Genomic DNA, 144,179 nt, shown 5'->3' on the forward strand with positions numbered 1-144,179 from the left:
AAAGCCAACTGAAGTAACAGAATTGATAACAATTTAGATTAGGAAACACATATTCACTATTAACACACTTTTGCTTTTAAAGATCGTCAATGGCCCCAGATTATTGTTGTTTCACTTTCACAGCATGTTAAACATACAGTGCAATCTGTAGAAAGATTAAATACTAGCTTCAATATTTGACCACTGTTTTGGTAAAACTGTTGCAATAACAGTAATTTAGTCATTTATGTCTGGAGTGCAAAATAATACATTCGTGTCATGTCATATTTTGAACAGAAATTCATTCATAATCATGTCAGCAGCGGTAAATTTTATTTTATGAACATCATTCATAAATTATGTTCATATGTTCACAGTTTCTGCTTATAGTGTACATACACTTTTACATAATCCATCTGTATACTATGTTCATAGTACACCTATCTGTATATCATGCTGATAGTATTTAAAATCCATCCATTTAATATCCATAATACTTATCTGTATAGTTATTGTATATTCTGTACTTACTGCTTATTGCACTTCTGGTTAGATACTAACTGCATTTCGTTGCCTTGTTCTTCACATGTGCAATGACAATAAAGTTGAATCTTATTTGTGTTCAGATAGATTCACTGAACAGCGTCAATAAGGGACTATAGTCCAAAGATGCATGTACATGGAGATATATAGATATATTTACTCTTGTTTACTTTATATTTCTTCAGACAGAATAATCGTTTCTATTCATTTCCCACTGATTTACATGATCTGAAGAAGTGTAGCAGCTCCCTGGGCTCTCTGTGTGTTTACACCATAGACAGAGTATCGAATGTTGGAGACTTATATAAACAGGTGTAAAAGAGCGCGAAGAGCTGCTGAACACAGGTGTTGGGTGATCAGGAGTGGTTTCTTGCTCGCGCCGCCCCATTCACCCTGTGATGCGTTTCCTGTTTTTACTTCGTACATATCTGATCATAACAAACGCAGATAAACCAGTGTTGATAGCTTAGCAGTTTTGTTGATAGATTTAACAACTTTTTTTCCCCCCCCAAAAGCACCTAGAAACAAATGTAGATATTCAAAAATAAAAAGTTTTGCCAACTTTTGTAAAGTGACTTAAATGAAAAAGGCACACATTTTCAACTAAATTATACACAAAGAGGAATCCATACTAGCCAGCCAAGCAGCACTGGAGAGATCTGGAGAAAGATGCCTATCAGTACAAACATCAAATGTGCATTAAGCTGCTAGTTCCATTTGGTCAATAATATATGCAAATTTATGATACAGCATGTTATTAGTTCAAGTCTGCTTTATTGTCAATTCTTCCACATGTACAGTACATACACACAGAGAATCGAAATTGCGTTATACTCTCAGACCCCCGGTGCACACAGATAACATTAACATTAAAGCCTAAAAATCTAGATCAAAATATTAAATGTAGATACAACTATACAATAAGGGAATGTTAGAAAAAGACATATAATAAAATACAAAATAAAGTTAAATAAAGCAGCGCAAGGCACATGGCAGATAGAGTGCAAATCAATGAAGTGAACAACAGTGCAGAAAGATGTCCTTCAGTCTACTGGCTTGTAGTTTATAATTGTTGTTCAGTTAGGTACACTTTTTCTACAAAAAAATATGCAGAAGCACTGAAAAGCTACTAGTCCTTAAAGTTGTAAGCCTGTAACCTTAAAAGACAAAATACAATGTGGAATCTAAAACACAGGTAAAACACTTGTGAAAAATAAATATGGATTGTTGCTTCATATTGATAGTACATTGTATTCTATTTTACAGACCTTTGTAGCATTATTCGTTCCTTATTGGTAATAAGTACAGTAGAAGTTGTAGTAATAGTAAAATTTAGATATTGGGTAGGGTTAGGGAATCTTTAATATGGTCAAGCAGAATAAGGCATTAAAATGGCATGAAGAAGGTCATTAATAGGCTTTATTAGCTCTAATAAACAGCCAATACGCTACTAATATGCATGTCAACAAGCAGCTAGTTAAAAGTGAATGGTGTTCAAAAGTATATAATATGACAACAAAAATACCCTAATTTTTAAAGGTAATATCTGGTAGAAATGGGTAAAGACAGCACACTTTCACTTTTTAAAATGTAAACAATTATTATACCTCTTCAAATTATAATAACTTCAAATTATCAAATTATTAACAGGTTGTACAAGTTCTGTTAAACAGGTTGCATTGCATAGTAAATGTGGTAATAAAACACCGACAATGAAAACAACTTGCTAGGTTAATTGCCTTAAGTATCGATATAGAATAAAAAAAAACTAGAAAAGCTAGACTAGAGTGGAATTGAAAAAAACATTTTTATTTATATGAATACTGTATATATAAATAACCTTTGATTGGTGATATGTTTTGCAGGTGGATAAGATCATCTCATTCTTCTGGAGGACAAGCAGCCGTTCATTACCTGCAGTGAATCGGAGTCAGACAGAGGCATCAGAGAACAAAAGTATGGGGAACATCCAGCTTCAGCTCATTATGTTTAGTAGATGTTTTGCACATAGTCATTTAGTGGAGACACTTGACTGAATTGGTTCTCATTAACTGAAAGACTGGTCCATCTTTTGATTTTAAATAGTAGTGAATGAAATCATTCTATAATTTATTGCAGTCATACCTGTTTAGATCCTGAAACTGCAACATAATATTGAAGTTGTAGTAATTGACTACTTAATTATTTCTTTATACAAATTCGTGGTCTTATTGTTCACAATTCATCCGTGTATTTTAATAGCGATAAAACAAGTTTGGCTTTTAATAAAAAGCATTCATTTGCTTTTCTCAGATGACGTCCCAGTCACAAAACCTCCTCTAATATTGGTGTCTGAGCTCCGGGAGCCGAGCAGTCCTGAACAAACACATTCAGCTCATTCTGGTATGAAACTCCCAATCCTACTTTTTTAATGGATAATCAACTCAAGTTTTTATGATCTTGATGTTATTTAATCATTGTTTTGCTCTCTTATTTCAGATCATCCTCACATCCCCCCACAGTACTGCTCAAGTTCATTCACTGACCCTGAGGAAAATGCCAAAGTGGACAGGATCAACATCATTGTCAAATGTGCTGGAAAGACTATGGAAGTAGATGTGTTCCCACTGGAAAGAATCTCCGTTTTACTAAAGCAGGCCTGTGAATGGGCTGGGAAGAAACCAGAGAAAATGTCGCTGGTTTATGAAGGTAAACAAAGCATTCATTCATTGAATCATTGTTCTTGAGGCTGATCTGATGCAGATCATGTCATTTGTAATGAGTCATGATATGGATTGTCATGGAAATATGACCCAAAAAGCAAAAACTAACAACTTTCATGTATTACAAACTTTAGTTTGATAAGTGTGCCTACAAATCATTAATTGCTAACCTTATTTGTTTTTAGGAAATCATCTGGATGTGAACATGACAGTGAGTCACTATGGACTACGAGGAGGAACCACTGTACATTTGATTCATGCCTAATCATGTCTCACAAACAAGTTCTGTGATAACACAAGTACACTACATTAAATATTGTAAAAATAAATTACCATTAAAATAGTTATTCAGTGATGTCCTTTAAAAGTGTATTTTCGTTTATTGTTAAAAATATAGCCATTGCTGATTAGTTTTAAGTGTTTGTAAATATATTGTCCAATTAAATTAAAGTTTACACTGTTCCCTCTGTAATATTATTTTAATGACTTTTTTAATATATGAAATATATTTTAAAAGCACTATATAAAATAAAACTGACATCACTCAAGAGCAACACTGACTCACATACTTTGAGTTCAGTAGCCTATTTTTTTAATTTAAAATAGGACTTTATAGCTGAGAGCTACGGTGGCCGAGAAAGATCAACACGCTGAAACACATGCACATGCAAACTGAAAAAACACCAGCAAATGAAGAAAACATCTTCATTAGTTTGACTACACAAGTGCACATCCTCACAAAGCATGCATATAACGAAAATCGCTGCAAATCCTCACAGCACATGCACATTAAGAAACAATTAATGAAGCATTGCAAATTTATTTTCATTAACTTTGAAATTATATTTAGCTGAGGATATTAAAGTTAGCCATCTTAAGTAATGTTTTACATTTAATCATGTAATTATTCAGCTTATTTAGGCTAATAATATCCAAAAGATAAAGGAATCTTGCAATCAGGGTGTTAAAAAAAACCCCCACCTTTCAGTTCACCAACAACTCCACTGACCAGTAGCAAATCCCACAATAAGTAAATCCCAGCCAGGTCTGACACTTTTTGAGGTTTCCTCGAAACATTTCCATTGTGGTCAGTGCTATTTGTAGCAGGATTTGCAGCGTTTCTTAATTTGCATGTGTTGTTAAGGATTTGTAGCGCGTTTTGTTATATACATGTGTTGTGATGGATTTGTAGCACGTTTCATTTATATGCATGTGTTGTGATGATTTTCAGAGCGTTTCGTTATATGCATGTGTTGTGAAGGATTTGTAGTGCGTTTCGTTATATGCATGTGTTGTGAAGGATTTGAAGCGCGTTTCGTTATATGCATGTGTTGTGATGATTTGCAGAACGTTTCGTTATATGCATGTGCTGTGATGGATTTGCAGCACGTTTCGTTATATTCATGTGTATTGAAGGATTTGCAGCACGTTTCGTTATATGCATGTGTTGTGTTGGATTTGCAGCACGTTTCGTTATATGCATGTGTATTGAAGGATTTGCAGCACGTTTCGTTATATGCATGTGTTGTGATTATTTGCAGTGCGTTAATATTTTAATATTAGTGTAAAGGTCTACCAATGACATTTATATGAATTTATAAGACACTAACTAATGACACAACACAAAAAATATGTGGACATGAATTCTAAATTGTTTTTTATTGATGAGCTCCTTATGTATAACATATACATACGCACGCACGCGCACACACACACACACACACACACACAAATACATAAATATATAGAATAATAAAAAATCCTCTGAATCAATCTCAGCTCAAGGTCCAGAGGTTAAACATGCTCCTGGAAGTCTAAAATATAAATATTTACTTTGATTTCATATAAAGTCTCAGCTTTCCAAGCAAACTAGTGATATCGCTAGCTATTAATAGTATAAATATAAAATCAGTTCACAGTTTCATGCTAAGCTATAAAGTACTTATAATCAAGGTAATAATAAACTTAATTTTGTAAATAAGTTACGTTAGTAAAATTATAGAGAGATGGTTTAGCTCCATCACTACTCCTCGCAGTCTGAAACTTTTCAAAGTGCTCACTGTATATATTTTACTCATAACACAATTTAGTTTATGATACAAAGTACAATATAAGTTAAAATTTAATAACAATTCAGTTAAACTTTGATTTTTTATATAAAGTCTCCGCCTTCCCAGCTAACTAGTGATATCGCTAGCTATTAATAGTCTGACACTGGTGACTAATTAAGCTGCTTCTTGCATCAGATCAAGGCTGCATCTCATTGCTAATTTGACTTGATCTGTGTTCGACACCATAGATCATGACATACTCATAGATGGATTACAAAACTATACAGGTATTCAAGGACAGGCTCTAAGATGGTTTAGATCTTACCTGTCTAATCACTACCATTTTGTTTATTTAAATGGGGCGTCATCTCATTTATCACCAGTAAAATGGAGTGCCACAAGGATCTGTCATAAGTCCTCTGCTATTTTCAATAAATGTGTCCCCTTGGTAATATTATTAGAAAATACGGGATTAGTTTCCACTCAAAGCTGAGCATCAACCCAGTGAACTGACTCTCACACTCTCCACATCCGTCATTTACCGTACTTTGCGTAAGGTGAATGCACGGAAAGCAGCTGGCCCTGACGAAATACCTGGTCGTGTGCTTAAAGCCTGTGCGAAGCAACTGGCTGAGGTCTTCATGGACATTTTCAATCTGTCCCTGGCCCAAACAACTGTCCCCACAATCTTCAAAAACCTCCACCATCATACCAGTACAGAAACACTCCACTGCCTAGGTCCCTAACGACTTCCATCCTGTTACCAAGTGCTTTGAGAAACTGGTTGCATCCCACTTAAAAATCTGTCTGCCTGCTACACTAGACCCACTCCAAATTGCCTATCGTCTCAACGGCACTTCACTCTGCCCTCACCCACCTGGACAGTCTAAACACACATGTGAGAATGCTTTTCATTGATTTCAGTTCTGCATTTAATACAGTAATCCCCTCCAAGCTGATCTCCAAGCTCAGCCAGCTTGGAATCAGCACACCCAATCTGCAACTGGATTCTAGACTTTCTGACTAACAGACCTCAGTCTGCTAAGTTAGATAACCTCTCACCCTCCATAATCACCCTGAGCACTGGCGTGCCACAGGGCTGCATACTGACCCCTCTCCTGTACTCCCTCTTCGCCATGACTGTGTTCCTGTTTATGGCTCCAACACCATAATCAAATTTGCCGATGACACCTTGGTGGTAAGTTTGATCAAGGATGATGATGAGTCAGCCTACAGGGATGAGGTGCAGCACCTGGCTGTGTGGTGTGCAACCAACAATATGGAACTAAACATCCAGAAGACAAAGGAGATCATTGTGGTATTCAGGTGGACTAGGAGTCATGCACACACACCCACCTACATCAATGGAGCTGTAGTGGAGCGTGTGTCGAGTTTCAAGTTCCTTGGCATCAACATCTCTGATGACCTCACCTGGTCCCATAACACCTCCACCCTGGTCAAAAAGGCACAGCAGTACCTGAGTCCCAGGATCCTTGCTGAATTCTACCGCTGTACCATTGAGAGCATACTCACAAACTGCATCTCAGTATGGTACAGCTATTGTGCTGCATTTGAACACAAAGCACTCCAGCGGGTGGTGAAAACTGCTCAACGGATCACCGGCACCCAGTTAACATCCATCGAGAACATTTATCAGAAGCGCTGTTTGGGCAGGGCAAGAAACATCATCAAGGATGCCTCTCACCCTAACCATGGACTTTTCACCCTCCTTCCATTGGGCAGGAGCCTACACTCTCGCACTGCTTTATTACTGCACTGGTCACAGTACTTTACATACATACATATGCACTACTCATATTTTGCACAGACTGCACATTGTTAAACCTATTACACTATAAACTGTCTAAAGTTGTTACTGTACAAAGCACAGTAAACTATTTCTATAAAAATATCATTGCACTACTGTTATTTTGCATAGAATACATTGTTTAAAAATGCTTTTGCACCCTCATCCAACTGTATTTATTACCACAGTTCTCATGTTGCTGTTGTTCATAATGTGTATATATAATCCAACATTGCTCTGTCCATAATGTACATACAATCCCTACATTGCATTACTATTTATATTCTGTATATACTCTGCTCAATACTGTATATAGCAACTCCACTGTACATTCTGTAAATCATAGCTTCACTTACTCTGCAATTTTATTTATATATTTTATTTATCACTTCTGGTTAGATGCTAACTGCATTTTATTAGCTCTGTACTTGTACTCTGCATAATGACAATAAAGTTGAATCTAATCTAATCTAATCTAATCTAATCTAATCTAATCTAATCTAATCTAATGAGACCAGATGAAACTTCTAAATTTTCTAAACTAACAGAGTGTGTTAAAAATGTAAAAGATTGGATGACCAATATCAAATGCAACTGACAACCTTTATGGATGCAGTAAAACTTACAGTTACATTGGTAAAATATTATGCACTGATACAGCGCACAGTAAAAATATAGTAAAAGTGATATGCAATATTAAAAAGTACATGTAGTACAACTCGTAGTAAAGTGAATAATATAAAAAGTGAGTACAAAAACATAAGTGATATAATTGATGTATAGTAAAACTAATAAATAAATAACAATAGATGAATAATAGCAAGAAGAATATGTAATGTCAAGGGTTGAATACAAAATAGACAATAATGAAGAATAAATAGTAAATAAATAGTAAATTATAAAGTAAAATAATCGTTGTGACGAGAGGGGCGTGGCCGAGAGCCGTGGGAATGGAGCGAGGCCAGTGGAGTGATTGGAAATGAGCGATACCTGCTCAGTTCACTGGTCTCACGTCCCACGGAGAAGATTGGAAGGATAAAAAAGAGGAGTGACGACAGTGAAGGACGAGAGAGGCCTGGATTTTAGTTTTTGTTTGGTTTGTGCACAACAGTTGTCGAATTCTGAACGGCGGACACCTGCCGGTTGCCCAAAACCGGAGGAGCCGTCGCCGTCCACCGGGTGGCGAAGGACTGTCGTGCCGTCCACCGAGGGCCTTCCAGTGCCACCGCCAGGCACCGCAGAGGAGTTCACCCAGCTGGTGAAGGGCCGAGCGGCAGCATGTCTGGGAACCTTTTTTTTTCTCCTCTCTCATCTCTGTCACTCCTCACCCTTCCATCTCCTTTTCACTGACCTCATCTGTCCTACCCCCAGGTTCCCGCAGGTCACCATGAATTCGAGAGGGGGGCGGGATGGGGGATTGAGCGCAGTCGCGGGAGTATTGGTTGTGAGTGTAAGAGGACCTGGCAAATCTGTGAAAGTACCCCCTCCCCCGAAGGTCAGCTCCTGATGACAGCTGAGATCTCTGATGCCGGGGAGGACGGCCTCTTGGTCTTGGGGCGGGTTTACCAGGGTGGGCAAGATGAAAGTCCCGCAGGAGTTCTGGATTGAGGATGTTGTCCCAGGGTAGACAAGAGCGCTCCCCTGTAGCGAAACCTTTTCAGTCAACCAGGTACTCCAGTCGTCCACCCTGACACCTGGAGTCCAGGTGCTACCTCGTTGGGGGGGGGGAGGGGGCTTCTTCACCATGTCCTCTGGGAGAAAAAGAAGTGACAAGTGAGTGACATGGCTTGAGTTGTGAGACATGAAATACTGCATTAATCCTGTAGTGTGGAGTGAAATGGAGTTGCAAACCATTTTAATAGATGTTTTGACCTCCTTGACGGCAAAAGGTTCGGTTAGATAACAGAAGGTTTGGAGGAAGCGACTTACTTCCTGGATCTTTCTCTCTGTCTGGCCATTGGTCTGGGGGTGATAGCCTGAGGAGAGACTTATGGACCCATCCAGAAGTTTGAAGAATGATTTCCACACTCGAGAGATGAACTGTGGGCCTCTATCTGATACAATGTCCTCAGGGACGCAGAAATAACTGAACACGTGTTGGAATAAAAGTTCAGCACTTTCCATGGCAGTCGGCAATCCCTTAAGGGGTATCAGTCCAATCATCTTCGAAAATCAATCCACCACCATAAATATGCAGGTGTTACCTTGAGATAGGGGCATATCTAGTCCACTCGAAGTCCACTCCGAGATGTGACCAAGGACAACGGGGAATAGGAAGAGGACGGAGTTTTACAGAGGGCAGATGTTTAGGTGTTTTTGTCATCGCACACTCCTTACACCCCCTCACGAACCTCCTGATGTCCTCTGCCATGTGGAGCCACCAGAAGCGATGTTTTAGCAATGAGAGGGTTTGATGGATGCCAGGATAACCAGTTCCTGGAGAGACATGAGCTTTAGTTATAAGCGGTGTCCGATGATGCAAGGGTAAATACTTGTGACCAACTGGACAACTCAGCGGAGCATTTGGCGTGTCAGGGATGGTGCCTTCCTCAATCCACTCTATAGGACAGACGAAGACCCTTTCAGGGAGGATGGTTTCAGGAGGTGAGGTGTCATCCTCTGAGGAAAACCGTCTATACAGGGCATCCGCCCTCAATCGCAGGAAGCCGGAAGCCTTCTGAATGAAAGAGCCTATCGCTAATCTGTAAAGTCATCGCATCACTGCAGCTGCCGTTAGAAGTGTCCCAGTTGCTGTAGAAACAGTCAGCGCTCTGAGACATCCTCTTAGGATTGCGCATGCACACTGACTGATCTAGCCTGATAAATAAGCTTTTTATAAAGCTATTTGAGCAAAAGTAACAACATTTATAACACAGTTGTTGTCATATTTTTTGGGCGATATCAAATATGAAATTTAATCCTAAACTTATAAAACAGTTTTGAAGAAACTGATGTTTTCCCCATTCAAAGAGACAGGAGCTGCACTTGGATACCAGAGAGGCATTTCAAAGATGGCCGCCAAGTGACATGACTTGTCTTAAAGAGACTTTGGTTGCACTGCGTGAAGCCAATGGTAGTCTAACCAGATACTGACTGAAATTCTTTCCTTACACTTAATTCCTTACACTTATATAGTGCTTTTCTGGGCATTCAAATATATATTTAATGGGAAAAGCATCAAGAATCTACGTTTTGCTAAAGGAAGCATGTGAAAGGAAAAGGAAAAAAAGCCTAAGAGACTGACTCTCTCTCTGAGGAAAATATATATACTTAATGTTGTATTTAACATGGAACTTTACTTCAAAGATCAATATTATAGTACAGAAGCAACAGGGTGTTAAGATGAAATGCATATGGCTGCTGCATGTCTGGAGGTGAAGCATACCAGTTATATGTAAACGCTGCATTATTTGGAAATGACTTACTGTTGAAATCTTGCAATGTATAAATCATTACAATACAATTTTTGCCTGTTCCTCAGACAAACCTACAGGTTTTATACAGAGTTTTGAAGCCTGTTGTAGACACACAAGTCATTTATTAACAGCCTTTTATTGTGCTTTTATTGAGTGATGTGGTGGACACAATAAACTATCATTTCATGGAAATGATCTGTGATCTTTTTGGAACTAAAACTTACATCTTGCAAGTGACCGCTTTAGAACATATGGAATACATTTGTTTAGGGATTTAGTGATGGCTTTGTCTTCAGTTTTCTAGAAGGGTAATTTTTAAGGAAAGTTTGCTATATCCTTGACAAAGGGAAAGTGAAAGTAGATTTTATGCGGTATAAATATACTTTCAGATCTGTAGCAGTGAACATTAAGAGCCAAGCCACGGTGTGGAAACGATCAGAGACATGGACATGATATACAGCTATGTCACCTCTCAGGTAAGTTACTTCAAAAGTATTCTTTATACAGAATTTAACTATGGCAAAGTGTGCAAAACAGCACTGAGAGTATCTAGAGTAGGCAAAAGCATGATCAGATTAACTCAAATGTTAACATTTTACCTTTGACTTACAAAATAAAGCTAACTGAATTAACAGAAATTATAACTCTTTAGATTAGGGAACACTTATTTAGTATAAACTATGAGTTTTCCCTCAATATACTCAAGTTGTTCCTTATTGCTAATAAGTAAAGTAGTTGTAGTAATAGTTAAATTTAGATATTGGGTAAGGTTAGGGAATCTTTAATATGGTCAAGCAGAATAAGGCATTAAAATGGCATGAAGAAGGTCATTAATAGGCTTTATTAGCTCTAATAAACTATTAATATCCATGTTAACAAGCAGTTGGTTAAAAGTGAATGGTGCTCCCTTATCTGTTACCAAAAAGTATATAATATGACAACAAAATACCCTAATTTTTAAAGGTCATATCAGGAAGAAATAGGTAAAAAACCGCAAATTTTTACAATGTAAACCATATTAAAACCTCTTCTAATTATAACTCCCAATGATTTTAATAAGGAAAACAGGTTGTACAAGTTCTGTCAAACAGGTCCTGTTGCATAGTAATGCGCTAAAAAAACACCAACAATGAAAACCACTTACTAGGTTAGTCAATTACCTTTAAAAGTCCATAGATATAAAAAAAAAATAGAAAAGCTAGACTAGAGTGTATTTTAACAACATTTTCCTTTACATGAATACTCTGTATATTTAGATAACCTTTGATTGGTGATGTGTTTTGCAGGTGGATAGGTTCATCTCATTCTTCTGGAGGACAAGCAGCAGTTCATCACCTGCAAACAATTGGGATGAGAATGAGAATCAGACAGAAGCATCAGAGAACAAAAGTATGGGGAACATCCAGCTTCAGCTCATTATGTTTAGTAGATGTTTTGCACATAGTCACTTAGTGGAGACACTTGACTGAATTGGTTCTCATTAACTGAAACCCCTGTCCATCTTTTGATTTTGAATAGTGGTGAATGAAATCATTCTATAATTTATTGCAGTCATATCTGTTTAGATCCTGAAACTGCAACATAATATTGAAGTTGTAGTAATTGACTATTTAATTACTTCTTTATACACATTCGTGGTCTATTGTTTACAATTCATCCGTGTATTTTAATACTGATAAAACAGGTTTGGCTTTTAATAAAAAGCATTAACTTGCTTTTCTCAGATGACGTCCCAGTCACAAAACCTCCTCTCATATTGGTGTCTGAGCTCCAGGAGCCGAGCAGTCCTGAACAAACACATTCAGCTCATTCTGGTATGAAACGCCTACTTTATAACTCTAACCCTATACAATCAATTCCCAATGGATAAAATCAACTCAAGTTTTTATGATCTTGATGTTATTTAATCATTGTTTTGCTCTCTTATTTCAGATCATCCTCACATCCCCCCACAGTACTGCTCAAGTTCATTCACTGACCCTGATGAAAATGCCAAAGTGGACAGGATCAACATCATTGTCAAATGTGCTGGAAAGACTGTGGAAGTAGATGTGTATCCACTGGAAAGAATCTCTGTTTTACTAAAGCAGGCCTGTGAATGGGCTGGGAAGAAACCAGAGAAAATGTCACTGGTTTATGAAGGTAAACAAAGCATTCATTCATTGTTCTTGAGGCTGATTTGATGCAGATCATGTCATTTGTAATGAGTCATGATATGGATTGTCATGGAAATATGACCCAAAAAAGCAACAACTAACAACTTTTATGTATTACAAACTTTAGTTTGATAAGTGTGCCTGCAAATCATTAATTGCTAACCTTATTTATTTTTAGGAAATCGACTGGATGTGAACATGACAGTGAGTCACTATGGACTACGAGGAGGAACCACTGTACATTTGATTCATGCCTAATCATGTCTCACAAACAAGTTCTGTGATAACGCCCCAATATTAAGTCGCTTTGGATAAAAGCGATTGCAAAATTACTAAATGTAAATGTAACACATAAGTACACTAGAACAAATCTTGTAAAAATGCTATGTTTTATGCTTTATATTTGTATATATATATTGTCAAATTAAATTAAAGTTTACTCTGTTTCCCTCTGTAATATTATTTTAATGGCAGTATTTATTTATTTATTTTAAATATGAAACAGATTTTAAAAACACTATCACTCAAGAGCAACACTGACTCACATACTATAAGTTCAGAAGCCTATTTTTTATTTAATTTCAGGACACTTTATAGCCGAGAACAGGTGATTGATTATTATAAAGCGATAACGTTCTCTGACAGAAAAGTTTGAACATGTAAACAAATACATTTTAATATCATTGTAAAGGTCTACCAATGAGATTTATATGGATTAAATGAATATGGATTAAAGTAAGTGATTTTGTATAAAACTGATGAAATTAGTCAGAATTTTGTTTAGATTAAAGCACAAGCTAATAGCGTTTGAGTGCAGGTTCACAAAAAAAAAAAAAAAAAATCATTGAATTTACTAAATTTACATAAACTAATTTAGTTGAGCCTAATCAATATTTGGTTACCATAGTATAAATTAAAATAAATGTTTAGTACTATACAATCAAGGGTGAGTTAGGACAAAAACTATGACACCCCTTCCCCGTGTGTGTATATATAATAAAGATTGAGCGAGAATTAATTATCATTATTTATCTTCTGTTTATCAAGGCACATTTATTTGCCCAAAATAAACTAAAAACACCAATATTGTAAAATATTATTACAAATAATAATAATATTTCAAGATTTTAAAATGTAAATTGATTGCTGTGATCAAAGCTGAATTTTAAACATCATTACTCGTTTTCAGTGGCACATTATCATTACAATTTGATTTTCTGCTCAAAAAACATTTCTGACTTTTATCAATGTTCACATATTACATATATTAAACTCAGGGTAGTCGTGGCCTAATGGTTAGAGAGTCGGACTCCCAATCGAAAGGTTGTGAGTTTGAGTCTCGGGCCGGCAGGAATTGTAGGTGGGGGGAGTGTGTGTGTGTGTGTGTGTGTGTGTGTGTGTGTGTGTATGTTCACTGCTCTGTGTGTGTGCACTTCGGATGGGTTAAATGCAGAACACAAATTCTGAGTATGGGTCACCATACTCGGCTGAATGTCACGTCACTTTCAGTGCATGTATTAAATAAAAATCTATTAAAACACGAAGTGACTTTACTTTTCATTAATTTCATGTATTATGAAAACTATTATAAATTTCATTTTAATTAAATTAATCAGATTTCAAAAAAATGTTACATTATGTTTTTATGTTGATTGTAATAAATAGTAAATGTTGCTTGAGCAGCATATCAGCCAATTAGAATGATTTCTGAAGGGTCATCTGACAGTGAAAGTTCTCTTTGTAAACAACAGATTTATATATGATTGTAATTATGAATGTTGCGTTCCCAAATGCAAATTAAAGCAACTAATATGCAGTCAATATTAAATTACGTTAAATCAATATCAATACATCAAATTGAAACTGTGTAAGCGTGTAACCACACCAGTCCAGGACCTCCACATCCAGCATCTTCACCTCCAAGATCACCTGGACAGCTGCTGCAACAATCGCTTTGCATAACTAAAGAATTTCTACTCAAACTCTACTCACATCTGAATGCTCGTCGTCCTAATCGGGGTCTCAACCTGACTGCAGTTCGTCATTGTAACTGATTTAAATGGGCAAATGCTCACATTCGATGGACGGATAAACATAAACCGCATGAATCCTGGTTTTCACTGTACAGGGCAGATGGCAGACAGCGTGTATGGCATCGTGTTGGTGAGCGGTTTGCTGATGTCAACGTTGAGGATCAAGTGGACCATGGTGGAGGTGGGGTTATGGTATGGGCAGGCGTATGTTAAGGACAATGAACACAGGTGCATTTTATTGATGGCATTTTGAATGTACAGAGATACCGTGATGAGATCCTGAGGCCCGTTGTTTTGCCATTCATCCATGACGATCACCTCATGTTGCAGCAGGATAATGCACAGCCCCATGATACAAGGATCTGAACACAATTTCTGGAAGCTGAAAACATCCCATTTCTTGCATGGCCAGAACACTCACTGGACATGTCACCCATTGAGCATGTTTAGGATGCTCTGGATTAGCGTATATGGAAGTGTGTTCCAGTTCCTGCCAATATCCAGCAACTTTTTCATTGAAGATGGGTGGACTATCATTCCATAGGCCACAATCAATGACCTGATCCACTCTATGGGAAGGAGATGTGTTGCACTGCATGAGGCAAATGGTGGTCACACCAGATACTGAATGGTTTCTGGACCCAGACCCCCAATACATTCTCGGCAAAGGAGAAGTGCTCACTAACACAGATTTAGACAGATATGTGAACAATATTTGAGAGAAATAGGCCTTTTGTGAACATAGAAAAAGTCTTAAATCTTTGAGTTCAGCTCATGAAAAATGGGGGCAAAATCAAAAGAGTTGCATTTATAATTTTGTTCAGTATTTTAATAAAAATTAATAATCATTTTTACAACATCAAGAGCGATAATAAACAACGATTTTGTCATGATATTGCAGCTGGACTAACTAATGAGTTCCTGTGTTTTTCATTTCTACGCTATTTACAATATGTAGTTTTTGTGCAAAGACACATACAGTATATGACCAGCATTAAACAGCCCGTGAAAATAATTTAAAATACAGTCCATAGTATTGTGATTGATTGAAGAAACTGGTTATATTTAATATAATTCCTAACATTTATATACCTCTTTTCCGGGCAATCAAAGCGCTTAACATTGAAGGGGGAATCTCCTCAACCATCACCAGTATGCAGCATACTTGGTGTCTGAAAAAATATCATTGTAATATTTAATGGGAAAATCATGGAGGTGGAAATATTTCCATGGGAAAGAATCTACATTTTGCTAAAGGAAGCATGCGAAAGAAAAAGGACAAAAGCCTAAGAGACTGACTCTGTTTCTTTAAAGTTAAATAGATATACTTAATATTGTGTTTAACATCATACATTACTTTAAATATATTTTTTTAAATAACAAAAAAGATTATTACAGTAGACAATATTACAGTACAGAAGCAGCAGGGTGTTAAGATGAAATGTCTGGAGGTGAAGCATACCAGTCATATGTAAACGCTGCATTATTTGGAAATGACTTACTGTTGAAATCTTGCAATGTATAAATCATTACAAACCTACAGGTATTATACAGAGAGTATTGAACCCTATTGTAAACATGAGTCATTTATTAAAAGCCTTTTATGGTGCTTTTATTGAGTGATGTGGTGTAATCTGCCTGCATAAAAACACTTTGACTTTTGACTTTGACTTAAACTATCTATAAACGCTTGCAAGTGACTTCTCTTTAGGACATATATGGAATACATTTGTTTAGACATTTGGTGATGGCTTTCAGTGGTGACAGATTTCAGTATTGTAGAAGAGTATTTCGAAGGGAAAATGTGCTATAACACAAAATCTTTCACAAAGGAAAAGTGAAAGCAGAGGTGGTGTGTTATGTCCTGAGACTTATTTTATCTGCTTCCATTCTCATGGAGGTGATTGGGTACACCTGTTGCTAATTTGCTGCCCATAAACCTCAGCTAAACTGATTGGCTGCATCCAGGAGAAAGCCAGTATATGAAGCAATCATTGCCAGACTGTAAAAGGTGTGGGATGAATATGCTGCAGATCTGTAGTGGTGAATATTGAGAGCCAAGCCACGGTGTGGAAGTGATCAGAGACATGGACATGATATACAGCTATGTTTTCTCTCTGGTAATTTAATTTAGTTAGTCGTATTCTTTATATTGCATTTAACTATGGCAAAGTGTGTAAAACTGCACTGAGAGTAGGCCTATCTAGTGGGAGCAAAAGCATGATCCGATTAACTGTTAACTTTTTACCTTTTAGCTTACAAAATAAAGCTTAACATGGGTGATAAACCTTTAGATTAGGGAGTTTATTCACTAACTATGAGTTTTCCCTCAGACTCCTAATTTGTTCCTTTTTATTACCATATTAAGTATAGTTGTAGTAACTAAGTTTGGATATTTGGTAAGGTTAGGAAGTCTTTAATATGGTCAAGTGGAGTATGCCATTAAAATAGAATGAGGGTAATCATTAATGGACATTATTAGCTCTTATAAACCGCCAATATGCTAATATACATGTTAAGTAAATGTTGTTCCCTAATCTAAAATGTTACCAAAACTACAATGACACATACCCTAGATTTTAAAGGTCGTATAGAAACGGGTAAACACAGCACATTTAAATTTTTTACAATGTAAACCATATTTAAACTTCAAATTAAAATTTCCAATGATGAGGAAAACCGGTTGTACAAGTTGTTAAACGGGTCGCGTTGCATCGTGAATGCGGCAATAAAACCCCAACAATTAAACACTTGCTAGGTTAAAAACTAGACCCACAGTGGGTTTTAAAAAAAAACTCACTTACACGAATATTAGTTTGAAATAACCTCTGACTAGTGATTGTGCTCTGCAGGTGGATAAGATCAGCTCGATCTTCTGGAAGACAAGCAACAGTTCATCACCTGCAAACAGTGGGACCGTGAATCAGACAGAGCCATCAGAGAACAAAAGTATGGGGAACATCCAGCTTCAGCTCATTGGCCGTTTTGTACATACTCTTAGTGGATACTAGGGCGTGGCGATATACTATCTAACAATGATCATGTGCATCTAGTCCGTAAATCTGTTTCCGTTATTACCGCTAAATCACCATCACCTGCTTTCAAATGGAGCGGCACTTAATAGACTTTCCCCTGATTTCCACTGCACACATCTGCAGCTCTGACGCGGCTACCAGAGCTTATGGCGGACACTCTTGTCAATGCTTTGGTTTACACCAGACGCGCTGTGGCACTTTTCAAAAGCGTCTTCGAAGCTCTCTGCTAAAGATAGGCGTCTAGGATATGTTTGACACGCCGCGTCCAAACCAGCAAATACAAAATGGAAGTAAAAAAAAAAGGACTTCCAATCTATTTCACAAGGACGATTTTAAAAAGAAAAGTGGTATGGAGATTAATTTTAGGAGTGGAATAAACAGAATTAAACCAGACAAAACATTAACATTTAGCCAACCATGTTGGAACGCACCGAAATCAAGAAAGGCAATGTTGGACCATAAAGTGTTGGACTGCAGGAATCACGTGGTCTCGCGAATGCTACCGCTGCGCTTCAGATCCGCTTCTGATGTGAGTTGGCACCGCGTGGAGGACTCCACAAAACCTCATCGGACCCTAATGCACCGCAGACGCGTGCAGTGGATATCAGGGGAGGGCCATAGATCACTGACAAGCTATGTAATATCGCGTTCATTATTGATACGCTGGAAACCCCTGGCCTTTTTATTTTATGGTATTAACTTATTGCGGTCGTGTGTGTGTGTTAAGATCCAAAAACTGCACACCATATTTAAGTTGTAGTAAATTAACCATTCAATTTCTTAATACCCATTCATGGTCCTTTTGTAAACAATTCATCCTTGTATTTTAATACACATAAATCCAAACAAGTTCTGCTTCTAACAAAGCATTAATTTGCTTTTCTCAGATGACGACCCAGTCACAAAACCTCACATATTGGTGTCTGAGCTCCAGGAGCCGAGCAGTCCTGAACAAACCCATTCAGCTCATTCTGGTATGAAACTCCTACTTTATAACTCCTAACCCTATACAATTAATTCCCGTTGGATAAAATCGACTCAAGTTTGTGATCTTGATGTCATTTAATCATTTGTTTTGCTCCCTTATTTCAGATCATCCTCCCATCCCCCCACAGTACTGCTCAAGTTCATTCACTGACCTTAACGACATTTCCAAAGTGGACAAGATCAACATCATTGTCAAACGTGCTGGAAAGACTGTGGAAGTAGATGTGTTCCCACTGGAAAGAATCTCTGTCTTGCTAAATGATGCCTGTGAATGGGCTGGGAAGAAACCAGAGAAAATGTTGCTGGTTTATAAAGGTAAATAAAGCATTCATTCATTGTTCTTGAGGTTGATCTGATGCAGATAATGTTTTCTATTATAGTCATGAAATGGATTGGCATGGAAATATGAACCAGAAGAAACTTGTGTATTACAAACTTTAGTTTGAGTGTGCCCGCAAATCATTAATTGCTAACCTGATTTAGGAAATCATCTGGATGTGAACATGACAGTGAGACACTATGGACTACGAGGAGGAGCCACAGTATATTTGATTTATTCCTGATGTCGCACAAGTTTGGCTATAACCCAGCTACACAACATGAAGTGTTGTGTAAATGCTCTTATTACCATTTAGTTTTTTACCGTATTTATTAAGAGTATAAACATTGTTGATTACAGTTGTTTTTATATAGTTTACACTGTTCCTTTTTTTTTTAAACGCACAATAAAACTGACATCACTCCAGAGCAACACTGACTATCACATACTGAGTTCAGGTGTTTGTGTGTTTTTTTTTTTTTTTTTTTTAATATTGGGACGCTTTATAGCTGAGAACAGTTATAATGCTATCACGTTCTTGGACCAAAAAGTTTGAAAATGTAAATTGAGTTTGTTTAAAAATTGAAACTAGTTGGGAATTTGTTTTGATTCAAGCACAAGTCAATAGCGTTCTAGTGCAGGTTGTTACGGAGCATTTAACTGGTCAAACACATGGCATGGACACAACTCCTACTAAACTAGCCAACTAGAGGCCATGTCAGGTCCCCAAACTCGTCCTGGAGGGCGAGTGTGTCATGCAGGGTTTAGCTCTCAATCACGTCTGCAACCGAAAACTTGGACTTTTTCAAGCAATGACTTTGTCGACCTGACGGCACTACTTGAATTTTTGTACATCTTTTACGAGGTGGCTTATTTGTACGACCACACTTCTGCAAAATCATGCGTATTTTACGAGTTGCGCAATTTGTATGAATTTGTAAGAATGACATACACCTATCCCTGCCCCTAAACCTAACCGACACGGGTTTAGACAAATTGTATAAAATCGTATGAATTAGCCACCTCATAAAATACTTACGAATTGATCATAAGATAGCACTGGACTTTTGCCGGCAGAATATTCTCTTAAAGCACCTAATGAAACTGATTTTGGATGGGCTTCTGAGGCAAAGTAATAGTTTAACAAACTAACGTTACAGTGAAATCAAAAACACAAAACCAATGACCGCAACTTTAGACGCCATCTTTGTTTTTTGGCTTAACGGTCACAGAATGGAACGCACAGGATTGTGGGATCTCAAAGGCAGCGTCTTCTATGCTGCTTTCAAAAATCGACCAGATGAAGGCATCTCCGAAGAACGGAAGTGAAGCTACCATTGAATTCAGACATACCTTCTTACCTTGGAATGTGTACTCCGAAGGCAGCATTTTTCAGTTTTCTGGTGCAGCTTCATTTATAAGTTTCATTTATAACACCTTGATTAGCTGGTCCAGTTGTGTTTGGTTAGGGTTGTAGCTAAATTCTGCAGGATGTCCCGCCCTCTAGTACTGAGATTGGTGATCCCTGGTTTAGATCGTCATGTGAGAACAAGGAGAGAAGAATGATGCATGTTAAAATGTCCAATAACCAAGGCTATTGTAGTTTTTTTAAATGTTTGAAGTCGTTATTAGATGATCAATGAAATATCTTCTGCTTCAATTTATGAATAAAACTCCGATTATGCTTATATTAGATCTTTGTTGATGAAAATGAATAAAGAATGATAACAACATAATATTAATGATTCACTGATGTAACATGCGCAGAAAGGACAACTGAACGCAGGCGAGAATCGGTGAGTGAATCATTTTGGTGAACTGACTCAGAAGACTCGAGTTATTCGTATGAATCTAAAGTCCCAACCACCGCACTCGAAACAAATTTACAGGCGCAAAAACCACGTGGTTAACGCGGAAGTTGTAGCCCCTAAGTAAAAGTGAGGTCGAGCACTCGCTCGCAGAATCAGATCAGCGCCTGCCTGGTTCTGACTGGAGCTTTGGGTTTTGCGCTCCTGGTTCTGGTTCATTTCTGTCGCGTCTTGGAATCTCCGGCAGCAGAAGCCTATTATCCGTGAGAAGAGGTGAGTATTTCAAGCCATTTCCTTTTAAAATTATCAATGTCGTGTACGTTTTTGCACGACTATTAGAAGAGGTCTCGAGAAGATCCATGCATTGTGTTATTCTGTCTGTCTCTTTTCACTCGTTCTGCTTAAAAATGCCTCTAAAGTCGGTATTTTAGTTTTGGTGTAACGTAACTAATTTACAGTCGTGCAAATCTAAAATCCCATAGATCAATCTGCAGGCATGGCTTTCTCAACACGAGGCAGGACTTGAAGGCTTCATCAAGCTCTTTTGTAATGCAACAGGCTGAAAGGCGTTGACTTTAAAGGAGCTGAAAAAGAGATTTATAGGATGCATTTGAAATGAGAACACTTGCATGGGGCATAGCTACTATCTGTCAAGCTTCCCAAAGTCATTTGGCTCAGGAAAATCACATATTATACAATTAGTGAAGAATGCATAATGGCAAGCCACAGCAGATTCTCCTGCAGAATGGCATGGCTTTTAGGATTGAGATGCATGTTAAAAATGTTTTGCTTTATAGGGTTATAGCCTATAAATGTCCTTTTAGAGCAATCCATATGAGACATTGACCCAGTTTTACCCCCCTCTCTCTCTCTGTGGCATGTTGTTATTATTACAGACTGGAACTGGTTCATATCTGTTGCGCCACTTCAGTTGTCACTTCAGCCAAAGTGTGTGATGTAGAGATGGAGGGAAATCTGGGGGTTTGACATTAGATTTCTGGTCATGTTGTATAGTAGAGAAAACAAGGAAATATTACATGAGCAATTGTCCAATATTTATGCACTTCTCACTCTAATTTAACCATTTGTGAAAGTAAATCGAGAAATGTAGGACAGAGAAAGAGAATTAAAGAGCGGGTTATTGAGGGCACACCCAACCACAACTGCCAGATTTTATTTTTTTGACTGAAATTAACAGTATTGAATGTTCTATCCACCCTGTATCTTCATATCTTCAGCTTTAATTGGGCCTGATATAATATTAATTTAAATGGACTGTTTGAGAAAAGGGCAGCAGGTGTATTTTGTGGAGAGTGGAATTAACAACCACACCCTTTAAAAAGTGGAAAGTAGTTATTATACTTGGTGCAGAAAAGATTGGTTATTGCATTTGGTGATCATAAAATGGTTATTGAATTTGGTGCAAAACATTTTTTGATTGCATCAGACAATATTTATTGCCTGTGGTGCACAAATTAGTTATTGTTGCACAAAAAATAGTTGTAGCATTTGGTGCACAAAAAAATGGTTATTGCATTTGGTGCGACACATTTTTGATTGCATTTATGCACAAATTAGTTTTTGGTGCAAGGAAAAACAGTTAAAGTTTTTGGTGCACAAATAATTAGTTATTGCATTTGATGCACAAAAAAAAAAAAGGTTTCAGCATTCGCTGCACTAAAAATAGGTTTAGTTATTGGATTTGGTGCACAAAAATAAACTGTTATAGCACAAAATTGATCTTCTATGATGCTAGAGTATTCTGAGTGGTTGCTAGGTGGTTACTTGCTGGCTAAAAGAGCCCATCCACAAGTCTCCATGATGGTTTTGTCTGTTTAATGCATACAGTTAGGGGTTTGTTCAGCTCACTCATCCTAAGCATGAGCAAAAGAAATAGTGATGCTCTTTGAAAAAGCACCACTTGTGCCTGTTCTACCGCATACCCTCTGCAATTTCTTTATCATTCATTATTAGGATAGAGAGGCAGGAAAATTGCTACTGTTGAGTGTTCTGTTGAAATCAGAATAGCAACGAGAATGTTTTGCTTTTATGTTGCAGTGCTGAATGACTGCTGCGATTTATGATCTCCACTTAATGATGTCATCAAGCTTTCTCCTCACCGATGTGCATTTAACATCTGACACCCTGCTCTTGCAGTACATCTTTAATTTGACAGTAAAGTGGATGGGCTTTACTGAACAAGCTGGTTTAACTCTCTCTTGCAGTAGGTGCTAGTGATTAGGCAATGTCTCAGTGTATGAATGTGTTTTGTAGCTCCCCAGTGAATTAGAAAGTCCCTGCATATTCCTTCATCCTGGTTCTGACGCTTCTCTAATGAGTTTCAGAAAGAGAGATCAGATAAAAGAAGAGTCACCGTCCCGAGGGAAAAACGAGAGCGATTTAAAAACAAAGACTGGAACATAAAAATGCTGACTTTGCAAACAGCAACTAAGAGAGCGAAGTGATCAAGGCACATCTGAATCCACTGCATGCATATTAACATCCGTCTACTGTGATTCCTTCATCTGGTCGGGTTGAGGTCTGGACATGGGCCCCGAGCGGTCTGGTCTCACGGGGTCCGGTATGGGCTGGGGTCTCATTACTCTGTCTTGGTGTGGATCTGGGACTTGGCTTATAGTTTACAACAAGACCACAGTCTGTTTCCAGTGTATAAAGCTGATAATAACCTCAAACATTTCTGGCATGTAAGCTTCAGCATTAGAGTAAGATATTTCATCTATATAAATACTTTTTCCCCCCATATCAGCTCTTTCTGTATTTCTCACACTGTCGTCTTCTGGCTATTGATTCCTTTTTTTTGTGGTTCTCTTTCTGTGTTCCTCAGGATTGTTTCGAGGTCAGATGTCATCTACGATGAGGCCGTAACAACAGCTTTACCGGAGTTTGATCCTGATTGTTACCAGAATGGCCACTGCTAAGAAAGGTACGTCTCTTTCTCTTTTCCACCCTCACAATCAAAGTTGACTTTTTTTTTTACGTTTATAATTGTCAAAAATATCAACTATTTCCTCTTCCTTTTTGGCGAAAACAAACTTTCTTCCTCTTTAATTTGTCACATAATATATATATATATACACACACACTATAGAAGGATACAGACATGAACATTATCAATAATTATTAGTGGTGCTTATATGCTATTGTTCTTATATTTAGTTATATGCATATTTCCTGTTTGTTTATTATTATTATTATATTTTTGTTCAAAAGTAAGGATTTTCAGTCAGATATTTATTTTTACAAATTAAGGCTTTTATTTAGCAGGGATGCATCAAATTAATCAAAACTGACAGTAAAGACTTTTACAATGTTAGACAATATTATTATTTAATATTTAAATGTTATTTTGAACTTTACATTTTTTTTTAAAAAGTCCCGAAAAAAGCAGCAAACCAGTGTGTTAGAAGGATTTCTGAAGGATCATGTGACACTGATGCTGAAAATTCAGCATTGCATGAATACATTTAATTTTTTAAATAGTAAATTGTAATATTTCACAAAAATCTTGAATTTACTATATTTTTAATCAAATAAATGCAGTCTTGATGAACATAAGTCTTTCAAAAACATAAAATGAACTGAATAAAACTATAACAACCTTTTTACAAAAGGAGTTGAATATGTTTTTTCAGAATAATCCCAGTAAGCTGACTTTTAAACTTTTTTTTTTTTTTATGTCAATCTTCTTATGAGTTTTGACAACCTGCTGCTTTTTCCTTCTCAGGAATGAGACTTCGAGGATGATTTTAATAAAGCATAAACCGTAATGAATTCTTGCTCAGTCGGCGGTGACTCAGCAGTTGCAAAACAAGTGGGCTGTTTCTTATTATCAGGAAATGTGCAAGAGCTTGTGTCTGTTTTCACATCTGTCCGAAAAGCCTTTTCAGAGATGTCGGAAAACTCGGAAAAAAAAAAAAGATTAGGTCTTTCCACTATTTATTGTGGTTATCAATCCAGAACATCTATGTTTTCTTCAGCTCCGACAGCTGTGCAACATTCACAGAGCATCTTTCGAGCCCTGGCTTTGTGTCGTTGCATGCTGAAGCACGAAACTGAACCCAGAACTGCTTTTCTTTCCATGGGCCGGTTCTCAGGGGCCAGATTTCTCGTTGTTGCCATGGTTACAGTGTGAAGTTTTAGATGAGGTTCATAAAATGCGGTGCCTCTACTGCACCGCCGGGCATTCGTTTAATAGAGAGCCCGTCTATCTCTGATCCCAGCCAGACTGCAGCATTTCTGATTTGTTTCAAGCAAATAAGACCTAAAGGTGGGGTGAGCTTTATCCAGCCTTATCTAGAAGTGATCCTAGTCACATACGATTTGAATACTCTGTTTCTTATGCTCCAGAAAACTGGATCACTTTACCTTTAACAGACTCTCTAAATATAGATCTAAAATTAAAATCTTATACAATTTTGTACATTTTATTCAGGATAGCTTTTATTTTATATTTTACTATGCGTTTTTTATTTATTTATATATATTATTTTATATATGGTTAAATTAGGATAATTGGAGCATTCTTTTTCCCCAGTGATCTCAACAGCAAAAAAAAAAAAGTTTTTATTTTATTTCTTGCAGTTTTTATATTCTTTTTGGTGTACACACCTAGCTTAATTTAGAAGCTTGCTTTAAAAATAAAGCGGTTTATAATTTATTATTATTATTATTATTATTATTATTAATAATAACAACAACAAAAACACTAATAAAATCATTGAATCTTTTTTTTCTTAACCTATTGGCTTATGTAGCATTGCAGGGATGCTAGAGTCTTTTATTATTATTAACTTATGTTTTTTTTTATTGTTAAGCACATTGAGAAGCTTGCTTTAAAATTACATTTTATTATTGTTTACTTTGTATTTTGTGTTCTTGTTTTCTCTGCTCTGTAATAACATTTAGGAGCTTGCTTCAAAAATAAAGTTTGTTTATTTTTGCCAACAAATAATTTGGCACTGGTAAAACATGTACTATATTATTTATAACATTGCATATCAGGACAGTCACTAGTGAAACTTGGTTTCTTGTGGCACCGTCAGCCAGCCAGTCTTTTTAGGCATCTATCAGGCATTTGGGGCTCAGGAAAAAACCAGAAAGTCAAAGACACAGATACATACACTGTTCAGGCTCTGCTGGTGCAGTGATCAATGTAGTGCTCAGAAGTCGCATGTAGCCAGTTTAATTGTAGATCTCCACTTCAGGACAGAGAGTATTTTAAGTGTACAGATGTCATCCAGACCATGAGACTGTGTTTGGCAGGTCTGTCCGTCACGCGTGAGAGTGTTTATAGTGCTCTACATCGGGCAAACAGTTGGAGTCCCATAACCTCTGAAATGAGGCCAATAATGTAGACACAAATGCCGTCCAGTCCCAGCTTACATTGCGTTATGTGTAATTTTATCTCTGTTGCACAAGACTTAGAGCAGCAGGCAAACAGCATCACCACTGACCCTCCAGACTCCTATCATTCTCATATTAGCATTATATAATCATACGCATTTCAAAAAAGTTTTCTTTCTCTTCTTTTCTGCATGTGCTAATCTAGTTTCAAATTAAAACTGGCATTGCACAATGCAAATATAGTTATAGCTCTTATGTGACAAATGGTTTGTAATGTTCTTGATGCTTTAGATCAGGGTTCATCAAATCTTATCCTGGAGGGCCAATGTGCTCCAACCCTGATCAAACTCACCTACCTGTGATTTTCTAATGATCCCAAAGACATTGATTAGCATGCTCAGGTGTGTTTGATTAGGGTTTAAGCTGAACTCTGCATGAAAAGTGGATCTCGTGGGTCAGATTTGAGGATCCCTGCTTTAGGTAAAAGCAGTTGCTAAATGCAATATTTACTGAAGCTAGTTTTGAGTGTGAATGTGTTGTATCTTGGCAATTGACTCTTCTTTTTTTTTTGTTTTTATTACTCTTGCTACTCTCCCGAGATGTTCCCTGAATTTCACATGTCATTTATTTTTATTCATAGCGCAGGGATCTAAAGAGTCCCTGATGTTATCTACAGTCTGTCTGTCAATGGCTGCCTGTTTAATCTTTATTGTGGCTGCCATTGGCAGCTGTTATTGTTGCTCATACTTTGGTTTAGTGATCTGAATAAACTCTCAACACACATCTTAGATTGTTTGTGTCTGTGCAATCATGTGGTTGTTTGGCATTACTATATAAATCATATATGGATGCTAGAATATGTGAAGTGGGTTTTTGATTTTGAAGGCTAATAAAACTTTAGCTCAAAAACCTTTTAGCGTGTGTGATCAGCATAAACATTTTCATCAGAAAATGTAAAAATATGAATCATTTTATAGTTACTTGCCCATTTAATTTAGATTCATAGTAGAAGAAAAAGTTAATTGTGGGAAATTAATTGTGACATCTCCAAAATGCAATAAAATCAGGTTATTTTTGCAGAGGCTTTGATCAGATGTAGAGGAATATAGAGAGAAAATGAAGGACAAATCACCACCGCTGATGTTCATTATGGTGGACTCGGATGTGAGTGATTGGAGACTGTTTAATACCCTTAATATGTGGTGTCTCTAGCATTGATTTACTCTTATCCTGCCCCACAAATGGATTTTTAATGAAGAATGGGCATTGATCATGCACTCCAGTTTGATCTGTGTCTGAGAAATGTACCCCTGAGGGCCTGGTTACTTGCTTTATTAAATCAGACCATGAAAAGGAAGAACCTATAAGAACATTAGAAGAGATTTTCTTAATTGTTTTAGTTTTGATATTTTTAATGCTGGTGCTTTAAATAGCACATACAGCTTGCACAGTAACATCATACCAGAAAAGTTGGATCTTTTAAAAATAATTACACTTTCAAAAGACTCCTATATTCTTGTTCCATTTGCTTGCGCTCTATCTAGCTCTATCTATTTTTGAATGCATCTTACATAAACATCCCCTAAAACCACGTCAAGTGAACCTGAAAACTGTTTTTAAGTCCCTAATAGGTCCTGTGGGAAAGAAAGACTGAGACCGAGACCAACTTGAAAACTAAAAACACCCATATTAGTCTTCTTAGGCCCAAAACTTATTCTATGCATATCTGCATTATTGAGTCATAAGGTCATATCCTGCTGTCTGCATAATTTCTTAGTCTTTTTTTTTTTATTTAGGTGCTTGTTTGGTCCAAAGCTTAAAGGAATAGTTCAACCAAAAAGTTTAATATGCTGAAAATTTTACTCACCCTCAGGCCACCCAAATTGAGTTTGTTTCTTCATAAGAACAGATTTGGAGAAATGTAGCATTGCATCACTTGCTCATCAATGGATCCTCTGTGATTCATGTGGTGTTTTTATAAGATGTTTGGACTGCAGAGGATCCAGTAATGTAATGCTACAGTACATTTCTCCAAATCTGTTCCCATGAAGAAACAAACTCACTTTGGAGAGCCAACAAGTCTATACATTTTCATTGAGCGATCGTTTCCTTTAAATAAAAAAATGATTTTTTTAAAATAGCATTTAAGACCATGAAGGCATTGGGGTTATTGTACACATCAGCTTTATTCTCTCTGATCCAAGTGTTTTAAACTGATCTGGTTTTGTATTCCTCTGCTTAAACGCAGTTTTTGCCTTTTACACTGAAGCTGGTAAATCCCATGCACATCCAAACTAATGTAAGCCCACTTGTGATATAACTTTCTTTGACTAAAGTAATGAAAAGATCTCTGATATTAGAATGAAGGTCATTCAGGGTTTTTAGATGTCAGATGGCAAGTGTGATTTGAATAATTTCAACTTTAAAAGCTTTTTCATTCAGCGATGTCTTTTAACCTGTGGCCAGTGTGTAATAAGTGCAGCTTTAATCGCTTTGCTTTTGTTCCTCCTGCAGCGTCGTCTAAGACGGGAGGTGTTCGCTTCGCTGAGGAACCCGCTGAAGCCGCTCACTCTCATGTGCATTTTGACGAAAAACTGCACGACTCTGTTGTCATGGTGATCCCCGAGTCGAACGGGAACTTCCTGGTGAAGGTGAGAGCGAGTGCTATTGCTGGGGTTATTAATTAGCTTCATTTGAAGTTCTTCAGTCATGCACATGAGTTCATATTACAGGAAGAACATTGATTTAATTTCTCACATCAACGCTTCAGCTTCTTTCCTTTGGTCAGCATATTCTACTTGACTTCTAGCCTTGTCGTTATGTTGAAAGACAGTGACGGGACTCATGCTTGGAGCAGTCAGTATGTCAGAGCATGTGTACTGAACACTTTTGGCAAAAGCTTGGATGAGATCATTTTTTAACTCTGATTAACTGTTTCCTAATTATTATTTTTTTGGTGCAATGCATTGCCATCAAGCTTTTTATTAGTGGGTCTCACTAAGGCAAGCTATTTGAACCAATTGTAAGTATTAAACTGCTATGCAACTCATTCTGTAATGTGTGAAGCTGAATGATATCTGAAATCATGCGGCTTGCTCCAGAGAGATGCAGTGTTACTTTTCTAAGCGATTTTTTTTAGAACACCTTAGTGTAGATGGATGGATGGAATGATGAATAGAATGAAAAACAGATGGATGGATGAACAGTAGATGGATGGATGGAACAATGGATAGAATAAACAATAGATGGATGGATGGAACGATGGATGGAACGAACAATGTATGCATGGATGGATAGAACAAATGATGGATGATTGAAACCATTAATAGAATGTACAAAGAATGGATGGACAGATGGTTGGAATGAATGATGGTTGGGAGGGGTGGATGGACGAAACAATGAATAAAATGAAGGATGGATAGAACGAACAATGGATGAATACAATGTTGCATGGATGGATAAACAGAATGATGGGTGGACAGAAAGAATGATCGATGGAACAATGGATAGAACAATGGATGCATAGAATGAACGATAGATGGACGGCTGAATGTATTGAAGTATAGAAGCATCCCAGCGTTGAACTTGGTCTTGTTTATAAAACATTCTGCACTGAAATGACGGGAATAAACAAACTCCATTGCTGTCCCGGAAAAAACAAACTGCATCCACTGTTCCCTTAAAGCTGGGTTCTTTGAGAAGCCTAACAAGGTCATCTTTCCCACACAACCAAACATACTTCTTTGAAGACATTCTTCTTGAGCAGGTCCTGTTCAGCGCTGCCGATGACTTCCGTAACCCGAATGAAGCATGTTGAGGGGCTGCTCTTGCTCTCGCTCTGGTCGCTGTGTGTGCGCGCTTCCAGGAGAAATGCCCATACAAGGAATTCTGCCCTATATGATGTCATACAGGGCCATATGCAAAAAAAAAAAAAAAAAAATACTTAGTCATATGTCCAACATCTTTTTTTTAAACTTTGTTAAATAGTTGGATTCTAATGCTAACCATGGCCAGTGTAAATATCTCAGAATGTATAAAATAGCTCCCCCTCCCCTAAAAAGTTTACTGAAGCTCCAGTCACACAAGTTCTTTGTTGTTGTTGTGAGAACAGTGACTTTTTGAACATATTTAATCACACAGAGAGTGTTTTTTCGTTCCTCCTACTCGCAAATATCTAAGACCAGATACACAGTTATGCTGGCGTTCACCCCACAGTGGGTGTCATATTCTCTTGACTCTTTTCATTGCAGATGTCTTTCTGAAACTGCCCTGTTACTGCCCCGTGTTGCCATGGAGACCAGCTTCAGCACCGTCAAGCAGTATATAAACACCTGAACCTCTGAATTATTGTGTTTAGATGAGGGCTCTGGTCAGATAAGACGTCATCCTTCACTGAGACACAGATGTAGTTTGATGGTTTCCTACCATGAGCTCTGTCACTGCCTTTCCTAATATTTTCACTTCCCATTGTTTTTATTCCAAAATATCATCCTAATTTCCTTCCTTGGTTAGTAAGATCTTCAATAATGAACTTTAAATCTGTTTTTTGGGCTGTGAAACAGTTTCATGCAGTTACATCAGTGGATCATATAACAGATTATAAATCATGTATTTCATGCTCCTAAAATTAAAGGGTTAGTTCATCCAAAAATGAAAATTATGTCATTAATAACTCACCCTCATGTCGTTCCAAACCCGTAAGACTTCTGTTCATCTTCGGAACACAGTTTAAGATATTTTAGATTCAGTCCAAGAGCTCTCAGTCCCTCCATTGAAAATTAGGGGTGCACCGATAAAGATCGGCCGATCATTAATGCGCATCTCGTCAGTAAAGCCGGTTCTCTAATCAGCGGTAAATTCCATCAGGTGCATGATTTTCACATAGTGCACCCCTATTGAAAATGTATGTACGGTATACTGTCCATGTCCAGAAAGGTAATAAAAACATCATCAAAGTAGTCCATGTGACATCAGCGGGTCAGTTAGAATTTGTTGAAGCATCGAAAATACATTATGGTCCAAAAATAGCAAAAATGACGACTTTATTCAGCATTGTCTTCTCCAAAAATAATAATATTCAGCACCGTCTTCTCTAAAAAATAACACGCATGCATTTTTTCTGTAAAAGTTCAAATGTTCCATTAAAAAAATTCATTATAATATATCAGGTTTTGTGGGTTAAAAGTCAACTATGATTGTTGTTTGGCTCTAAATTCATTGAGCTAAGTTGACTATGCTTTCATCATCAGTCAACTAACTAACTAACTATGAAGCCATAAATGAAGCAATCAACTAGGGACTTATAAATAAGTTAACTGTAATTCATAAAATGATTTCATCACTCAACTAAGATTTCATTAACATTGTTTATCACTGTAAACTATGACCTCAGATTTGACTCATTAATCTCATATAATCATAGACCTGCTGACACCCAACCATAACCTCTCTGCTTCTCTCCATCTCCTCAGGTGGGCTTCCTGAAAACACAGCACCGATATGAGATCGTGTTCACACTGCCTGAGATGCCAGAACTCGGGAAAGATGTGTGTCCGGCCCCCATCCCCAATCCTCACCTCCATATCACTAACATAACACCGTCCTCAGATGGTACGTCCCATCACTTTCAGCTCTCTGACCCATCACAGCTGAACATACTGATGGAGAAAAGAGACGTTAAGTCTGGTGATTTAACATTGCAGTGTTTCCCAAACGTTTTCCAAAATCCTTTAGGCATATTTAAATCATTTTTATAATGGTAAATAAACAAAAAAGTTGCAACTAAAGTCTTTTGGGGAAAAGAAAATGGTTCTTCTATATGGCATCTTTCTAAAAAAAAAAAAAAAACTTCCGGAAATGTTATATAGAAGACTGAATTAGACAATGACATTCGCACAAACAGATCACAAATATACTTGTTTGACCGAGCTTTGCGTCCTCTTAAGAATAAAACTCCTGAGAGCTATATTCAAATGAAGGGCCCTCAGAACCGGTTTACACCAGTTATGATTATGAGTTCATTTAATGGGAAAGAATGAACGAGTGCTCTATGATCACTGCTGAACAAAAGATTAAGCGTGAATCATCGCATGATTGCTTTGAAAGCTGCAGATCTGCTGACGAGAAACGCTCACTATTTCAGCAGTAACTGAATTAAACTGATGCTCATTTGAGAGTATTGGCTGATCAGTTAAACAAAAAGATGCATGGGCCTATATGCTATTTTTTTATAGGCATTAAAATAAAGCATTTATGGGTTTTTTTCAACACGCAGCTGTTCTGTGAGACACAGTGAATTAAAAAGGTCAAGTGTGTCATTTTTAAAGTGAATGCATTCTGATATATTGTGATTTAATATGTAGAGAAAGCACTTGTGCATTAAGAAATGTGAGAACTATGAAGAGTGAACGCAGCGGTGAGGTGCCAGCTCAGCGCCAACAAATTTTAACTAGCACATATTTCGTGGCAGCAGAATGAAAAGTGTTCTTTTGCGAACGGCCGCTAGACCGTTGGTACATCGACTTCCTTAAATGTACAGTTTACAGGAAAAATACGGTTTACATACTTTTGAATGTCCCAACGTGTAAACATACGGCTCAGTAGCATTGCTGTTTGCGATTTTAATACAACTCATGGTGTTGAATGTGGTGCCTACATTTAAAAACATGAGACGCATGGAAGTGGAGCAAGTTTTGCAAAGAAAAAAAAATTCAAGCAAATTTACACCGTAAAAGAATGGAAAGCAGCCCCTCAGATTTTTGAGCCAAGAGGATTTTAATGCATAGAATGCATTTTCTATTTGATACGATCACACCGGTGTGATAAGAATGCTCAGTGCGGCACATCAGCAGCTGCTAAATTAAATTTGAGATCGCTCTGGCGCTGAGACAGAAGCATTTTTACAGCGCTGAGCATTATAACCAATCACACACGATTCTGATGATCTTGTGAATTTAATGGCCAATCGGAGGCGTTCAGATGAGTCATCGCTTAAACCCTGGTGTTTTGTTCAGTGCGTGCACTCACTGACTGAATTCTGCTCTCTGGCGAATTCTCTCACCAGGAACAATTAAGTGCAGATGTGAGCTAGATATTCAGGTTGGATATCAGGTAGGTTGCTTTGTCATTTAACTGAGGGCACATATTAAAGAAATTCCATTCCTATGGCTCTGTACTAACTAAAACATGACTGTACAGTATCAGTAGCTATAAAAATATTTCAAAAAATATAATGAAAGATGCTACAGCATATATTAAAATAGAAGCTAGCACTAAAAGGAAATGAGATTTTTCTAATGCACATGGTGATGAGTGGCATCTAAATTCAATTATTGCACTTATGAAGTGGCAGCCGCTAAATACAATTATTGCACATTATAAATAAATACTGTTATTGCAGTATCCCCATCTTTACATTAACACTAACATTAGGCTACTTTGCCCATCACCCATTACTTTACAGTTGATCAGCTAACATGATCTATAAAGGTGCAAAATGCCTTTACTTACATATTTGAGAACGAATACGTTTGGTAATATTTCGGATATAAAAATTGAAAAATTACCAATTGGGGGCCTTTAATCAGTTTGTGCCCTCATAATCCATCCCTGGTGTATACATATGAGTGTCCCAACATCCCAAAACCTGCTGCAGTAGTGTTAGTGGAGACTGGCCTATGCCTGTTTGTGTTGTGATTTATAATGCTGCTTGTGACACCGCTCACAGCAGCTTCAAGGTATTTTCCATTGCGGCGATAGATTGTGTGCGTTTGCCAAGGAAAAGATAAATATAGACATCAGATAGGAGATGTGCCCATGAATAAATACAGTTCTAGCTGAACTCATCGATTCCTAAACTGGTGTGACCTACAGCTAAGCAATCATTTTGTCTGTGAGATGAAGACATGTTTTGTGCACAGTGGCTGTAGATGATTGTGGAAAATACTTTTTGTTGTTGACCGTGTCTGTCTTCAGGAGGTCTGAGGGTGACTTGTGAATATATGGCCCATCAGGAGGGAGTGATGTGTGAGGAGGTGCAGATTCTTAGCGAGAGCAAAGAGGACGCGAGTGTGAAGGTCAAAGTTCATGCTCGTGTAATGGGTAAGTGACCGTTGATTTTCCATTATTCTGGCTAATGTTTCTGAGAAGTTGTGACATCTTTGGACAAAAAAATGTCCAAAAAGTTAAGGCACAATTTGAATGAAGCTCTGAATAAAAGGAGATCAGACACACGGTTGTTTGCTGCTCTCTACTGGTATTCTTATGTAAAATCTGATTAAAAGAACAGTTCAACACAAGTTTAGCTCTGACAGCATGTGCAGAATAATGTCCATCACAACAATAAGTTTAACTTTAGTTCCACTGTAAGTGTTGATGTGTACGTTTTGCCATTTTTAAAGAAAATAATTTTTTATTTTCAGCAAAAATTTGCTGAAAAGTTCCTCACCCTCAGGCCATCCACGATTTAGATGAGTTTATTTCTTTGGAGAATCAAGCAATACATCACTTGTTCACTAATGGATCCTCTGCAGTGAATGGGTGCCGTCAGAATGAGAGTCCAAACATCTGATAAAAACATCACAATAATCCACAAGTAATCCACACCACTCCAGTGCATCAGTTGTGAAGTGAAAGATTGTGTGTTTTTAAGAGACAAATTCATCAAGATATTTTTTTTAAGTCTAACCACTGCTTCCAGGTAAAATGTGACCTAACACTTTATAAGAAAGTAATCTCATCTGAAACCGGAGAGAATTTACTGTAATTCAAGCACCGTTTACAAGCAAAAACAGTTCTAAACAAATATTTTCATTGATTTTGATGTGTGAGGACAACGGGATTTTGTTCTCTTAAGGACTCATATTTTGGCCAGAGGCTATGGATTAAAGTTAAAACATCTTAATGATGAATATGTTGCCTATAAACACAGCTTGTTGCGTCACAAGACATTATCTGGTGGACTGGTTTTTGTCAGCTGTTTGGACTCTCATTTTGACGGCACCCATTCACTGCAGAGGATCCTTTGGTGAGCAAGTGATACAATGCTACATTTCTCCAAATCTGTTCTGATGAAGAAACAAACTACATTTTGGATGGCCTCAGGGTGTGTACATCTTCAGCAAAATAAAATTGTAAAAACTTCAAAACAGAATGTTTTGTGAACAGATATAAAGTTGAACTTGTGTAGTGCTGTAAACGTCTGTTCTCCTCTGTCAGACCGTCATCACGGGACTCCGATGCTGCTGGAAGGCGTGCGCTGCATAGGAGCAGAACTCGAGTATGACTCTGAGCAAAGCGACTGGCAAGGCTTCGACTGAGCGCCTGAACCTCACAAACTTCCCAATCAGTGCCATATATCTCGTGTCGGCAGCGACAGAATATTCCAGATTCTGGACTTCTGTAATCAGTGTCACTGCTTTCTGCTCGCAGCGTTTGGAAACAAACTGTGGTTACTAGCTTGTTTGTACTGTTACAATTGAATGTAGGAATGATCTATCGTTTACTGTAGCTCTCTGTGAATTGCTGTTTTTCAGGTTTGAATAAAAAACAATTTTTTTAGATAAAAACAAGTGTAATATGCTCTCATGTCTGTGCTTTTGCACTTTCTTGCAGCCATCTGATGTGAGGATAATGTTTTTCAGCTTGTTTGTACCAGTAGGAGGCGCTGCTGGCAACAAAATCAATCTGACACGTTTCACCTTGAACTTCGGTGGCATCTTGGCTTTTAAAGTTTGAATGTTTTGATTCATCTGCTGAAATGAATTCGATAGTAATTTACTCCAAATCATTTTAGATCCAGCAAATGTTGGAGATTTTGTCTGCCCTGATAGATTTTTTATGAGATCATCAGTTTAAGGGCTTGTTCATTCATCTTTTGTGTGTTTTTTTTTTTAAGCCAAAGTGCCTGAATCACGTACCTTGTAGTTGATTTGATTGATGCTAGCATGTAAATCGAGCTATTACACATTGAACATTGACAGCCTTATTTCAGCATAGTGCTATGTCTATTCTTAACTCTATTTTACTGCTTTTATGAGGTCTCTGGATCTCTATGAAAGTTCATGTGTCTTTTCAAATGGAAATTCTAAATAATTTCTCCCAGAGCAAATAATGTTGAGGGTCTTCATTGTTAACGCCTTGTTTCTCTGTCCTACTGTAATTTTTTTAACTTAAAATTCAAATAAAATTCACTTGTTGATTCAAAATGCTTTTAGAAGTTTTAAGTTTATAAAACAATTGTGAATCATTGCATTGAACAACCACTAGTGAGCAGTGTACTCTAAAATTAATAATGAACATATTTACAGTTTCCTGAATGTTAAGGATTGGACATCTGGTTGCATGTTTTGGTTTTTGATAAATGTACAATAAAATCACAAGTCTGATAATGAATTATGAATATACAAATGTCTTCATGTCCACTCATGCATTTTCCTATGGAAAAGATGGATGTCTTCAGAAGATTAAATAATCATTGATCTGAGGTACTTGCATTACTTCTGAAGAAACTTTAACTTCATTTTCTGATCTTATTTTAAATTGATTATGACTGACTTCATGCATTCCTCCTACATCCATCACGTGCAGCTTTCATTTTTCATCGCTAACAAATACACAATATTTTTTGTATTTTTACATTTTAATTTTTAGCTATGCAAATCTGACACCCTGAAAGGAAAAAAAAAACATGCATAGTCTATCAGTATAATAATAAACTTTATTTCCAGACCCAGAGGGATCCATAGTACAACACAAAAACACATACATAGAAAAAAAACAAATAATAAATATACAAGAAGTAAAAATAGACCCTACACAGTGTTCAGTGTCTAACATACAGACATGTACACCAATGGTTCCACAGTCTGGACGAAAATCTTACAGAACTTCGTCTAGGGTTAGCCAACACAGCAATTAGGTCATTTTTTGACTCAGACACCCTACCCATAAATCTAAACATTAAGTTACGCAAGACTGCAGCACAGGTACCCCAGCACTAACAAACATATGGCTGCACTGGAGTCTCTTGGGACTCTTAGCAGCAGCCTCATGCTGTCATTATAAGCCACTGTGAGCTTTCTAATGCTATCTTGCTTATAACGGCACCAAAGATAGGCAGTATACAACGGTGTACAGTATGTTCTAAAGAGTGAAATCTTCACAGGAACAGAGCACATACTAAACTTACGACACAACATGTTCGCTTGCACATACAGCTTACGACGCTGCCTATAAATATCCTTGTCATCAGACAGGTCATTTGCAATAATATGGCCAAGATATGTAATATCTGTGCATACATCAAGTACAGTACCAGATAGATAAAAATCAGGAAAATGAGAATGTTTATCATCTCTACTTCTTATAGTCATAATTTTACTCTTTTTTTGGATTATACTTTATATCAAAATCTACACCATACTGTGTGCATAGTCTCAAAAGCTGTTGTATACCAGCACTATATGGGCTAAAAATGACCGAGTCATCAGCGTACATAAGGGGATTAATTAGTGAGTCACCAACCCTACAACCTGTACCACAAGCATTTAAAATCATAGACAAATCATTCATATACACATTAAAAAGAAAAGGAGACAGAATTCCACCCTGTCGAACCCCACTGGTCACTTTAAAGGGAGCCGTTGTTACACTCCCCCATTTAACTCTCATTGTCTGATGAGAATACCAATAGACCAAGATTCTAATCCAAAAACCAGGGACCCCTGGTTTTAAAAACAATTTTTGATGATTAACACGGTCAAATGCTTTAGAGGCATCAATGAAGCACAAGAACATTGTGGAATTTTGTCTATTATATCTATCTTAAATTTCCTTTAGTGCAAAAATACATAAATCAGTACCATGCTTTCGTTTAAAACCAAATTGATTATCCGTAGACAGGACGTACCTCTCAAGTCTACACAGAACAACTGTCTCCAGCACTTTTGACATAACACTGGCCAAAGCTATTGGCCTATAGTTATCTGAGCTATTCAGCTTCCCCACTTTATCCTTGATAACAGGTACCAGCTCAACAGACAGCATAGAATCAGGTAACTCCCCATGAACAAAAAACCCTGTGTAGCACATAGCCACCAGAGGACACAGTTTCTTACTGGCAAGTTTAAGATGTTCAGCTGTAATATGGTCCGGACCACATGCCTTAATATCCCTTAGCTTCAATATTGCTTCATGGATTTCAGACGAAGTAATAACAACATCATCATTATGCTCCACATTATCCACCACAAACAGATTACTTTTTACACAGTTTAGTAGTTCACAATAATGTTTCCGCCATAACTGTGAAATTTCATCAGGACCACTCACACCATCTATATTAGACGGAAGAGATATTTTGCAATTATTAATAGTTTTAATTTCTTTCCAGAAATCATTAACATTATTATTTTGCAGCTTCCATGCCAGTGAATCAGACCTCATAATGTTTTCATTTCTTTTAATATAGCGAAGTGCACATTTAAATCTGGCATTAGTGCTTTTTTTTTTTGTTTCAAACAAGGGGCCATGCCTACTTTTGCCTGACTCAGCCCATTTTTTAAAAGCATTACGGGCCTCTACATGAAGCTCTTCTACGTATTCCTTCCAACCTGGCTTAGCAATGCACAAGTTTTTCCTAGGTTTATATAGAGGCCTACTCGAAATACTGAGAGACTCCACAATAGCTTCATACAGGGAACATAAAGCCTTACAGTGTTGCACATTCTTACAATTCATATCCCGACACAATAAGGCATAATTTGGGACCTCAATATTGGCCAACAAAGCATCTGAATGATCAACATACCTATTAAGATCTTGCTTAGAAATTTTTGACCAATTTATTTTCTCTACATCAATGCCATTGTCCACAGGCAACAACACCGGTATAGTGCCTATGTTCAGCACCACGAAAAAAGGTATATGGTCCGTAGTAACCAGATCATACTCAATCTTCATTATCTCAATGGAGTCATGCATCCACTGTACAAAGGCAGTGATCTAGCCAGGAAGTAGAGTGTCAGGCCTCACTGATATAAGTATAACTATCATTTGGCAATAGTACCTTACTAGATAAAATTAATCCACTGTCTGTACAAAACTGCAATAAATGATTACCAAATGAAGAGTTTGCATCAGTAATGTCAGCATTCATGTCACCTAAAACATATATGCAGGTGGATGAATTATCCTGAATAAAAGACATAATGAATGCCAATCTACTGAGGTACTCATCCTCATTAAATATGCACTCATATGGCATATAAACATTCAAAATGATTAGTATAAATTTTGCATGGTCTTCTATCTCATTTTCACTTCATTAATGAGAAAGCGCGCTATAGTGAGCAGATTACTGTGAGCCCAGATCAGTAGTGAAGGTTTGTGGTTTGTATGTCAGTCATTCAGTGTCAGAATCACCTCCTCAGGGAAGAGTATTGTCTCTATGTCTGAGTGTCACTATCTTTGTGTGTCACTGCGATGTCTGACACTGATCTACTGAAGCAGAAAACTCTGCTCAGAGCCAAATGAACACTCCTAAATCTTAGTTTTATGAAAATGTGGCATCTTCTTCTTGACAGTGCCACATCTTCACAGCTGGTGAGAGCATGTGATGGTTTAACTGAGCTGCCAGAGTGTTTTTTCAAATTTAGTGTTTTCTCATATTACAATTGATACAAACACAAAACTGACTTTAACAGGCTACACACGATACACAAGTTTCCATTAAGAAATGGTACATAACATTGATAAAAAAAAATGTGTATTTTAAATAGTAATTGTCTATTTTGTTTATTGGCTATTCTTGGTTAGCCTAGCCTACTGAAATGTGTTTGCCACAATAAGATCACAGAACCTCGACTGTAATTTGAATTACAAATTCGATTTTTTTCTCATTACATCTATTTGATTTGTAAATGACTGTAACTACTATGGTCGGTTTTAAGTCTTATTTCGATAAAATGGCCTAGATTCATTTCTGTTTATTCATACTGATGTTCACATAGTTCACACGACGACGCCTTAAATTGATGCGAGTTTATTGCAGATTCCGTGTTATAATATAAAGTTATCTATTGGATTTGTCGTTCCGGTTTAAACGTTTTCGTAGCTGCATTATTGTTCACTTTTAAAATGATAACGTTCACGTCTGATTCTATGATTTCTTATCAACTAATGATACTGGGGGGACTTTTTTTTATAATGTTTACAGTTAAGGTCCACGTTTTTCTATCAGAATGAAGAACTAAGAAACTGTTATGTCTTGATTTGACTCTTACATATAAATTAGATTGGGTGTAAATCAACGCACCCTGAGTTACATTCAATTATATTAATGACTTGAATCATATATTGAGCCTCATTTGATTTTACTTGACGAAACATGTCTGGTAGATAAAATATCCAACATATTAACTATGAGAGCTTTTGAAAGCTTTTATTATAAGCTGGAAGCACGGGATACATTTTAAGCACGACTCACTTTCCTCACGAACGAATCACTTTCGTAGCCTTATTTTTGGACCGGGCCGCATGCCATACTAGACCTCTCTTGACTGTATACTGCTGGTTTGAGGAACTGACTGACAGCTCCATTCATCACCTTCACCGTTTAATCTGTGCTGAGCAGCTGAATTCAATAAAGAGCCATTTCACCACTGAATGAGAAACACTGTTGAAAGTGGCAAAACTGCAATTATTTCATTGCGGCCTCCGTAATGGGATTGCGCTCTAGTATAAAATATTCTAATTGTGGTGTTGTGTATTATGGCAGTGGTCCAGCGATGAGACGAACACATGTGGTTCACGCGCCGCGAGGTAAACACAAATAAACCTCTCCTTCATACAAGAATGACTAGAATGCATCTTACAAACCGAAACCCCATCCCTTCTGTCTATTCATGTGGATGTACATTGAAAGTCTGAACGTCTGTCAATACTGAGTCAAAAAGAGCTCAGTCTCATGAAAATGTGTATAAATAGTACTCTCAGTTTGGTTAACTATAGGCTACGCAATCAGGGGGAATACTGCTGATCTGACAGTAGTCCAGAAGACAATCATTTGACACCCTTCACAAGGAGGATAAGCCACAAATATTAATTGCCAAAGAAGCTGGCTGTTCACAGAGTGCTGTATTCAAGCATGTTAACAGAAAGTTGAGTGGAACAAAAAAGTATTGAAGAAAAAGATGCACAACCAAGAGAAACACAGCTTTATGAGGATTGTCAAGCAAACTTGATTCAATAATTTGAGTGAACTTCACAAGGAGTGGGCTGGGGTCAAGGCATCAAGAGCCACCACACACAGACATTTACTTCTAAACCACAAACAACGTAAGAGGCATCTTACCTGGGCTAAGGAGAAGAACAGGACTGTTGCCCAGTGGTCCAAATTCCTCTTTTCAGATGAGAACAAGTTTTGTATTTGATTTGGAAACAGAGGTCCTATAGAGTCTGGAGGAAGGGTGGAGAAGCTCAAAGCCTAAGTTGCTTGAAGTCCAGTGTTAAGTTTCCAAAGTCTGTGATGATTTGGGGTGCAATGTCATCTGCTGGTGTTGGTCCATTTTGTTTTTTGAAAACCAAAGTCACTGCACCCATTTACCAAGAAATCTTGAAGCACTTCTGCTGACCAGCTTTTTGAATATGCTGATTTCATTTTACAGCAGGATTTGGGACCTGCCCACACTGCAAAAAGCACCAGAAGTTTGTTAAATGACTATGGAGAATCTATATACCAAAAAATACAGAGGAGCTGAAGGCCACTGTCAAAGAAACCTGGGTGTCCATACCACCTCAGCAGTCACAAACTGATCACCTCCATACCATGCCAAATTGAAGGGAGCCCTACAAAGCATTGAGTAGCTACATGTACAGTAGAGTAAATGAGCATACTTTCCAGAAGGTCAACTCTTTTTATTGGTCTCATGAAGTATTCTAATTTGTTGAGATCTTGAATTGGTGGCTTTTTGTTAAATGTGAGCCAAAATCATCACAATTAAAAGAACCAAAGACTTAAACTGCTTCAGTCTGTGTGCATTGAATTTATTTAATACACGAGTTTCACAATTTGAGTTGAATGACCGAAATAAATAAACTATTCCAAAGAAAATCTAATTTATTGAGATGCCCGCTTCTACCCCACAACTCTAAACCTAACCATCACGCAAATCACGCCTAAGTCCAGTTTTGCATATACCACGAGTTTTCGTTTTTAATTGCTGTAGGTCTACTATTTATACGCACTTTCATGAGATCTGGTTTGTTTTCAAACATAAAGAATTAAACAACGGTGTTTAAGCAGGGAAATGGGCAAAAATCGTGTTATTAAATTTTAGCTTGACCGCTACCTTTTGATGTGTTCATCCAGGCGTATTTCTGCAAATAGTAGTAAATCCCTCGGTGCTTTTTCCATACTTTCAGATTTAGTTCGAAGAAATACTCATTCCGTGTTCTAATATTTTAAAGCGCTTACTTTATAATCGAAGCATCAGATCACATTTGTCTTGACTGCCATGTGGCATCTGACTGGCCACCTCAATTGAATATGCTAATATTGCATTTGCTTTGTTTAATCGCCTGCTGAAAGAAGCATTTATTTTAACCTTGAACTCAAGGACACAGTTCTAGAGAAACAGGAGCGTATTCTAATTAGCATGGTTTTTTGTGTGTGTTTTTTTATGAAGCATAATCATTTTGCAAAAAAATATTACGAAAGAGCAAATTAAGAAACTGTGGTTTAAAAGCAGCTCAGCTGTGAATAAAAAGTGACATCTAATTGTAATACATTACACTCACCGAGCGCAACTACGGGAATCGTTTTATTCCCATTTGGCTGAACGCTGACCACCACATGCTTTTACTCGTCTCTGTTTACCAATGGATTTGATGGATTACGGTCCGGAAGTGACGTCGACGCTGTCAGTCAACCTAACAAATATGTGCTGCTCTTACTCTAGAAATGATATGTTAACACTACGGCTGTTGCCCCCAGACTGTGTTCAAAATATTGTAATCACACTCACAAATTTGTATTCCATTGTCTATTAGCCTATAGGACGTTCCTGGATTGGTCCCAAATAAAAATGAAGATATCAGTCGGCTCTTTCTCCAGAGCTTCTGTAGATCCCAGAGCAGATACAAAAACACACCCAGTGTAGACAACGAGTAAATCGACTATAGTCTAAGTCATAAAGGAGAAACAAAGGGAAAGTTTGTGCATCTTGGATCCATGTTGCTTGTGTGGAATTACTTCTACGTGGTTAAGCAGTGAAGCGCCTCCCAGTGTCTCGGTCATAGACCTTGAAACCCAGCGCATATATCCAGAATGTATTTGGGTTGAGCGCGCTCCTATAGCTGAGGAGGGTCCTTCCACTTGCACACAGGACCCCCTCCACCTCAACCTACCTTCCCTTCTTTATACATCTCCTCCTGCATGGACGCCCGATGCCGGAACATGCTAAAATATTTGGGAAGAAGCTCGGTTCCGTCGCTGGAGTCTGTGGCTGGATTCTAATTTGTTGTTTTAATGGGATTAATCTCCCAATTTCTGACAGAAAAGAACTTAAGATTACTATTTATTCAACCTCAGAGACCGCTCAGGAAAATAAGTGAACACACAAAACAGTTAAATTATTAGATGTTTGATCAAGCCACGAGTATGGGCGATGGAATCTCCGAGGACCGAAACCACTCTGGATCCGATTCGTTGTGCCGTGACCGCGGCAGAGACTCCAAAACCCGGGTGGAAGTGGGGAACCGGTCACCTGTGCTGAGTTCTTCCGACACACCCGGGACTTCGGCCTCCACACCGACTTCATCGAGCGAGGATGGACACGATAAACTATTAGGAGTCGATCCGGACTATTGCAGAAGGATTCTGGTCAGAGGTGAGTGAGCGAATATTTATCGTAATTGTGTTAAATAGTTTCCTATTTGTTTAAGAATAAAATAATATACATATATACAATATCCCAATCATTTTATTGTCATTATAAAACAGTTTTAATAACACAGTTAGTAATATTTCAAACAGACTCCCTTTCGTATTTTAGTGTATTTTGTTCTTGTAGTGGTCGTGAATATTATAAAATACAAACCATAAATATCTGAGATTAGTTCACAGTATTTACAAATTACAATTTATGACCAACATTAATACAAAAATGTGCACAAAATTGTTGGTATTATCTGCCAAAAGGCGACCCCAAAATCTTAAAATGATACTTATTGAATACATTTTTTAAAAAACATACATCACTATCTGAAACTTTACAAATATTTAAATCATCAACAATTTATTAAATATACTAAATATAAATAAAATAGCCTATACGTGTTTTCGAGGGGTGTTTTTTTTTATACAGTGCTTTAAATTGATGAAAGGTATGGAGTTTCTTTTGTGTCTTTTTTAGTTTTACTCTCAAACACAATATGTTTGTTTGAATAAAAAAGACACAAAATAAACTCCATAAAAGAGGTTATATATTTAATGTAATAAAAACTATAACCATTAAACATGAGTGTGGAGCATAGTTTGTGTGTGAATCTTTAAATTTTGTTAAATTTGAGAGCCAAAAACAAACAAATAAACAACGACTTAAAAAGCAAACATTACGCATAATCGAAAGCGGTCCTTTGAATTGTTTAGAAAAATACAAAAAGGATATAAAAACTTCCATTTGATTATCAAAATCCATTTGATTTATTTTTTGACAGAACACACTTCATTTACAGGGGTAAAATATTTCTTAACACATTATACAATTGAGAAAAGAGAACAACTTAGAACAAAAAGTAAGAAATACTGTCCATGTAAATGCCTTTTTTTATTATTAGACATAATTTAGAGAATATAGGTTGTAAAATAATTTCTGGTAAAGTGATATTATATTTACAGTCAGGATGTACATTTTAGCTTGTCAACAATAAGAACCGACAAAATGTAGCATACTATACTACTACTAATAATAATAACGACAGTAATATTGCGTAGTCTACATGTATATCAATGCACTAAATATTTGATACCGTCTGAACTGTTTGCACCAAGTAGCTGTAACGACGTTTACATTTTTATTTTTATTTATTTTTTGCCGAATTAATATCTGTAGAAATGCTTATGATATTATTCAATGCATTTATATATTGTCAATATATATATATTTTGTGAGTTTATTGTAATATACAACCTGAAAATTTAATTCCATGCTCTAAAATCTCAAGGCTTTTAATTTAAACGCCCTTTCACAATATGGTTTACGAAATGTAATGAACACAAACTGTCCAAGCTTTGAGTCCAGCAGTAGTAGTGAATGACCGAGCTAGTGGTTCGGTTGTGATTGGATGAACTGTAGGGGATCCAAGTGAATTTGGCGCTGTAAGCCCACAATCCCCGGCGTCACTATTTGTTTTTAAAGCTGACGATTGACTGCGCCCGAGTCCTCCAGAGAGCCGGGGTCACTGAAAGGTCAGCAGGCCTGAGTCATAGGCCCATAGACTTGCGTTGATTTGCAACAGTGAGGAAAAAGGCAATTAAAAAAAGTTTGCCATTAACATTCGACCGCTTTTCTTTTCTTTTCTTCTTTATATCACCATTAATATTAGTTCAATCAAGTGTGATCCTAAAATACTGAGTTTAGTTGCCAGGCAGACATTCAGATAGGCGGAGCTACAGATGTACAGAATGTCATTCTATACATTAATAATTTGCCACAACTAATTAAACCAATTCTAATAACATAATATCACATTAATATAAATCATATTAATGTGATATGATGTTATTAGAATTGGTTTAATTAGCGTTATGTGTTGCAATGTTTTGGCAAATTACCATTAGCCTACCATTTTACCATTACCAACAGTTACCATTTTTGAAGTTCTGAAAAAAAAAGAAAGAAAGAAAAAAAAAGACAGCAAAGCTACAATAAGTATCTTCCTGTGGTCACAATCTGACAGATATATGCCATTGAAATATGACCTTCTTAAAATTAATGTTTACTTTTTTCTCTCTCTCGAAATAGTGCACGTTGTTTGAGACATAAGTCTTAGTATTTCTTTACTTTTACCTTTAATAAATATTTTCTAAGGTTTAATGATGGTGATACATCAGTCAACATGGAAAAAGTTAGTATAAAAAATAAGTTTAAAGTAGTTCAAATATATTCATTTCTGTTTAATATCTGTAAAAGTATATATTCATTATGTTTGGTTTCTAGGAAAATGTGAAATAAGAACCGAAAGTGGAAATCTTTCTCAGATTAATCAATTCAATTGCACTGTTTATGCTCAAAGACTCAAAACCGCTTGGATATTTAAAGTGTTTTAAAGTGACATGAAAATGAATTGTATGGGTCAAAATATGATCCATAAAAATGTTGCATTTTAACAATAAAAATGCATTAACCAAGACAAATCTTGGTGGAAGCCATGATTTCAGATTTTGCATGTCAGTCATGATATCAATAACATTTTGTGTTACTGTGTTGATAATCATGTTTTATGGTGACAAATAATAATAGTCAACTGATTGCAAACTAAAAGCTTGCTCCCCTTTGGAGTTTGCTGCTACACACAGCTTAAGCAGATCTCATTACCAATCAAGGAAAAAGACAGGACACTGGAGTTTAAAGCTCCTCTTTGGCAACTTATTTGTGTTACTGAATCAAAACAAAATCAAATCTCGATTAAACTACTGGGCGGCCATATTGAGCTAAACTCATGTTTAACTCAAAATGTGTACAAATTATCTCATTTTTTTTCTGTGATGTAAAAATGATGTAAAATACATGTACACACCCTTATTTTCTTAGATATAGGCCTATACTATATTTTTAAGTACCTTACAATATATGAATCAATTCGATTTTCTCCCAAGTCTAATAATGTAAATATCAGTTTATTTCAAAACGAATAGTAAATCATTTAATGTGTTTGTGTCCTAAACAGACGCCAAGGGCACTATTCGGGAGATTGTTTTGCCAAAAGGCCTGGATCTAGACCGGCCGAAGCGCACGCGGACCTCGTTCACGGCGGAGCAGCTCTACCGGCTGGAGCTCGAGTTCCAGCGATGCCAGTATGTGGTCGGGCGCGAGCGCACGGAGCTCGCCAGACAGCTCAATCTTTCAGAAACTCAGGTATGAAACGTATTCATGCTTGTTAGACATGATAATAGTGAACTTCGCTTTTGAATGCAATGCTGCTTTTTAATGCAATATATAATTTAATAGTCTATAAAATATTTAGTTACATGGTTGGTGTATACATGTTGTTGTTGTTGTTATTATTACACATTTCATTTTGTAGGCTATTTTACAATTATATTAATTACTAAAGTTCTGTTTGCAATTTGGTTGTCCCTGTAAATTCTCCAGAATTCCTCTTCATGTGATTTTGTTTTGATGACATCGTAGTTATTTCTTCGATTTTCCAAGTGTTTGATTTTTATTATAGCACTGTGAGGTATAGCTCGTTAAATGAGATTCGATTCGATTAGATTAACTGTAGTGCAGTGTGGAAAATATGTATTTACGTCAGATGTGTTTTTTTAAGAGTCCGCAAACTACTTCAACATTTCTTTTAGAGACTGCCTGTTATTTTAGTGTATTTACAACAAAACAATTTACTAAACAAAAACTAAATTATTTTACATGATACCCTCAATGATATTATCATGTAAAAATAAAGTAAATGAGCCTAATGCAATATTAAATTGCAATAAATAAATAAATAGTAACTGATATAAAAACGACCTGTTTTTGTTGACCTGTTCTGTCGTTGAATATAAAATATGAATTTATCGATGTTAAACGGGAAAGTAAATGCAATGGTCTAACGGACGGATAAATAAATAAATAAATAAATAAATAAAAACTATTTGTTTTGTCATAGCAGTCAATGGTTGGTCAGATGGTATAGTAAAAAGCTGCAAAAATTGTAACGAGTGTAGACGTCAGATCGTGCACTAGAGTTGCCAGTCTCCTCTCTGCAAATGCTGCATGTCAACCTCCATTGTTATGAACACAATACTCATAATTAGTATTCGCACAGTGGGCGTTAGTGGGAGGATCATTTCTTTATCCAGTCGTGGAAAAAAATAAAAATAATTCAAAAATAAATAAAAGGGGGCCGCAGTTGTCCAGTCATCATTCGTGCACTCTGCTGGCGTCACTTCAGATTTATTTTATTATCTCTTTTTTAAGTTGTCATAAATTAAAATGTTAATTTTAAAGTTCGATTTAGTAAAACGGTGTCATCCAAGTGATTCAAAAAACAGCAGATAACAACTATGAAATTCAGACGATTAAACGACGCTATTCCATTATTCGCGGATCCAACTATTGGTCATCTGGCTAACTTTACCAGACTCGGGTTTTCATTATAAACTATCACACAGAGAATATCATTTATTATCTACCTTTAAAAAAATCACCTTAATATGTTATGTAATATATAAATGCTGTAATATATATATATATATATATATATATATATATATATATATATATATATATATACGAAAGTGTATATATCAGGAAATGATGGAGTAGCCTAATTTCTAAGAAATTTCAATATTATCTGCACAGAGCACGGATCTCAGATCGCTATTAAGTTCCATTTTAAAAAGATGGTTCACTGCAATATAAATAATAATTTGGCATGATTAGATTCAAACAATGGTTTTATCATATTACTGGCACCTGAAAGGGTTTAATAAAACGATTTTAAATGGTTAATGGAGCTATTTATGATGTTTGCCGTTTTCAAACCTTGCTTCTTACCCGTCTGTTGTTATTTTAAAAATCTGATCAAAGCAAAACATTAATGCATTGTTACCAAATTCGAAATGAATGAATTAATGAAACGAATTGATAAATTAATAGGCCTAATTGCCCAATTTAAAATTCGTGTCGATCTGCGGCATGCTGTATAAATCTGTTTTCCTAAAAACAATGTGCGTAAATTCTTTTTTACTTTACAGGGGTCATATGACGTTGCTGAAAAGGAAATGATTTGGTGTAGTGCAATGTGTTTATGTGGTTTAAGGATAAAAGACACATTCTTTTTCACATAGTGTACATTATTGTTTCTCATATGTTCCACCTTTCTGAAACGCATCTATTTTTACAAAGCCCATAATTCTGAAAAGCAGGTGTTTGCTGATTGGCCAGGCCAGCTATCCAGTGTGTTGTGATTGGCCAAATGTGTGAGGGAAACAATAAGTCCCTTACCATACTGTGATGCTGTGTGTCCCGGGACAATGAAACAAAACCAGTAAAACCCCATTTGTTGCATCCAGTGGGGACATTACTGATTATAATGACTTATACTGTATTTTTACACGTTGCATATTGTCTGCATTTGTGATCGGAGAAAAAAGAAGTGCTACTCTACACTGCTCAAAACTGCATTTGAATCATCAAATCGTTTACATATGAAAAGGCACTTACAAACCTTGCAAAGGTGAGTCCTTGCAAAGTTGGAATTGGCCCACTTTATAGAAACAGACACCCTGTTTGTAGGCTACTCTCACAGGAAACATTCCTCGTCCTCCATAAAAATGTGCTGCATACATATGAATTTTTCGGTTGGACTGTTCTGGAACAGTGTTGTACAGCTTAACCATTGATTTCTAGTTGTTTCCTTTTTTCATACAAAGTAGCTTCACTTTCACAATGAAACATAGCATCTCAACACATGCCTGGGGCAACAGAGGATAAAAGTTACACCTTCTTTGCTTGAACATTTGATCTGCATTTGAAAGTCTCCCCACATCATGATGTAGAGATGTGGGGGCGTGTTAGAAAGAGCTGTTTTAGGTATGCTTAACTGTTAACGTTTATAAAGAATATTGGATTGAATATTGAACTTTATTCTTTGCAACTTTACAGATCTTCTTCATGCACCAAGAGCTTGAAAACAGTCCAAAAAGAAAGAAAAAGTTTAAATCGCATCATATGACCCCTGTAAGTCAGAATCTGCTCAAGCTCAAAACTTTTGTTGAGTGGTGAATTATGTGCTTTCGCAAATCCTCTCTTTAACATTCAACTGCACGATGTAAGATTAATTAGCCTATGCAGTGTAGATAACTTTATTGATTTTAATGGAATGTTGTGTGATGGAGAACTGAAGTGAGTGACGGCTTTTCAGTGATTGTGAAGGAAGCGGTCATTCACACTTTCCAGGCTTTATAACTACACTCCCTTAAATAAAGTATTGTTTTACATGCTGCTAAGAGAACCGACGGCCTATTACACGCTGCAAAGGTTTGGAAATGACTAATAAATGCGTGATTCACTCTGAAGATCCAATTGGCATTGTGAAAGGCCTACTATAACAGCACAGGACAAAAATGTGGATTACAATATAATATAAATGCAAAAAAGATTTCTAGAAAAATATTCGTATCAGTCTGTTTTTAAAATCCTTTATTTATTTATTTATTTATTTTATTTTTTGTGTGAAAGTAATGCCTTATAAATATTCCTAAATATCTCAATTAATGTCTCGATTAATGCGGAAGACCATCTAAAATTAAATTGTATAATGCATTCAGTTTTTTTTAGCTCATATAAATTTTAGATTACATTACATTAAATATTTGTCCTTAACATTTTTTCCCACAATCTCCAGGACCATTCCAAAGCAACTAAAAACGAGTTGAAAAGTAAGAAATAGTGACCAGTTACCAATACAAAGATATCCTGATTATTATAATTATATAATAATAATAATAATAATAATAATTTTCAAAACAAAATAAATACGACATTGCAACCAACAACTAAATGCAATTAATCAATTCATTCAAGAACTTCATTCAGCTTTTAACACTCCATTTCACTGGTTCTCACAAACATATAAAATAACATTATGGTATGCAATATTTCTAGTACTCTTGTAACCACTAATATTCAGGTATTTTTTTTTATTAATTTAAATTAAAACTAGGCTTTTTAAAAGAAGTTTACTGAAAACCACATCTGTGCTGGCCTTAAGAACTCGCGGTCAGTGTAAAATGGAGTCTTAAATCATGTAAAAAGTTTTGTTAAAGCAGCATAAGCTTCGTTTAAACGAAAATAATCAAATTTATAAACAAATAGCCAAAACCCATTCATTCACTTTTAATTGAACTTCAAAAAATAAATAGGCTAGTCTAAATAAAATAATATAGGCCTATAGTCTACAGCTTATTTCGTGAAGCTGTAATCATAATCAGCTCTGAAATCATTTCTGTTGTTAGTAAAACTGTGAACCAGCTAGTCATCAAAGTGATCAAATTATGGCTTTTGAGAAAAAAAAGCGTTTTCATCTTCCGTTTAATGTAATTGCTTTTAGAATTGATATAAAACAGATGAGTGTTGATGCGTGTCTCTATTCATTTATGCTCATTCAGCTTCAATTTCAACGTGTGCAAAATACAAAATATGTGCATTTAGCCCAAGTTTACTCAATTTCAATATTAATATTTGTAAATCTGTCTCTATTTATATATTTTAAATATATTTTTTGAAAGATGAATAACGCTAACTCACATAGTCTTTATGCACATTATTTTGAGCCTTTGGATAATCGCGTCCATAGAAATTAAAAATATATATTTAAAATTAGTCAGCAATTATTTTATATAATTTGGCATCACAGTAGCATATGCAGGTGTTTCTATGTTTCTACTGTTACAATATTGAACTACTTCACAATATTCAATAAATTATTCCAGTATTATACACCTTTATCGAAGTCCATTTAATCAAAAATAGCATGCTAATGATTTACATTTATACTCAAAAATATGTAGTAACTGAAGCTAGTTAGGAGACACCCATGCATTTAACCAGAGGAAAAAAATAAACGAAAATCTCCTGTCACGCGCGCGCACGCGACTGTTGCGCCTCAGTTGTGAAAACATTTGCGATGGCTGTGAATTCCTTTCGAATTTCGGCAGATAACACGACCAGATCTTTATAAACTTCTCAGTCTTTGAATTTGTAACTTCTCCCCTGCTTATAATAACGCCAATGGTTAGACTATTGAAAATAAACGACGAAAGCTGTATTTGATTGTCTTTGCTTCAAACCCAATCAATATGGCTCTAAATGACCTCGAGGACTCGTCTAAAAAAGTGACGACACATTAAGCTTCCTTTTAATTTTTATTATTATTATTATTTATTTTTGATAGCCGTGATTTCTTCAGTTGGGGTTTTAATTCGAGTGAAATAATATATATTCGTATATATTTATATAATCAAATATATTAAAATATATATAATCAAATATATATATATTTGATTTCGTTCCCTCGTGATGTTTTAATAAGAATAAAAAAGTGGCCAGTCTTGCAAAAGCAGAGAAAAGTTCAAATTATCTTCAAACTGGATCGAATTTAACTAATTTAACGAGATTGAGTCTTCCCTTTACATTTTTCCTTACTGTCATTGGATAGATAGATAGATAGATAGATAGATAGATAGATTTTTTTATGACGTTTAGACAGGATAGCATGTTGCATGAATATGATACTCATACACCATAGCATTACCATATGACACCATCACTGTACCATGATCAACTTTTAGTTTAGCTATATTTCAGAATCATGGATGAAGATGACTCCCCTTGTGAGTGTTAAAAGCAGCTCAACTTTCCCCCTGCAGCTTCTCAGAGGATCAGTTTAGTGTGTTGGAGTGTACATGAGGGGAAAATGATTGGCTAAATATAATGCTTTTTTAAAGTTATAGGAATTCCGTGTTCATTTATGTCAAAATACAGGGTTTCTGTCAGACCCTGTCCCCAGCAGGTGGCTCCCCGCTCCAGAGTAACACAGCAGGGATCCAAACCACACATGACTGGTCCCATAGACTCATCGATCATGAGTAGATCCCATGTCTGCTAGATATTTATTATCTGAGATGCTGTTACATTTGCTTACAGACTGAATGGGGAGCCTTTGTTCAGGCTTTAGTTCAACTGTTAACCTTTATATCAGCTGTGCATTGATGGCTTGGCATCACTGAATGAAAGCCCACAAAATAGAAAGGCTTATGGAAAAATAAACCAAAGAACAAGAATGCATGAGCCACAGCATCCTAACCGGTCTGCTTAAAGCGTGAGGAAATAAACAGGTTTTGTGAAGCACTTGTTTTTATTTAAGGGAGAGCTTTTTATTAGTCGAGTGAGTGACAGTTCTTCTCAGTATTTCTCTATTTGAGCACAATGAGTCTCTTCTATCAGTGTGACCTTAAGCAGAACACAGGATTTGACTTCAACTGACCCTTCAGTGAAAGGCAACAGTATGTTGGATTGAAGAAACATTTGGGTTTTGGCGTGAGGTTGATGTACAAACAAAGCTGGCAAACATTTAGTCTGAATTTGCAGGTCCTCGCGGTGATAAACAGCAGCTTTAATAGAATTAAATTGGCAGTTCTGAAAGCCTTGAGTGAGTCAGTGTGTGATCTTTTTATCAATACAGCTAGCAGCATGTTTCTGCAAATCACGACACACAGACGGCCTCACATTAACACAAACAAAAAGTCTTGTGCTAATGATACAGGAATGTTTTTATTTTTATTTTGTTATAATTGGGCTTTCAATATTTTGAGCCTTTTGTGTTTCCCCTTCAGGTTTACAGTTATATTTTGGGTGGGTCACTTTTTGGGTGTGCATTTGTCTTTACACTCTTAAAAATAAAGGTTCTATATTGGTGTTGATGATTCCATGATGAACTTTTAACATCCATGGAATCTTTACATTCCAGAAAAGTTTCTGTATTTTTAGAATGCTCTTCAAACTATAAAAAATCTTCTTCTAACGCATCATTGTGAAAACCCCCCTTTTGGAATTTTTAAGAATGTGCCTTTAAATCAGGTTTTACAGTAATGTTTTGTGTTGAAAAACAACCCGTTTCTTTTAGAAACATGTTAGATTAAAGTGTGTTAGGATTGTTGTTGACTTCAACACTGGCCATTTCTTCCTCAATGGGTTTTGTGTTAACCAAGGAAAAAGCCTTGCAATTTTTATTTTCTTTGCCTTTCTAAATAAAATATCTCAGGCAAGGACAGAATGATTCTTGCTTGCCACATATAAAATGATTTTGCATGTTGCTGCAAGGCATGACAAGCAGACGTACTCAAACATTTTTTCTTTGGTTAGAGTTGAACTTTGACTCTTTTGAGCCTTTTATGTTTTTCTCTTGAGGTTTACAGTCATTATTTGGGTACAGAAACACACTGTTTCACTTAGGAATACAGTACATTTAACTAAAGTGGGATGTTGTTGACTTCAACACTGTCCAGTCATTCTCAGTGATTTTGTGTTAATCAAGCCAGAGCCTTGCAATTTTTCTTTTCTTTGCCTTTTGAAATAAGATATCTCAGTCAAGGACACAAACACACTTTCTTGCCACACAGGAAACGGTTTTGTTTGGTTCTAAATGGGGGAAGCATTGTTTAGTGAAGAACAGCCAATGCCAGTCACAGCATAATGTGAGAACTCTTTAACGACCAAGGAGTATTTACCTTGAATGTGTAACCAATCCAGAGAACACATTTGATGCATTTGTCTTTGATATTATTAAAAAGACCTTAGAAAACATAGGTGAACATTTATTAAATGAATACAGCTTTTTTTGTCTGAATATCATGTGCTTAAATGTAACAACTGGTGGCTCTGCTGTGTGGTCTTTATTCGCAAGATCCCTGGGCTTTGCTAAACACATTATACCATTCCTTTTGTTGCTTTCAGTTCATCCATGAGAAACCCATGGATTTAATGAAAAAAGATTGTGTAAGCCATGATCAAATTCAAAGGTTTTTTTTTTTTTTTTTACAAAGGAAATAGGAAGACCAAGGCAAATGGAAAACCATACTGTGCTTCCATGACTTTCCAAAATGTTTTAATGTTACAATATTATTACAGTAATTTAACAAACTATAGTGATTTAAATATACTTTAAATCATTCAAAATAATTAAAATATAAATTTATATAATGATATTATATGCACATAAACCAGTAATGTTTATTAAATGCACATTAAACAATTGAAATATTAATTAATTATAATCATTTTTATATTAAATATAATTCTAAATAAAAAATTATGACAGTATCATTATATTAATATAACAAAGTACAGTGTTTTAAATGTACATTAAATAATTAAAAATAATTAATTTAAATATAAACAAATATTTAAGGTGGAAATGGATCATCACAGTGAAAATGTCTATTAGACTGTGCTGTCGGAGGTTTACCACTAGAGGCACTGTGGTTCAGCAGGGATGCCTTTTAATCCATTGGGTGGCACAAATTTATCAGTATCTGCCCACACTCTGTAAGCCTAATTGCCTGATCACATATACACGCGGGACGTGTCATCCAGTAGTTCTGGGGGAAGGGAACTAATAATAGTCCAAATGCTTTTGCTGTTAGGAAGATTACAGAGCTCTATCTATCAGCCCTCGGTAAGACAGGGTTGACCCTTGGCTGAACCTACATGAACACGTGCTTCGGTAAAACTAGGAACAAGGGTCAGTGTATGAGGGAAAGAGGGTAAACGGTTGTAACTGGCTAATATGATCATGTTATACACAGCGAGGAAGAAATAATTTAGATATTTGCAATATAAGTCTTTTTTCCCTTCCACATTACAATACAGGTGTGCTGCGTGTTACAAAATGTGTGTACAACATCTAACTGGACATAACAGCACAAGTATGTTCATGTCAAACCAGATGTTGTGGCATATGTGCCAAGAGAGTTTCTAAAGACATCAACTCAGGCCTCAGCTAAATCAAAAATCAGTCTCTGTATAGATGCATGAGATTAATGACCTACAAGCTCTTTAAAGAAGAGAGGTCTCAGAGGGATAACTGAATAACCAGAATGCTTCATTGCGTTCAACTACGCACACCATTATCACATGTGTAGGATCAAGAGATCAAAACTTCTGGATGGGGTCAACAGAAGTGTTGAAAATTGTTGTTTCACCATCATTCATGCCCACATACACAGAACAACATCATGAACCGAGGAGATTTTTGTGGAGAATGTTGGAAACTCTAATTACAGCAGCACTGATACAATTTCAGTAGGACAGCAAAAGTATCTGATGAATTGACGTACTGGAGATCGTTCTGCACCAGTGCTTTGTGCTGATTCTGAGTTCGCTGAAGAACGAGAGCGGAGTGGATTGGGATGCCGCAGGCGAGGGAGCAAATCCAGGTCATGCAGATCCTGCATTTAGTAATCTCTGCCCCAGCGGTGAACCCTCGATCTAAATTAATATAATCTAATAATCTAAGAGGATTTCATTCCAGTAGTGTAGAAGTACAATGGGAGACATTTGCTTTTGTATTTTCACTTATCTACTCCCATCTTTTACCTTTTTTTTTTCTTTTAAGCTCTGTGAGGTTGTGTAATCTACAGAAAACAGGATAAACTTCGCCCACTATGTGGCCTGAAAAAAAGTTGCAAAGCACAGATTACAGCCATCAAGTAAATACATACTTCCCATACTACAAATACTTTTCATGAACAGATAGCATCATCATGCTTGTGTAAGCTTGAAGGGATCACTCCACAATCTCATTATCCTCACACTAATGGCCACATCGAGTCCATGGTCTCAGTGTTATAGACCTCAGTTTGCAATAGTGTTTGGCCCAGGTTTTACTAGAGTCCTGCCGGGTTTACGATTGAATTTATTTTCCCGATTTGTGTTCGTGAGCTGTTCATGAGCAACACCAACAATACAGGTCAGGGTCATACATTCTTAGAGACTCCTAATGAATGGAGTTTGTACCCACGAGAAAGACTGAAACTGTGTGACACGCTTGAAATACCTTCGAGTAGCTGTCGGTACCTGACAGATCCAGGCATTTAAAGGTTAATGTGAAATCCTCGTTACTCCAGTTTAATATCAGTGTCACATGATTCTTCAGAAATCACATATGCTGATTCACGGCTCAAGAAACATTTTTTATTATTATGAAATGCTAATAACAGTTGTACTGCTTAATACTTGTATAATCCTACTTAATATAATGTCATCAAGGCCTCTTTAGTTTCAACCAGTGGTTGCTGGTTGTGCTTCAACCCTTTTTTTAAATCCAGTCAAGTCCCACCTTAGGTTTTTCTTGTTAAATATCCTATTTCACTGTAAAATGCATCACAGAACTAAAACAGGCTGCAAATATAGTTTCACATTGCCTCTCAGATTGTTTCACATTGCCATTCTCTGTCTTCATGGTCCCCAGGGTGAGACAAAGCAGCAAGTAACAGATAAAACCCCAGTCAGGATGAAATGCATTTTTCATTGTCTCTATGTTTATGAGTAGAGCTTCATCTCGACTCATCATCGACCCCAGAATATACTCTGCAATAAAACAGCACTGTATTAATAAAGCATGCAGGACAAGGACATGCAGAGTTCAGTGCACTTATTAACCTGAGGTCAGCAGCACTTTAGCTCAAGTTCAGCGCACTTCTGAACACGCTTCATTGATTTTTGCTTATGAGGAAGCCACAATGCAAAGTCTTGGTGTGCCAATGCTGCTAAAAAGACAAATCCCTGTTTTTGTGGTAATTAATGGTGCTTGCTAAGGTACCTTTCCCCAAACATCTTACCCAAAAATTAAACTTGACACTCACAATGACTTGACTATAGACATGTTTCATAATTAGTGAATTTTGCAGTGTTAACAGTTATTTTGCTGTGAATTAATGTGAAGCAACTTTGAGACATTTTTAATTGTGTCCTAAGTGTCCAAATACTTTTTTGGACCCAAAGTCACTGCATCCACCTTAATTTTTAACTTAAGAGCAGATTTAGCTCCGTTTTACCTTGAAAGCATGAGTCTTCTGATGTCATTCATTTCCAGAAATATTTTTAAATACTGCTTTATAGCAAGCAAGAGGCCTTTTCACACCAGTGTATCATTGTTCTAAATACCCCCTCTAACCCTGGGTAAAGAAACACTTTAGATTAGTTTTTAGTAATTTAGAACCAGGGTCAGCACTGCTTTTTACCTGGGGTTATGAAACCCAGCTCTTCTACAGTGTAAAATGAAGTGGTGTTGCAGAAACTTTTGAGGGGAAAAATGACAAATTTTGACTGAAAATGTGTAATTTAGAGTGAAGAAGAGACCATTTAATTCCTACATTTAGAAAAAAACCTGATAGCACTGTTGTCTATATAAAATGTATTTATGAAGCTAATGAATCACAAGTCTAGTCTCTCTCTTCATCGGTTTTCCACATTGGTGTATCAATTTCTCTTACAACTTTTTCTCTCGTTTGGCAGGTGAAAGTGTGGTTTCAAAACCGCCGCACCAAACAGAAGAAGGACCAGACCAATGACGCAGACAAACGGTCGTCATCCACTACTGAATCGCTTGCCACATGCAACATCTTGCGGCTGCTTGAACAGGGGCGGCTTTTATCTGTGCCTGCGCCTCCACCCAACCCACTGCTGGCTCACTCACACCCGGGAAACAGCTCGCTCCTGGGCAGCTCGTCCATATCCACTTCCTCTGGGGTGATTAGCAGCACCACCACAGCGGCGGGCGGGACATTTGGACTGTCACTTTCTTCTTTAGGCGGCACCCCATCCTCGCCGCGCCTCGGGGTCCCACCGCCCTCCCTTTGCTTTACCATGCCTCTCTTGGGCAGCACCCATCACGAACTGCCATCGGGATATGGGTGTGGATCCTCAGCGTTTGAGCCCTACATGAGGATAGAGAGGAAGGACGGGGAGTTAAATGGGAAGAAGACGGTTTCCTAAAAACATTCCCAATCTGCTGGTACCTTCTCACTTCTACCTGTCTCAGGGGTCTCACCTGTGCCGTGAACAACCGAAAGATTTACAAACTAACAGAAAGCGATCGAATGATGGCCTCTCTTGCACTAGTGCCTATAACCAAACCAAGGCGAGTCGGACTCCATCGTTCCAGTGGAGGTGAGCGTTTGGGACGAAGCCTGTAATTAAGCATCGCTGTGTTTGGTCAATTGTGTCGTCCACACGTTTCCTTCCATTTTTGCATTACGTGTGTGTTAAGGAACTTATTCTTTGTGAACGATGGAGAACGGCGTAAATGTAACTGTAATTGTAAAAGGCTTAATAATTTCTCAAGTTTCCAAAAAAAAAAAAAAAGAAATTAGAAAAATTAAGAAAAAAATTATCAACATTGTGGTATGGTTTTATGTTGCTCTAAATTAATTGACTTTGGGGAGCTTCTTGTCGATATAAATGTGAGTCTGTGTGAAAGTATAATAATGAGAGCATTAGGTGATCGAGTACGTACATTAACTATAACAAGGCACTGACAAATTTTGTGGCATTTATTTCGCACTGGACCTTGGTACTAATGGGAGTTCAATGGACAGAGTGATTATTCATATAGGAGTGATACAACATTAAATTTGGGCATGTGGAAAATTATACAGGCATTTAGCAAAACGCAAATAATAATAGCATCTAAACATACTCGTCACATGTGCTTCCCATCAAGGATAAGTTGTTCCAATGCACAACTCTTTAAAAAATTTTTCTTCTCTTGGTAACACATGAAATTCTCAATGGAAAGTGTTAAGATGCCTTCACTGGCTCAACAACAATATAAAGACCATTTTCACAGACTGTGATTACATGCTTCCACTTATTAACAATGTAAATCTTTCAAGATTTTCATTAATCTTACATGTCAGAAAACTGGTTGAAGTTGCTGTGAGAGTGTTTCTAAACACAACAGTTGAGGGAGTGACAGCAAATTTGACATTTTTTTTTTCTCATCAGACCAACATAATTTCATAATAATCAACAATTTCCTCCTCTTTTGAAGTCATAGAAACACCATTGTTTCGCAACTGGGGCAAATGACATCACAAAAATTATATTTCTTGTAGTTTCCGTTCACTCCTATAGAAATTTACCCAGTTATGATAACTTCCGCTTCTGATAATGCCAGAAATGTGGCAATGGTCCACTGCCTCTAACATGCTTCCTCTTGTCAGAGAGCTGCTTCCAAATCAATGCAAAGGGCTAATTCTTGACTTCCCAGATGATCCGTCTTTCAAAGACTTTCAGCACGGTTTCATTTTGTGAAATCTTAATAAATGCTCAATTATTGATGGAGCATTCATAGCATCAGTTTCACATTATGTGCACCTCATTCAGACATCGACTGCAGTTTACATGCACTAATGCTTGCTATTGCAGTACTATAGACTTGGAGACTGAATCAAAACAAATAAATACTTTAAAAAGTACTTTGATAAAATGATTGCTTTAAAGAATACTATGGTAGTACTTTTTTTGTTTTGTGAGAAATTTAGATTTTTTTTCACTTTTCCAAATTTTTACCTTTAACCTTGTCAGAAGTGTTAGGTCAGTTCATCCTTTATATGACTTCAGAATTACAACCCACAATTAATCAGCATTTTTTCATTACCTCAAATTAGATGCACTTTATGTTTATGGATTTTCCTAGTCTTCTTCACTCAAAACCTACCATGCATATCAATAAGCATGGCATACATTCATAAAAAAAAAAAATTCTCCAAACATTCCTGGTTTACATTTTTGAATGGTAGCCACAGACATCTACTGCAACTACATCCCAACCTCTAAACTGATTTAATGAAGCCTTGCACCAAAGCTAGGCCAACGCATGCAGACTCATGCTATAGTTTCATATTTAAAAGATTATTTCTAGTAAAGGATTTACCCTTAGCATTTTGCATGAATAAGTCAGAACAATCCCATTCACATTGAAAAAAATAAATAAATAAAAAAATAAATATTGGCAGACAACTTGTTTTGGGTCCTGGAAGTAAAATTTTCCCTATGTGTGGCAAAAAACCCACCAACAAATTAGATTTGGGGTTGTGAAATAGACGAATCTGTGCTGACTGAAATCGTTATTGTCTGGTTGAGCTGAAATCTGTTTTGGGTTTGGCTAGCTGGGTTGTATTTTGCATTAAAGCATGTGAAGTGCTTTTCTGCTTTGCTCTTGATTAAAAAGACCTTTGCACTTGCTTGTTTTGTTCTTAAAGGTGCTGTAGGGAACTTTTGTAAAAAAAATATTTTTTACATATTTATTAAACCTGTCATTATGTCCTGACAGTAGAATATGAGACAGATAATGTGAAAAAATCAAGCTCCTCTGGCTCCTCCCAGTGTCCTATTGCCATTTGCAGAAAGTCATGCGCTCCCGGTAAAAAATAACCAATCAGAGCTGCGGTCCGTAACTTTGTTTGTGTTCAAAATGTAGAAAAAAATTATATTATAAGCGAGTACAGCATGAATCTATTTCCCAAACCGTGTTTTTGGCTTGTCCTGAATCACTAGGGTGCACCTATAATAAGTGTTTATATTCGGACTATTTTAGATTGCTTCGGGGATACCGAGGCGGAGTAACCCAGTACCTTTGTGATTCTTCATAGACATAAACAGAGAGAAGTAGTTCCGGCTACGATGTTCTTCCGCAAGATGCAAGCAGTTCTGTTTATTAACCGCTAGAGCGTCAAAAGTTCCCTACAGCAGCTTTAAGGAACGTTCACAGTGACAATTTCAGTCTATAAAAGTTGCTGAAAGTGCTTATAATTTTAAAGCTTGTTGTTTTTAACGGTGATGATTTTGGCTCACATTTAACAAAAACCCACCAATTCAACAAATTAGAATAAAAAAAAAAAACAAAAAAAGAGTGGCAATGGATGTTTGTGACTTACCCTCCTTGTGAAGGGGGTCAATGACTGTCTTCTGGACAACTGTCAGATCAGCAGTCTTCCCCATGATTGTGTAGCCTAGTGAACATTTTGAAGGCTCAGGAAACCTTTGCAGGTGTTTTGAGTTGATTAGCTGATTGGCATGTCACCATATTCTAATTTGTTAAGATTGTGAATTGGTGGGTTTTTGTTAAATGTGAGACAAAACCATCACAATTAAAAGAACCGAAGACTTAAACTACTTAAGTCTGTGTGAAATGAATATTTATTACACAAGTTTCATAATTTGAGTTGAATTACTGAAATAAATTAACTTTTCCACGACATTCTAATTTATTGAGATGCACCTGTATAATCTCATAATTCAAGAAAATAAGTAAATAGTTATGTGTTTAAAAAAATAGTGTCTAAATTTTAAGATATAAACTTGGAAATTGTGAGGGAAAAAGTCAGAGTAATGATACTGAGAGAATTGCAATTGCCTATTTTATATTATTATTCTTTGGCAAAAATAAATTTTCATAGCTACAACACTGTACTTTCATCCTTTCTCTATTTCTATCCTCTGACAGTATCCTAAATTGGACGTTGAAAAGTGTGTCATTTACCCTTGTTTGTTTCAAACCCGTATCGACTTCCATGGAATGGCAGATCTTCTATGAAACACAAAAGAGAAACATTAAAGATACAGAAGCAATACACTTTCCCAAATCTTCTGAAAGTCATATGATCATTTTGGGAGAGTATCAGATTAAAAACAACATTAATTTGCTTTCTGAGGCTTGAAATATTTAGTCCCCATTCATTTTGCTTGCATGGGAAGAGCAAGAAAGTCTTTGCAACAATAATTTGGGTGAGTGAATGAACACAGAAATTTCATGTTTGGGTGGACTTTGCTTTCAAAAGAATACATGGACATGGTTTTAGCTTTTCATACATGTAGTATATGATTGCAAATGGATTGTAACTTGTGCATAAAAGTTCTCGTTGCAGTGGTGGTGTTGTCAAACACTGTTATTTCTTATAAGCATCATGTATAATTCACTGCAGCATCATTTAGCCTGAAGCGCTGAGACAGACACTGGCTCATAACAGTCCAGGCTTAAGAGAACAACAAACTTGTGAACATTGCACTTTTCTTTTCTCACTCTCTGTTTTTTAGTGACATCTCTCAAACCGTTTCCTAAAACAATAATGTATTGATTATTTTTTTACACGAACGATTACTTACTGATTTTCTTCACCATCACTAAAAAATTCTACCCTTTGAATTATGTGAACCGCATGCCTGAAATATACTTTCACAGTATGTTGAACAAGCAAAGACAGTAAATATAAATAACATTGCCACAGATGTTATTGTAAAATGTGGTTTGAGTTTACTGTGAGTGTGTGGAACGATTAAATTTTTTATATTTTCTTCCATTGTTAAAGGGTCAGTGCTCTTGTCCTGACACAAAGATTATGTGTAAGTAAGCCATAAGCTTTTTGGCAGTACAGCATTTGTGTGACCGTGTCAAAAAAATAAGAATAAAATATTACATAATGGCACCAGCTTCTCACAAATAATCAAACACTTAGACATTATGTAAATCTATGAATCTTTGCACAGTATTTTCATGTTGTATTATGTGATCTTGCAGAAAAAAAATTAATGAAAAAAAAAAAAACAATATAAATGCTTTACAATTCTTTGTCTCATTAACTCTTTGCACTTATTTAAAAGAAGTTTGTGTTCTGTGGCAAAAGAGCCTTTCTCATGGTTGGGCTAAAAAGCCAAGGTATTGTACAATATGTACATGTGATTTTATTCATATGCATATAAATATATGTCTATGTAATTTGCCTACTTGTGTGCCATTTTTATGACTCTCTCAATTGCTGCTAAAGACACACACACACACACACACACACACACACACACATCAACTAAATATATACATAAAATAAATACATTTATATAAAGCATTCACAGTAAATTAGATCATTATATTGGCAGATTATAATGTCCTGAAACATTGCTTTAATGTCAGCCATTTCAATTTCTTCTAATGAAATAATAATAATCACTTAACTTCCATATGCGTACATAAAATGTTAAATCAATAATAAAAAATAAAAAAATAGATTACATTTTTCCCCTAGAAATTAAACACACACACACACATACATATATATATATAGACCCCATCAGTAAAAGCTTTTTTAGGTTTCAAAACAGAATTAATCAAATATTTACATAGCTCTTGATATTTATTATATCAGTGTAGGCTGATTAGGTATTAAGTTGTGCTTCTAGCCCCGCTTTCTCAAAACCTCCAGCTTTTCTCCAGATGAGGGGTTATTTTTCAGGAAACGGTAGACAAGCGGCCACAATATGTTTAACTGCATGTTTAGTCCCCTTGATCTCCTCCCTGCACTGCTCTCCCTTTCAGAGTCTCGCCTGGACAATCAACTCCAGGGTGCCAATTAAAATTTTTGCCATCTTTTCTTCATGGGAGTGGACGGATGGAGGGAACGGGGACTGGATGGGTGGCCTGGTGGTTTTAGTGTAGTTAAAAAAATAATAAATAAAATGATTGGGTGAGGAACTGATAGGAAAGGTGTTCATTAAGATGATCGTTCTCATCTGGTTTGTTTTCAGGAAGTGGGGTTTACCAGCACATTATAAATTATAAATAAATATTATAACATCAATCAGATTTTGGCATTTGCTTCTATTCTAAAGTCTATCTGCATATGTACATGGTTAACTGCATTTCTTCATATCATCTAGCATTTGTAGCCACATAGTGTTAAAATCCTTTAAAACATGTGAAAGAAATTTCCCACTAATCTGAAGCCAGCTGATACAAAATAAATTCACACAAATATGCCAGATACTTACTGTTAAAATAAGGTATTACAGGCAGCATTCAGGTAAGTTTCATAGTACAGTGTTAATAAAATAAAATGTTTTTTATGCTTATATATATATATATTAATAAAAGTAATAATAATGTAAATTATATAACAAATTATGTATATATAAAATAGCATTACTTTCCTGTAAACATATTGTCTTGTTGAATGTTATTGCAGTAGATTATAAGATAAATCTTACTTTTTACTTCCAAAAACTACAACTTATGTATTTTGCAGTACTATATTTCACTGTACACAAGGTAACTTAGAGCAAACCAGTTAAACATTAGGTAGCTTTTTATTCATGCAAATTAGATTTTATTTTAATACAAATTGTCAAGCCTTCTTGATATTTGACAACATTTTTCTACAGCAAACAGCTTTGAAATGACACACAAAATGAAAGAACACTCATTTCATAGGCTGAAATATCCCTTATAGAAAATGGCATAATAATGCTGGACTTTTAAGCCCAGAACATTTCAAAGAAAAATGAAAGGGAACATAAAAACTTTGTATTTATCCACACTCAATAGTGCAGCTTGGCAACAATTCAAACACCACCCTGGCTAAAAAAAAAAGAGCCATGTTAAAGCAACTTTGTGCATCAGCATCTGCAATATTCTCCTTTTCAGTGTTAAAGCCATTTTGGTCTTCACGCCTTTAACCACGCATCACTGTCCAGCCGCCACCCTCCCTTTTCCTGTGTGATTCTTTTCTCTCTCACTCCCTCCTTCCGCTCACTCTTCCCGTCTGCGCTCCCTAGACCCTGTTCAGTGACCCTGCAGGAGGTTTTGTCACTAATTAGGGTCGCTAATTGGGGGGCAACGGGGCTGGGGTCCTCTCCACACCTGCACCAGTCATGTGACCCAGGGAGAGGTGCGTGGGGTCGGAGGTCACGGGGAGGGGGGCACGAATCAGCTGTGAAGGTTTTGGATTAGCAAGAGGAGGGTGCGCTATAAGGGTCGAATTTTTCAGCTCAGGAAAGATGAAGGCTGCTTGTTTTGACAGACTTTGCGCAAGTGGTCGACCCTGCCATGAAAGAAGCAGAGGAGGAGGAAGCCATGCACACAATGAGAGAGAATGATCAGACGATCCCTCCAACAAACCCCTAACCCCAAGGATTAAACTTCAGTTTCAGGACGTGACTTGTCCTGCTTCATTTGTGCTACCTGAATGAAATATCAAATTGTGTGTTTGGTTGAGAAAAGGTTTGCTGTTGCATTTCTAATCGATCAAAGTTACGGTGTTCACATGGCGGATAATAAAAAGAGCAACACGACCATTTGTAGAAACTATCTGGTATAGGGCAAGTGCTTAAAACACCTTAGAAACTGTAAAGTGATGTGAAACTGAAACTATAACAACCGCATTCCTTCACCCTAGCGACCATTCAAAACTTCTTAGAAACTGTATAGTAATTAGAGATCAACTTATTTTACAGATAACGCTAACTAGGCTGGACCACACTAACCGATAACCGATAGTTTTTACAATAGATACTAAATGAAAACAAATATCATTTCAAATTAAACAATGCTGAACTTTATTATAACTTTATAACAGCATCGCAAATATTTTGCGGTCTTTAACAGCATGTTTATTGCTTGGTTCCTCAATCCGGTTTAGTGCCACTTACATTATTTCCCTACTATGTCTTTACTGAATAAGTGGGCGGGGCTACAGCATTGATATTCTTCTGTGGAGGTGTTGTTTAATCTATCTATTAGGCACATTCCAGGATCTGGTGTGTGCTGGGCCTGGCGGCAATAAAAGCTTTTATTTCAGTAACAAGGGCGTTTTCAATTTTGAAACTTCATATTTTAGTACGATGACCTCTTATATAATCAAAAGCTCAACTAAAAGTGGATTTCTCAATTCATGACTCCTTTAAATCCACATCTGAAGCTCCCCATTCTGTGCAGGGCGCAGCCTCAATTGGGTTGTGGGTTCGAATCTCGGGCCTGTAATACCACAACTTGGGTGCCCTTGAGCAAGGCATCGAACCCCCAACTGCTCCCCGGGCGCCACAACATAAATGTCTGCCCACTGCTCCTGGTGTGTGTTCACAGTGTGTGTGTGTGTGTTCACTGCTCTGTGTGTGTGCACTTTGGATGGGTTAAATGCAGAGCAAAAATTCTGAGTATGGGTCACCATACTTGGCTGAATCTCACATCACTTTTCACTTTCACTTTCACTCAATTGTCAAAAAATTCAGCACATGGTGTCAGTGTTTCCACCTCTAGTGGCCGCTCTCGCACTGTATAAAGGTACCGGTGTTTTGCCAAATTTTCTTTCACTCCTGCCAGATTATGGCACCACACCGGATCCTTCTCAGCTGCTCCAGCAATGGACATAATCTTTAAAAACTTTTAGAATGAATTTTTGTTCAGATCTGATTAATAGACAAAACCGATAAATCAGTAAACATCTAATTATTAATGTGATAAAAAAAATCTCAAAGTTTAGCTACCGCATTCCATCATCCTAGCAACCACTCAAACACCTCAAATGACCAGCATCACCCCAGCATTGTGGCAGTGAGATTCACATAAGCACCACTGCCATTTTCTTCAGCAAATTAAAGTAAAAAATTGTGTTCTTGTTTCCTCGTTTCCTTTGAAACTCTTTTTTTGGGGGCTCTTTAAGACACAGGAGATGTGTGTGTACATGTTTGGACTTGGTTGAGTTGAAAGGTTTGGTCCACAATGAGATGAGCACCACTCCAAACCTGACGGCCAGAATGAGAAACAAACGTTTGGGTTTGAGAACACACAGCGGCTCTTTCAACAACACAGATATTTCCTGAGAGCTGAAGAGAGTTGACGGCATTAAAACGAAGAGCACCTGCTGAAGAGAAGAGAGAGGAGTGTCATTGTTTGTTCAGTAACAGAGAAACTAAAGTAGTTTCTGATATCGATGGCTCAAATTTACTACCAGTGGGAAGAAATGTGTAAAACCTTCACTTAGAAATGCTGGTACATTCATGTACTGTTTATCCTGGAAATATATATTTTACTCTTTAACCTTTCACATTTTTTAAGGTGTGTATTATATAAGCATTTGCTGCTTTTATGCTTCTCACATCTAGTCCATAATACTGCAATGATTAATTAATTTATAGAATAAAAAAACTATTGTTCTTGGTTTTCTGCAAATGGAAACATCAGTGTGCTGAATAAAATGTTGATTGTCACATTTTCTATGAAAACAAGTCAATTCCTCACGTAAATCCACCCATTTTTTTAGACCTAATGACCCCAATTTTACATGAAGCTCTAAGCCAAGGACGGTTTCTCCATCTGTGTGATCAATTCTCCTCCACAGAGACTATGAATTTGCTTTGTGTCCTCTAACATTTGTTCAAAATCAATTAAACCTTGCATCTCTGTATCATTTGCACAGTGCAGTGTGATGCACTACTGAACCGCGGCTCTCACACAACAGTACTTCAAAAGCTGGGCTGTGATTTCATAGTGCAGTCTTCGCTTTACTCTATAATAACTCTGTTTAAACCGTTTCCTGTGATCAGTGGTACTATGAACTGATCAAACTGTTTTCTTTAAGAGTTGACTACTGAAAGAACACATTGAAGTCACCCAACTAACATCAATTTCGGTTAAACTTTTTTAGAATTTGTGCATGAAAGTTAATGTCAGTTTGATCAAGCAGTTTCATGTTTCTTAAAGTGGGGGGGGGGGAATGCTATTTCATGCATACTGAGTTTTTTACACTGTTAAAGAGTTGGATTCCCATTCTAAACATGGACAGAGTTTAAAAAATTAAGTTGTACATTTGAAGGAGTATTTTTGTTCCAAAAATACTCCTTCCGGTTTGTCACAAGTTTCTGAAAATGTTTTTTGAGTATGGGTCTGTGTGACGTTAGATGGAGCGGAATTTCCTTATATGGGTCCTGAGGCACTTCTCCCGGAAGAGCGCGCGCTCCCGTATAGCAGAGCACTGAGAGCACAGACATTCACTGATCAGAGCGAGAGACCGAATTGTCACAAAAAAAGTGTGTTTTTAACAGCATTAAGGTACCAGTGGATGGAGTTTTATTTTTACAGAGCATCAACAGAGTTGTGCAAGTGTTTTTGTTTGTTCCCTGCATTTCGAAGATGCTTGTTTTACAAACAAGGCCCAGTTTGACGACGGATTTGCGTATCGTTTATTTCTTAAGGATAATGCAGTCGCAACGAAAAAGGGTCACGATCGTGTGTTGGAATCGCAGGCGGTGAGTAAAACTGCTTCAAATATCTCTGTGTTGTTAACTTAGCTATCAGCGTGTAAACACATCAAGTAAACAACATGCAATGTTGGCATAAAACTGCACTTTCCGAATGTACACCTTAAAAAAAAAAAAAAAAAAAAAAGACGACATAAAGTGGAACTTAGTCATTTTCCAAAACCGCTAAGCAAATATATACAGTTTCAATACATACCACATAGAGACGTCCTGCTGTAGTCGTTGCTGCTGCTGCTCTCGTTCAGTTTCAGCCTCTAGATCTGATTCTGGATCATAAATAAACGATTGAATCTGACTGTTAGCCATGGTTTGTTTTGGATGATGGTTTTTTTCCTCACGGTAATGCAACTCAGACGATCTCAACGCAAAAGCCTACTGGCGCTCGTGATTCTTTAGCTCCGTCCACACGTCACGCCTCCAGCCGCTCATGTTTTTCCGGGAAAAAAAAGCACAGACTATCTTACTCTAATGAATATAATAAAACTAAAGACTTTTTGTAGTTATGAAAGATGCATTACTACTCTATAGGTACTCAAGATTAACAGGATATTGAGTGAAAATGAGCATTTCACCCCCCCTTTAAACTTTATCTGACACAGCAGGGTGGTGCAGCGAACTTTAATACTCAATTCTTGAATTTGAATTGAAGTAAGCAAACAGAATTCAGAACTGCAATTTGAATTTGAAGAAATGAATTCAAATGGAATGAAATTTGAAGAAATTATTATGACTAATTTAAGACAAACTTTGAATGTATTTGGAAATGGATGGATGAACCGACAGATAGAATGATAGACAAAACTAAAGATACTACAGGTAGATAGATAGATGGATAGATAGATAAGCTGATAGACAAAGTGTGACGGCAGCTCAATTATATGTCTGCTGTCAAAGAAACACCTCATATCTTCTCTTTATCTGACCGTTGACCCAGAGGTTATGGTCACCCATCTACACACCGACAAAGACACACAGGCTCATACCGGCTATAGTGCTGCACAGAGGAACAACTGAATGAAACCGAGGAAATAGACTGTATGTGTGTGTGTGAGCGAAAGAGAGAGAGGCAGCTGGAGGAGGGGGAGGTTGGGAAGAGAGCGCTTCTTTTGAACAAACGTGTGAACAAAAGCCTGCTCAAACTGTCGGCCCAGAGGCCTGGGGTGTTTACTGCTTCTGTATCTATAACCAACAAATCAAGGCTTCCCCCCTCTCCACCACACCCTCAGCCACCTCTCTTTATTGGGAACTGCAAATTAGAGCCCCGTCCATCTGGGTGTTAGCACCAATTACGAGAGGAAGCTGTCAGGCCAGATTAGACCCCGCAGAGAAGGCGGGCATATAAACTGCTTTTATTAGAGGAAAAAAAAGAAGGATAGGAAGGGGAAAGTGTTGTGCAAATTTCAATTATTTAGACGTAAAATGACTAAAACCAAAGGGGTTTTTGATTTAGCTTGTCTCACATTAATTCTACCTCTCTGTTAGACATAATTCACTGAATACCAAATAGCTATGGATAGAAAAGGAAGCTCAGTGTCAAATAAAAAGGACGTTCAGAAGCTCTCCCTTTTAAAAATATAACCTCCAAAAGGAGGTTTTTGCAGCGATGCAATTAAAGAACCATTTTGGGTTCCCTAAAGAACCTTTCAGTGAACAGTTCTTAAAAGAAACCACATTTTATTCTAAGTGTTATAAACATTTAAAAAACTTATTTTCACTATAAAGAACCTTTTGTGGAATGTAAAGGTTCTAAAGATATTAAAGGTTCTTCATGGAACTATGGAAGCCAGCAAAGAACCAGAATTTATGTTGTTTCTTTTGTCGTCGATTTTCTTTTTTTTCACCATCAGCTGAACTGAAGCACCCATCATCAACATCTTGCTCTGTTGGAATGCTTAAAGACCCAAGCAGCCCCCTCTCTTTCGCACTAATTTGCCAGGACAAGGTGTGCAGAGGCTGGGCGGAGGGGGCGTGCAGTGAACTAGAGGAAAGATTGCAAGAATCATCAGGAAATCATGCCAGGAAGCTGTGATGAACATCCCTAGGCTGAGTTTGGGGGATGGAACAGACCAGAGCCAAACATTTCATCATTATTTGAGTATGAATACAACAAAAAAATTTAACTTTGGTGCATATATTGCACAACATAATTTGTAAAATGTGCATGTTTAAAATTTTGTTTTCATGTACTTTTCTAAGTAATCAGATTTTTTTTGAAGGATAAAAAAATCTAATATCTTAAAACACTGCATTATGTTTTTTGTTTGCATAGGCATTTCAGTCTTACATCGAAAGTTTTTTCAACATATGATGCTATATCTCTGTTTCATTATTATTTAGGCAACATAGTCATTTGTCCCGAAGCATAGACTTTTCAAAAAAGCAAAAATCAACATTATGTTGCTTCAAAAGATACTTTGTTATTGGCCAAATTCTAAGCAAACATTACAAAAGGCATTGCAATACTATACTCATAAACTTAAAACCTTTGAATACTGAAAAGTATTATAAAATCAGTCACTCAAAATTCAGTGCTTATTAGAGTAACACATTTTGAGTTAAGCGATGTGCTCTTCAGATATATGAACAGACGCAGTGAGAAGGGGCTGTACAGCGAGGCGGGGGAAGCACTAATGGGCTCTAATTGAATTGGATGTGCAGCGCAGACACAGACTGTGGAAGTAATCTGCAGTGCCACAGCAAATAAAGCACGGCAGGACTAGAGTGTCCGCCTCATGTGACAGACTGTAACGTAGCCTGTGAGAGGGAAACGGTCCCCTTAACGGCTTGGCAGGCACTAACAGCCGAGAGCTGCCGGCTGGTCACAGAGGAAAGATGGGCTACAGCACTCCAGGAGCAGCGTGGGAAGCTTCAGGAAGTTAAGGAAGCTGAGAGAAGAGAAAATGGTTTAGTTATGGTCATTATTATTAGAACTATGAGCAGTGAATACAAAGTTAATGCATTTACATTAATATGTAAGATATCTAAAACAACAATTACGATATTATGTTAGAGAATAAATACTGCACACTCCAACTTAGGCTGCCTAGGTAGTTGGGAAGAAGCAAATAGCAATCACCCAGAACACATGGATACCTCCTTAAACCACCACGAGTATACCCAAGCAAACACCAGCAATTACCCAGAACAGCAGAGAAACCAAACCTGACCTGCCTGACAACTACAATAACTCAGCATTCTGAGAAAACACCACTTACACTGAATGCACTCAGAAATTGCTATTAAATTTCACAATAATACAAAACAAAATCAAAACATGCACAAAAGAGAATCTGAGAGCCGGTCGGTGAGTTGTTGGGTGTGAGAGCATGTCACGGAGCGGCAGAGAAGAAGAAGAGGAACTCAGTGGGCAGCACTGGACTCTCGCACGCAGATATGTGATTATGCTGCTCTGAAACCCTGCCAAGACCTGCAGCGCGGGGTCCTGACCTTTACAGAATCAGTGGTCCTGCACGTCAGAACTAATGGAGGTTTGAGAGAGTCTCAACAGAGACCGGAGAGAGAGAGAGAGAGAGAGAGAGGGAGTCTCTTTATCTAACCAAACATCTGTGCAGCATTATTATTGCTCTTCTGTATTAAAAGAGAGCAGTGTTGAATTGTCAAGTTAGAAGTGAGTTATGGGCTGAAATCACTATCATTTGATTTTTTTTTTTAATATTTATTTATTTATAAAAAAATTCTCTTTTTGCTGGCTAAAGCTAATTTCAAATCTAGAATTTAGAGGAATAGTTCAACTGAAAAATAATTTTGTCATGATTTACTCACCCTTAAATTTTTCCAAACCTGTATACGTGTATTTCTTCTGTTCTGAACACAAAAGAAGATATTTTATAAAATGTTGGTAACCAAACAGACTCAGGGGAGAAAAATGCTATGGATGTAAATGGATTACAACAACTGTTTTGTTAACAACAGTATTCAAAATATCATATAATATTCAAATGTTATAATTATGTAAATGACCATCTTTTGGGGGGTGAACTATCCCTTTAATATACCATAAATATACTCCATATCAATACTTTTTGTGTTTATCATTTATATGCACAATTAACAATATTTAAAACTTTTTTCAAAAAAATTCAAACACTTAACAAAATTACACTTGTATGCGTACAAATAAAACAGTCCAAAACAATGTAAATTAAATGATGGAAGGTAAAGACATAATTTAACAAAATGACAGCCTTAATGAAATATCCAGTATTTTTACTTTGTTTTGCTCGTTTCACACATGACATTTTATAAATGTAATCTTAAGCTCTTCACTGTTTCCTTGGTAACACTGATGTTTTTATTTTATGTCTGAATACGTACACCACCATTCAAAAGTTTGGAGACTAAAAGATTGAATGTTTTTGAGTCTTATAAACTTATGATCACCAATGCTGCATTTATTTGATCACAAATACAGTAAAAACAGTAAAATTGCGAAATATTATTACAATTTTAAATAACCATTTTCTATGTGAATATATTTAAAATTTTAATTTATTTATATGACGCAAAGCTGAATTTTCAGCATCATTACTCTTCAGTGTCCCATGATCCTTCAGAAATTATTCTAAAATGCTGGTTTGCTGCTCAAAAAAATATTTCTGATTATTATAACAATTTTCAATACAGTTGTGCTGCTTCATATTTTTGTGGAAAAACCATAATATATTTTATTTTCACGATTCTTTTCATGAATGAAAAGTTCAAAAGAACAGCATTTATTTAAAATCAAAATCTTTTGTAATGTTATAATGTCTTTACACTCACTTATGATCAATTTAATGCATCCTTGCTGAATAAAATAATTTATTTAAAAAAAAACTTTTTTTAAAGTAGAATATATATATATATATATATATTTACCTTTTCTCTGTATTCCTTATCTTTATTGAAGTAGGGTTGTACTGAAGAATGTTTTGTTTTACATTATTTTCTTTGTACACACACTACTAAGCAGCAAATGCCTCATCAATATGAATGAATGATCATTTGTTACACAGATAAAGAATGTGAACTGAAACTGAGTGAGAACAGAGAACAGAGAACAAAGTGAGAACAGATACGAGAGAAATCTAGAAAAAGGGAAGAACAAGAGGTTGAGCAATAGGGCTGGATTACATAAATTCACTCCCGCTGATATGGGGCTACATCCTCATCCTGCTCAGTGAACGGATGTCGGGACAGAGGAGGAGACAAAGGCCTTAAAGGGGCTTAGACATGGCCTGAAACAGGTGGCAGGCTGGTGTTGATACCCCGCAGGGAAAAATCACACTCACTAAAAAAAAACCTAGTCGTCTGGGACTTCCTGTTTTGTTCCCTATTGAGGATCACAATAAATCACAGTTAACATGACAATATTTTTCATCCATCACCTGCTCACTGTGTGTCTATGTCTCTTTCTCTCATGAGTCACAGCTGTCTGGTGAATGTACCACTGCGTGCCGGGCCAGACATTGCTTCCTGTGACGTTGCCATCGGGACACAGGGCCGGTCTGTCCCCGTCTAGATATCTTCCTCTGTCCCAGCCAGCATCTTTTAAAGACTGTGACATACTGTCTGTACCACTGCGTGCACAACAATCACAATCACATCCTGTCTGCGAATGCCAGGCTCTAGTTTTTGTACAACACTTGACAGGAAGACACTTTACATAAACAGGGTGCAAAATATGGTTTGAAAATCTTCAAGAAAATCCTCAATTAAATCGCTTAAAATAAAATAATATTAATAATAATGATAATAATTATAACAGGATTGTAAATTAAGCCTATATTACATTTTGTGATCAAATGTTGGTTTGTAGGCAGGGGTGATTTTGTAATAAATTTGGATTTATATATATATATATATATATATATATATTTTTTTTTTTGCTACAACTTTTGAAAACTGAGCATGTCAAATTAAATTAATTCAAATGAATGTAAAAAATAAAAGAAAAAAAATAGTTTTCTTGAATGAATTCAATAATTTAATCGACTATTTAATTTTGTGAAATGTTTGTGTAAATTGTGTAAATGCAGAAAAGGCTCAAAATAAAGTAGCATATGTTGTGGTTTTAATAAAATTCCATTTTTATTCATTCATTTTTTTTTTTACTGTGTCCATTTTTTTTAATAAGGGGGATTTTAATGCAGCAACTTCCATTATTAAAACTTTATTTCAATTAATACAATTCAATTCATTCAAAATGTTAATATCAAAATTATGATATTGCTTTATGATTTTAACTAACTGATATATTCAAAAAGGTGTGGAACATGGCTAGGACAGGCCAAATGGGGTTTTAGATAAATGTTCATCTAAAATATATAATTATTCCTTCAATGGAATTATTTGTGCCTTTTTATGTTAGATATTGTTTATGAAACATATAATAATTCCTTCTAATGGGATTTTTAGTGTATAGTAGCCGTGCAAATAACAGGTCACCAAATATGTGCCCTATTCTCTTTAAAGTGATGTAAATATAGTAATATTTATGGGTGTTTTTAGTGAAATTGAACACTATTAAGTGAGAACTGAGTAAATCATGTGAACAGCTCAAGAAACAAGCATCAACCAACTCAATACCACTGCGGTTTTCTTAAAATCAAGCACTTCAAGCTGAAAGTTGTGTACTGGTTCATGGCGAGAAGAATAAGACTCATGAGGGGAGACACAAGCAACAGGTTTCCGTTCACACAAGGCCAGAGCGCCACCTACAGGCCAAGTACAATCATGACTGATGAAGTCCAATATCCTAATCATCTCATTGACAATGCCTGTACAGCCAACCAATAGCAGCTAGATTTGTATTTCCTAAAGAAAATAGCAGTGCTTGAAAAACAGCACAAAAATAAGAAATGTAGTTAATATTCAGTAAAGGAGAAGAAAACAGAAAGGAGACCCATCTGACATCAAACAGCTGAAGCTGAATTTCTGACTAATTATTAATTATGAATAGTTATTTTTGACAAACAGCTCGTAAACAAGCTTCTATCGCTGAAAAGAAAGTGTGATTCTTCTTTTATAAAAACCTGCCCTTCTGGCATCACCAAATTTAGGTTTGTTTTCAAAGCGCAGTGAAGTCACTGAGGGGCCACTCGTATCTTCCAGGCTGCCCTGTCACATCACATCGCATCTTACAGTCCTGAATCTGACCCATCCTCTTCCTCCCTCTCGCTCTGCCTTCTGTCCCGCTGATCAGTTTATGCGATTCGAAACAAGAGAAAACCCTGGCCCTTTATGTTGTAAAGCACACAGCTGATATTAACTGATTTAATCAATGTTCGCTGTATGTTTGTGTTCGGGTAAGCAGTCGATAAATCGGACCCCTCGCATGGTATGATGATATGACCCAATGACCCAGTCGTGACACCCTATCAGTCAGCCTCTTTATGTCATGTTTAATCCTAATGTACTCTCATTTCTGTAATGTTGCACTCTGAGTATGTGTGCTTTTGGGAACCTGGAGGCAAAATTTCAGAACACATCACCAAGAACAGCAAAACCTGGCAAAAAAACAAGAAGTGGGGATGTCCTCTCAAGAAAAAACAAACAAACAAAAAAAGGGATCATAAAAGGCACTACAGGTCTTAATTCATAATTACAAAAAAATACCTAAAGGTGTAGCTTGTACAAAAAACTAAATATGTAAAGGAAGCATACTATGCGTCTTACCGAATATCGAATACCGATCAGCGAGATTTGCCGCTTGAAGTCAAGGTAGGTGTTGAAAACGGAGCACTGCGACTCTCACACATTGTTTACTGTCTCTATTGCAGTTAGATTAAGTTGGTTAGATATATTTCTCAAATAAACTGTTTTAGACATTTACATGTGTTTACAGAAAGCCTTTTCATTCAGTTATGTATGTCCTATGTACTGTATGTACAAGAATAGTTCACCATAAGCTTAAAATAACAAATGAAAAGGTTTCAAGTATGTATTTTGTGTTGACACATAATCGTTGTCATACAAATTTGAAAGCAAGCAGTTGTGGCAAGCAAGCCACCCATCTAAAGTAGATGCAAAAATAAATAAATAAATAAATAAAAATCTTTGCACCCGACTCATTCACATTATTAGTCTTAACTCTTAACTAACACCTTTCATATTACAAGTTTTTCACACATTTTCTCCAAGTCTCCGGTCTAAAGGTATAACGGAAGTACAGATAATAAAAATGTGCAGGAAAGTGGAAGTTAGCTGACGTCACTGTGAAAAGTGTCTATTGTGCCTTTAAATTAACAAATATGCATTCATGAATGGTTGCCAAGTTTTAGTTCTAATAACTATAGTTCTATCATTAAATAGTGCTTAATTATCATAATATCATAATAGAAGCTAAGATTTAAGAAGCTGTGTCAGTTTACAAAGATAAGCTGATTTGGTGAAATCATACTGTATATAAAGTAATATATCAGTCTGGCGAGTAAACTAAAGAATTTACTAGATTCTATTGTCAGGGTGTGCGTAGAAGGTTGATATCTAGATGTACTTTACGTATTCACAAGAAAGACACACTGATTGTGTAGGCAGGCTTTTGATTATCTTTTAGATTTAGCATACGAAGGCCAAACTAACTGAATAAACTCAGTTTTAATGTTACATGCCAGACTGCATCGACTCCTCTTGCTGCCCTTTGCATTCATATTGGCTTGGACTTTCAAAGTCACAATGTTTGACTGGATATACGTACACACACACACACACATATACATACATACATATATATATATATATATATATATATATATATATATATATATATATATATATATATATATTATTATTATTATTATTTTTTTTTTTAATGGAAAAGATTATCAAAAAAATATTGCTTTTGCTTCGAAACAAAGTATATGAACACAGGAACTGCTGTATTTAAAATGATCCAATATGCAATCCCATTTAGGTATTGTACAGATATAAAACAGCTCCACCATGAAAATATCAACACGTTCCAAAATAGCAGACAAATATGTTCTTTATATGTGAGATAAAATATAATGAAAGTGATGTTACGTGACATTCAGCCAAGTATGGTGACCCATACTCAGAATTCGTGCACTGCATTTAACCCATCCAAAGTGCACAAACACAGAGCAGTGAACACACACACACACACACTCTGAACACACACCCGGAGCAGTGGGCAGCCATTTTTGCTGCGGCACCCGGGGAGCAGTTAGGAAAGTTTTTCACACATCTTCTCTAAGTCTCCGGTCTAAAGGTGTAACGGAAGCAATGGTAATGGCATGAATTACTCACTCTTTGCATTGTAACTGAATTCTTTAATCAGTGGACTAGTTTTGCAGCTTCATTCATTCAATCAGTTCTACACTGTAAAATGCACCCATTTCGAGAAATTGCAAGTGCAAAAGCCAAATAATCATCTAAATTCATAAATGTATTTTGTTTTTAAAAAAATTGCATTGTCCTTAAACCAAGGCTCCAAGGTTCACCAAGGGTCGAGGACATCTACAGACAAATGATGATTGTTACTTTATCATATCCTTTCTAAATAGCCATTGTTGACTCTGTTAACCATAAAGGGCAAAGCAGAATGGACTTTTGTATCAATTTACGTAACAAAATGGGAAGAAGTAAAAGCAGAGGAGTACACTAAAGTTAGTTTCAGTTCTTCCTCCTGACTGCCTGGTCAAACGCAGAGTGACAGACACAGAAACACAGAGGGATCTAGAAGATCAGACGTGAAGAAGAAGCTTGAGAAATCATGTGGAATCTTGAACCAGACGAAAGAATTTCAGGTTGGATACATTCACTATTTCTCACTTTAAAAACTCTCAAAATAGATTTTTAGTCTATTGGATGAGCTGGGTAATAAAATATGTTTGTCAGTCCAGTGATCCTAGCACAGTAATGTAGGAAATGAATTACTTCACTTACAGAACAAAAGGGTTGCCTTTTACTAATACTGTAAATATAGTGTATGAAACAGATGAACAGTGTGACTTCATCTGTTGCCTCTTAGATTTTGAAGAGGAGAACATCCTGTCTTCAGAAGATGAACGAGACATTGAGGTAATATCTGCTTAAATCTGAGAGTGGCTGTGTTCACACTTTTAGTGTACACTATTTAAAAAAGTATGTAAAAACATTTAACATGCAATGATAAATGTTTTAAACAGCAGTATACTACATTAATGTCAAATGACATTGTTGCATACTTAAGTCAATGTTGATAAGAATGCATTATGGGTTATGATATTCTACACAGTGTGATCTTCTGTATGCCACACGTTTTGGTCATCTTCTAATGCAGACAATTAGCTGTGTACGAAATTCTTACTGTAAATTATAGAGGTTTCAAAAGCAATGTGGAAGCAAATAAAACCAGCCTCTTTGGAGGCCCCTTCTTATTACAGCTACAAGATGCAATGCCTTAATAACATTAACTGATATCACAATTGCGGGAAATACATTTTCAACTGTGAGAGTCTTAAATACAATATAAAGTTGCACATAATGGTTAATTTTCTGTCCTGTTATGCTAGTATGCAATCATTCTCCACAAACAGAATCCTTTCTTAAGTGTTTTGCTCAATATTTCAGTAATGGATTTAAGTATTAAAATAACTATTTGTCATTGTATAATCTGTTATACAGTGTGAGATTCTGGAGAAAGAGCGAGATGAGGCGAATGAAAAGTTGTCAAGGATGGAGGAGGGTGAGATATCTGTGGGAGTCTTTTGGCAATATCCTTATATTTCAACTCATCTACAGAAGGAAAAACAGTAGTCTCACAATGAAAGATATTCTGAGAACTTAACTGTTATTGAACTGTTATCACCTTGCCACAACTACTTGAAGTGTCACTGAAAATGTGTCCATTTGATTTATATAACTACTTTCAGCCTCTGCTCAACTGCTCAAGGAGCTGGATGTGTTAGAGATGCAGTTTCAGATTGAGCGATCATGCAGGGAGACCGCAGAGGCCTTTGCACTGAAGGTAGTCACACTTCCCTTTTCTCACAAATCTAACGGCTTGCTGATTATTTCACATCCCCTATATTAATTACAACCTATGATGTTCTCCAAACTAGTTATTAGTCAACTCAAAAATGAAAATTCACAAAAAATATATATTCACCCTTAGGCAATCTAAGATATACATGAGTTTGTTTCTTTGTCAGAACAGATTTAAAGAAATTTAGCATTACAACATTTGCTCACCAATGGATCCATTGCAGGGAATGGGTGCCATCAGAATGAGTTTATAAAAGATGATAAAAACATCACAATTACCAACAAGAAATCCATACCACTCCAGTCCAGTTAACATCTTGAGAAAAAAATTAATAAATAAAAAGAAATAAATATATATATATATATATATATATATATATATATATATATGGAGTTGTGTAGATTATTGTGATGTTTTTATCAGCTTTTATAAACTCTCATTCTGACGGCACCCATACACTCCAATGGATCCACTGGTGAGCAAGTGATGCAATTCTATGTTTCTCCAAATCTGTTCCCATGAATAAACAAACTCATTTTGGATGGCCTGAGGCTGTGTACATTTTTCCCAAATCTAGTCAGTTTTGGGTGAACTATTCCTTTAACATCCATAGAAACTTTCCAATGTACAAAATGTTCTTTTTAGCTTAAAAGGTTTCTTTCGATTTTTAAAAATGTTTTCGCAGTAAAGAAAAAAAAATATTTTAATGATGATGTAAGAATGAAACTCAAAGCAAATTATGGACCTGGGTAATGGTGCCATACTCCATTCACCGTTATAAATGATATAGTATATTGTTCTTATTGGATTAATAAATAAAGGGGCAAGGGATACTGATGCTTAAAATGGTAAAACTTTTGAACCCACAGGTGAATAAAGATTTCAAGGTATTAAAGAGGCAAAGCCAGGCTATACTTCCCCTGATTTCAGAAATGCCAGAAAACTTCTCCATCCTGAACCTGGACCCCGAGGCTGATCCCAGCTCTGAGCTGGTCTCTGAGGAAGAGAGCAGTGAAGATCCACTTCTCATGAGTCAGAATCAAATTAGAGGTAGCCTAATTTCTATATACTACAAGCCTCGAAAGCAGTTGAAATATGCATAATCTTGTCTAAGAATAGACACAGTTAAACAGTTCAAAATCTCCAATGTGTTTGTACAGAACTTCAGTCATCTGTAGACCGGTTACTCGGGGAAAAAATTCAACTCACTGCACAGGTGGAGCTTCTTAAGAAAGAGAAGGAAGATTTGAAGGACAAGGTATAATGGCTAGGTGCCTGCAAATGGTCAGAAATGTCAGAGAAAACAATTAACCCCAAAATTGCAATGGAAACTATGTTACCAATGTTACTTCAATTTAGGGATCTTTATGGGTCTCGTCAATGCCCTACTTTCATTTATATGTGGGTTGAAATTCTAAGACACTGAATTCAAGAAACTTCGAACTCTTATTCTATTCTTAAGTTGGTGTTGGAGGTCGGAGAGAAAGAGGCCCTTCTGAGGAAGTTCAGTAAGCAGAGCAGGACTGTGAATAAAATGAAGAGAGGTGAGTGAGCCAAATATATTTCACCATTAATGAGCACCTACAGAACAACAGGTTGATGGTAGTTTCTCTGTGTGTTCATGCCCCAGTGTCCCAGCTGGTTACAGAAGAGTTTACAGAGATGTCTCAGAAGCTCGAAATAGAGCAAGGACTCAGGCAGCATGCTGAAGTTTTTGCACACCAGGTACTCTTTGAATTACAGATGTAAAAATCTCAAATAATGAATATGTAATTTGGCAAAACTGCAAAAAAGGACAACAGATTTTAGATAAATAAAGCTGCAAAGACTTCTTACTTCAGTCATTGAATGGGTGCTTTGTCACATACAGTATACCCCTCATCTATAAATTACACATTTGTTTTTGTTCAGTTGCCAAAATGGCAGCAAATGGGCTGCAGCTCAAGTTTTCTTACTTGCGAAAAGTTCTGTGTTATGTATGAACACAGCCATAAAAGTTAATGGTTTGAGCATGTACAAGTTTTGGACGCTCTGATATACGAGGTCCAACACAATCTCATGGAAAGGATCTTATTCTTACATTTTCTTACAATCTGCTTACATCCCTACTGATGGGGTGGACCTTTGTGCTTGCTTTTTCCCCAATAATCATGCGTTTCGATACAAATCTATCATGATCACACTGTACAAACTCGATGAACACCTCCATATATATATATATATATATATATATATATATATATATATATATATATATATATAAAACATCAAACCATCACAATTGTCAGAAGTAGCCAGTGCAATTTTTCATGCAGTTCAGTTATATATTATGAAGACAGTGGTCAACAACTCATCTGAGCATGAAAATGAAATGTAAAAAAATTTATATTTGCAGATCTGCTATTTAAACTGTTGATTCTTTATCATAAACAAAACGCACAGTAAAAACTAATAACAAGGTTTAACAACGCTTATGAATGAATTTACTCCTTTTCAAATGCCCTTTGAGAAGCAATTTGATTCTTTCAAGCAACGGCAAACTTCACAGAGGCTCGTGGGATATTAAAAGTGGAGAAGGAAGCATCTGCATGTTTAACAGACAAGATATTACGCAAACGTTGGTCTGTGTCACGTCTTGACTAGAATCCTTTCCTTTACCGTTTTGACATGTGGTCTGTAGCATATTCATTCATCACGCAGAGACTATGTTTACCGCGTTGACTGAAAATACTTTATAAAAACATTATTTTACCAATTTGGCTTTCATAAAGTAGCGAACAATGGCGCAAATAATGTTACTCACCCACTGACGGACGTCTATCAATTCCACAATCCAGAAGCAGTGACAGACAAATTAAAACTGTCTATTCGGCAAATCTTACTAAATTTCAATTTAGTAAGTTATATACTTTGGTCTTTGGGTTCAGTTCCGTGTAGGTTCATTTCCATCTAGATGTAAATACGAACCCTTTTCCTCATGTAGGCTACATTAAGTTTCTTGATGATAAAGTTTGTAACGAATTCTCAGTGATAACCGCTTTATTTGTGATTTATTTGAAATCACTCTCCGGAAAAACGTTGGACTCTTATTTAACCTCAACTGACGCTCACGCGCCGCAGAAGTGTGTTTGAATTGGACATTTCAAAAGCGGCATATATATATATATATATATATATATATATATATATATATATATATATATATATATATATATATATATATATATATATATATATATAAATTGTAATAAATTATTATATCAAATTATTAGATATTATTTGTAAAAAAAAAAAATAAATAACAATTTAAAGGGGCAAACACACCTTTTTTGTTGACTTTTTTTTTTAGTCAGAACAACTTTATTTGTATAGAACATTTCAAATTGGAATTCAAAGTGTGCTTTATATATAGCCCACATATTAAAAAATAAAAATAATCATAACAGAAGCATAAGAAATAAACTCATAATTAAATAAATTGTTAAAAATTCAAGAAACATATTTATACTGATACATAATCATATGATAGCTAGCCTACCTAACAGTTTAGTTAATCTGGACATTAAAACACACTTCTCGCTCAAAGGCCTACATGCCCTGGAAGACAACATGACAATATCTGAATCAATATAGAGTAGAATGGATGTAGTGGGCTGTCTTCCGATTTGGTCAAGTGTATACAAGGGCCATGAGAGATCTGGGCTGGATCCGGTCAATTCACACTCATGACTGTGAACCTTCATTAATGAAACAAACACGAAACAAAGAAGAGAAAACACTGGGTTGGGATAGCACACACTCTTTGACCACTGCAGTCCAGCTGGCTCTGTTAATACTAGTCCATTTTGTATTCATTCAGTCTAAATGAGCATCTCCACATAAAGGTGGCATCTGTCTTTGCATCCCTCGTCTCTTCCTGCGTTAATTAGCACCCATCAAGATAGCAGTTTGAAATTCGGCAGCTCTTTAAACCCCTGTCCTTGTTTGACACTTCCTATCCGACATCTCTTTTGTCAGCTTTGTGTATATTGTTCCCCATTTGCAGACACAGACATAATGGGGTCCCAACAGGGGGCCTTCACCTGTGAAAGGGACCCCGACGGTTTGCGCACCACTCAAACTCATTCTGAATGTGCGGCCACACACCACACAGCTTGAATGACATTCTTTATCGCCACCCCCTCCATTTGTGTTTTGAAAACACATTCATCTTTTTCACGTTCAGTGGTTTTTTTCCCATCATAGAGAGCCTAATGACGGACTAATTCGAAAGGGAGAAAATATAGGGCGTCATCGCACAAAGAGATGCGTTCGTTTACTCGCCAAGCACATGCACTTTTCCTTGTAATTGCACCTCCACAGGGGTCACACTTGGTGATTTAGGTCTGCTCTTCTTGCGAGCTGAACGAAAGGGCAGTGAATGGAGGTGAGAAGTGAGAGTCCAAACAGTCCAACACATGACGAACTTCCACTTCCCTTTCCTGATCGCCATTTCTGCTTTTCAACAAGTACGCTTCTTGTAATCTGCAATTTCGGGGAGATAATGGATGATTTTTGGTTTCCCAAACTGAACTGATTCTGTTGAGGTTTTGTGCTGAATGAAAACTTTCTGATAATTCACATAAATAATTAACATGCTCACTGAGCTCAACAAATAAAATATAATGCTGGAAAGGTCTTTGAAATGAAATTTGGATGATGACGTATAAAAATGAGTCTGAAGGATGTTTAGACCTTCTGTGGTGTAAGTGTGAAAATTTGAAGAGAGGTTTTTGAGGTTTGGCATGTAGATGGATGGCTGGATGGATGGATGGATGGATAGATAGATAGATAGATAGATAGATAGATAGATAGATAGATAGATAGATAGATAGATAGATAGATAGATAGATAGATAGATAGATAGATAGATAGATAGATAGATAGATAGACTGATTGATCAAGATTGTTTTTTCCTTACAGATGCTGGTGAAACAGCAGGAAACCCAGAGACAGATTCAGAACGCAGAGACTGAGAAACAACTAAAACAAGCTCTGAGTCAAGTGACTGAAATCAGCAAAGCTCTGGAAGAGATACGACTCTGTTACCAAAACCAGGTGAGTGTGTCAATGTATTCAGGTGTTCATATCCGAGATGTGGAGTTGTGATGCTGATGTGGTTGGGAAACATTTGAATCCATTGCATCGATTCCCAATCCAGTTTTCCCCAGATATTTACTTCATTTCTTGTACGTATAAATAAAAGCCGTGAAAAACCATTGTAAATAATTGATATATTTTTTAATTTACACTACACTTGTACCAAACTTTTTATTTGCACTTATTAATAATTATTATTATAATTGAAACATTTATTTTTTTGTAGAGCTAGCTTGTGGATTTTCAATTGAAACGATCCTAAAACGTCAACCAGTGTCATGTGATATTTGAATTAGCTTTAATTGTATCCGTCGATACAGATTTCTCAGACAGCGGCTCAGGATCTCAACTCTCTGTCCGATCTGGCCGCAGTAAGAACAAAGCTGGAGATCAGCGAGAAAGAGAGGAGCGAGTTTGAGATTCAGCTGAAAGACTCGCAACAATCTGTTAATTCACTTCAGGAGGAAAGTAAGTCTTATCTGAAAAGTTATCTATATTATGATGCTGAAAAAGTGTAAAGAGTTGAAATGTAGGGCAGGTGGAGACCGAATTCTCAGATTTTTCTCCAGAGAAAAAAGATCTCACATATGTCCCTCTTCAAAAGAGATTTCAACAATGTCTCAAACTCAGATTGGCCTTAATAATAAAGTCTGCAATCAAAATCTCAATATGGACTCGTATTCAGTTCTCACCAAGTTTTAGGAGAAACCAAAGACAATTTGAGTAAAAGTTGATGCCTAGATTAGACATGCTTGAGACCTCCGTTATGTCTTCAGAGCTTTGAAAGAGCCATTGAAAAGCAATTGAATGTTCCCACCGGGGAGTAATAGTACTACAATTTTACTCTTAAATATTATTATTTTGTTATAAAATAATCAATATTTTAATTGCAATGTTTAAATTTAAATTGTTTATTTTGCAATCAGTCAAGCTGCTCAAGAATAAACAGAGAGAGATGGAGCAACTTTCTTCCATCGAATCTAACCAATCTAACCAGTTGAATGAGACAAACGAAAATTCAGCCGATCCTCTGTCATTGTTACCGCCACCACCACCTCCTCCTCCACCTCCTCCTCCTCCTCCACCACCTCCACCACCTCCTCCTTCATCTTCAACTGTCACTGAGTGAGTCTTCAACACCTTATGTTTATGTTAATTTCAACCATAAAATACATTACTGGAAGCATCTCCAAAACTTTATCAAAAGCAGATCCATTGTATTTTTAGCCCATTAATGGCTTTGAGGAACAGAAAGAAGGGAGGAAACAACACCACTCAAACTGCAAGTAAGACAGTCATACCTTACATCCGTATTATGTGAAAGGATAAATCAACAGCTGACAGAAAGAAACAATACAATAATTTAGAAGACAACAAGCGCTGCTCTTCCATCCTCTATGAATACTGTGCTCATTTTCTCACAGATCCCGCTATTACGGAGGATGTGAAGTCCAGAGCTGTGGATGAAATGATGGAAAGAATCAAGAAAGGCATTGTCCTCAAACCTATTCTCAGAACGCCACAGGTGTGTCTGCTACTTATTACATGTTTTGCTGAACATCAATTGTACATTGATTCGCCAACACTGTCTGTATGACAATAATCAAATGAGTGGTGGAAAAAATTCCCGTGAGCTTGTGTGCATCACATACAGTTCTCACAGTAGGACAATGATTTCAGTTAATAAAACACACCTTTTTAAGATAATCTATGTTTTAGACATTCCTTAAATATTGGCCTGTTTAAACAGAATAATAAAAAAAATATTTGTACTTTTCAGGCTGTGTCAGAGGATGAAAATGCATGGAAGGTATTTCAATACTACTGTTCTGTGTGTGCGTGGTGACATGCCTAAACAAATTCATACACTGCTTGTGAATTATATTTTAAGAGAGTAACTGTTCAGAAATGACAAAATATTATTAATCAAAATAATTGACGTTAACAGGAGCAGAGGTCGGAGAACCGGAAATCAGCTGTGCTGGAGTTACAGGGGATGCTGGTAAAAGAAGATCTCTTAAAATGTGGACTACTGATTACTTTTAATACTCAGACAAGCTGTATGCAAGGTCGACAGATAATTAAATAAAATATGGGTGCAAATATTTTGACACACATCGGTTCAAAATTACGGAGTCTTGTCAAGCCTACATTTAATTGAACAGAAATACAGACAACCAATGTGGAATATTATTTCAATATAAAATAACAGTTTTCTATTTAAATGTATTTTAAGATATAATCTATTCCTGTGATGCGAATCTGAATTTTCAGCATCATTACTCCAGTATTTAGTGATAGCTGTTACTGTTAATTGTATTTATTAAACACTGGTAATGTTTTATTATATTACTGTTTGCATCCATTTTATAATAGGGTCGTGTGCTAGTACTTTTACCACAGTTAAGGTAGTTTTAGGGAAAACACCCCTTAACCACTGTTAAATCAATATCATATATGATCTCTCATTGCTCATTGTATTAATGTAACTTTATTGGCTGGTTCACCTCAGGATTGCATGAGGAGGCCTGGCCCTCGAAGGGTGGAATCTAAAAAACGCTTCAGCCGTAATGTTGGGGAGGCGGAGCTTCAGATGGTGCTCCAGAGAAGAAGACGGGCCATGGGTGATGAAAAAGGGAGCCCTCCTTCTCCATCCAAACCTAAAGGTACCATCTTTCCCTTTACTCTATCAAAGGCCTCAAATGTATCATTTAAACTGCTGATGCATTAAAATGTGCGTCATCTTATATGAAACTGGTCAACCCTAAAGTTTATTATTAGAAACATCAGCATACCGTAAGCTAAAACAGTGAATTCTGAATTTATTTGCAGATTTATCATGTATTTTCAATTCTCTGTTATCCAGATTTAACATGTATAATCATCTTTTATCCCTGTTTTGTAATATATACAAGCTTAAACATTGTATACTAGCTTGTATATATATTGTGTCTATATAATGTATAAATAAAAAAAATGGGACTGAACTGATAAATGTTTTTAAAAAATTACAATATTTAACAAATGTTTTTAGGAATAAATAAAAAAAAAACTGATCAACCAACTCACATACAGGTATACAAAACATAAAAACATATTAATTTATCTATTTTTTTTTATAGATACATAACATGTGCATTTATCTATTTTTACTTTAAAGGAACACTCCACCGTTTTTTGAAATAGGGCTTATTCACATTATTTCCTACATTTAGATAGGTGGGCAAATGCATTTTTGTGTCAGTGCATGCATTGTTTTAGTTTGACTGGGTCGGCGTTAGCTTAGCTTAGCACAATGAATGGAATCCTTTGTTGCCAGCTAGCATGGCCTGAGTAAAAGTGATCAAAAAAATAAAAAAACCCCCCACCTAATTACTTCTTGTGGCCTGCGTATTCACAACGAGTACAAATAGCGATCCAGATTAACACTAGGGGATTTCCTAGGCAGATATTGACTTGGGACTATATTATGGGGAAGCACAGAAGAAAGCACTGCTACTTCGGCGCAGAGATATCACGCAACACATGAAAACATCAACTCTATGTGAATACAGGTATAATATGGGTCGATCTATACATGCGTCATGATTAAAATAATCACTTACTCTGTGGACAGCTGTCCATTTGGTCCATTCGGCGTGGGGCGTTTTTTCCAGTTCACTTTGTCACACCGGAAAAAAAAATCGAGTACTGCAGAATGGATCAGCGCCGTGAAATCCTCTGTAGATGTGACACAACTTCGGGCACGCTCATCTTGATCTGACGTGTTGAGCCTAGTCATCAATGGCAAAAACATGTCCCACTCTCTACAGCACAGACACTCTATTTCCGTCGGCATAGATTGGCATATTCCCCCACATTCACACCACCAGTTCATGTTGGCTCTCATCCTCACGTCCTCAGGCTGTTGAGCGATCGCAACTAATACACGCGCATATAAATTTCACTCGCGGCTGGCTTGACGGTGTTTTTCTGAAGTGCGGCTGTCTTGACCGCAGTCTCCTACTGTCGTTCTATTTCCAAAGCACGCAGCTCGTCTTCTGTAAACTCTGGTTCAAATAGGTATGGTTCTGGTTCTTGGCTGTCTGAGAAGTCACCCTCTTCGTCTCTCTCAAAATCAGCCATGTTCATCGCCATTCGTGTACTGTAAGGAAAATAGCCAGGCAGCTACTATTCACGCCGGTATGTTGACGGAAGTCGTGGGATTTCATGTGTTGCGTGATATCTCTGCGCCGAAGTAGCAGTGCTTCGCCTAAGCAGCAGTGCTTCGCCTGTGCTTCCCCATAATATAGTCCCAAGCCAATATCTGCCTAGGAAATCGCCTAGTGTTAATCTGGATCGCTATTTGTACTCGTTGTGAATACGCAGTCCACAAGAAGTAATTAGGTGGGTTTTTTTTATTTTTTTGATCACTTTTACTCAGGCCATGCTAGCTGGCAACAAAGGATTCCATTCATTGTGCTAAGCTAAGCTAACGCCGACCCAGTCAAACTAAAACAATGCATGCACTGACACAAAAATGCATTTGCCCACCTATCTAAATGTAGGAAATAATGTGAATAAGCCCTATTTCAAAAAACGGTGGAGTGTTCCTTTAACTGTTCATTAGTAGACTAAACCTCCAAAAGGCAGAGCTGTCTAAGTAAATAAGATATAGAATATTTGGCAAACATGAAGCAAGGTTTATGCTTAAGAAAATACACTCTCTGAAAACAAGTTTTAATGTTTTATGCAATTTTGCTTCTCAGTGAACACTACCTTAAAGTTTGTAGACATGTCTTATTATTGTAAAAAGATATATTTTGGGATAGCATTATTAGCTTATTGAAAAGGAAATCAATTTTTTATTTTTTTAGAATCAGATTTATTGGTCAAATTGGTTGCACTTAAAAAGCAGCTTCTTCATTTATTGGTTGGTTATGAAATTTTGTGCAAGCTGCATTATAACTTAATGCAGTTAACTAAAGCTTAAAGTCGATGTTTCCTCTCCCACTCACAGATCCACCCGCAGCCGTGCCCGTCTCGAGCTCTTTGCCCTGGTCGGGGGAGAGTGGAAGTGCCCCAGTGCTCCGGAGACTTCAGCAGAACCGTGAGAAGAGAATCTCTCGCATAAAGGCTTCCGAGTCCATTATATGGGAAGAAAAGTGAGTTTTGAGGGTCTTTTAGTCTGACCTTCTGCACTTGTAAAAAACACAATGTTGAACTAAGTATGACTTCAACGCCTATTTCCTTCTGCCAGATGCCACTCGGAAACTGTTAAAAGTAAATGTCACAAAGCTGAATAAAGCATTAACCCTGTTAACTGTGCGATGAAAAAACCAAGGACCCATGCATTCAAAACTGAATTATGAAAGAAATAAAAGACATTTTTTCTGCACATACTCAGTCTGTCTTTTCTTCGCACTCAGTCTGCGTTTGCTGTTGTGTTGGATATTTGTGCTTTTGAGATGCGAATTCTTCATTAAAAGACTTGACTTTCTTGAATAGTGGACTTGCACAAGTATTTGGACCTTTTAACAGTTCTCTAATTTTGCTGAATTACAAATTCGACATTGACATGTTAAAAGCATTGAAACTCAAATTATTTTAATGTGACATTGTTCTATATTCATAAAACCAGCATTTCACCCTGCTCGGGTTTTATTATGTGTCATTCTTGGTAAATTTGTTTTTCAGATTTGTATTGCAATGCTAATGCAATACCATTCCCATTTGGACTGAGATCAAGGCTTCGACCTTGTTTTTGGGATTATTGATTTGGCAAAATAAGTTCCATTCTCTCATGCTCTCACATGTTTCACTTGTCTTGTGTCAATTTCCTGCAATAACAACTGAGGAGTTTTAATCAAAACTTTGGCCTTCTATCAATACATACTTGGTTAAATACTTCAGTAAAAAAAAAAAAATATTTTTTTTTCACATAAAGTGCATCAGAAAAAAAGTTTCAAAAGCTGTCACTGGGGTGCTAACTTTTCAAAAGGTCCGCGTATGTACCTTTTAGACACTAATATGTATACTTTTGGTACAAAATTGTGCCTTTTGAAACCCCAGTGACAACTTTTGTACCTTTTTTTTCTGAGAATGTAATGTCTGTGTAAAGAGATTAGAGAACATTAACATTTTTGAACATTAACATTTTTGTTAATGAAAATGTAAAACAAAAAACACAACATTAGAAAATATCAGATGTGATTATGCATTATTCTTGAAAAATCTTTTGTTCAGGTTTGTACAGCAATGTTAAAATAATACCAAAGAATCTGATTTGAATTGAGAATAAGGGTTTGGCGCAATGGTCAAGTCCATCTTGTCATTTTGACCTTTTTAATTTGACTCAGTTTTGAAATTTTGATTTGGAACATGCTTTCACATGTTGGCACCTGCGATCATAAATTAGGAGTTATAATCCAAAAAATAGAAATTGGCCATCTCTTGCAACACTTATGCAAAATTGTGTAAAGTTGATCTTAACCTAAAAGACTTAAAGATACCATACCATTTATTTATTTTTAGCATAGAATAATGTCTGATCAGAATCTCATTGGGATTGAAATCAAGGCTTCGCCTCAATGTTAGCAAGTCCATCTTATCATTTATTTTTACCTACAACCTTGTAAATTAGTGTTTGCGATTACTGATGTGGAGACTGTCAAAAAATCATTTTTTGCCATTCTCCAGACATGCTTTCCAGCGTAATAATAATACTACTCACAATAATAACTGAGGAGTTCTAACCCACAAAGTAAAAACTGGACATCTCTTGCAAATACTACTAATTTACAAAAAAACGGTAAGTATTAGGTAAGTATCAGAATATATTTCTAAGTCGCTATATAAGCTGTCAAGTGTCAAAACCTTTAGGTGAGTTTATCCCTCCATCTAAAAAATCCTGGAATGAAAAGGGCAGCCTTTTCTCCTAACACCTCCACACTCCTATTCTTTGATAGAAGCTTTTTAAATAGAGTACAATTATTTTCCACTCTCACTCACTTTTGCCTTTCTCCTTTTAAAACGCATTTCATTCTGTAAGGATCCCTCTCACTCAAGAGAGCTTTTCATCTAACAAACACTATTAGGAATTCATGTTTTTCCCCAGTAACTGAAAGGTGTCTGATTTATGTCTGTGTACATCTGTGTGAGTGTGTGACGTAGAAGGTGAAGAGATATGTAGATGTGGATGTAATACTGTATGTGACCAAAACAAAGTGCCAGCAAAGAAAAAATCCACATGTGTGAGGCCCTTGGAAAGCCCATTTATTTCTGAACGTCTGTCTTCCTGCCTGTCTATACTACACTTGACTGAATTTGTTTCTAATGAAAAAAAGTTGATTTAATTTAATTTTATTCGCTTATTTTTTATTTATTTTAATAAATATACCTAACTGGTGCATTAGCAGAGCTGAAATCTATTTAGACATATTTGATTTGTTTTTATTTGATTTATAAATGCACCTAATTGGTGCATTAGCAGACCTGGAACCTAGACATATATTTATTTAATGTTCTAATTTAATTTACTTTTTTTTGTACCTAATTAGTTCAAAAATTCCCCAGAGTGAGCAGAGCTGAAATCTGTGTAGACATATTTTATTATTATTATTATTATTATTATTATCATTATTTTAATGAAATTATATTTTAATTTTATTTCATTTATAAATGAAATTAGTTGAGAAAATGTCCACAGTGTGAGTAGCTGTAATTAAGATTATGTAAAAAAATTTTGTGTTTTATTGTTTAAGGAGTAATACTGCCTCCAGCCTGAGTGGCGCTGTTTGTCATCAAACTCCCCTTTCAGCTGCGCTACAATGAGCAAGTAAAATAAATAGTAAAGCTTTCTTTTAATTTGTTAAAAGGACCTTATTAACCTTTTCAGTGGTGAGTTTAAAATATTCTAGTGGTCCCCCCGAAGTGAGTTTTAATTCAACCATTATTTTAGAACATTTCCCCTTACTGTTTCCATGGTGACGCGACAGGCTTTATCACATGACAAACCGCAGCCACGAAAAGACTGTATGACAGATGGATCACTTTTATTTTGTTTTTCCTTTTTTTTTATTCACAAATTTGCATACCAGGTGATGAACAATCTGATATTCAGATTCACAAATATGTGTAAATAAGTATATTTGGTCATTTAAAAACCTTTCTAAATAATCTTGATCATGATCTGCAATGTGAGATGGGTGCCGCCATGTTTGTTCGTGCTGCAATGCAGAGAGTCCTGTCAGTCGGATTTACAGCACGTGAATTAATCAATTTCTCCTGAAATACAAATAATAAGTGACAGGTGAACTGGGTGAAGAACAGAGTGAACTTTATAGTTACTTACACCATGTGTATCTTATATGAATAAAACCCATCTAAAAAAAATAATTTGAAAGGATTTTTATTGTTGCTTCCATAGACATATGCTTGTATTTGTCAAACTCTAAATGTATTGTTTTACTACTACTTATGTGTATTTAAATGTCTGAAACCTAAATATGCATTATGTGGTTAAGAACACTGCATAGTTGTGATTATATGACAAGAGCAGTGCATGTCTCTCTCTGGCTCAGCACTGGTCATTGAGTGAAAACAGTTTGAATTTGGCAGTCGTGGATGTCACCAAACGTGCTAAATCCCGTATGTGGTACCGTACCGCTCAAAGGGTTAATAAGTACGCTCTGTTCCAGACTCCGGAACAGAAGGTGGCGGTAATGCTCTAATCACGCTGGTTGCTAGCCGCCGGCTAAAGCCGAGAAGAAGAAGAAGTTAGCCTAGCAGCAGAGACACACATTTCCTTTATTGTTTACCGGTCCCGTATTTATTCGTCTAGCTCTTTTAAAAAGATGTGGTTTATTTATTTACTCAGCTGGTTGTCTCTGGTGGTGCAGATATGTTTCGTTACTCTCGGTATCGGTGAGTTTTCTGTCACAGTGTTAGCCGCTAACTCCCTTTTGCTGACGCGACCAAAGAAACCCCACAGCTCCTGTGCTTATTATCTATAACATTTCGGTTTATTATTAATTAATTAATTAATTAATTGTAGCTTATGGTAAAAAAATAAATAAATAAAATACCGTTGTAGAACATTTTGACAGTTTGCTGAGCTAGAACAAAACATAAGTCCCATATCTTTGCCTAAAATCCTCATCATCGTCATCATCATAATAATCAATAAGCTAATTGTGTTTCAGGCTTTCACTTGTTTTTCTGTTTCACATGGTAGTGTTCCAGAATACAGGACTGCATCGATTACTAATGGCTCTGACCGTTTTTATCACAATCTTTAGGGACAAGTCACATCTCTCAGTTGTCTTAATTGCAAATGTTTGATGGCTAATTTAACTATTTTTGCGGCAAAGTGTGGTTGACACATGCTGAATGTTGTCATTGTCGTAAAAAGAAACATTACAAATGTCACTGTCCTCATATGCAGATGTAATTAAAATGGTGACTGAGAATATGGCAACCTGAAAAACCAGAAGTTGTGTGTACCTGTATGTTTACAACTGTACTCTGTGGATGATAGATAGATAGATAGATAGATAGATAGATAGAATGCATTGCAAAAGTTTTTTAATGTATTAATTATGCTTTGTAATGCACCTTATAATGCACTCTAGGATCCCATGAATACTTTTAAGCACCGTAATAACACATAATAATACCCGACTATACACTGATACACTTTTAGCAGGTATAATGCAAATAGACAACCAATTTCAGATGTAACAAGGGATCTGCAAATATAATAATGCATTTGAATTTCAGTTACAGTTATGAAAAGTTGAAATGTTTATTATGAATCTTTTTATGATGCATCATACATCAAGGCTTTAAGTAAAGTGTTGTCTTGTACAGTCTGTGTGTGTAAGTGTGTAGTTTTGTCTTCTCAGCTGCAGGCCTGTATTATCTGGCAGAGTTAATCGAGGAGTACACCGTCGCCACCAGCCGCATTATTAAATATATGATTATGGTGAGTATACCAGCACGACGTCTTCTCCAACGGTACACTTTAGACAGTATTGCATGCTCTTTGTGATGTCAGGTTACATATGTTTCATCTTAACTCGTTCTCTCATCTCTCAGTTCTCCACAGCGGTGCTGGTGGGACTCTACCTGTTCGAGGGTTTCCCCACGCTCATGATCGGAGTGGGTCTCTTCACCAACCTGGTTTACTTCGGTCTACTGCAGACGTTTCCATATATCATGCTGACCTCGCCAAACTTCATTCTGTCGTGTGGTGTGTGATGAAGAGCCTCTTAGGAGACATGTTTTATGTGTGTTTGTGTGTTCTCTTCTCATCTGTGTCTTTGCTCTCTTGTGCAGTACTGGTTGTGTTGAACCACTATATGGCCTTCCAGTATTTCGCGGAGGAGTACTATCCTTTCTCTGAGGTTGGCTCGTTTTCTTTTTAAAGACTTAAACCACAAAAACTCTCCTTAAGTGATGTCAGAGCTTACTGTAGGATGGAGTTCAGACTAATGTGTGTGTGTGTGTGTGTGTGTTTTCAGGTTCTAGCGTACTTCACTGTATGTCTGTGGGTGACTCCATTCTCTTTCTTCGTTTCCCTCTCTGCTGGAGAAAATGTTCTTCCATCCACTATGCAGCAGGGAGGTGAGTGACAGCAAACTGTGTTTTCATACAGTCTGTTTTAAACTATAACTTTAACTATATCCCTATTCTTGAACTGTCCTGATATACTATGCTTCCAGGGCTGATGATATACCGGTGCATACATTAAAATGGTAGAAATCTGTGTGAAAAGTATTGAATAAATATATTTGGATCTGTCCAAAATGTTAAAAAGTGGGCAAAGTTTGCTTAGGAGAAACACTTTCAGTTAAAATTTAGTTTGGTTTTAAAAAGCATAGATGACATAGTTTAATACATAATGCATAATATAACACATTTAATAGCATTATCTTATGCCTTATAGTATAATTTTAAGTATATTTTAAATAAAAAATGAAAAAAACACTGGCTAGAAGTGTCCAAAAGTCTAATTCAGTTCAGTCTAATTGAATGATGATAAATAAAAGAAGATTTTTTTTTATATTTTATTAAAAATAAATTTAAAAAATACAAATAAAAAATAAAAAAATAAAATAGATTTTTTTGTAATTCATACCTTCAGAAAATATGTAGATATGCATTTTACTTGGAACATTAAGTATCAATTAATTAAGTCTTATCACATAAAATATCAAATAAAATAAAAATAATTAATTAAAAATATTTTTTTAATACATGTACCTCCAAAAATACTCAAATATTAATTTTACTTTGAGCATTGTTTTACAGTAGAAATGTAAATAATCCAAAATAAAAATGATAATTTTTTTAATGCATACACACACACACACACACACACACACACATATACATATATATATATATATATATTGTATTAAAATATGTTTTTAAATAAAGGATTTTTTTGTATAATTAATAAAAAATATTACAAATAAATACATTCTGTTGTAATTTACAAATTTACATGCCATCAAAACTAAATGGGATTTCATTACAATGTGCATATTATATTATCATCATCAGAATGTTTTCTTTACTGATCACCCACTTCTTCCGTCTATTTAAATCCTGTTCATTATTTCCTGTACCTATGTTTTTCTCAGATGATGTGGTGTCAAATTACTTCACTAAAGGCAAGCGGGGCAAGCGCTCGGGCATCCTGCTCATCTTCTCCTTCCTGAAGGAGGCTGTTTTGCCAAGCCGACAGAAGATGTACTGATAAAGCGCTTCAGACGGAGGGGTTTGGGAGAGTTTGTTCAGGCCACCAGCCCCTTTCAGTGGACCGCTTGTTTTTGTGGGAGAAACGATGATCATGAGATTGAATCTGTAGCCGAGGGAGAGGACCAGATCAGAACAAACGCACATAAACCTGAAAAAATGAACTTAACTGTTTGTAGTTTCATATCCAGAGTTGCCAGCTAATTTTTTCTTAGGCATCTAAAGACATGAAAGGATAAGAGAAGTCTTTCAATCATAAAGGCTTGATCTTTTGTCTGTACGTGGATGAATGTGGAAGGGGCTTCGGCTTCTCTTGAGGCTGCTGCTGATTTTCTTCTAAGTGCATCACTTCGAAAGCTAGTGCGCTCATGAATGAATTGATTTTTTTTGTTCACATTTTAAAGAAATCTTTTACCCTGAATCCAGTGTTTGGTTCACTCACTCTTCGTCACATCTTACACTACAAGTATTTGTTTAAGGTTAGACTTCAAGCAAGTCATTTATAATAACCTGATGATGAGCCAGTTTCAGTAAGGATTGTTTGTGTTGATTTATAAATCTGTTTTATATCTGCTTGTGGTGTGACGAGCAAAGAAAAGCTAATTTTAGGGTAAGATGTTGCTTTAAATACTGCAGCCATGAGAGCCATAGTGTTGGCCATGCTTAATTTGTGTGCTGTACAGAAGTGTAATAAAATTCAGTTGTATGAGTTTTTGAAAGGTAAACATTGTCATGCACAAATAAGGATCTGATGCATCGTGGGTAAATCTCAGAAACATATCAGGTCACATTTCAGCCCAAAATCACGTAAAAGAAAATCTTGCTTTAAGAGAATGAAAGCTTTTTAAGAATTATTTGGATTTAACAATTAGAGCATTGTGTTTTTTTTTTTTTTTTTTTTTTTTTTTAGTGTAATGTATTTTTTTTTTAAATAAATTTCCTTTTGTAATTAAATATTTGCCTTCAAAACATTTTTCATTTTTAAAAAATTGTCATTTAGGATGACATTTGAATTCTAAGGTCTAAAAATGTGTTGATTTATGATATTACTAGATGTGTTTAACTATCAGAAAATATTCATGTTAAAAGTGTTCGCAATTAAAGCAAATTAATGTGCTTAATTATCAGGAAATCTTTTTGCAAACATTCTTAACAATTGAGCTTATCAATTAAAAAGCCTATTTTTTTCCAGCTGGATTAAAATAAGTAGATAATTGTTTATAAAAGAAGCTTTGTTAAAAAATTGTTTTTTTTTTTTTTGGACATGTTCAGACCTCATGAATACATTTTGCAGGATGCCCCCAAAGCAGAACTATGATGTGTTTCATTTTAATTTTTGATTTAAATCTGAGTTGTGTAGTATAGCTCTTTGACCAAAATACAGATTTTGTTCATTTTCTTAAGCGGTGTATGTGAAGAGTTTCTAATGAAAGGTCTGAGTGACTCAAACACGGTTTGTACTGACACATTTGCACTGCTCTGTATTTGGCAGATGGGATCTAACACTTGGAGTGCGAGGTTGAGGAAAGGTCAGCACACATTCGCTTCAGGAGCGAATCTCTTAGGAGGGCGCAAGTTGCCCTTTGCTGGTGTTATCAGACTATTTTGTGGCATGTTTCTTAATGGCTGAGGTTACACAGAAAACTGGTTCTAGGTCAGTGTAAAAGGGCAGCTCTTTTCTCGCATGTCAAAAATGTGTGCTCTGGGATCGGATGATGACAGCAGAGCTGTTTTGGGCCGTGACCCGGGTCACTACCGTTTCGACCTCCAGCTTTCAAACTGCATTCGCATTCACACCTACATAGTTCAGCATTGAGGAACTTTTCAGAGATGTTTTCGCCCTCATACATGTTTTCTACTCCAGTTTTCACACATTGGTGATATGCATGCAGAGGCATGTTGCAGTTAAAAGCTACTCCAAAAATGTTAGCCTTTGCTCAGATTTGAAATGTTTTGGAAAAGCGTTCGACTCTCGATGAATCTCATAAAATCTGTCACGAATGTGTCAGAGCCTTCAGAAATCATTCTTATATTATGATTTGCTGCTCAAGAAACATTTCTGATTTCTAATGCTGAAAACAGCATGTTCAGTCATTATTGATGTGCTATGTTTTGCTGTGCAATGTTTTTGTGGGTAACATCAAACATTTTCTTTTCTTTTATGAACAGAAAGTTCAAAAGAATAGCATTCATTTCAAACAGAAACCTTTGGCAACTTTATTCATTTCTGTTAAAAAATGACAGCGATTTTACAATTGAATTTTTCACGCCCCTAAACATGATTGGTTGCTTTAAATAACAGTCAGACACCTCTTGGGCGGTTCTTAGCCAATGAAAGCTGCAATGGAGTCCTGACCTCCTGCTGTCAATCAGAAGGTTGCGTTACTATTGAGAACATGACTTTGGTGTCTATAGATGATATACTCTCTGAAAAAACACTGGGGCGGTACCTTTGAAAAGAGTACAACTTTGTAACTTATTTTCGCCTAAAGACTGCATATTTGTATATTAAAAGTACATACCACTCACAGTTTTGTATCTTTTTTTTAATTGTGTAAAGTGTCTAGTAGTGTCCAGGCTTCAGCTCCTCGGCCAGGTGCATGGCCACCTCAGTCCAGGGCGAGACGTCTGGTTTTAGGGAGCGACCCAAGTGAGGTAAATCCAGCACACTGCAACACTGGCTCTGCCTGAGATCATGTATCTGTTTGCTTTTCTTGATCTCCTGCTCTTTGTTTTTTCGCCACATGGCATCTTTCAGAAACCTTTTGCACAAAAACATGTTGATTTACATATCAGACTTCATGCTAGCAGCTTTTGCCCATATGCAATGTGACACCGATACCTTGCAGTGAGTCTGTGGCCCCAGATCCTTGAGAGGTCGAGGGGTGTGTGACCCCTCTTGTCTTGAGCGAGTATGTCTGCCCCGTTTCTCACTAGTGTCTCTGTACAGTCAGTCAGACCTTCAGCAGCGGCCAGATGCAGCGGAGTGAGTCCTTCATCTGTGGAGCTGAGGATACAACAACACTGAAGAAGCTGAAACAGCTTTACTAGACAGAAGACCCCATGGAACTTCCATATGCTTGCTTTTCATCCAATGGTAATTTGACTTCAGTATCTAATAAATTATGTCTGGTAATCTAATAAATAAATAATAATTATATTAATTAGTGCATGTTTGTATGTTAGGGCAAAAATAAATCAATCAATCAATAAAAAAAAAAAAAAAAAAGACATAAAAGAAATTTGAATAATTGTTTTAATAATTTTCGATCCAAATACAATAGCTTGCTTAACCTTAAAAAGAAATGACTTTTCTTTTTGGCTGTTTCCAGTCCTGGTCTAATTATGCACAATTTGTCACTGCATATATTAAAATAAAAAAATAAAATAAAAAATAATATTTTTTTATTCAATATTGTTTTACAATATTTGATCAAGATATAATAACTTGCTCCAACTTAATAATTACTTGCCTTTTCAGATGAATTTAACTATATCCTTGTCTAATTTTGCACAATTCTTCAGTGAAAATAAAACAATAAAATAAAACAATGTCATAATATAAAATAAAATATTATTATGTTTTATATAATCTTTGATCAAAAATATAATAGCTTACTCAACCTTAAAGAAATTGCTTGCCTTTTTGGCTAATCTATCCTAATGTAATTTTGCACAATTCGTCCATGCATTTTATATATATATATATATATATATATATATATATATATATATATATATATATATATATAATAAAAATAAAAATAATAAATGATTTGTTATTAAAACATTTATACAAAAATTAAATTAAATTTGTTAAATTTACTTGTTACACCCTCAATCCATCTTTTTTTTAAGCCCCCGCAAACCTTTCCTAATCCAATCAAAACCTGGAAGGTAAAGCAAAGTCCCGCCTATTTTATTCCTTATTAAATATCCAGTTTCACTCCAAAATAACTACAATTGGTTGTATGCTTCATATTGTTTAATGCTGACTTTAATGTAAGAAACAAAGTAATCTGCATTTTAATACATATCTGTGTTTAAATATCTTAATGGTTATGGGTTCATACACATTGATCTGGGCTCCATGTTCCAGCAGGTAAATGAGGCAGGCGTGTGTGTTGGGTCGGCTCTGGGCACTTAGCACCATATGTACAGGTCTGCGTCCATGAGGACAACTGCTATTCACATCCACAGGACCACCGGCGTCCAGCAGCAGCTCCATACAGTCCAGATGTCCATGTAGAGCTGCTATATGAAGCACACTGAGACCCTGACACACATACACACACACACACACACACACACACACACACACACACACACACACACACATAGTTTCATATTGTTCTCATGATCTTTTATCAAAATGCCATCCAAAAATACTTTCCACTTCAACTGAGGTTACCAATCGACATATCCTTGGTTATAATGTTCTAAGCTCTAATAGTCTTTTGACTTTACAGTTATGTAAAACATGGCAGTGAAGATTGAAATCGTGTTTAAAGTGAGACATATCTGGTTTGGGGGTAGATCATTGCATTCAATGGATGTGAAATTATTTAATAAATATTAACAGTTATGCTTTATAATATATGCTTTATCTTTATTTAACTCATGGTCATTTATTGAAGTCTTAAAATCTACTTAACCGTTATTCAAAACTAAAGATTAATCAAGAATATCAGTGTAACATACAATGTAAAATTGCAAGAAAAATGTTTTTAAAAAGCTCCAGATCATGTCTTACTGCACATTATTTTAAAATAAACTTATACGTACTTTATGATTATTAATGTAATATTTATCCACTGCTTATATACGTTTTGCATGATATTTGTATTAGCAGTAAACATTTCACTGAAAATGGGGAATGACAGACAAAACAGGAGACCCAGCTGACGTCACCAGCACTGACATCTGAACCGTCAGTCAATGCAAGTGTTTGCTCTTTAATGTCTAATGTTAAGCAGTTGGAGCTGAATTAATAACAGTGCATTGTGTGTGAGTGTAAAGCACGCACGCGTTTGTCAGTGTGCAGTGGTTTGCGCGCACTCTTCAGAGCCGAACTCAACCACTCACGCGCTCCGCACGCGGCCGCGTGAAACAAGTCGTTCTCCGGCGGAAATGCACGAACCCGCCGAGTCAACGATCCGGAAACATCCGACCGATTAACACTAGAAATAAACAAATGCAATGAGTTATAATTTCTAAATTAATTAATGTGGGTTATTAATACCACAACCTCTACAAAATATAAAATAAAAATGTGTTATTTATTTATAAAAAATTCTAAAAACATCGAACAAAAACTCACCTCATGACCGCAGAGTTTGTTGACGTTTCTGTTGCTGTGTCCATGGTGTCTCTCCTGTCAATCAAGCTTATTTCAATTCATTATTGTCAGATTACTTGACTAGCATGGACGTTTTAGGTTAACATGTCTTTATGGGTTTTAGGTAAACATTGATCTCAGTACCAGCTCATGGAAACTAAATTTAGGTCTGTAATAATTAGAAGAATTATTTGATAAATGTTTTCAATGAAGAATAGCCTAGCATGTGACTCTGCGTCATGTGTGAACTCCCATCATCCACTACAAAATTGAACTGGACATGTATTTCTGTATTGTCATATGTGCATAAATGACCGAGGTAAAGGACAAAGAACCCCAAAGGATGAAGTTCATTAGGCGTCCATCAGGAGTTTAGCCTTTTGACACCAGAATTATATAGATTAATAACTTTTATCCTGTGACTGCATGCAGAGATTGATCTGTAGGAGGCTTATTGATTTTAAACATAAATATAAATACATATCATATATACATGATACATGCAGCATTAATTGAGTAAATTTTTTAAAGTACAAACTCTTTTCCTTTAGTGCTTATTCAGATCATTATACCACAAATTCATTTTATCAGGATTGTCAATTTGACATTAGTATGTTCATTATAAAAAAAAAAAAACTGTATAAAAAAGTGAAAATAAAACAAACAATATATTGACTTCTAAAGCTATACTTTTTTGTCTATTGGTTAACAATTTCTTTTTTACAAGAAATTCATATTTTTTTTCAGCAAGGACACATTAGACTGATCATTAGTGACAGTGAATGAATAAAATATATATATATATATATATATATATAATTTAATTATTAGTACACATAAATCTTATTTTTTAATATATAGCAGGAAAAAGAGACTCTGTGAACTTCTGAACCGCAGTGATTCTGGGCCGCTGTGAGCCTAAAGGCAGAGGAAGGGCTCATTCTGACAAAATGTCAATGAAACTGATCCTAACTCCATCTTTTACTGCCCTCAAACTATGTCACGTCGTTTGAAAGTGGGTCACCTCGCTTTGCTGTCATAAGGTCATGTACGGAGCACAAAAGCTCAGGGCGAGATGAGGGTCACCACCTCTGTGTGCTTCATCTCTGATCTGGGATCAGGTCTGTTGGACAGCTGAAGGGAGCAAAGGGACACGGAAGAGAACGAGCCTCTGGTCACAGACCAGCAGAGCGCAGTGAGAATAAAAAGAGGGATGGAGGAAGGAAAGATAACAAATGAACGTTGGCTCATGAAGCTCGCTTTAGGCTTCCCTGAAAATGAGATCATGTATTTCTCTTGCTAGCTGTTGTGCATTACTATTGGATACTGTCGAGACCAATAAAGATGTATCTAGTCTGATGTGGGTGGAGCAATGACACCAGATCACAAATGTGAACACCTTTGAAAACAAACACTGAAAAGACAAATTCTCGACAGAGTCAGTTCATGTGTACAAACTAAATACCTTGATAAGCTGTAAAAAATGTTATTATGATATTGCCAAGGTTATTAAAGCTACAACCATATTTTTTTGTTACTTGAAGTAAAATAAATGAAATCAGAAAAAACAACATCCCACTTTTTTATTTTTTTTATTTTAGCTATATTTGCCAAAGGAAACTTTTCTTATTTTTATTTAGTTTAACTTAATACTAAAATATCACAAACTAAAACTGAAATAAAAATATTGACTTTAAAAAACTTTAAATGACAATTGAATGATTATGAAAAATTATTATACAAATAAAACTAAAACGTTTAAAAAAATACTTTTATGAAAACAAACATTAACTGAAATAAAATAAAATACAGTTTAAAAGCAAAATACAAATCAATAAAAACTATATTAAAGACAATGACAAAACAAAATTACTAAAACTTTAACTAAAATTCTAAAATGAAATGTAAAAATAAAAACTCAAAGTATGAATAAAAACTTTAGTATCAGAAAACAACACTGCGGCCTAAAGTGCATTACCTAATTGTAAAGTGTTTCCACTTTTTATTTCTATAAAATTACTGTTTTTATATTTCAGAAAGCCTTTAAAAAAGTAAGATTACGTCATCCAAAAAGTGAAGTATTTTGTAGACTAATTATTAGGAGCAGCATGTACTATACCAAATCAACCACAGCAGGACCGAAGACGCATGTAAAAAAAATAACATGATCCAATTCGATTTCAAAACTAAATTTAATGAGAAAATAATCTGCGTGGGTGATGGATGGCTGTTCCTTGAACTTTATCTAAAAGATCCACACAAAGTGCATCCATATTTGATGAATCACATTTTGCAGGGCTCATCCTGAGCTGGGTTCATGTAAGTGCGCTGATGTTCACTCTCTCTCTCTCATAGTCTCCTCGAGTTTCTCATCCTACTGGTTCTTTTATACTGCACTTCTCTCTCTCTCTCTCCGTTCAGCTCTACACTAATGCACACTGTCATGTTCTGCAGCTCTGAGTCGCAGTCTAGCCTGGTGAAGCGCAGTGACCGTATGATGACTCCACTCACCCGCCCCGCTCTGAGAGAGAGAGAGAGAGAGAGAGAGATGGAGACTGAAGAGAGAAAGGCAGCAAAGGATGGGATCAATAAAACTAATACAGTCTGTTTTATATAAAACCTTGAAATGAGAGAAGACAGTGCTTTAAGATCCCAAAATTGCAGTTGTGTGGCTTTTATTTGATGTCTGTTGGCTTTGAGTTAATCTGTAAGCTAAACATAAACAAAAACATAATTTAAAGAGAGACAGATTTCTGTCCAAACAGAGGCTCTCTGGAGGTGTTTCTGGAGGTTTTATGAAGGTAAATTTAAGAACTTTTAAAACCAAAAAAGTTAAACCTGAATGGAAAAAATATGTCTTTATGGTCTCTAAATGTAAATGTCTTGTATTAGCACTGCTTAAAAGTCTAAACTTCTAATAGATGTCTATTACTTTTATTGCATTTTACAAAATAAACTGTACCTTCTGATCACACTGCAAACAATTTTTTATTTTTATTCAAGAAAGGGAAGACAACTGCACCCATCGACTCATCATGCCAACCTTCGTCAACACCCTACACTTTCAGAGAAAAGGATACAAAAGCTGTCACTGGGCGGTACCTTTTGATACTAATATGTACACTTTAGGTACTTATTGTTTAGGTAGAAAAGTGTACTATTTGAAAAGGTACCACCCCAGTGACAGCTTTTGTACCAGTGTAGCATTGTGGTGGCGAGTTTTGCACTTACATTTTATTCTAGAAATTAAAGTATTAATATTAGGTCTCTCACACAGCAAGACTGAATTCTGTTATTGTAGGTAAATTATGCATATTTTGAAGAAAAGAGAAGGAGATAGTGGGATATATCTTTCATGTGTTTCTTTCAGGCGGCAGGACAAACATCCCATCTGTGTCCCATTTTCTTTACTGTCCTGGACTCTATGAGAGAGAGAGAGAGAGAGAGAGAGAGAGAGAGAGAGAGAGAGAGAGAGAGAGAGAGAGAGAGAGAACTGTGTCTTTATATGAAAAACCTTAACATGTTTCCACCAAATCAGAATTATTATGTTTTAAATATGTGGCATTGAAATATTTGGAGGTTCTGTGATTTGAGGTATTTGCAAATACAAGCAAGCAAATGTGTGTGTGTTTCTATAGGTTTATCCAGACTGATTTGAGCATGTGTTGGTACATGGTGTGTGTCACAACCAGGGACGTGCACAGGAATTTTGAGGGGCAGTTGCTCTGATCTAAAAAAAGGGCACTCACAGAATTCACACCCTATACAAATTCCACAGCTGTACAATTTTCACACCCTATACTAAATTTACCCTATTCAATAGCCTGCTCATCTGGAATGAAGGAGCAAACATTCAGTGTAAGAGTAAAAAAATGACATAACATTATTTAATATTTATACTACGGGGCCGTTGAATGCTTGAATCTGATTGGCTGACGAACGTTCTGAGGCGTGACATTATTTTCTGGGAAAAGCATGGCGAATGTAGTTCCAGGCAGCTCTCTTGACCGCATTACAGTTCCATATCACTTCGCATAGTAAAACTGTAATAACGGAAATTACAGGACTAACAAAAACAACAACATGACAGACGATTTTCCAAAAGTACACATGACATTTCCCACTAGCGAGGTAATAACAGCGCTGTTTAGAGACGCTGCTGCAGTCTAATTCACACAAGCTCTCTCTCTCTCTCTCACTCTCTGTGTGTGTGTGTGTGTCTCTCTCTCGCTCTCTTTCTAATAACTTCATTAATAACTGCATTATAATACTACGGCTCAAGGCTCCATTACCAGCTTTAAAATGACATTGTGAATGTGAAACCAGCAAAAGAAACGTTGGATGAGATGCGGAAGAAATAGTCCTACCCACAATAGCGATTAAGTACAAAAACCGAACGAATCCCTTTAAATATATCATCTGATCGATGTCTTGAGGTGTGGTAACCGTGGTATATGCGGAATAATTGACTCCGCTTCGAGTCGTGACCGAATCACCACCTGAGATGTGCATTATTTTTCTAATACAGTTTTTCTCAGTTGCTTTGGTACATTTCTCGAATCATCCTTGAGAATTGCAAAACAAGAAGTGCATTTCTCAAAACAACTCGTACAAATAGCAGAACACAATGGATTACCTGCAAAAGCCAGTCTCTTGGTCAAAATCCTTAGATCATCTCTCAAAAATAAATATCTGTGTCAATGAACATATCAGTGCCATCATAAAGACAAGTCCTTGTGTCATAGTTTACGGATAAGACAGTCAGTTTGCTTAGTCATGTTGTCAATATAACTCTGGAGGGATGTTCTGATGTAAACTACTGTATTGAACAGTATGCCATATGTTTATGTATGCCATATATCCATTTCAAAAGTATACATTTACACATTACTGTATGGGATATTGATTGAAAGAGACTGGATAGAATTCCCAGTTACACTTTTACTAGTGGTCTGACCAAAAAAAAAAAAAAAAAAACATTTACAATGTTTTTGTGATATAGAAAAGGAAAAGGAAATATGGGCACAAAGATGAAAATAAGTCTTTTTTCAGAATGTGTAACTCTTGTGTTGTCCTGTCTATACAGTATAAGCTTTCCAACTGAAGATTCATGAGATGAACCTATTTCAGCTTTTTTTCAGCTATTTCAGAGAAATGGTTTATCATTGGTTTATCATCTACATTCTCTTCATTAGTCAAGATTCACTTGCACAATTCATGCCAAATTGACAAAAAGTCTAATAATAATGTGTAAAAATAAAAATAAAAAGTGTGCTTGGCAGTTTGTGACAACTAGATGAAACATTTTGCATTGAATGACTTATACTATGAACTAAAGACTAGATGTTTTGAGTGGTATTGACTATTGCACAGAAAACTATATAATACATTTTGAGCGACATGACATTAGCAACTGATAATGTAGGAAACCGCAGATAAATGTGCATAATCAATTGCATGAATGTATAAAAGCAATGGCAACTTGTTCAAAAGAATGAGAATCTGGTTTTATGATGTGTATAAATGTAAATGACTAGATGATGTGAAGGTTGTACAAGTAGTTTTGAGAATTTCATTTCTGTTTTGAAAAATGCACCAAAGTGACTGAGAAAAACTGTAATTCAACGGCCCGTCGTCAATTATTCCTTACTTGAAATCACTGCTTAAATAGTGTTTTGACATCGACAACCCAAGTGCATTTTACACCAAACTTGCGTCTAGTTAACTTTCTAAAGTAGCAATCGCTTCTCGGGTCGACATTAACACACTGACAAAATTATATTCAGAATAAAAAATATTTTTATACCACTTTTTAATGTGTGATTGTGTAATGGTTTTCACGAGATGCCAACCTTTCGCGAACTTTCTTCCAACACTCGTTCTCATGGAGACGCGGTGTGCAAGGAGGGGAGGGCTGTGCGCGCGCGAGTAACGTTATGTGAGAGAGACGCGTGAGTGAGAGACGCAGGGAAATGAAATGCAGCTGAACGTTTGCTCTATGAAAGACATTGAGAAAGACGAAAACTAAGGACATTTAATCTATAATTTTATTTTATTTTAGTTAGTTTTGCCAAACACACATTACAGTTTTGGTTAGTTTTGTAATGCCACGTTTTTATTTTTATTTCAGTTAACACAATTTTTTCCCAACTAGTTTTCGTTTTTTCGTTCGTTTTCGTTTACGATTATAACCTTACTATTACTTTTCCGACAACGTTGAGTCGTCTCACCCGACAACCGCGACAATCTCCTTCTAGGGCCGCTCATGCAGGCTCAGCTCAGGTGCCGGTCGCGTGCAGCGCTGCAGCCACGTAAAGAGAGTTTGCCCTTCCTCTACCGACTTTCACTTTCGGAAGGGTGCCCGAATATGGAAGTGAATGAGGCTTTACGATTTTTATTTATTTTTTTATTTATTTATTTTTTATCCAAGCCTACGTGAAATTCTGCATCCATAGTACGATTTTTTTATTTCTTTTTTTTCCACCTCGGAAGGGCAACGTGAGTCGAGAAGGGCATATGGGCAGTTGCCCGGGCAACCTGAGCAACCCCCCTGTGCACGTCCCTGGTCACAACATTTTGGAGCAGATGCATCTGAGAAGAAGAACAACGGTGAGTGTGAAGTCACCCAGGGCTGCTTGTCTCTTGAGATTTTTGTTTTTGGGTGCTTCAAGGAAGTTATAATGGGGTGTGTGTCACTGGACATCCAAATACACACTTCATACACATTTCCTGGTGTGTGTTTCAGTAAAGTTAGCAAGTAAGAGGGAACACTTTTAAAGGAAAAGTTAAACCTGAAATGAAAATATGCCAAAAATGTTCTCCCTCTTAGGCCATCCAAGATGTAGATGAATTCGTTTTTTCATGGGAAGACAATGGGTGCTGTAAGAATAAAAGAGAAACACTGTGTGCGTACAACAATCAAATACATCAGGAAGTCTTCGTTTCTAGCTAAAATATCCTCATTCCATAATATTGCTTTCTCAGTGAAAAAGTCATCTTGTCTGAATCAGGATAGAAAAATGCATGCCAAGCACAGTTTAAAACAGCCCAAAACAGGTCTAAACAAACATGTAGGTTAATTTTGTTGTGTGGACACCAGGGGATGCACTTTTTCAATGGAGGTGTTATTATGGATTATGGACTAGTATTTGGTTTAAAGTTAAAATGCCTAGACTTTTTCTCAACATGCTTTTCACTAATCGTGTGGATTATTGTGAGATATTTATCAGCTGTTTGGTCATTCTGACGGCACCCATTCACTGCAGAGGATCCATTAGTGGATAGTGAAAATAACACCTCTGAGAAATAGATCACACTCCTGCCGCCGAACTCTCAGCAGCCGGTCCAGATTACTGTCCTGCCCTCACCAGGACCGACTGGCTTCAGATGTGTGAACACTGTCCCCGTCGTCAGAAAACATTAGCACTGTGGCTGCCACTCAGGTCAGAGAACATGAAACGTAAGGTCAGCCTGAGGTCAACTAATGGGAAACGCTATGAGTATCGTGCCGGGAGTCAGTCAATGTGAATCAGCTGCGACAGAAACATGCTGATCCATTGACTCTGCTTGACAAATTTACAGTGGGGCTTTTAGTCCACGGATAGATGGCTACTATCACAATGGTTTATTTACAGATAGAACCAGCCTTTTAAAATATCATTCTTAAGTGATTTTATTGAATTGCAAATCATTACAAAAATCGTGTGACCATTGCAATTATGAAAATATCTTATATGTACACACACACACACACACACACACACACACACACACACACACACACACACACACACACACACACACACACACACACACACACACACACACACATATATATATATATATATATATGTGTGTGTGTGTGTGTGTGTGTGTGTGTGTGTGTACGTGTACATATAAGATATTTTCATAATTGTACATGGTGTTATATGATTAAATTGGTTTACATGGTAAAATTTGAGTTTACCTGATTTGGACCCGACAACTGCAAGACATCCATCATCGCCCTGCAGAGTTTGGAGGTCCTTTAGTTTGGTTTCTGCTGTGACTGTGAGGAGGGCCAAAATGATTAGTGGAGAACGGATGTAGGAGAAGATGATTGGATCAGAGGAAAAGGGAGAGGAGGGGGTCTGACACTGGTGTTAGATTATAATTGTACCTGGCTGGCAGAAAAGACACACTTAACATTTATGACTAATAATGCATGCATGTGTTCAGATGAGCACATTTACACATGTATTTCTCTCTCTCTCTCTCATGGGTTGTATTTAACCCACATTAGATGGATTACCTTTCAGAGATGAAGCAGATATAAGAAGACATTCACATGGTCATGAGACTCATGCAGAATTCAGGACTGAATGGAGCTAAACTGAAATCACAAAGAGGACATAGAATAATAGTACATTTAAAGTAGAATACAAATGGAATATGTAGAGTATTACCATTCAGGTTGTTAAGATTTTTAAAAGAATTAATTGCCAAGGCTGCATTTATTTGGTCAAATAATAATAATAATTATTATTATTATTGCTGGTTTTTTTTTTTAATATATTGTAAAATGTAATTAATTCCTTTAATGCAAAGTTTAATATTCAGCATCAAAACAGTGTTGGTTCATATTTTTGCGGAAACCTTTTTATCAGGATTCTTTGATTAATAGAAAGTTCAAAAGAAAAGCATTTATTTAAAATAGATATTTGATCAAAGTAATTTAATGTCTGCTTGCTGAATAAAAACCTCAAACTGACCCCAAACTTTTGAACTTTCTTTCAATAATTGAATGTGGATGAACAGTCTAATTTACCCCAAATTATTCTATAAACAATAATAGACATTCTGTGGTGCTGGAAGGCAAATTTAACATTTTATTTTGCTGACTGTAAATTTTGTTGACAGTGTTCTACATATCAGAATAAATTGGCATAATTAGTCTAAATAAATGACGTAACTGTGGCTAACTCCTCTGCTGCGTGACTGTGTTGTATTTGTGTGCAGTAGACCGAAATTCCTGTTCATATCCTTAATTCCAGTTCGATGCAAATTCCAACATAATATATATATATTATTTTTTTACATTCTGCATGGAACACGGTTTGACCAAACCCACACATACACACATATATATATGAGCACCCGATTCGTATGGAAGCATATGGGTAGCATTATTCAATTTGGGATGTAATATGCAAAATGACAATGCAATATGTAAAATGGCAATGCATTTCTGTATTTACATTTACATTTTCCAATACATTTGTGCAACGTTTGGTGCAAAATGAAAATGAAAATGAAATTACATAATTTTCATTTGCCATTTACTACACCAGTTTTAATATGTAAAATGAATATTAATTTTAACGCTTTATAAGTTGCAAAATTAAAATGAAAATGTATTACAGAAATGATTAGATATGTCTAAACATGTTAAAGCAAAAACTGTGGCAAAATGATCATTTAAATGTTATTTTTCTTAAATGCATTAACACTCACAGTCAAGACACTTACGATTGCATTTTCATTCGGTGTCCCGCAATGAATGTAGCAAAATTCAATGTGCACATTGAAAATGCATTCCGAGCCGATCACGTGTCCCCGCCCTCGCGCCACGTCAATCATTGTGTGAACAAGGCGGGGCTTACAGAAGGTCAGAGACTCAAATCTCAATGAGCGGATTCAAGTGAGACAAGATGGACAAGACAGTTGGTCCGTGTATGTTTTGATCATTTCGGTTTATGGCTTCAATATTTCATTCGGACTTGTGGGCGGAGCTGAAACGCTGCTTTCATCTGATTGGTCGAATCGGATCGGTTTTCATCTGACAGCCTTCAGCTCTGTCTTTTCATTCTTTCAGACAGAATAAGAGTCAGTGCGAGTGAACCACTGTAATGTTTGAAACTACCGCTCACTGTTAATTAGCATAATATTTGAATCAGATGTAGCTGGGCACATAATTCGTGCTGCTGAGACCTGCAAATTATTTTCTAGGTTGTAGTATTGTATGAATATTGTCCCACTGATAAATACAGTGCAAATAGTTCTGTCCCTTTGGATAACAGTGAAGTGGAAATAAAAATCAACAATAGACTGAACAGTTCCATGTCTGTAACATTTACCACTCTCATCTTTTAAGTCATTAGGCACTAGGTATGGGTGTGTGTGTGTGTGTGTGACATTAATAAATAATTGTAAAAATGAATAGTTACATTTCTAAATAAAAATAGTAAAATTAGCTCTATGCTGCTCAGTGCTCCTGTAGCCTACCCCAGAGCGCCCTCTCGTGGCTGTAGACGGTAATGTTTTCTCTTGGCCCTGAATAAATGCGACTTATAGTCCAGTGAGATTTATATATGTTTTTTTCCTCGTCATGACGTATTTTTGGACTGATGTAACTTATACCGAAAAATACAGGTAACATTATTATTATTATTTATTATGAGAGTAATTGACACAGACTAGAACTTTAATGTTTCACCCAATTCAGCTCATATCTTTAGACTCGTCCGACTCGTGTTGCTTGTATAACTGGCCAGACTTACCTTCCCAAAAAATCCTATTTAATTTTATTTCATAAATTTAACTATATTTATTTCCACTTCACTGTTATCCAAAGGGACAGAACTATTTGCAGTGTTTTTATCAGTGGGACAATATTCATACAATACTACGACCTAGAAATAATTTGCAGGTCTCAGCAGCACGAATTATGTGCCCAGCTACATCTGATTCAAATATTATGCTAATTTACAGTGAGTGTAGTTTCAGACATTACAGTGCTTCACTCGCACTGACTCTTATTCTGTCTGAAAGAATGACAAGACCCAGCTGAAGGTGGAGCGATTACACCAATCAGATGAAAGCAGCGTTTCAGCTCCGCCCACAAGTGCGAATGAAATATTGAAGCCATAAACCGAAATGATCAAAACATACACGGACCAACTGTCTTGTCCATCTTGTCTCACTTGAATCCGCTCATTGAGATTTGAGTCTCTGACCTTCTGTAAGCCCCGCCTTGTTCACACAATGATTGACGTGGCGCGAGGGCGGGGACACGTGATCGGCTCGGAATGCATTTTCAATGTGCACATTGAATTTTGCTACATTTATTGCGGGACACCGAATGAAAATGCAATCGTAAGTGTCTTGACTGTGAGTGTTAATGCATTTAAGAAAAATAACATTTAAATGATCATTTTGCCACAGTTTTTGCTTTAACATGTTAGACATATCTAATCATTTCTGTAATACATTTTCATTTTAATTTTGCAACTTATAAAGCGTTAAAATTAATATTCATTTTACATATTAAAACTGGTGTAGTAAATGGCAAATGAAAATTATGTAATTTAATTTTCATTTTCATTTTGCACCAAACGTTGCACAAATGTATTGGAAAATGTAAATGTAAATACAGAAATGCATTGCCATTTTACATATTGCATTGTCATTTTGCATATTACATCCCAAATTGAATAATGCTACCCATATGCTTCCATAGATTCGAACGTTATCACTCGATTGAATGGGGCGTTATCAGCAGTTATCAGCCCATAGAAATGGGCCAGGAGGGGCCTCCTGTGCCTACTAGTAGGCTCAGAAGGCCGTGATCATCCATCCAAATGGTTGATCACCCACCTCTTGCAAATATACAAGAGAAGACTCCAGATCCAATCCCAGAATTCCTGCTCCCCGGTAATCGGAAGTCTACTGGACGAATGCGGGAACGTTGCGATATTTCCTGCTTAATATTTTCAGGTAAGAGTATTAAAATTATAAAACTGAGCATTTAAACTGTAATGGAAAACAATACATACACTCGTACTGCGTGTCATGATTGTTGACATGAGATAACCGTATAGTGAAACGTTATCGCTAACGTTAGGCCATATTACGTTATTAGCCTGTCGTTACGTTAACGTTGCATGCTTTATGTGAGCATTAACGTTGCTGTATTTACTTCTGAAGCTAATGGGAGAATTTAGTTTCTAGTTAAACGCAAAGTTAAACTGTAAACATTTAAAAACTTTTTACACTCTTACAGGCTTATTGCATATTGTGTATGCTCGATAACGCCTCACTGAAGCCAGATCATAGGACTAATGTAACCCATATTGACTTGAGAGAAATATTAAACACAAGACGTATTTTAAGGCTGTTTGGAAACCTTGGGATCTTGACTAGAATGTAAAATAAAGTTCTGTGGGTTTGAACAAAGCTTGGCTGGATTTGATCCTATATCAGGAAGCTTTGGATCTGTCTTTCTATCTATATACCTTCTCAAAAATATAAAGGGAATACTTAACAACACAATATAACCCACAAGTGTTCCCTTTATTTTTTTGAGCAGTTTATCTATATAGCTAGCTAGCTGTGTATCTATCTATTTATATAATCTATCTTTAGATATAGATCTAGCTCGATGTCTATTTATCTATCTATCTATCTATCTATCTATCTTGCAATCTATATATCTAGTTATCTAGCTAGCTGGATCTATCTAACTATCGCACCAAATATCCCTCATCTGACTGCATCCCATTTTCACTCATGTGTTTCTGTCTTTTAGGCTGTGATAAGAAGTACGGTACGGGTTGCACTTTGCTTTATGTAATAATTGTCAAATATTTGATTTCAGATATGGGAAAAGCACTTAAGATGAGCACACGTTTCAGGAACGTTAAAATTAAGTTGGTGAGGAGGTCTATGGTGGGCCCTGCAAGTTTTCTTACCTCAGTCAAGGTCTTCCCCAGCCCAGCTACAATCAGACCCACTCTTCCGACCCTTCTATTACATCTCAACCTGCTGAACCTGATGATGCGACACAAGCTGTTCTGAGAGTGCATACAGTAAGGCAAAGAAGAGAGAGCTTCATGCCTGGGATGCAGTCTAGGATGAGATGCTTAAGGTGTCGTTTGAATGTTCAGCACAGATCACTACCCAGTGTGCTGTCTGCCGAGAACATGCTGATTATAGGTGCATTGAGTGCAGCTCCACTGCAGTGTTCTGTGAGGTTTGCCTGAAGAGGATTCACAGAAATTTACTGCATCTTCCTGAAAAGTGGAATGTAAGAACAATAGCATACAGTCTTACATTGCTATTGCTATACTTGCATATGTGACACCCTGTACGTGTAGTCACAGGAATAATTTGTTTTATTTTCCCATGTGTTTAATTATTTAATTTCTGTTTATAAAGTTGTTTACTGTTATTAGGGTTAATGGTGATGCGTAGTGATCTTAGTGGACAGTAGGGGGAGACGCTGTGCTGATTAGGTACTGTGTGATTAAAGGTGAGTCGCAGAGAAGATGCCATTACAAGAGCGACTCCATGACTAAAAGCAGCAAAACTGTGTCTCTCCTTGTTTATTTAAACAGGTGGGTGAAATCGATCACCAAGGATATAAAACATTAAAGAAAATGTCGATTTCATGTGTATGTGGTTGCAGGAGGGTAATATACATTTCCTGGGTCAAATTAAGATGTTTAAAAGAGACATTGTTTGTGTTTATGAAAAAGCTGATTCTTTCGCGGGTGTTTTGGCGTTAGGCCTTGTATTAATATAAGACCATCCAAATTGTTAGAGGCTCCAACACACTGAATACCCAAAGTAATGTAATGTTTATTGTGTTTACAGTTTTATAATTGTGTTTGTAGCATGTAAAGTGATGTATTGAGCAATTGCCATACATGTTAAAATATCTATATATACCTTTTGAATATTATATGCTGTTATTGTTTTGATATGATGTTTTAATGATCTTCCTTCTGTTTAAGTATATTTGCTCTATATAGTAATTCAGTTTCAATGTTTATATATCGTGTAATTAATGGTTCGCTCAACTTTTTAGTTATACAGTGGCTTATAACATTTTTGCACATACAAGGGAGACTGCAATGTATAGTGATGTAAAGGAAGGAGATACTGAGTTATATGACAGAAATACAGATTGAGTGTAAGAAAACTTGTACAAGCCTTATGCAACACGTTTATTAGTGTTTGGGTTGAGTCACATGCAAGGTGACCTAAGACATTGTGATTAAATTATACAACAAATATATGTAAAATGATACAATCTTTGACTTGTTATAATAAATCATTACAAGAGCGACTCCATGACTAAAAGCAGCAAAACTGTGTCTCTCCTTGTTTATTTAAACAGAAAACTTACTGCAGCACCTCCAGTCAGACGGCGGGTGTGCTACAGATTTTGGGGGCTCGTCCGGGATCTAGCGCCACCTGCTGGTACGCGGATCCAATGCAAATGAACCAAAGGACGGCTGAGTGACGGGTGATCGGCGTAAGGACCACGAAGGGCAGCTCGAGAGCAGCAGGAGAACCAAGGTTCGGCAGTGAAGGTGTTTCCTGGCTGGGGAGGAGCATTGCAGCGTGGTGTGAGCCAAGGGTGAACCCATCAGTTTCAGGATCGTCTATGAAATGACTTCTAGCGAGAGAAAAGCAACGGTGTGGGAAATCAAGAAAAAGCTTCATCAGCTAACCCATGATGAACTGATCAGCCTGATGGATTGTCTGGAGCCAGCTACAGACCCAGAAAGAAACAGGTTGGATATAACTGACGAAGAGTGTTGCTTTGAGTACATTGTTGATTACATGGCCAGTGACTCTCTTCTAGGATTAGAAGATGGGGGTTTGTCTCACCTGCTCCTGTTGAAAGACCGTGTTGATTTGATAATCCAGAAACGTAATGTCAGTTCTGCTTTGCATGACACTGAGTCACTTACACCACCACAACAACCTACACTTACCACACACACGCAGACACAACAGATGGAATATAACCAATTGGTAAATAGCTATGAAGAGTTAGGGCGAAAACTAGCACAATACAAAATTGATGCCAACCCTAGTAAATCAGAATCTCCCCAGATTAGTTGTAGCTTGCCTGTGAATGTAGCTCGTGAGGCGAGTGGTGGAAAAAGGGAAAGTATGATTTCTCTCCGTGATCTTCAGCTACTGCCGTTCCAACACAGGGAGTTCAAAATTCAGGGGGGGCAGATTGGTGACAGTACCTCTGATATAAGCTACACAAGTGTAACCAAGCAAATAGATGAAGGACTAGCAGCTAACCACAGTGAAAATGATATCATCAGAGGTGTCCTGAGAGTCATTAAGCCAGGGAACTTTAAGGACATGTTAGTTAACAAGGAGGGACTGACAATCCAAGAGTTAAAGAGTTTCCTACAGTCACATTTGAATGAGAGAAGTAGCTCTGAGCTCTTCCAGGAGTTAATGTGCGGTAAACAGAATGACAACGAGACTCCCCAACAATTCCTGTATAGATTGATTGGCCTGAAACAGAAACTAATTTTCCTGTCTAAGCAAGCTGTCACAGACCTGGAGTATGACGAACAGACAATTCAAAATGTGTTTCTGAGAACAATTTATCAGGGCATGGCTGCTAAGTACAACCAGTTTCGCACAGAATTGAAACCTCTGCTTACAAACCGGCTGGTTACAGATGAGGCACTTCTGCGCCAAGTAACTCAGATAGCCAGTGACGAGAGTGAAAGACAACGTCGGTTGGGACAAGCTTCACGTCAAAGAGTGTCGAATGCCCTCAGCGCCCAGTGTGAGTCCAGCCAAGGTAGGAATGCAGATTGCAATAGACAAATTGATCAAACTGAGACGATTCGTCGTCTAAGTGCACAAATTGAAGCTCTTACAAAGACTGTTGAATCACTTGCAAGGGCGAGAACAACAGAAGGTTCGTGCAAAGTCCCTGATTCCCAGATGCAGCGAAAGCATCGTAGACAGAGGTGTCCCAGATGTAGTAGCAAAGATGTTACCGTTTGCAATCATTGCTTTTCGTGTGGTGAGGAAGGACATCTTGCGGTGGGCTGCCTAAGGAGGGAAAAGGTTTCGGGAAACGACCAGCGGCCACTGACAAGGGGCGAACAGTGACCGTGCATCCCCAGCCCCAGGTTAAGGAGAAAGAAGCTCGTATGGTTAGAACAGCTGATTCGTCAAACCAAAGAGAACATCCCCGTGATCGTGTAGCCCAGCTCATTGGGAAGAAAGCTATCCTCAAGTGCCACATCCATGGTTTTGCAGTAACCGCTCTACTGGACACAGGAGCACAAGTGAGTATAATCGATCACAACTGGAAGAGTAAATACTTACCAGAACAAACTCTGAGACCGCTGTCAGAGATAGTCAATGGGAGCGATTTCAGTGTTTCAGCTGTTAATGGAGAACCGTTGCCATTTGAGGGATGGGTAGAACTGACAGTGAACCTGCCTGGGAATGATGACCCAAGTTTGGTTATTCAAGTGCCTTTCCTTGTGGGGAAGATACCATTAGAGCGGCCGTTGCTGGGGTTTAATGTCATTGAGGAACTAATAAGAGGAAAGGAGGACACTGAACAGGGCCTATGTGCATTTTCAGAACTACTAAAGATAGCCCTGGACATCAAAGGTGAACAAGTCAACGCGATAGTGAACCTCATTCAGGAACAACCCCATGTGCACCCTGAGGCTGTTGTCACAGTTGGCCCTAGAGATGTTGTCATACCAACAGGCCAAGTTACTCATGTAAAATGTGAGGTACCGGTTGACTTGAAATTTTCGGAGCCAGTAGTGCTGTTCGAGTCCAATGAGGAGAGTGCATCATTGACTCAATTAGACATTGGAGAAGGTCTTATGGAATTAGAGGGGACAGATCGGCCATATGTTAGGGTTCCCTTGTGCAACCCTAACACTTGGGAAGTCACTATAAGACGACATACACCTCTAGGAAGTATACAGACTATAGCTAGTATTATCAAAACGGAGCAACAAGACCTGGAAAAAAATGGTGACCTACCAATGAGCCGGGGAGAAAAACCAGGTTCCCAAGTACAGGAGGACGACTGCAGGGCAGACAGTTTGTGGCATCCGCCGGTCGATTTAAGTCATCTGGAAGAAGAACAGCAGAAAATAGTCAAAGGCATGCTTCATGAAGAAGCCAGCGTCTTCTCCCATGGGGATGATGATATTGGGTGTATCCCAAGCTTACAGATGACAATTAACCTGAAGGATGACATCCCTGTTCAGCGAGCCTATGCCTCCATCCCAAAACCCCTGTATAAGGAAGTGAAGGAATACGTCCAGGACTTACTAGCTCGGGGTTGGGTGGTAAAGTCAAAGTCTCCGTATGCAGCCCCGGTGGTGTGTGTCCGGAAGAAAGATGGCACGCTGAGACTGTGTATAGACTACAGATTATTGAATCAGAAGACAGTTCCAGACCGACATCCACTTCCCCGGATCCAGGACCTTATTGACACCCTTGGAGGCTACCGATGGTTTTCAATCTTAGATCAGGGGAAGGCCTACCATCAGGGATTCATGGCAGAGGGATCTCGACACCTTACTGCATTCACGACCCCTTGGGGACTATATGAGTGGGTGCGCATACCTTTTGGATTGGCTAACGCACCAGCGGCATTCCAGAGGAGTATGGAGGGAATGGTGGATTCACTGAGAGATGAATTATGCATACCATATCTTGATGACATACTTTGCTTTGGCAAAACATTCAGTGATCATGTCCAGGGACTTAGGAGAGTTCTTAGAGTACTGAAGGATCATGGGGTAAAGTTGAGGCCAGCAAAGTGTGAGCTCTTCAAGAGGGAGGTCAGATATGTGGGAAGACTAGTTTCAGAGGATGGTGTTCGCATCGACCCAAAAGACCTAGAAGCGGTCCTCTCCCTAAAAGAGCAAAAGCCCACCACCGTTGGGGAGTTGCGGCGATTGTTGGGGTTCCTCAGTTATTACCGCACCTTCATTCAGGATTTTTCACGAATCGCTAAACCACTGTATGAGCTCCTCCAGTCTCGGGGAACAATAGCAGTTGAGGAGCAGAATAAATCTGGTAAAGCTGGGAAAAGAGGAAATCAGTTACCATCCCGTGCAAAAGTAGAGTGGACGAGTGTGCACCAAGGTGTGTTGGAGAGACTCATTGAGGCGCTAACCACTCCCCCAGTACTAGCTTACCCGAACTTTGAACTTCCATTTGTACTCCATACAGATGCGTCCGAACAGGGGCTTGGGGCTGTGCTCTACCAACAGCAAGAGGGCCGGCTCAGAGTCATTGGCTATGGTTCCAGGACGTTGACTCCTGCTGAGAGAAGTTATAGGCTCCACTCCGGCAAGCTTGAGTTTTTGGCACTCAAATGGGCGGTCTGTGAGAAGTTCCGCGATTACTTGTTCTATGCGCCACACTTTACAGTCTTCACAGACAACAACCCATTGACGTATGTCCTCAGGACGGCCAAACTCAATGCGGTTGGACATAGATGGGTTGGAGAATTGGCGGACTTCAGATTTGACATTCGCTACAGACCAGGCAAAGTGAACATGGATGCAGACATGCTCTCTCGATGTGCCCTCGATATCGATAAGTTTATAACTGCATGTACTGAAGTTCTCACCGAGGAGGTGGTCCGGGCCACATGGGAAGGACTTCAGGCTGACCAAGAGAAAGATGTTGCTTGGGTTGCAGCTCTTAATGCACGTCAAGAGGATGTAGAGTGCCTATTTGGAAAGAGGTTTATGACGCTTGATCACTCTGAGGTGAGAGCAGCTCAGAGGGAAGATCCTGTTGTTGGTAAGGTGATCGAATTAAAAGAGAGTGGTGGGGAGATTACACCTGACGTGATGAAAACTGCAAAAGGAGGCCTCAAGAGACTGTTGTATGAGTGGAGAAAATTGGATCTCCAAAATGGACAGCTCTTTCGTAAGACCAGTCACAGATCTCAACTTGTTCTTCCAGCTAAGTTTAAACAGGTGGCCTTGAAACAGCTACACAATGACATGGGTCATGTTGGGACGGAATGTGTTCTGGACTTAGCAAGGAACAGATTCTACTGGCCTTTTATGAAGAAGGAGATCGAGCACTATGTCACCCAGCAGTGCCAATGCGTGAAGCAAAAGAAACCAGTGGTGAAGATCAGAGCCCCGATGGGAAGTCTTACCTCAAGTTGCCCACTGGATCTGGTGTCCATCGATTACCTCCACCTGGAGCGGAGTCGTGGTGGATACGAATATATCCTGGTCCTGGTGGACCATTTTACCAGATTTGCCCAGGCGTACCCGACAAGAGACAAGTCTGGAAGGACGGCAGCTGAGAGGATATTTAATGACTATATCCCAAGATTTGGTTACCCTTCTCGGCTTCATCATGACCAAGGCCGTGAATTCGAGAACCATCTCTTTGCAACTTTGCAGCGGTTGACAGGTGTCAGCAATTCAAGAACAACACCTTATCACCCCCAAGCAAATCCAGCAGAACGCTTCAATCGCACCCTGCTACAAATGTTGAGAACGCTGGAGGAGAAAGAAAAGGACAGGTGGAAAGATCACCTCCCAAAGGTAGTGCATGCTTACAATTGCACTAAGCATGAGGCCACAGGGTTCTCTCCATTCTTCCTTCTGTATGGACGTCACCCTCGCTTGCCCATAGACTTGTTGTTTGGTCTAAGATCAGAGGATGACCAATACTCACCTCGAGAGTATGCAGAGAAGTGGGCCCAACGGATGGCTGATGCTTATAAACTAGCTTCGGACAACAGTAAACAAGCGAGTGCACGGAACAAGAAATACTATGACCAGCACCTTCGTGGTGTTGTGCTGCAACCCGGAGATCGAGTTCTGGTTCGGAACCTGAGTGAACGAGGTGGGCCTGGAAAGTTAAGGTCATATTGGGAGAAAACAGTGCATGTAGTCAAAGAAAGAGTAGGAGATGGGCCAGTCTATCATGTATACCCCGAGTCCAGTGGAGGTCAAAATCCGGCGACGATACGTACCTTGCATCGGAACCTGCTTCACCTGGTTAACGACCTACCTGTAGATCCGCCACCTCCGGGAGCTAACAACCTATGTAGACCTAAGGGAAGGAAACAAAGATTGTTAAAATCAGCAAGACAGCCTGAAGAAGCAAATTCAAGTGATTCATGTTCAGATGACAGTGATGCTCCGAGAGCGTACTACTGGTTGCGATCCTCAGAAAAGCCGAGAGCTGAGCAGAGAAGGATTATTTCTGAAACGTACGAAAGAGAAGATCGGGGATGGGGAAAAGGTGAGGATAGACCTGCAAGGAATGAAGGGATTGCTGTAGGAGTACAGGAAGAATACTTACCTGAGTCGGAGGCAACTCACCCATCAACTGACTTATCTGTGGCCCTAGAACATGAGATGATGGAGGATGAGCAGAGAGAGATGGTATCTGTGAAGGGAGAAAGACAAATGGGTAGTTCAATAGGAAAAGCTGAAGATGTATATGTGAGAAAATCAAGCAGAGAAAGGAAACCCACACGGGTCTTTACTTACCCCTCATTGGGTCAGCCCAATTATGAACTCACCACTGAGATCGGGGCTGCTCAATTTATGCCGACACAGCAGTTACCATACTACTCAAATGGGGTACAGGGACCAGTATATGTGACTTGTGCTTATGTTCCTCCTACATTTGCTTATCAGATAGGTTCCCATCCTCCTTTATCATATTATACTAACTTTTGTGGACACTAGAGAATTAGTACTCACAAGAAAATGGAACTAAGACACGTACACTTACATGACCATGAGCAATTAACACACAGATTACACTTTGACAAAGGAATCTTGAAATTGGTTGCATCTGAGTAGATTGTTTGTGTAATTGGGAAAAATGTTTATAAGGGTTCAGGGGTCAGTGTTGTGTGGAGCCATTTCTTTTTGTCAGGGAGAGTGTGACACCCTGTACGTGTAGTCACAGGAATAATTTGTTTTATTTTCCCATGTGTTTAATTATTTAATTTCTGTTTATAAAGTTGTTTACTGTTATTAGGGTTAATGGTGATGCGTAGTGATCTTAGTGGACAGTAGGGGGAGACGCTGTGCTGATTAGGTACTGTGTGATTAAAGGTGAGTCGCAGAGAAGATGCCATTACAAGAGCGACTCCATGACTAAAAGCAGCAAAACTGTGTCTCTCCTTGTTTATTTAAACAGGTGGGTGAAATCGATCACCAAGGATATAAAACATTAAAGAAAATGTCGATTTCATGTGTATGTGGTTGCAGGAGGGTAATATACATTTCCTGGGTCAAATTAAGATGTTTAAAAGAGACATTGTTTGTGTTTATGAAAAAGCTGATTCTTTCGCGGGTGTTTTGGCGTTAGGCCTTGTATTAATATAAGACCATCCAAATTGTTAGAGGCTCCAACACACTGAATACCCAAAGTAATGTAATGTTTATTGTGTTTACAGTTTTATAATTGTGTTTGTAGCATGTAAAGTGATGTATTGAGCAATTGCCATACATGTTAAAATATCTATATATACCTTTTGAATATTATATGCTGTTATTGTTTTGATATGATGTTTTAATGATCTTCCTTCTGTTTAAGTATATTTGCTCTATATAGTAATTCAGTTTCAATGTTTATATATCGTGTAATTAATGGTTCGCTCAACTTTTTAGTTATACAGTGGCTTATAACATTTTTGCACATACAAGGGAGACTGCAATGTATAGTGATGTAAAGGAAGGAGATACTGAGTTATATGACAGAAATACAGATTGAGTGTAAGAAAACTTGTACAAGCCTTATGCAACACGTTTATTAGTGTTTGGGTTGAGTCACATGCAAGGTGACCTAAGACATTGTGATTAAATTATACAACAAATATATGTAAAATGATACAATCTTTGACTTGTTATAATAAATCATTACAAGAGCGACTCCATGACTAAAAGCAGCAAAACTGTGTCTCTCCTTGTTTATTTAAACAGAAAACTTACTGCAGCACCTCCAGTCAGACGGCGGGTGTGCTACACATACAGACAGCAAACTCACAGTAATCTCAACAGATTCATTAGATACTTCAAATTGTTTTGGCACTATGCAGTATCAACTGTTAGTGTCACAAGTTTGTTGTTTTAAAAACATTAGAGCTATCCATCTTTCTTACAGAATGTTTACTATGAGCCATCGTCCCTGGGATTATTCTTATATTTACCTGAAGCCCATGGAACCCATGCTGTGTACACAAAGGACATGAAGGTCATTGTCAGCACAGGTTTGTCATTTTACCTGATACAAAATCTTAATGTATTTAATTTTATTGACAGGTTAAGGAATTCAATCATATTACATGTGGAGTAATGATTTCCTTTAAGGAATTAATCAAATTTGTGATGCAATAAAAAAAAAAAAAAGTCATGATAGTTATAGTTTATATACTATCATGATAGGTAAAAATGTATAGCCTGAATCCACTGTAAGTCGCTTTGGATAAAAGCGTCTGCTAAATGCATACATTTAATTTAATTTATACTGATATGGTAGTCTCTATAGTACTACTAGATTATGTTTTTATGTTATTTTCCTCTTTATATTTGGCAGGACGGTTCTGCACCGTTACAGTCAACATGTGTGCGTGTGAACCAGAAACCTGTACTCTGCTAAGATATGGGCTCTGATTAGACAGCCTTCTCCATCCCTCTGCTAGAGCTTTCTGTTTCTCTGTCACTGGAGTGTCAGGTTTCTGTTGAGGGTTTTTCGCAACACCCCATATCCCATTTTAGGCATCACCACTTCCGACAAAGAAGTTTGGTTGATATTTGCCCACAATTAAATGATGGCACCATATGCCCAGCATGTCCAAAGGTTGGTTATAATTCCAGCGTGGTTCTTGTTTGATTAAATTAATGGCATAGAAATAAAATCTGAATTAATATCAAACTTAAAAGTTAATTTGTGTATGTAGTATTGTAATAGAATAGTAATAGTATAAATGTATAAACCTGGTGCGGGTACAAAACCAGTGTTACTGTAAGTGTTTGTTTTCCAGGCGGATGGAGATATGATTGTCACATTGGATGCCAACTTTGGCCTTGTGAGGAATCAAAGCTCTGGGACAAGTGCAGTTGATCCATTACACGGAACCCACGTGTTTGTTGATGAAAAGGATGTAGAGGAATACCTGCTATCACATCTTGATAGCTCAAAGCCTCGAGGTTAATCATTGTTGCAGAATTTCATTCGAGTCCATGAAATATTAATTAAACTTGTGAAAAAAGATCACTATTCCCCTCATAAATCTATGTTTTCCTTAAATCTTTAGGACTGCAGTAAGCTGCTCTCATTCAAGGTATTATAATATTATATAATATAATTACTTTACTGCATTACTTGTGCGGACATGTTGTTTTACCAGGTCTGATCTATTTTAAAGCTTAGGCACTGTATTTAAGCATACATATACACCACTAGTCTGTCTGTATGAGTACAAAATTAAAAAATAAACTGTCTATAATTGTTACTGTACAAGCACAGTAAAATATTTATATAAAAAATATTGCACTACTGTTATTTTGCATAGAATACATTGTTCAACAATATTTTTGCACACTCATCCAACTGCATTTATTACCACTGTTCTCACGTTCCTGCTCTTCATAATGTTTATATAATCCTTCATTGCTCTGTTCATAATGTACATACAATCCCTACATTGCATTCATATTTATATTCTGTATATACTCTGATCAATATTGTATATAGCAACTCCACTGTACATTCTGTATATCATAGCTTTACTTACTCAGCACTTTTATGTATATAAAACACTATATTCTTGCACTTCTGGTTAGATGCTAACTGCATTTCATTAGCTCTGTACTTGTACTCTGCATAATGACAATAAAGTTGAATCTAATCTAATCTAAAAAAAAAAAATGTGTTTACCATAATGTAATATGTTATTTACTGTAATGTACAAATGTGTGGGAGGTGTTTTGTTTTTTGTGAGCTCACCATCAAAATCCCCTTCGACTGAGTTGAAATGAAAATAAATTATTGGATCTTGAATCCTCTGAAGCAACTATGAGTTTGTAAAAACATAAAATAAAAGGGAACATAGAGGTTTATTGACTCTACGAGTTACAGCCATGTTTTCAGCCATGGTGCTCTGCACTTATTCACAGCACATTTAAAGTCAATTAAAAGTAATTTACTAAATAACATACAATGAATTTACAGTCAAAATCCGTATGTGACAGTGTGCCACATTCAGTAGGTTCCTACATAACTGTTATTGGCTTGAAATTCTCCAGATCCAAGCCTATGTAATTTAACACATTTTTTCTCTTCTTCCCATTGGCTGTTTTCGTTTTATTTTCACTTTCTTCTTTCATTGAATGTATATTACATTTAGTTTGTTCGTTGTTTGTTGCCATGGTTGTTACGTTGCTATCGCTGAAACCACGTGGCTTGCATAACGTACTTCCGTCCAAAAGTATTTTATTCACAAGACACTTTTTTTAAAATGATGAATTCAACATTTGTCCACGAAAAAACAACAACAAACAGATAACTCAACAATAAGATATGTTGATATAACTTTTGCACATTTCTCCTTCGATTCAGAGAAATACATTTTTGGTAGCAGAAGGTTACGGAAGTGCATTGTGTTGTGGGCGGGGTTTGCGCGTTCTACATTTCGGCTAAAAAGTCTTAAATAAACAAATATATTTAGATTTTCTTAACGTAAATCATCTAGATGCAGCGTAATTAATAGATTGGTTGTACTAGATATTTGATATATTCAGTAGATATATCTTTTTACAACCCTAATTTCCAACCCTAATTCGCAAACCAGATACTACAACTGCAGTGCTTGATTTGTATCAAGCTGCACTGAGTAGCTATAGGGAATTGTAGTTTTAAAAAAAATCGTGTATTTCTTAGAATTGGATATTGCAAATAGTGAGTTGAGAGTACAGTGTGGAGTTTAGGCGGATTGTAAACATATCTATGTAAACAGATTTTAAATGTCTAAATTTTAAATGGGTTCAAATGACTTTTAACCCGATTTGACAATATCCAGAGCTGTTGACTATATTTACATCATAAATGAGGACAAGAGCTCTCTATAACAGTTAGTCCCACTTGTGTAGCACTTTTTATTGCTTTATTATAAGCCTTCAAATATGCACCAAGGTGATGTTTCAAAGGTCAGTATTTCAAAACAGGAGCTATGTAGAATCTTCATACTTACATATGTTACTCTCTGGGTCAAGACCTTTCTAACTTTGTATATGGTTTAGCTCTACGACAAAGTTTTAATTTTCTCATTTCACATGCACAAGCCATCTCGGGTGTAGTTTCAGAGAGCTATTTGAAGGCTCAATAGCCATAGCCTATATAAAAAGAAGCTATTTGCTTGTTTGTTTCTGACTTTGTAAACAGATTTATGAACCCACAACATGACAAATACCCTGTCCGCACACACACACACACAGAGAGACTCATTTTGCATTTCTGTTTGGTTCCCATGTGGCAAATCTAATTATGGGATGGTTCACCCAAAAATGAAAATTCTGTCATCATTTACTCACCCTCATGTCATTCCAAACCTGTATGAGTTGCTTTCTTATGTTGAACATAAAAAAGATAATTTGAAGAATGCTGGTAATGGCTGGTAAAAGTTAAAGTTTTTACAAGGTTTCTGAGCAGAAGATCATTAAATGTTTTCTCTGTCCATGTTACCAAAACTCATGTGTCATTTAAAAAGCATGTTTGAAAGCATGTCAATTAATTTCTTTGCATTCATCTAGATGCAATGTAATTAATACTTTGGCTATACTAGATATTTTATTTGTTCAGTAAATATATAATTTTACAACCCTAATTTGCAAACCAGATAAACTAATCAGATTTAAAATGTATAATTAATTATATATATATATATATATAATTGAACGACAGCACTTTGAATTAAATGTAGTCTACCCATGGCAGACAACTGCAAACAAAAGTGGAACACACCAGTCCTCCCTCACATAAACTGACAATAAACTTTATTTATCTGAATCCAAGGAGAAACAATTGATATCCTTAACACAGATAAAATGATACCCTTTACATTTTCTCTTAAATGTTTATCATTAAAATAAAAGCGTAACAGTAATTGTGAAGAAAATACTTCAGAGTGGAAGTAAGCAATGCCATAGAAACCATTTAAATTTAAAATAAATAAATTGTAGTGTTCAGCTGTATACCAAAGTTTTTACAAGTACCAGTAACCATCTTTTCAATATATTTTTTTGCCAAGCATCTCCTACTGACAGCAAAACTGTGAAAAATATAAAGTTATGTGAAGCATCTAATCATAACATGAAATCATACTCTGACCCACTGTTGTGAATATTAAGGTGAGGTCCTTGCTAAAACCCAGCCCTACTGAACCAATGATGAAACAGGTATATATATATATATATATATATATATATATATATAAAAACATGTAGACTCAATTCAGTACAATATAACTTTATTGGTCCCCACATAAGTCCTGTATAAAGGAGAACACATTGATGGTGCCAACAAACAACAATAATAAATAAAAATGGGGTGAATGAAAATAACAAAAAGATCACAATTTTCTTCTTTCGTGTGAAGTGTGGTCATTACAATAAATTTGCAGCATATGTATGTATTGTGTGTGTGTGTTTGTATGGATGGGTTGGGGGCCGTCAACACAGTAAAAACAACTCAAACAAGTAACAAGATACATCTTCAGGGTGTTAGCATGGTGTCTTGACCCTGGCAGTGAACGCACATGTTCTTTTTAAAGCCACATGCTGTGTGTGACCATGATTGGCACACTGTGCACTGAGACCATGAATGCCACTTCTTTCTTGCATTCTTCTTCTTATCATAAAAATGGACGCAGCAGACACAGCACAAATTGCCTCCATCTACCAAAGAAAAAACACAAATATTTTGAAAGTCAAGCCAGTTAGTTTAAATCATACTCATCACTATATTTAAAGCAACATCTCAAAGGCAGCTTGTTCATTTTGAACTGTTGCCAAAGGAATATGTGGGTATTGCACATCAATTCATCTCAGATCTTTAGGAAAACTCTGGGTTTTTCGTTTCAGAAATGGATGTAAATCAAACCTGAAACAGAGGGGTAACTACATTTTAATTTAACAAATCTCATGACCACTTTTTTCTTCAGCTGCTTCAAGTTTGATATGGTGGTATGAGTCTTTGACAATTTCTTCAATGTGAGAATATTTGATGTTGATAGCCTTGTAAACAAAAATCAGCTGGAATATTTTTTTGTAACGAACTCATTTGAAATTATGATAAAAACTAGAGATAAACAATCCAGTTGTCTAACACAATGTTCTGCACACACCACAATTGCTGTTGATCATCCTTCCATCTAATACTTTAAGAATACCACTAATGCTTAGCAAATGAATCCTGTTTCCAAACATCTAACTTCAGCTTCTTAAGGTGCATTTTAATTCGGGCATCCCTCACCTCAGGGTTTAGTGTCCTGTGCCTGCCCATGTGCCCTCAGTGCTGCTGCCTCTTGAATGTATTTCTGCTTTGCATCTTCCCCCAATGTGGCGCATCTGCCCTTAATATCATTCATTGTGCCTGAAGAAAAAATAGATGCACAGAAAACTTAACGCATTAGTCAGCATCTCCTTTTAAAGTAAATTCATACAACGACAATCAGTACTTGGGTTGTGAAAACCATTTATCTGTAACAACTCTGTAAAAACAAGATAACGTGTAAAGTAGATGCCCTGATGATTCTTTTCAATACACTCAGCATTCTTAAACTGATGAATGCAATTTGTGTGAGTGAAGTACTTCCCAAATACTATCATGAAAATCTGTTTCATGACGCTTCATGTATATATATATAGATAGATAGATAGATAGATAGATAGATCAATTATATAAATATATACACAGCTAGCAAGCTTTAGAGAGAGTGAGAGAGAAAGAGAGAGACAGACAGATAGACACAGACAGCTATATATATATATATATATATATATATATATATATATATAGATAGATAGATAGATAGATAGATAGATAGATTATATAAATATATACACAGCTAGCTAGCTAGTATAGAGAGAAAGAGACAGACAGACAGACAGACAGACAGACAGACAGACAGACAGATAGATAGATAGATAGATAGATAGATAGATAGATAGATAGATAGATAGATCCAAACCCACAGAACTTTATTTTACACTCTAGTCAAGATCCCAAGGTTTCCAAACAGCCGTAAAATACGTCTAGTGTTTAATATTTCTCTCAAGTCGATATGGGTTACATTAGTCCTATGATCTGGCTTCAGTGAGGAGTTATCGAGCATACACAATAGCCTGTAAGAGTGTAAAAAGTCATTTTGACAGTTTAACTAGAAACTAAATTCCCCCATTAGCTTCAGACGTAAATACACACTCATATTAGCAACGTTAATGCTCACATAAAGCATCCAACGTTAACATAACAACACGCTAATAACGTAATATGATCTAGCGATAACGTTTGCAGACACATCGCAATACGGTTATCTCATGTCAACAATCATGACACGCAATACGAGTGTATGTATTGTTTTCCATTACAGTTTAAATGCTCAGTTTTATAATTTTAATAGTCTTACCTGAAAATATTAAGCAGGAAATATCGCAACGTTCCCGCATTCGTCCAGTAGACTTCCGATTACCGGTGAGCAGGAATTCTGGGATTGGATCTGGAGTATTCTCTTGTATATTTGTGGGTGATCAACCATTTGGATGGATGATCACGGCCTTCTGAGCCTACTAGTAGGCACAGGAGGCCCCTCCTGGCCCATTTCTATGGGCTGATAACTGCTGATAACGCCCCATTCAATCGAGTGATAACGTTCGAATCGGGTGTATATAGCTACATACATACATACATACATACACACACATGAGTGTTGTGTTCAGGTCTCTATCAGTCAAATAACAGGCATCTTTTCTCTCCATCTCTACGTCCAAGATCGTCGAAGCGCTCAGTAAAGGATCTTTGGGAAGGCGCTAATGTGATGGACAGCAGGGAAGTGCGTGTGAAAAACTTACAGAAAGTATTTCACTCAGCCATCGCTTTAAAAAGGGCTCCACTGAAGAATCTGACCCACTCGTGATTGTGGAGAGAAGGCTGGGATGTAACAAGTCAACGATTGAAAAAGGGCACCTCAGTTTCAAAATGCGATTAAAAATGAGCAAGCAAAAAAAAAAAAAAAAAAAAAAAAAAAATAATAATAATAATAATAAAACAATAATAATAATAATAAAAATAAAATAATAACGAATACATAATCTAAATGATTAAATGTTAATTGCAATATGACTGTAGAGATCACCGCAGGATGCGCAAAGCGTTTTATTTATTTATTTTTTTAATTCTGATTGAAACGCGATTGTTGTTACCAAAACTTGCCACTTGATGGTGGAGAATTTTTGATGGTTGCCAAGGCATTGCTATGTGGTTGTTAAGGTGTTCTAAATGGTTTTCAGTGCATTGCTAAATATAATATAAAGGCCTATACAGACCTGAAATTAATTTATCAAATAATAATATATTTCATTGCCTGATATTACTATTAGGCTACATCTAAAGTAAAAAATAAATAAATAATAATAATTCTGATAACCACTTAATCCAGGCGGTAAAGAAATACGATAAATTGAGTCTTTCCACAAGCTGAGCTATAGCCTAAACACACGACACTAAAATAATGCATTAATTAAACAACAACATAATAAACATAAAACGCAAATCCAGATAACTGCTAACAAAAACTAACAAGAAATATAGCCTAACTATAAATACAAATTACAGTTAGGTTTTTCCTTCAATAGGCCTAAATATGGCAGAACAGTCGCTTAGAAAAGTCTTGGAAACCTCTTCAGAAAGTGAGGCGTTAGCGTATAGTATTCGTCTTGCGCTGCATGTTCTCGTTTATACAAAATGAGTTATCTGTAAGACAAGTTTCCTGCATGTATATAGCCTGTGTGAGCTGTTGAAGGTTTAGCCAAAGGTCCGTGAGAGTTCAGGAGGATATGAAGTGCTCTGCTCAAACGTGCACTGACATCTCACCTTGCGGATGTCATCAGAGGCTTTTAAGATCCTCTCCAAGCCGTCACATCGCTCTGCCTTCACTTAATTGATTTTCTTCAAAGAATCTGCCCCTTTAACTGTATCTCTGTTTCACAACGGGCTTGTATTCTCGCGTCTCACGCCTCGAGTTTTAGAGGCAAATAATGCAAGTTTTCATTCATGCCAGCTTGAACCACGCTGGACCGTTTGCGTCAGCATTTCTCTCTACATTTCATGGGCAAATCGCTATGAAAAAGACGATAACGCGCGTGAAGAATAGTGATTACATTAGATTCAAGCTTTATCGATGTCCTCAAATATGTTGCAGATTCAAGGGCACTTAAACTTTATAAGACGTGTAAAAACTTCTTAAGGCACTTTAATGCATTTTGTTAAGACGTCTATTTTAACTATTAGCCGGCTGTCTGATACACTTTCACTCGTAGTAATTTTAAACGAATTTTTTAATTATAAATCATTATTGTTATGATTTACAATGTTATAGCATAACTTTTTGGATAAGATTTTTGCCAGTCTAAGCAACAACTATTGCTGAAAAACCTTTACTTTAGACAATTGTGAAGGGGGAAACCAACAGGCAAACAAAAGTAAAAACAGAAATCCTGATCATTTAAAATATTTAAACTTACAAAGACGCCACTGTTCTGAAAACAAGCATAGCAAATTGATCTGTGCTGGTTTCGTGCGTTTGGATCATTCAAGTCTAATGCCGTGACCGGGGGCCACCTGCTCAGGTAAGAGGAACATGCATCCCCGCGCAACGACGAGCTGACACCGCGGGCTGCATCTGCTGCTTCGCACAGAAGCGATCTGGAAACACTTCTCTATTCTTGTTGATGTTAATTTGCTCCGTGTTAGGGCCGCGGTTCACGGCTCGGTCAGCCTTCCCTGACACTATATTCCCGTTTATTGCTGTAAAGGTTCCCCCGTCTCATCGCATTAGCGTCCAGACGCCCGTGAACTGTGAATGCACCGCGCAAGGGGAGATGAAGCTCTGCCGAAGGATGAAGCTCAGAGGAGGGCAGCAAGTGATGCATTTATGATTCTATTCGAATCAAACCTTTATTTGATTAATGTTTCTTTTTAATAAAACATTACCAAAACAAGTCAAATATTATTGCAACAAATATCCTTCTTAAAATTACATTCAAAACCGCTTTTTAAAAGATATAAATGACAATTTCTTACTCTTTGTGTAAATTTCGTATACTATTTAGACTATATATATAAAAAGGGACAGCATATTATTATTGCACATCTTTACCTTGTTTTCCTCCAGCTTTCCGCATGTGTCCCGTGGTTCTAAACGCGTCTGGAAACTCAAATGGGCGCAGAGCCTCTCTGGTGTCTCTTATTTTCTTCATTCTGAGATCCCATGAATAATTAATACGCGCACAAAGGTATTGGAAAATATTTGAATGCAATCCATATTTAGATCTAAACAGCAAAAATTCCAGTATATCTTCTTAAAAATGGACTGACTACTAGTGAGATATTAAAGACATCTTCTAAACGTCTGATAGGAAACGTTCCGTAGACGTATAGCAGAAAATCCAACAGTCAAAAAATTGTTTTACAAATGTAAATTTACTAGTTAAACAGACATGATGTAAGTCTGCTATCAGGAAAAGACGTGTAGTTTGATTATTGCATAAACGTACATAACAAATAATAATAATAAAAAAAAAAAAAAAACCTTTTATCTGTATAACTGGACACAATCCAGGCAAAATGGTCATGAGAAATTAGATCCAGGACACATATTAAACAAACAGACGGAGGATATTTGTATTTGTGTTCAGACTGTGCACTCTAAGCCGTAATTACATGTAACCATAATGATTTTTTCCATATTAATATGCTTAATTTTTCCACTAGAGGGTGCACGTGCAGCTGAACTTTTGACTTGTGCATAAACGCGCTTAGTTACGACTTGAGAGGAATAAATGAAACCCATGCATCATACATTTTTGCAAATAAACCGAATTTAAGTGCAAGTTCTCAGAGAAAAACATCAGATATACATGTTATCTTCAAGTGATGACAGAACTTCTTTTGGTCATCGCTACTTTTCTGCACTGGGCTGGGATCACAGTGCAGCTTCTGTAAATGTCATCTCAAATGGTCATTTGGGACACGTCGCTGTGATTAAACATGATTAAACTGATTAACTACTACTGATCTATAATACAGTAAATATTTACCACTGACGTTAAACGTAGATCAGTGGTTGTTGTTATACATTAAGAACCTTATCCTAGCCACTTGCAAGGCCATTAGGAAGCTTAATTTTCCCAGAATTACTGTCAAAAAAGAAAAGTTTGGAACCCACTATTTTTTTTACACACATATTTCAACACTATATTTTCTCAGCAACGAGATCTGATTAACCTGAGTGTGCCTCAAACATCTCTGGAAAACATGTATTTTAATCATGTTTTATCTAATTTTAGTCTTAGAAAAATTAATTTTTTTCATAATGAGCCATTCTTTATTTTTTTTAGATCAATAGTATAAAATACTTTCAGTGTTTAAATTACTGTTATTTCTTTAGCTTATTATAAGACATATTTACAACATTTACTGTAAGATATTAAAGTTTTAATTTAAGTTTTAATACTATAAAAACTATATTCATAGTAAGAAATTGGATATTTATGGTAGGAAGCCAAGTTTTCCATTATTTCATATGTTACAGGGTTAGGCTTTAAAAAAAAAAAATCAGTAATAGATTGTTTATGGGAAGTTACAACCAGACAAGTTGGTCAGCACTTTTTTTTTTTTTTTTTTTGGTTTAACTCAATAATGTTATACAACCGCAACACAACAAAACGTGTATTCCAGTTTGTATTGCAAGGCATTCATTGACTCACTGAATTATAACAGGTTGAAAGTTCATCAAAAGGAGCAGGTATCATGTAAAGCCTTTACTTACAACTACTGATGTAAAATTGCTCTATAGAGCTAAAAGATCCACGTATTAATCAAAAAAGTGTCACCTTATCTTTCATAAGTTACTATGGTTAAATTAAAAACGCAGAATTGAAGTAATTAATCAATCACAAGGGTGTACAGGCATTTCCCCAGCCAAAAAAATATAAAATTTTGTGACGCATTTGACACTTTAATCCAAATAAACATATAAAGAATTTAAGACAGGGTCTTGCAAAGACATTTTGGGGGTCAGTGGCCCAAACTCAAAAAAGTGGCACAAGTAAGGTCGTTGCTAGTTAATATAAATTATTTAGTTGTTACAAATATACAAAATAAAAGATAAGATAGCAGACTCTCTAATAATTGACTTTATTGTAGACTTTTTGTTAAGAGTGGGCTCTCTCTCACTCTCTGAGCCTGCATCTGTCTCATCTTCAATGGAAGCAGTTGAGAGTGGTTAAGTTGAGCCAGTGGGTAAGTTGACCCACCCCCTGCGTCTTGGGAACTCTACACTTTTACTGTAAGTGACTATGTGTTTTGGAACCACTCATCATTTCTGCCAGACTGTGAAAAGGAGAAACACACGGGGAGGCACCACAGGTGCTGTGCGGGGGAAATATGTTATAATAACCCCATTCATTAAATACACTAAACCCAACTACAAGATGTTCGTGAAAGATGTTTTCTATGGAGGAATGAGCATTGTTAAATTATTATATTACTTTAGGTTAGGGGTGTATGATTTTTTTTCAGTTGTTTATTATTAATTCAGCAATACATATGCCTATTACTGTTATAGTTTATATTAATAACCATTGATATGAGGATGATAATTTTCTCTAGTGCCATTATAAATGTTGTGGGCATGAGATGTAACATACTTGTTCTACAGATGGTGCATCTTACCCACTGACTCGACTCGGGTCAGCTTACCCCAAACCAGGGGCAAACTGAGCTATAGGAACACTTTATCTATAAGAAACCATATTTTTAGAACCCTTTTTTCATAGATACATTCTGATCATTTAAAATGATAGGAACACATTCATTTGGATAGGATGGACTTTCATTGTACTTCTGCATCATTTTCCCTTATCTTGAGGACCACATAAGTAAAAAAAAAATATAATCTACACTCTCCCCATAAGTATTACACATTAAATTTAACCATTTACTGCATAAATATATATTATGTATTAATAAACAATTAATTTAGAACATTTTTTCTTTTAAAAAAAACTATTTATATGCCTGCTATTAATATGGTTTTAATAAAATATGTGTTATAGATTACTAGTATCAAGGTGGTTATAATGGTAAATATACATAATTACAAGAATTAAAGTGTGACAAACTGCTAAATACTCTATATGATGTTTTACCTGTTGGCTTGCTGTAGCTTTGTATTCATGTTTGCAATGCTTCTGACTCATAGTGTGCTTTTACAGGTACCTCCTGCCCCATTTGGATCTCTATTTAAGTTATAAAGTCAACCTTATCTCACATTTCTGGCTTTCACCAGATGAGTGAAGACATTTTAAGAAGACAATTATCAGGTTACAGTCCTCTGTGAGTATTTTTTCCCAGTGATGGGAACTTAAGATCACTTAAAACATAATGTAGCAAATGGGTTGATATTTTGCAGGAGGTTACTACAGATATACAGGACAATACAAACCTGATTCCAAAAAAAGTTGGGACACAGTACAAATATAAATGTAAGTAAAAGGGAAGGAAAAGTAAATACAAATTACTTTTAACTAGTTGATAAGCTGGAACAGTTCTTAAAAACAAACAAAAAACATGATACAAAATTTAATGTACTTGATTTATAACTCTGACATTACTTTGAATGTTATTCTGTGATGTGCTTTTCCAGATCTACTTTAAAGATGTCTAGCACAGGAGTGAGAAAAATGGACCTTGAGAAAAATAGTGCCAGTTTAGAGAACATCAGTATCTGGGAAGGAGAAAGGAAGGAGAAAGCTGTCAAGGTTTGGCTTTCATATGACAAAAATTGAAAGCTTTGGCAATCCAGATGGACCATATCAAGAGTACGCATTCATACTTGGTGAGTGTTTCAGCTCACTATCCCTCAAGGGGAACGGAGCAGGAACACTTCTTGGAGCCATCAAATTCAAGACCAAACAGGGTGGAGAATTTTTTGCAAAGATGATGAGCTAGGGATTTACTGAATATCTCATCGATATCGGCTTTGTATTTTGTCATTTTCATGGTCGATGATTAACAGCTTTACGGTAACATTTAATGTGGAAGTGAAGGCATGCATTCCAGAGATTCAAGAAGTTCCTATTGAATTCACAGATAAGACACAGATAAGAGAACCGAAACTCTGACTACCACTGTAGATGTGGCACCAAGAAAGAAGGTGGATTTTGACCACCATCGGCAGAATATAATTCTAGTTGACCCGCGTTTGACCTGCCTTACACAGTGATCATCACTTACAAGAACGGCAGTGTGTTGAAATCAAGGGTCAATACAGAGGCAGCAATTACACTGATATCAAAGTCAATACTAAAGAATCTGATCTGTAATGTCAGATTGTTCTTGGCTGGGCTTTACCAGTTTTACCATCAATATATTTTGTTTTGGCTTCCCTCTCCCTTCCTTTCATTTCAAATGACTCTTTGCTCAGTTTTTTTAAACAGGGAAAATATAAACCCAGCATTATCTTTTATATATCTATATATTATTTGTTACAAAATATTTCAGTCTAAATGTTTCATTTATTTTGTAATCATCTCTACTAACAGACTATGTGATTTACTTCATGTAAGAATTTAAGATGTTTAATCAAGCATTACATAAAAGCATTGCATTTTAAACAAAATCTTTGTAACTTAAAATGTAACCCTGTTGTTTCATTGAATATAATTGTCTCCATTATGTTCCCTTTCAGTCGGTCACTCTCGATGTCACGTAGGTGACCAATGAAATATGGTAATGAACTACGAGTTCAGCATACTCTCGGAAGGGAATTAAGGTAAAATTTGCGGAGCAAACTGAAAAGTAATCTTGTTAATTTGGGTGTTTTAGAAAGGCCCTTACCAGAGGAAACGGCTGGTCCTTCTGTGGGAGATCATGCTTTTCGTTTGAGAGAATTAGCTTTGAAAGAAAGAGTTGGAGTTCGAAAATGCTAAATTCGAGTGAATTGGATCATGAGTTTGCATTAAAACGAATTGGAACCCAGAATTAGAAATTGCCACTAAGATGGGTACTGCTGTCTCTGAATTCGATGTAGGATGAAATTGGAGGATGGTTCCTCCTTTTTGCGAAAGGTATATTGAAAAATGTCATTTTGAGAGTTGCTATTACTTTAAAGTGGCCTGCAGATTTTTGGTGTTTATTACTACAATGTGTGATCAATGGTAAGGCGCAAGAAGCTTACTCTGCCTTGATCAGCAAATAATGAAACCGTGAAATCCGCAGTTCTAAAAGCCTATGGATTTGTTCCGGAGGCGTATAGACCGCATTTCAGACATTATGTAAAACTTTCTGGTTCGACTTATGTGGAGTTTGCACATGAGAAAGAGATATTGTTTGATCGATGTTGCACATCTAAAAAAGCTGAAAGCAGAGAACAGACTTTAAAAATAGCTTGCCTGCTGTTCTTTCTACGTATTTAAACAGAAAGCTGAGACACTTCATAACGCTGCTATGTTAGTTGATGACTTTGTGCTGACGCATAAGGTAGCATTTAAGGAGAATTCATGAGACCGATCTCCTGTTTCTTTATCAGTTTAAGTTTAAAAAAAAATTCTAATAATCTGGCAATAAAACAGTCGTTCCTTCTGATGACAGATGCTTTGATTGTAAAGCTTCTGGAAATTTAATTGCAAACTGTCCCATTCTTAAAAAGGAGTCCAGCCCAGAGTCTCTTGGTTTAATTTCAGGTGATGTTTCCTTCGAAATCTGTTCTTTCGTCTGACTCCATGATTCAGCCAGAGAAGGCTGGATATGGGCCATTCCTGAATAGTGGAACTGTGTCCGTGTCTAGTTATAGTGAGTGTGTGCAGTAAGTATCCTCCGAGATACTGGGGCTGCTTTGTCATTCATTTAGGAGGGAGTATTACCATTGTCTGAGAACACTGCTACTGGTACTTTTGCTCTAGTTCGAGGTTTCGAAATGGGAGATATAGAAGTTCCATTACACTGTGTTCACTTGAACTCTGAATTGGTGTCGGGGAACGTGATAGGAGTTTGTTCGTCTTTGCCCATTCATGATGTGGGGAAGTCGTGGCCTAATGGTTAGAGAGTTGGACTCCCAATCGAAGGGTTGTGAGTTTGAGTCTTGGGCCAGCAGGAATTGTAGGTGGGGGGAGTGAATGTACAGTTCTCTCTCCACCCTCAATACCACGACTTAGGTGCCCTTGAGCAAGGAATCGAACCCCCAACTGCTCCCCCGGTATAAATGGCTGCCCACTGCTCCGGGTGTGTGTTCACAGTGTGTGTGTATGTTCACTGCTCTGTGTGTGTGCACTTCGGATGGGTTAAATGCAGAGCACTAATTCTGAGTATGGGTCACTTCACGTGCAGTAGTGCAGGAATCACTTGGGTTTAATCCCGCTGCTTTGATTTTTGGCCATACTCTGCAGGGAACTTTGACAGTCCTGAAAGAAAGCTGTCTATCCGATCAAAATGTAAATCTCTACTATGTTACTGATTTTCATACCCATCTTCATATAGTCCCTGAATTAGCTAAACAAAATCTTGAGAAAGCACAAGGTAAAATGAAGGTCTGGTATGATAAAGAAAGTTAGAGAACGAAGTTTCAGACCAGTTGATAAAGGACTGGTTTTGTTACCTGTTTCCACCAGCTGTCGATCAAAAACAACTGCACCATTTTTCTAGGGATAGTCGCTTATTTTTGAGTGTTCTGTAGAAATTTAGCAACGGTTATTTCAACCCTTACCGATTTGCTAAGTCTTAAGCATTGTTTCACTGGTCAGACTCGTGTCAGAGTGCTTTTGAGAATGTTAAGTTCTTGTTGATTGGCACTGGATAACTTAAGACCTTTTAGTCTTGCAGTGGATGCGAGTGACGTGGGTGCTGGAGCTGTTCTCCAGAAGAGGGGTTCTGATGAGGAAGAACACCCTGTCTGTTACTTTTCAAAGAAGTTTGTTGCCGCCCAAAGGAATTTTTCTACTATTGAGAAGGAGGCTTTGGCTTTAGTCCTTGCCATCTGTCATTTTGAGGTCTATTTGACTTGCTCTCATCCTGTTGTTGTGTATTGTGATCACAATCCGCTTTTTAAAAAAAAAAAATTAAATGCACAACACTAATCAGCGTCTTATGCGTTGGAGTTTGAAGTTACAACCATATGACCTCGATATCAAACACGTTCGAGGTAAGGATAATGTGGTGGCTGATGCCCTGTCCCAGGAGGGTTAGGGGCGTAAACTAGAAAGGTAATGAAAAAGATGAAGGTTCACTTTTGGGGGGTAAAGGTGTTACATATTCATGTATTGTGATTCGTTTGTTCTATGTAATGATATGTATGTCCTCTAGGGGGCAAATATGTTTTTGTCTTTGTTTTATTAGTGACTGATTGCCGGCACCTGTGGATCCTGTATGTTTGGCATAAGATGTCCAAGCGGCTAAATCTGCACGGCGGGTGGGGTGTTTGGCAGCAGTTAGGGTGCTCTATTGTTTTGTCTTACTCTGGTTAATTTTCCTATCGTTATGTCTATCATTTTGGTAATAAATTCCCTATTGTACAAGCTGTGTCTATATATAAAAGATCTTTATAACATTTACTATAAGATATATATGAGAGTTTTACTTTAAGTTTTAATACAAAAATAAATAAATAAATAAATAATTCATACTAAGAAACTTGCTATTTATGGTATATAGGAAGCTAAGTTTTGTATTTCATATGTTAGAGGGTTGAGTTTTAAAAAATTCTTCAGTAATAGATTGTTGTTGGGAAGTTACAACCAGACAAAAAATAGTCAGCACATTTTTTTGTTTAACTCAATGTTATGCAACAGCAATGCAACAAACGTGTATTCCAGTCTGTATTGCAATTGCATTATTTGAGTCACTGAATTAAGATTAAGTTAATCGAAAGGAGCAGGAATCACACTAATGTAAAGCTTTCACTTACAACTACAGATGTAAAATAGCTTTAAATAGAGCTAAAACATCTAATGTTACAACTTTTTTTTTAAAAAGTGTCTTTTTTTCTTAATCCAAAAACATATAATGCATTTAAGACAGGGTCATGCACAGACATTTTGAGGGGGCAGTGGCCCAAACCAAAAAATGGGCACAAGTAGGGTGGGTGCTTATACAATTATCCAGTTGTTACAAATATACAGTATTGTTCAAAATAATAGCAGTACAATGTGACTAACCAGAATAATCAAGGTTTTTCGTATATTTTTTTATTGCTACGTGGCAAACAAGTTACCAGTAGGTTCCGTAGATTCTCAGAAAACAAATGAGACCCAGCATTCATGATATGCACGCTCTTAACGCTGTGCAATTGGGCAATTAGTTGAATTAGTTGAAAGGGATGTGTTCAAAAAAATAGCAGTGTGGCATTCAATCACTGAGGTCATCAATTTTGTGAAGAAACAGGTGTGAATCAGGTGGCCCCTATTTAAGGATGAAGCCAACACTTGTTGAACATGCATTTGAAAGCTGAGGAAAATGGGTCGTTCAAGACATTGTTCAGAAGAACAGCGTACTTTGATTAAAAAGTTGATTAGAGAGGGGAAAACCTATAAAGAGGTGCAAAAAATGATAGGCTGTTCAGCTAAAATGATCTCCAATGCCTTAAAATGGAGAGCAAAACCAGAGAGACGTGGAAGAAAACGGAAGACAACCATCAAAATGGATAGAAGAATAACCAGAATGGCAAAGGCTCAGCCAATGATCACCTCCAGGATGATCAAAGACAGTCTGGAGTTACCTGTAAGTACTGTGACAGTTAGAAGACGTCTGTGTGAAGCTAATCTATTTTCAAGAATCCCCCGCAAAGTCCCTCTGTTAAAAAAAAGGCATATGCAGAAGAGGTTACAATTTGCCAAAGAACACATCAACTGGCCTAAAGAGAAATGGAGGAACATTTTGTGGACTGATGAGAGTAAAATTGTTCTTTTTGGGTCCAAGGGCCACAGGCAGTTTGTGAGACGACCCCCAAACTCTGAATTCAAGCCACAGTACACAGTGAAGACAGTGAAGCATGGAGGTGCAAGCATCATGATATGGGCATGTTTCTCCTACTATGGTGTTGGGCCTATTTATCGCATACCAGGGATCATGGATCAGTTTGCATATGTTAAAATACTTGAAGAGGTCATGTTGCCCTATGCTGAAGAGGACATGCCCTTGAAATGGTTGTTTCAACAAGACAATGACCCAAAACACACTAGTAAACGGGCAAAGTCTTGGTTCCAAACCAACAAAATTAATGTTATGGAGTGGCCAGCCCAATCTCCAGACCTTAATCCAATTGAGAACTTGTGGGGTGATATCAAAAATGCTGTTTCTGAAGCAAAACCAAGAAATGTGAATGAATTGTGGAATGTTGTTAAAGAATCATGGAGTGGAATAACAGCTGAGAGGTGCCACAAGTTGGTTGACTCCATGCCACACAGATGTCAAGCAGTTTTAAAAAACTGTGGTCATACAACTAAATATTAGTTTAGTGATTCACAGGATTGCTAAATCCCAGAAAAAAAAAAATGTTTGTACAAAATAGTTTTGAGTTTGTACAGTCAAAGGTAGACACTGCTATTTTTTTGAACACACCCCTTTCAACTAATTGCCCAATTGCACAGCCTTAAGAGCGTGCATATCATGAATGCTGGGTCTTGTTTGTTTTCTGACAATCTACTGAACCTACTGGTAACTTGTTTGCCACGTAGCAATAAAAAATATACTAAAAACCTTGATTATTCTGGTTAGTCACATTGTACTGCTATTATTTTGAACAATACTGTACAATTAAAAGAGAAGATAGCAGACTCTGTAATAATTGCCTTTATTGTAGACTTTTTGTTAAGAGTGGGCTCTCCCTGACTCTCTGAGCCTGCATCTGTCTCATCTTCAATGGAAGCAGGGGAGAGTGGTTAAGTTGAGCCAGTGGGTAAGTTGACCCACACCCTGCATCTTGGCAACTCTACACTTTTACTGTAATTGACTATGTGTTTTGGAACCACAATAATTTCTTCCAGACTGTGAAAAGGAGAAACGCACCGGGAGAACGGGAGGCTACACAGGCGTAACCAGGGTTTGAAGATTAGTGTGGTCTGTGGGGGAAATATGTTATAATAACCCCATTCATTATATACACTAAACACACCTAAAAGAGACCGATATGTAGATGTTTGTGAAAGATGTTTTGGAGGAATGAGCATTGATAAATTATGATAAATTATCACATTGCACTATTACTTTAGGTTATGGGTGTATAATTTTATCAGTTCTTTATAATTAATTCAGCAATACATAGGACTATTACTGGCATAGTTTTCATTAATAACCATTGCTATATAGATGATAACTTTGTCCACTGCTCTTATGAATGTTGTTGGCACGGCTATGTGAAAATGAAGAAACATGAAATGGCATCGATGTAACATACTTGTTCTACAGTTCTCCGCACTATTGTTACATGCTAATGTTTTGATAGCGTTGATAACGTTTCTGACAGATAATATCATGAGTTTTTTTTTTGCATTTGCCTCACCGAATGTGGTATCCTGTCAGCAATAACATGTCTGTGGACTCTATTGATAACTATCAGTTTGAGTTCTGGCAGTGTTGCCAGATATGTTTTTAGGAAGGCTAAAACTTTGGTGTTTAACATTTCATAAATACAAACAATGAAATATTGAAATGTAAACTTAGTTTGGGTGGTTTAATGTTGTTAAAGTTAACTTTAAGAAAATAAATATGACTGTCTGTATAAATAAATTATTCAATATTTATGTCACTTGGATTTGAATCAGAATCAGTCAGATGGTCATT

The 144,179-nt window shown here is 36.7% G+C and overlaps 5 protein-coding genes and 2 long non-coding RNA genes across 10 annotated transcripts; 4 read left to right on the plus strand and 3 right to left on the minus strand.

Moving 5' to 3' along the window:
* Positions 1-20,917: 20,917 nt before the first annotated feature.
* On the plus strand, positions 20,918-36,405 carry LOC128017399 (adipose secreted signaling protein). 3 transcript variants are annotated; one of them, XM_052602778.1, is made up of 7 exons: positions 20,918-21,109; positions 23,182-23,559; positions 23,682-23,780; positions 28,715-28,851; positions 31,672-31,810; positions 34,175-34,300; positions 35,417-36,405. In XM_052602778.1, the coding sequence occupies exons 3-7, from the start codon at positions 23,762-23,764 to the stop codon at positions 35,515-35,517; spliced, it is 522 nt and encodes a 173-aa protein (XP_052458738.1). In that variant the 5' UTR covers positions 20,918-21,109; positions 23,182-23,559; positions 23,682-23,761; the 3' UTR covers positions 35,518-36,405. The 3 variants fall into 3 exon arrangements, with proteins under 3 accessions (XP_052458738.1, XP_052458737.1, XP_052458736.1); XM_052602777.1 differs by having other exon boundaries at positions 23,182-23,541; XM_052602776.1 differs by lacking the exon at positions 23,182-23,559.
* Positions 36,406-43,432: 7,027 nt separating this feature from the next.
* LOC128017401 (ventral anterior homeobox 2-like) lies at positions 43,433-63,766 on the plus strand. Its single transcript, XM_052602781.1, has 3 exons — positions 43,433-44,088; positions 47,150-47,337; positions 58,504-63,766. Exons 1-3 carry the CDS (start codon positions 43,839-43,841, stop codon positions 58,981-58,983), a joined length of 918 nt encoding a protein of 305 aa, XP_052458741.1. The 5' UTR covers positions 43,433-43,838; the 3' UTR covers positions 58,984-63,766.
* On the minus strand, positions 58,329-62,005 carry LOC128017402 (uncharacterized). The gene is made up of 2 exons (XR_008184431.1): positions 61,929-62,005; positions 58,329-58,925 (listed from the first exon to the last, which is right to left on the minus strand). It is a non-coding gene; the product is annotated as an uncharacterized LOC128017402 (long non-coding RNA).
* A 14,922-nt stretch (positions 63,767-78,688) lies between the features above and the next one.
* Positions 78,689-90,585, plus strand: shtn2 (shootin 2). The gene is made up of 17 exons (XM_052602780.1): positions 78,689-78,845; positions 79,070-79,119; positions 79,705-79,765; positions 79,953-80,047; positions 80,935-81,115; positions 81,226-81,323; positions 81,528-81,609; positions 81,696-81,790; positions 85,028-85,162; positions 85,525-85,672; positions 86,131-86,329; positions 86,432-86,490; positions 86,629-86,729; positions 86,985-87,014; positions 87,153-87,206; positions 87,717-87,870; positions 90,204-90,585. Exons 1-17 carry the CDS (start codon positions 78,812-78,814, stop codon positions 90,350-90,352), a joined length of 1,725 nt encoding a protein of 574 aa, XP_052458740.1. The 5' UTR covers positions 78,689-78,811; the 3' UTR covers positions 90,353-90,585.
* A 3,307-nt stretch (positions 90,586-93,892) lies between these two features.
* On the plus strand, positions 93,893-97,655 carry LOC128017403 (protein TEX261-like). Its single transcript, XM_052602782.1, has 6 exons — positions 93,893-94,108; positions 95,089-95,168; positions 95,282-95,435; positions 95,522-95,589; positions 95,707-95,809; positions 96,832-97,655. The coding sequence occupies exons 1-6, from the start codon at positions 94,039-94,041 to the stop codon at positions 96,945-96,947; spliced, it is 591 nt and encodes a 196-aa protein (XP_052458742.1). The 5' UTR covers positions 93,893-94,038; the 3' UTR covers positions 96,948-97,655.
* A 1,507-nt stretch (positions 97,656-99,162) lies between these two features.
* Positions 99,163-101,246, minus strand: ankrd53 (ankyrin repeat domain 53). Its single transcript, XM_052602783.1, has 3 exons — positions 101,020-101,246; positions 99,789-99,953; positions 99,163-99,708 (listed from the first exon to the last, which is right to left on the minus strand). The coding sequence occupies exons 1-3, from the start codon at positions 101,172-101,174 to the stop codon at positions 99,510-99,512; spliced, it is 519 nt and encodes a 172-aa protein (XP_052458743.1). The 5' UTR covers positions 101,175-101,246; the 3' UTR covers positions 99,163-99,509.
* Positions 101,247-128,578: 27,332 nt separating this feature from the next.
* LOC128017405 (uncharacterized) lies at positions 128,579-131,015 on the minus strand. Of its 2 annotated transcripts, XR_008184433.1 has the most exons (3): positions 130,756-131,015; positions 129,600-129,719; positions 128,579-129,022 (listed from the first exon to the last, which is right to left on the minus strand). It is a non-coding gene; the product is annotated as an uncharacterized LOC128017405 (long non-coding RNA). The 2 variants fall into 2 exon arrangements; XR_008184432.1 differs by lacking the exon at positions 130,756-131,015 and having other exon boundaries at positions 129,600-130,060.
* Between the last annotated feature and the right edge of the window lie 13,164 nt (positions 131,016-144,179).

This window comes from Carassius gibelio, chromosome A7, assembly GCF_023724105.1.
Source record: "Carassius gibelio isolate Cgi1373 ecotype wild population from Czech Republic chromosome A7, carGib1.2-hapl.c, whole genome shotgun sequence".
In the NCBI taxonomy this organism is placed as follows: Eukaryota; Metazoa; Chordata; class Actinopteri; order Cypriniformes; family Cyprinidae; genus Carassius; species Carassius gibelio.

Coding starts and splice junctions, on each gene's coding strand:
- LOC128017401 (XM_052602781.1), top strand. CDS start 43,839: ATGTTTGATCAAGCCACGAGTATGGGCGATGGAATCTCCGAGGACCGA. Junction 44,089..47,149: donor CAGAAGGATTCTGGTCAGAG/GTGAGTGAGCGA, acceptor TGTCCTAAACAG/ACGCCAAGGGCACTATTCGG. Junction 47,338..58,503: donor TCAATCTTTCAGAAACTCAG/GTATGAAACGTA, acceptor CTCGTTTGGCAG/GTGAAAGTGTGGTTTCAAAA.
- LOC128017403 (XM_052602782.1), top strand. CDS start 94,039: ATGTGGTTTATTTATTTACTCAGCTGGTTGTCTCTGGTGGTGCAGATA. Junction 95,436..95,521: donor AAACTTCATTCTGTCGTGTG/GTGTGTGATGAA, acceptor TCTCTTGTGCAG/TACTGGTTGTGTTGAACCAC. Junction 95,810..96,831: donor ATCCACTATGCAGCAGGGAG/GTGAGTGACAGC, acceptor TGTTTTTCTCAG/ATGATGTGGTGTCAAATTAC.
- LOC128017399 (XM_052602778.1), top strand. Junction 28,852..31,671: donor ACGGGAACTTCCTGGTGAAG/GTGAGAGCGAGT, acceptor CCATCTCCTCAG/GTGGGCTTCCTGAAAACACA. Junction 31,811..34,174: donor CATAACACCGTCCTCAGATG/GTACGTCCCATC, acceptor GTCTGTCTTCAG/GAGGTCTGAGGGTGACTTGT.
- shtn2 (XM_052602780.1), top strand. CDS start 78,812: ATGTGGAATCTTGAACCAGACGAAAGAATTTCAG. Junction 80,048..80,934: donor CAGAGGCCTTTGCACTGAAG/GTAGTCACACTT, acceptor TTGAACCCACAG/GTGAATAAAGATTTCAAGGT. Junction 81,791..85,027: donor CTGAAGTTTTTGCACACCAG/GTACTCTTTGAA, acceptor TTTTCCTTACAG/ATGCTGGTGAAACAGCAGGA.
- ankrd53 (XM_052602783.1), bottom strand. CDS start 101,174: ATGGAGCTGCTGCTGGACGCCGGTGGTCCTGTGGATGTGAATAGCAGT. Junction 99,954..101,019: donor CATGGAGCCCAGATCAATGT/GTATGAACCCAT, acceptor TTGTATCCTCAG/CTCCACAGATGAAGGACTCA. Junction 99,709..99,788: donor GGCCACAGACTCACTGCAAG/GTATCGGTGTCA, acceptor TTTGTGCAAAAG/GTTTCTGAAAGATGCCATGT.